This window comes from Nuphar pumila, chromosome 4 (assembly GCF_984573655.1).
Source record: "Nuphar pumila chromosome 4, dmNupPumi1.hap1.1, whole genome shotgun sequence".
NCBI lineage: Eukaryota > Viridiplantae > Streptophyta > Magnoliopsida > Nymphaeales > Nymphaeaceae > Nuphar > Nuphar pumila.
The window spans coordinates 30,387,240-30,531,418 of NC_143252.1; the positions used below are offsets into that span (position 1 = coordinate 30,387,240).

Consider the following 144,179-nt stretch of genomic DNA (forward strand, 5'->3'; position numbering starts at 1 on the left):
TTGGAGAGTATAAGGCTTTTGCCAATCCCTTCTCATACGGCTCTTCTGTAAGGTTGAATGAAACTAACTATGTCAGGTGGTCCAGAACTTTTATGATGTCGGTGTCTGGACATCGTAGAAAACATATTTTGTTGGAAGACAAACCTAATGAAAAGGTGGGAAAATACGTTACTTGGGATGAAGATAATGACATAGTTATGTCATGGATCATGAATAGTGTCGAACCCCATATGGTAGATGGTTTAATTTACTATAATACAGCCAAACAGATGTGGGACAATCTTTGAGATACGTATTCACAAGAGACTAATGTGAGTCGTATCCTGCAAGTCGAACAGGAGATATATAATTTACAGCAGGGAGATCAGACCTTGGCCCAGTACTATGCATCAGTCAAGGCTGCGTTTGAAAGACTCAATGCTCACAGGCCTCTTTGTTGTTCGAAGCAGAAGGATCATCAAGAACAGACTATGGTTGCTCGGTTTCTTATAGGCTTATCTTCAGAATTCTCTGTTACAAAAGTCCAAATGTTGACTGGATCAGATGTACCTACTCTTGCTGATGCATACAATCGCCTGAGTAGACTTGCGATCTCTCTTCCACAATCTCAGCCTGTGACCCAGTCATTTGCTCTAGTTGTCTCCTCTGGTTATTGGCGTAGAAATATTCAGAATATCAGAGGACGAGGTCGTGGACGAGGTATGGGAGGCAGAGGAAAGCTTCAATGTACATTCTGTGGAAAATTTGGACATTTAGAAGATCGTTGCTGGGATAAACATGGTCGGCCAACCTCTTCTTCTTCAAAGTCATATGCTCTTAAAGCAAATGTTACTACTCTCGAGGCAACAAATGTACATGATAATATCTCTGCAAGTGACAGTATCACCCTCAGTCGTGCTGAATATGATGAGCTGATAGCTCTTCGCCCTTTGAGTTCCACCCCTCCTGTAGCTGATGTTGCCTACTCAACAGGAAATCATCTTCATCCAACTGACAGTAAGTGGATTATTGACTCTGGTGCATCCAGACACTTGTGTGGAAATTCGCTTGTTTTTTCAGATCTAAAGGATATTACTGTTCATCGAGGAGTCTCATTAGCTGATGGGAGCTCCTCCCCAGTCGTTGGTCAGGGAAATATTTCTATATCCTCCTCGTTACAGTTGAAAAATGTTCTTCATGCTCCACACTTTCCTCAAAGTTTACTCTATGTTAGTTGCCTTACAAAAGAATAAAACTGTAGAGTAATATTTGATCTGATGGGTTGTCATTTTCAGGATTTGCTGACGGGGAAGAAGATTGGTGGAGGCTATGAAGAAAATGGAGTCTACTACCTACATCATCCAGTGGGTAATGTTCATGCTGCAGTGGAACACTCATCCAGTCCTGTTCAGTGGCATCGTCGTCTTGGTCATCCTTCATTGTCAAAGCCTTATTCTGTCTTTCTTCAAATTTCGTCCACTACATCATTTTAGTGTGAAGCATGTCAGTTGGGCAAGCATCATCGAAGTTCGTTTCCTTCGAGTCAGAGTCAGTCTAGTCATAAAGTTTTTGAACTTCTTCATGCAGATGTATGGGGTCCTAGTAAGATTCCTACTAGGACTCAGTGTCGTTATTATCTTGTTATTGTTGATGATTTCTCTAAGTTGTCATGGGTATTTTTAATAAAAGAACGATCTGAAGTTCCAAGTATTATCAAATCCCTAATTCTTGAAATAAAAACTCAGTTTGAATCTATTGTCAAGATTGTTCGCACTGATAATGCTCTCGAGTTTAAATCAAAAGTTCTGTTACAATTTTACCAAGATCATGGCATCCAACCCCAAACTTCTTGTGCCTATTCATCTCAACAAAATGGGGTGGCTGAGCGAAAACATCGGCACCTGCTTGATGTTGCCTGAACCATTATGATTCAATTCAATGTTCCTGCGTTATACTGGGGTGATGCGATTACCACTGCTTGTTATCTGATCAACCGCATGCCTTCATCTTCTGTGGGTGATCAAATTCCATTACATATCCTGAAACCTAATGCCCCACTCTTCTCTTTCTCACCAAAAATATTTGGATGTGTTTGTTTTGTTCACAAACTTGGCCCTGACCGTGATAAATTATCTGCTAAAGCTACAAAATGCATATTTATAGGTTATCCAAAAAATCAAAAGGGATATCGATGTTATGATCCTATTTCTCGCCGAGAGTATGTCAGTGTGGATGTATCTTTCTTGGAGTCCACTCCATATTTCTCTAGTACCAATTCCCCGCTACAGGTTGATCCAGCTGACTCCTTTTCATTACCTATACCTCCTTTTCCTTTGGAATTTGTGCCCTCATTACCGAACCAAACTTCATCATCTTCACGATTTAATAATCCTCCATTGGTATATGTGCGTAGAGCTCCACCTCCGCCAGTGCCTCCATCCTCTTCTTCTCCTGAGGTAAGTACTACTGACAATCGTGATCTTCATGATGATGATAACAGGCCTATCGCTCTACGCAAAGGGACACGACAATGTACCTTATATCCCATATCTCATTTTGTCTCCGATGTCAGAATTGGAAATCAGATGAAGACTTTTATTTCAGCCTTATCTGCTGAAACAATTCCTCTGAACTATAAACAGGCAGAGCTAGATAACCGTTGGAAGCTGGCTATGCAAGAAGAAATGGATGCTTTAGTGTCTCAGCATACATGGGATCTTGTTGATTCCCTAGTAGATGCTGACATTGTTGGATGCAAATGGGTATATACAATAAAGTACAAATCGGATGGTTCTATTGAAAGGTACAAGGCCAGATTAGTAGCAAAAGGATATACTCAGACATATGGTATTGATTTCTTTGAAACCTTTTCTCCCGTTGCACGGATGGGCACCATCCGTCTTGTTCTCTCAGTAGTTGTTCATCATGGTTGGAGCTTATGTCAATTAGATGTGAAAAATGCATTTCTATATGAGGATCTATCTGAGACAGTCTACATGCAACAACCTCCAGGATTCGAGGTTGAGGGGGAGTGTCAGAGGAAGGTGTGTAGATTGAGAAAGGTGATTTATGGCTTGAAACAAAGTCCGCGTGCATGGTTTCAAAAGCTGTTTGAAGTGATGTCACACTTTGGCTTCAACAGGTCAGCGGCAGATCATACACTATTTATCAAGAAAACTCAGGCATAGTTGTTATGGTATATGTGGATGACATCATTCTTACAGGAGACGATGTGAAAGAGATTGAAGCCACAAAGGCTCATCTTCAAAAACACTTTGTTACAAAAGATCTTGGTTCACTTAGATATTTTCTGGGTATAGAAGTTGCTAGGAGCCGTGAAGGGGTGGTTTTGTCTCAACGGAAGTATGTTCTTGACTTATTAAAGGAAACGAGAATGTTGGGAGCTAAACCAACAAATATTCCCATGGACCATAAAGTTCAGTTGTTTGAAGAAGGGTCAAAACAGGTTGATAGCAAAAGCTATCGCTCCCTAGTAGGGAAGCTATTGTATGTAACTGTGACCAGGCTAGATATTGCTTTAGCAGTAAGCAAAGTTAGTCAGTTTATGGACAAACCAACTGAGGTACACTGGAATGCAGCTATAATGATTCTCATATATTTAAAATCTTCTCCTGGAAAGGGGTTATTGTTCAGGAAAGGTGGAACTCTAGAGATAGTGGCCTATTCTGATGTTGACCATGCAGGATCTGTAGTGGATAGAAAATCTACCACAAGATTCTGTGTGTTTCTGGGAGACAACTTGATTTCTTTAAGAAGTAAGAAACAAAATGTGGTTTCTAGGTCGAGTGCAGAATCAGAATATCGGGCTATGGCCCAAACAGCTGCTGAATTGATGTGGGTTCGTACTGTTCTTCATGATCTTCAGGTGAAGGTTTCCTCCCCTATGACCATGATGTGTGATAACAAGGCTGCCACATATATAGTTAACAATCCTGTCTTTCATGAGAGAACAAAGCATATTGAGGTTGATTGCCACTATGTAAGAGATATGGTTCAAGCTGGTCATATCACTACCAAATATCTAAAGTCGGAAGACCAAGTTGCAGATATGTTTACAAAGCCTCTTGCTAGACCAAATTTCTCAAAATGTTGTGACAAGCTGAGCATGATTGATATCTATGCTCCAGCTTGAGGGGGAGTGTTGAGAGGTTTTTAGTTAAAAGTTTTTCTAAACTAGAGGTTATTTGAATTTTAATGTTAATGAGGGACTTGAGTGTAATTTCTTTCTTTGGACTCTCTCTATTTAATATAGAGATTAGCCCCTAATCTAATAACAAGTTTTCCTTTTCTAAACAGCCATCTCTCTCTCTCTCTCTCTCTCTCTCTCTCTCTCTCTCTCTACCTAGGGTTCAGTGCATCTCATATATTCTTCAACATATGGCATAGTCACCGATATCACCAATATTTTAAAAATATCATGATATTATCGGCGATTTCAAAGTTGCCAATAATATCGGGACTATTGCAATATTTTCAAAATATCTGCAAATAGAAAATATCATGATATTTTTTTAGTTTTTTAAAAAAAATTTAAGTTTTCATTTCCTATTTTTTTGTTTCTTTTATATTTTTAAAACCTTTAAAACATGTTTCTTTATATTTTTTGAAAAAAAATAATACAAAACTTATTATTTTCTTAGGTTTCTTGTTGTTATTTATATTTTTTTCAATTTTTAAACTCCCAAGATTTTTTCGAGATTTATCAACTTTTGAAAATCTCTCCGAGAAATACCATTGCCAAGAAATTACCTTTAACGATACAGGTGTCTATGTTTTGTGGTGGTTCATAAATCATAATCAGTTTGACATATTCGGCCTTATCAGGTCCATTATCGGATTATTGAGCATAATTGGGCCATGGTCATTATCGGGCTTGTTGGAGCGGGTCATAAACACCCTGACAAGAGCCTGACCCGATAAGTGTCGGGCGGGGCCTGACTCTTGGGCCATACAAATCATTCAGGCTTGTCGGGCCTTTACTGGTGGGTTATCGGACATGCTCGGCCCGATGCCCACCTATACATGTGTGCAGATTAAAGGCATCCATATGTGGATTGAAATAAGCATCTCGATCCTGGTTTGAAAGTTTCTTCCTGAAAATTCAAAGCTATGGGTTTTATCGTTCTCCTCTAAACTAGTTTATTTATAAGGGAGAGAATTTTATCATCATGGGTGGTTATAATCAACATGTTCATGATGTGAAAGAACTCTTAAATAAAAGATTCAAGATGAAGGACATTGTTAAGATATTTTCTTAGGGTTGAAGTAGATAGGAGAGATGGAGATATCATATTAACTCAGCACAAATACACATTGATCTCCTTGCCAAGGCAGGAATGAAAGATTGCAGACAAGTGATGACCTCTAGTCTTATAAATCAGAAACTCAACATGAATGATGGAGAACTTTATGAGGACCCTACCAAATATCGAAGTTTGATTGGTATGTTACAATATCTCACCTTTACCCCACCGGACATTGTTTTTGTTGTTAATCAGGTATTGAAATTTATGCATGAGCCAAGAACTATGCACATGAAAGCAGTGAAGAGAATTTTGAGATATTTGAAAGGAACAATAGGGAATGGTTTGTGTTATATAAAGAGGACTAAAGAAGATGTTTTGACCATCATGACTTATTCTGGTGCAGATTGAGCAGGGGACACGGATGAAAGAAGATTGGTATTTGGCTATTGTGACTTTATTGGGAGAAATTTGAATTCATGGAGCAGCAAGAAGCAAAAGGCATTGGGTAGGTCTAGCATTGAGGCTGAGTACAGATTCATGGTTGTTGTGACAGCCAAAATTACATGGATAAGATATCTTATGAATGATCTGGGCAAGGTGTTTCCCCGATTTATTCTCATGAGATGATCAAAGTGCAATAAAGATATCCTTGAACCCAATTTATCACGGGAACACGAAGCATATTGAGATAAATCAGCATTTTATTAAAAGAAAAATTGAATATTAGGAGTTGGAAACCAAGTTTGTTAGAACAGAACATCAGTTGGCTGATCTCTTAACAAAAGGATTGACCAAGCAAAGATTCTGGTTATTGAAGGGCAAGTTGTACATGATAAAGAACCACACACAACTTGAGGGAGGTTATTGGGATGTGACGTGGCTCTGGGTCCGTAAGCTATTCATGTTTGTAATATTGTGTTTTCATTACTTAACCCTATATGTAAAAAATCTCAATGTATATTGTATTATTGTCATGTGAATTTTTCTTTTCTCTATACATAATGAAAAGGAATAGGGCATGATCCCTCATTGGGAATCGTGCAACCATACAGCTCCAATATCTCTATGACGTCTTTCTCTTTGCTGCTGAACATTTCTGGTACATCACTAAATATCACAATGGCATCTGCTAGTTTGACAGTTCATAGACTTTTAAAAGATAAAACAGTGGGATGTATAGTGGCACCCAATTTTGTGTATTTATAGAAATGAGGAAAAGGTGATCTATAGGTCAATTTAGAAACTGTTGCAATCTGAAACTTTAAACTCTTTGAAAGAAAAATCCAGAAAACTAGAGAACACAATTTCAAAACTGTTGTAGGAAAAACTGAAGATAGCAATCCCAGTGTAGCGATTATAGGGATGTTCTTGGTAAGGGGGAGCATTTAAATTGATAGTAAGTTGTCTGCACAAATTTAATATAGTAGACATGAATGAAATTATGCAACATATTAATCCTTTTAACCAACCAGATTTAGATTGGATTAATGGCTGTGGATGCAAGTTATATACCACTATATGCTTCATGGCATTGAAGGTGTATGGCATGCACCCAACTTTCACTAGGAGAGGGAAAAACCTGTAGCAAATTGTAAACTAATGAGTGTTCATATGGCATCACCTACATCTCCTTTCTGTCAATCATATGGACCTAAATATGATATTAGATAGGACCTTAGCCTTGGCTGCAAAAGGAAATGAGTAACAACTTGATGCTCCAGTAGCATGTTCAAATTTGATTGCATTGATCAAACCTGAGATTTGGCTGTTGTAATTTTGTTTCTGTTCAGGTCATTTTCATAAACTACATTTTCCTGACTGGAATCCGTTGTCCATTTGCTAAATTGGTTAATGATAGAATGTCTGTTTTTTTTTTTGTGTGTGTGTGTGAGAGAGAGAGAGAGAATTGCAACCCTAGCACGTCTAAAATCTTCATGAAAATAACAAACACGAATCAGCTCCCATCTTCACTCTATCTTAAACTGTCACCCAAATCCCACCAAACCGACACAATTTTTTTCCATCACACATCATCCTTCCACCCAAATCAAGAGTCCTGAGCTTCTTATGCAGCAAAAACCAATGAATAGAAAAACAAGCTTCCTCTTTACCTGAATAACAGAACCATGATCCTCAACCTCATTTCCTCCTCTTTCCTTCTTCAGTTCTGTAAACCACCATATAATGTACACAACCACCACCAGAATATAGTTACCAGAAGTGCTTAGTCAGCTAGATTGAGAAGAGGAAAATAGCTTCTTTCCAAAATTAGTAGGAAGATATGTTACATAAATGTGGGTGCGAGTGTGGTTGCGGGGTTATATATAGGAGGGAGTAACCAGAGTTACCGGAAGCGCCTAGCTAAAAGGGGAAGCGCGCTTCCCCGAAGCGCGCTTCGGAAGCGCGAAACGTCGCGCTTCCGAAGCGTGGGGGGAAGCGTCCCCTTTTTTGGGAAGCGCGCTTCCCTTTAATGGGGGACGCGTTTCCCTTTAATGGGGGACGCGCTTCCCTTTAATGGGAAGCGCGCTTCCCCACGCTTCCCCAACGCTTCCCCCACGCTTCCCCCTCGCTTCCCCCACGCTTCCCCCTCGCTTCCCCTGTTTTTTCAAATTTTTTGTATTTTTTATTTTTTATTTTTATTTTTTTCGCTTCCCCCTCGCTTCCGAGACGCTTCCTGGGTCGCTTCCGAGACGCTTCCTGGGTCGCTTCCGAGACGCTTCCCGAATCGCTCCTAAGTGGTCCCACGCTTCCCCGCTTCCTAAAATTTTGAAAGTGCCTCGCTTCCCGCTCCCGCTTCCCGTATCGCTTCCCGCTCCCGCTCCCGCTTCCTCAACTGGCAACCATGGGAGTAACATCAAACGAACGCGATCATCGTGCATCCGCCTTAAAGGCTTTTAGCAGCAGTCGTGATCGCCGCTATAGACCCTTTTGGGTGGAAAATTTTTTCCGCCGCTGATCGCTGACATTTTAGCATCCTCTCTCTCTCTCTCTCTCTCTCTCTATATATATATATATATATATATATAGAGAGAGAGAGAGAGAGAGAGAGAGAACTCATTGGCACCCACCACCACTCAGAGAAATAAAGAGATTGAGCAGCCCAGCCCTAGGAAAGAAATGTTGTGACACTCGTTGCCGCTTTATAAATGCATCTCTATCTATTCATTGAATATGAAAGGGATAGGGCGGAGTATAGGATGAAGGAGCATGAGATGTGGTGTGGAGTAGATTCTTCCTTTTCGGGGGGTTAGTGTGGATGGATGTTGTAAGCTTCGCCTTTAGAGGCACTCCCAGTCCAGACTCCAAACACACTGGCACTCGGGTGAAGGGAGCGGAGCAGTAGCAACCATAGGTTTTCTGGGGGCGGTTGCTATCGTGTGTCTCCCATGCTTGCCCCTCCATGGAGCTGCTGGACTGTCTTTCCAATCGAGACATAAGAAGGTGATACCAGGCACCTTCGAGTTAAGTCTCTAAGAGCGAAGCAAACACCAAGGACCTTTTTCACTATTATATCTATCATTTTTGCATTTCTAAAATCTAGCAGCGAGTAGCCTATCCTTGCTCCACTACGAGTGCAGCCTACGTGGAGCGAGCCTCCACTTGTGTACACTTCTTTTGATGTCTCTGCTATGATGCCTACCCATTTTTTCGCTTGGCCTACTGCAGGCAAGCTGGAATTGGTTTCTTCCGAGGTGAAGGGCTTCCTTTTGCTATTGCTTCCTCAAACATGGATTGGAAGATGTATGTTTAACCTGACTTATATACCAGTTAACAAGCTAATACTGACTCTGTTTTAGGGTTCGCGGGACTCCAAAACCTGATGTCACAGGTTCAAATCCTACAGAGTGATTCTACTTTATACGGAATCACATTAACATGAATTTGAATTGCAAACATCAATCAAATTTGACCTCCTGAGGATCAAGAATAGGAGGTCAATGACAAGAAAAAAGAGATGTTATCCCCTCAAAGAGAGACCTATTTTAATACACTCTCTAAGGTGACGTTAGGCTGCCTTCCAATATCATGGAATAGCATAGCCTGGGGGTCACTCAAGTGGGAGAGACGTGTTATGGGTGACTTTGTTGCACGTTTCAGAGAGCACTTGTGTATGTGATGCAAGTGAAAGTATACGAAAAAGTTGTCATAAAGTTTCATTGTTCATTGTAATTTCCAAGTACATTGACCTTTTAAAAGTGTCTGTGTTACATAGGTAGGAAGCAATCAGGAATCTCTGTGTTACATGGGTAGGAAGCAAGCAGACACAGCTCTTGGAGGTAGGGTATTGGCATTCTTGGATACAAAATTGCGATTATTGAAGCAATTGTTGTAAATTTATTTTTTTTATTAAAAGGTACTGCCCATATCTCCAAATGTCTATTTCTTATGCGTTAAGAGACATTGAAGAATGTGTTAATCATTATATGATCTTTCTTGTTATTTTAAATGCCTTGATACACAAAGTAATCTTTTCATAAATGTCATTCATCTCAAATGTGGCACTATTATGTTTCTGAACAATGAATATACACACTTGCATGTGTGTGTGTGTGTTCATGTTCTCATTTAAGTGATCTAGAGATGTCTTATATAGATTGTAAAATATCATCTCGGCTATATACTCCGCTTCTGCTTCCACTAAACCTCTTTTTTTGTTTGCTACTACAATTTCCTGTCACCTCACACCCATTTTGCTTGCCAAATCCCTGCATTGATTCCTTTTCAATTCTCATTTTGCAAATCCTTTTAAAATTTAAATATATTGTGTCCTGCTTTTGATCCCACATTGCCATGATCCTATATACTGGTAGATTTGGAGAGTCATGAAGTGTTTTTAAAAATGATTCTTTGCAAGCTTCTCCTGGAGAGGAGATACTATGTATATCTCTTTTTTGGAATACTCATTTCTCCTAAAAACACCCCCACGTCCACATCTAAATAGATATTCCATTGGGCATCATCCTTGTTTCCTGCCATACAAAGAGCGCCATCATTGGAAGCTTCTGCACTTTCATCACCCCTATCCATGTGCCAAACTCATGTTTCACCTTAACATCAAAATTTCTCATTACACTCCAAAGCTAGACTAAGAGTATAACAAGCTGTCTCAGCAGGACAAAGGAGACCAGTAATAACAACTTAAGACAACAAAACAATCTTCTTTTTTATTCTGAATGAAAAGCAAACTTTCATTCATTCTACCAATTTATACCAATATATTAGAATACAATCCAACTTTGAATTAGATTAAGTTGTTGCCGCTCATTATTCTCTTTCTACTTCGTTATCCATTAATCATCCTTGAGCTCTTTATATAAGAGAGAAATGCAGCTTTAGCAATACACATTTAAACATTTTAGGCTTTACAGTATGATAACCTCAAGGAGACTGAGCCTACCTTATGGTTAGTACCAGAGTAGAATGAAATTCATCAATGTAATAACTGTTTCACACAGCAATTCTCAACACCAATGGCATGAGAATGGGACACCCATAATTCAAGTTGGTGGTCAAGATTGGAAGATACAGAAAATAACCATAACACCAAAACAAAGACACACAACATCAAGTGTCAAACTGAGAACTAACGACCACAAACAGAAAGCTAAGCAGGTTCAGAACCAAATCAAAAGATTGCCAACTAAAGAAGAAGAATCAAACTATCACCAACATCAAAAGATAAAATGAAAAAATAAAAAAAGAATCAACATTAAGAGATCATCAGAAGATCCTGTAAAAAATGCACAATCAACCGTATCCAGCAATTCTCACGATAAATTCAACGCTTCTACATCAAAAATAAAAATAAATAAATTTACCAAGATGGATCCTGCTGAAGCAGACGAACACTGATTTCCCAAAAAAGCCCGTTCATTCTCCAACATCTCACAAAAAGTAATTCCAGCAAGGAAAGGCCCCAACTTCATGTCCTTTCCGAAATTCATAAGGGTATTTTCGTCCATAAATAAGTCGCAGAAACGACAAACTCAACCATTCCATGAGAAGAAAGCGACGTGCGAAAGTTATTTCCGCAATTCTTAAGGGCATTTTCCTCCTGCGAAACTCAGGCACATGGTCCAGAATACCCGAAACCGATCAGTTCACTGATCCCCAAAATCCGGCCATCGGATCTGCCGTCGATCTCCAAAACCCTTAGAAACGGAGGGAGTAGATCCCTCGTCGATAAACCCTAGTTCCGATCGGACGCCTGGAAGATGCAGACGGACGACGAGTGGATCGCGCGGGACAAGCTCTACCACCTCCTCTTCTGCTTCTTCGTCGCCCTCGTCTCGTCGGAGCTCACGCGACGCTGCGGCCACCCGCTCCTGCGAAGGCGGAGCGTTCCGATCGGGTGCCTCGTTTCCACGGCGGCCGGAGCCGCAAAGGAGGCCGGAGACGAGCTGGGGTTCTGGCCCTCCGGCGGTGGCTCCGTCAAGGATGCCGTCGCCGATCTCTCCGGCGTCCTCCTCGCCGCGATCTTCCTCTGGGCCTCGTCTCCTCCTCCGAAGGTTTCGCCCGTCGATTCCGGCCGATTCCGCGGCGACTCCGCCGTTTGAGACTCTCTCTCTCTCTCTCTCTCTCTGGTTTTTTCGGTGCCGGAATTTGTGAAGCCGACCTTTTTTCCGTCGGTTGGCTTTTTACTGAAATGTGCATGAGTTTTTTGGTCAGTGACAATATTGGGTTTTGACTTTTAAGGATGGTTCTCAACGTCTCATCTTGCCTCAGTGTTGCAAATGCATGTGTTGTCCAGAGTGATAAGGTGATAGATGTACAGTGGCGTAGCTGGAAGGAAAACGTTCCCGTCAGTGGAGGTGTGACTAGGGATGTAAACGGGTTGGGTTTAGGCATTATCAAGTTCGATTTAATCGGGTATGGCCTAATCCGGTTCGGATGGAATTAGAAAAAACCAAACCCAGAACCAACTAGTTTAAAACCCGACATTTACACTTAATTGAGTCGGGTTTTAATTGGGTTTTTAAGTTTTCTACCAAACCTGAGAAAACGGGTCTAGTTTGATCGGGTACCTGATCCAAACCTATTTTGTTTAGGTCCCTACGTGTGACACCCTTTTGGCGCGGCTCCACCACTTATCCCTGTTGATAAAGCCACCTTTCTTACTTGGAAAGAAAGCACCCTTATGAATGAATAAAGGGTGCAAACAGGTCAGATATGATTAGTGCTGCAAACAGATCTGATATGGTTGGATATCCGATCCGAGTTTGACATGTTTTCTCGGATATGGATCCTTTAAGTAAAATCTGAATGTGGATTCAGACAATATTTGAATATGTTAAATCGGATTATTTTTGGATTTGGATCAGCATTTTAAGATGGATTTGAAGTTGATCCAAATCAAAATCCAACTCAAATGCATTTTTTATATATAAATTGCTTGTTTCGTTCTTTTTTTTTCAGATCCAGTGTGTATTAGCACATGTATTTCGGATTTGGATTCAATCTATCCTCCTTGCATCCATATTCAGATTAGGATCTACCGCTTTCGTTTCATATTTGGATTCGGATCTGGACCAAATCCAGCCCATTTTCACTCCTAGATATAGTTAGATATCTGATCTAAATCTAACAGGCTATTTTCAGCAATGTTGTTAAAATCTGTTCACTAGGAGGATTGGTTTCTTAAAAAAATGAAAAAAGCGAATAAAATCGAATCTATCTTGAATCGGACCCTTTTTTTACCATCAGATGACACGTGTCATTAAAAAATAAAATGTTAAAACATTTTTTTAACCCTCTAAAAAATATTTATAAAAATAAATTGAATCGACCTTGAATTGCCCCTTTTGAATCATCTTTGGGCCGATTCGATCTCAATCTGCCCGATTTTGACAACATTGATTTCCAGATTTGGATCCTTCAAAGCAGAATCCAAACATTCAAATCGGATCCAGATTTCCTAAATAGTATTATCTTCGAAATTTGGATTGGATTCGGGTCAATATTTTTTGTCTGATCTAATTTAGATTCAGATCCAAATCTGATCCTTTTTTTATAATAATAATATGTAATAGTTTTTTTTTATCACTTTTTATCCGGATTTAGTATTACTACAAATATGTCGAGGCCAGGTTCAACCCTACATCATCAGATCTGATTCAGATCTGAGGTCTAACTCCGATGTACTGATTCTATGTTGGATTTGGATATGAAATGATCTGACCCATATCTGATCCATTGGCACCCCAACTCCAATGTGATGGGCACGATCCAGCTTGGTCCATCTGCTCTTTAGTTTGTCATACGTGGTTGGAGCCTCTTGACTAGGGATGTAAACGGTTCAGATTCGGGTCAGATCTAGGCATTACCAAAACTGACTTAATCAGGTTTGGCCTAATGGGATTCAGATCTGGATGAAAAAAATAGAACTAAACCCGGATCCGACTAGCTTAAAATCCAGTATTTACACTTAATAGAGTCAGGTTTTTAGTCAGATTCGGCTTCGGGTTTAAATGCAAAACTTAATACCAAACCTATAATCAGATCCAGATTGACTACCAAACCCGCTTAATTAACTCGGTTTTGGGTCGGGTGTTGGGTTGCACCCGAACCATTTACATCCCTACTCTTGACCCACATAATATCGAGGCCTGTGGAGCCACATATTTTTCTTCTTGGCTAAGGCTATTTATCCACAAGATCATAGTGATGAAGTGTACCAAAGATTAGCCAAAAAGTTGAGTCACATTCACTTTATTTTCCCTCTTGTCTCAGATAGTCACATGCCACGCACTTTTGGATAGGGTGTAATTGGGCCTGTCTGGGTCGGGTTTTTTGTCAGACCCATTTTCTGAAATGCGTCTAAAAGTTGATCTAGACCCAACTCAATTTTATTTGTGTTCGGATCCAAGTTCGAGTATAGACTCAATTTGTTGACCCGTATGGGTTTATGGGTTCGGGTGTAAATTGGTCAAGATTTAAATAGACCCAATTTTTTAGTTGGGTCTAAAAATTAGCCATACTAGATCCAAATTGTTTCGGGTTGGGGACTGAGTATGTATTGAAACCCATAGGGGCAGTAGGTTCGGGTATAAATTCTGTTGGATATAAATGGGTCACGTTTTAAACAGACCTGTTTTTTATATAGAATTGGATATTAACCTTTAACAGGTTTATACATTAACAAACTCTACTATTGTTTTCTTTTGTCTCCAAAAAAAAAACTCTACCATAAATGATTGTAAGTTGCAACGGTTATAAACTCACTGTCTTAAAGCAAACCAAAATTTGGAGATTACATGGGATTGGACTAGATAGCTAGATGGTTAAGTAGCATTATCATCACCAACAGGTCTTAGGTTCAAATCCCATAGGGTTATCCACCAGTTTGCATATCAAAAAACAAAAAAGATGAAGAGAACATTACTTGAAACAGGTTTGCAACAAACCAAGTTTGGGTTTGGGTCACTTCAGGCGATAGGTTGGTTCAGTTATGGGTTAGAGTTAAACCAAAGTTGGAGATCAGATCATTTAGGAACAAATTTCATGGATCTATTTTGGTTGGACATAAAAGTGGGTTGCGTGCTAACAAATTTGGGTCTATATTTTTCTTACGGAATAATAAAATCTATGAGTCTGTTAAGATGGGACCGGGTTTCATCTAATCGATTCGACATATTGGTTCAGGTTGGGTATACCCGATCCAGTTACACCCCTACCTTTAGATTTCAGCGGTGGGCCACGTAAGCAGGGTGGTCGTGGGGCCCCACCCTGGGTTTTCAATCTTTGTTTTAAATTTGTTGCTATCCTTGTTGTGCTCCACAGGGCGTCTTTTTCACGTCTTAAATAAGTTTATCGGGCTGTCACGTTTACTAGGAAATATATCTTTCAATTAAAAAATACATAAAAAATATTATACATTATTAGCATAGGGTACCTAACAGGTAAGGTAAGTATCTCTTAAAGCAAATTTTTATTTAATATTATAATTTTGTGAGGTTGTTTTCTCAGGCAATTAATTAATTGATCATCCGTGTCACCATGTCATTGACACATGAACCGAGGTGGTATTCCATGCGGTAAAGGGGGGCCTACCAAGCTGAAGGCCCAGGTTCGAATCCCTCTGCCAAATGGGGCTTAAGAAATATCTGGTAGGGGTCTGCCTAACCCTAGTGTCACTGGCTAAATTCTATGGCTCAAATTTTCGTTCTGGAAAGCCAAGGAACGCCTATGCGGCACTAGGCCTCGCAGCCTATATGTATAAGGTTTAAGGTTTCGGAAAATTAATCCAAACAGGCTTAGGTTGCATAAACACCCATAAATTAATGAACAAAAAAGGGCATTTCACTATATAAATGAATTTTCCCCTTTCTTTCCTTGAGGGATGTTTTCAAAGTCCATGTTTAAGCGACTATCAGACATTAAAGTGAAACACCCATAGTTTACAAATGTTTATAACGGGAACTTATAGCAATGAAAATATCATTACTTTTCTTTTGGCATTTTGTGGCAAAATCTCAACAAAATTAAGTAACATTAAAAAAAAGCATAAGAAAAAGAACTAAAACGTTAAATAATTGACAAAAGTTAAAATAACTGATATTTTAATGATGTTATCCTGATATAAATATAACTGTTGAGATAAAATCATGATAACTTTTGTCTAAACAATAACGTCTTGATATCTTGAAAATGTTGCAATACTTTGGCCATCTAAAACAATGACCAAATATCATGATAGTCTCATTTTTTGCTATATTTTCAAAATATTTCCAATGTCAGAATAAGAAAAACCACAGAAACTACGTGCAGACATCTGCACATGCTTATCCATGGGCTTTGGATTCCCACCCAAGGCAGATACGGTATGAATTAGGCCTAAAATTTGGACCAGATTAAGAAGTAGGCACGACCCATAAGCAAATGGACCTGCTACGGTTAGCTCTTGCCCCGCACCCTAAGGGGGTTTGGCATAATCGGATAGGACCTAGGCCGCTAGACAGGTAATTGTAGACACATCATTTTTGATTGAGATATTTTTTCATACAAAAAAATCATATCTTTCATATTACTTGAAAACAAAGTTAACTTCAATCAGATCTTTTGCCTTTAAAATAAATTTTTTAGGTTTTGACCAAAGGGATAATTAAATAGGAGATTTTTTAGCTTTCCAACAAGCCAAAAAATCAAGTCAATCTGATACCTAGATCAAAAGTTATAGACAAATGCTAACCACACGATGATTGTCATCAGCACTTTTATGAATTGTCGTCAGTATCCTTGAATTGTCATTAGTAGTTGCCTCTTTTTTGAAAGTAATGTCAACATCTTCTAATGACATTAATTTCTTTATAAAAATTAATCTTCTGTCTTAAGCAACATACCTTAGAGGAATCTCAACTTTTCGCTCAAAATTTGTTCATTAAGAGTCATCCATCACAATCTAAATTAAGTCTAGAATAACGGATCTTGGATATGCAAAAAATGTATCAGGATCTGCCATAAAAACTATAAATAAAGAGTTACCCTCCTCCCTTTTCAATATTTAGAGTCCAAAACTCTATCTGGACCTCTACTCTTTCAAAATCTCTGCACGACCTAGCTTAACCCACTTAGCCTTGTTAAACTTAAATAACTTAGCCTATGACCCAAATCTCTTATCTCATATTTTTGAAGCTCATGCCTAGTTGAAGTGTTGTTATGTTCTCATAAACAACGTAAAAATAACTACCTAAGCTCGAAAGTGAGATTTTGTTCAATTTATTACTCATTTTATTTATCTAATGTGTTTTCATAAGTGTTGAAAGCCCCAACATTTGTATATTTTTTTTGTTTTCATATTTTTTTGAGTCTTTGTGGTTCTCACCACCAAGCTCACTTTTTCTTATAAGATTCGTGTATGAGATACGAGCACTCGCGAGCTGTCACCCTAAAATGAAGATATGAAGCTCCGGGTTCAATTAATCCTTGCTCAAAGGATGAGAAAAGACATGCAACCTTGAAGAACGAATCCCATAATTTCTTCGGATATGGATTTCAGACCCTTTTATAAATTTTTTCCTCCTAAAAATCCAGCTTTTGTTTTAAAAATTTTGAGAATTCGCATTGGTCGAGGTTCAAATCCCGTGGGCATGATCACTTGCACCAGCCGAAGCTTGACAACTCCATGCCAGAGACAAGGGGTAAGCCCACATAGTTTTATGCTACAAGGATAGCAACCATAAGTACGACAGGCTAAGCCAACACGACTAGGTCTAGGTCTCTAATATTGAGGGTGGCTTCTCTATGTAAATATAAAAAAATGTCTCTTGATACCGCTGAGGGGGGGGGGGGTGTAAGGAGTGGAAGTGATCAACGGCTAAGAGAGCACCAATGCAGTCTTTCATGGGGCCAAGAAAGGTACTCTGATTGAGTAGAGTTAGGTTGCAATTTGTTTCAAATAGAACCTAATCCTTTGTCAATTAACATGATTAGATATGTTGTGTGACCCTGATTTCATAGTTTGCAAACATGAGTAATGAATTATACAAATATTCAACGGTTTAGACTTTGTAATAGAAACAATTCAGACATTAACAATAAAACAGTTGGCAATTGGATAAATTAGAGATGTGAAGGGGGCTTACTGTTTTAAAATTTTTAGCTATTTTCTAATCAAATATTAAAACTTAAAAGAATTGTGTTAAACCATCCAAGACAAATGATTTGTTAGCATGAGCATTGACTCATACAGCTTGGACAACTCTTGTTTGACCAATTTATTGATTCCAAATGATCATTGATCAAGGATCACAAATATTGGTCAGTTATGCCTGTTTTGAGCCTTGGCTTGTTGGGCCTGTGCATATATGCGATCCTTTGATAATGAGTCCAGTTGGATGACTTTTTTTTTTTGAAAGGCAAGCTGGGGTTAGGCGGACTCCTACTAGAACAACAGCCGCCCCATGTGGCAGAGGGATTCGATTCTGGGCCTTTAGCTTGACACAGGACCCCGCTTATCACATGGGATACCACCTCGGTAGATGACTTTGTTGCAGGTTTTTCTTTTCCTCACCACTCCCTGCAAAAAGGCCTCTTTCCTATCAAAATGGTGTCACACCTCTTTACATGCATAAGCACTTCTCCGTTTGAGCATCCCTTTCACAGGAAAGTGACTTCTATTGGGTAGAGGCATTACATGCCCTGGCGTAGGAAGCAGTTTTCGCATGGAGGTGGCAATGTGCTTTTCATATGAAACCATGAATTTTGTATGAAATTGTGAGGTCCACCACAGTAATGTCATGGGGTGTTCACATGAACCTTGTGGGAGAGGAGCAGGGATCATGTGAAATGTAAATGTTCCAAAAAGGCGATATTTCATATGAAAACCTTAGGCCTACCGCAGGAATCACATGGAGCCTTAGTGTCACCTCCATGTAAAATGAGCAGGGATCATGTGCAAATACCAACTGGGGCTCCGCTTATCTAGTAGGAGCAGCTAGTGCACGTCACCTTGTGTTGAGATGTTGCAAGTTCAAATCCCAATGGTATCTTTGTATAACTGGTAGGGGTCTGCCTAACCCCAGCTTGCCTTTCAAAAATAAAAAAGAATCATGTGCAAATGTAATTATGGTTTTCTCATGAGACCGAGTTTCATATGAAAACCATGAGGCCCACAGCAAGAATCTCATATCACCCTTGTAGGAAAGGAGCACAGATCATGCAAAATGTATTTATACTCCGAAAAAGAAAAGAAAAAGGGGATGCCTGCCTAAGTTGCCCAATACTTGTCCAATTCAGATGGTAAGCGGAGGGCGGATCAGGTGCAATCACATTGCATACAAAATGTATGATGCTACACCTTGCGGCTCTCGAATACAGGCTGTCAGCGGTGGAGCCCAATAACAAATAGAGGGTGGCCAGGTACAGTAGTACACATTTTGTGTATAATGTGATAAAACTTGATCCCCGGCCCGAAGTGAGACAAAATGAATGGAGGGGATGGTGATTTCAACAAACTTTAGATGTGGTGAATGCTGGGAATGGTGTCAGCCATGTCCTTAAAAAGGTGTTATTTTTTAACACCCCTTCCCATGTTGCAAAAAGAATAGGATGCAAGGAGCACATGTTAAAAAAAGAAGCCAGGGTAGGGGTCCCCCGACTCTCTCTCTCTCTCTCTCTCTCTCTCTCTCATTTGCAGCCAATGGGCCATCGACACCGGGGTTACTGATGTCGGGGATGAGGCCTCGTTGAGGCAATGCGAGGCCGTCGAGATGAGGCCTCGTTGAGGCAATGCGAGGCCGCCGCCCGCCGGGCGAGGTTCTTCTCTTCTTCTTTCTTTGTTCTTCTCTTCTTCTTTCTTTGAATCAAATTTCTTTTTGAGGGTATTTTTAGGTTTTCATATATGAGGGTTTTCTTAGATTAGAGGTTTTTATTTGATTTTATTGATTAGGGTTCTCTTCTTAATTAAGGTTAATTCCTTCTTATTTATTAGGTTTTTTTTTTTCATTGATTAAGGTTTCTTCTTCTTCATTCTTCCCCGTCAAACAATGGATATTTATTGGACTAGGAACGGAACGAACAGAACCAATGTTGTGTTCTGTTCTATTTGTTTATTTTGCCCAATCCTAAACAAGCCATCAAACAACCTTGTAAGCCCCGTAAAAGTTGACTGATCCAAGACATGTAACATGTTTTATAGGGCCCAGGAGCATGTGTCTTACAAGGAGGTGGGCTGACACATTTTTCTCTGCAATTACATTACACTTGATCCTTGTTAGGAGAAAAAATCCTCTATTTTGTAAAATGAGGCAGCCATGGCCCAAAGAAAAGGATGCAAATGGGTTGGATCTAGGGTGGAAGTTTTACAATTTTTTTAGCTATTTTCAATCCTATTCCGATCCAAATCCTCATGTAATTAACTGTTCTGGATTCCAACCATTTGCATCCCAATCCAAAGAAGCCCATTGCGGCTTATCCTTGGCAAATCAATTTTTTTTTTCGACAGAGAAAGCTGGGATTAGGCAAACCCCTACCAGTTATACAACCATAGCATTTGGAGTTTGAACTTGAAACGTCCCAACACAAGATGATGTGCATTAAGACTTGGGTCCAGACCCAAAGGTTTGATTAAGACTCGGGCCCAACTCGAATTTCAATTAAGACCCATAAATTTTCAATGTAAAAATGATAAAAATATTAATTTACTATGTATGGCCCGGGTCGGGTTCATGTAGTTCTTATTGGGTCCGGATATGGTTTGTTTTATGATGAGTCTGATTAAACCTGGGTCTGAACCCAGTATCATACCTAAAGATTGGGGCCTGAGTGTAGTTTCACCTGGATCTGAACCAAACCTGACCCGTTGGCACCCCTACTTATGGGTGTATTATTCTCTTTAAATTAAATTAATGAAAAGGTACCCAACTTATAGGCTATTTATAAATAACTGCTAAACTTTTCAGCTATTGAACTTAACAGTATGGTTCCAATCTTAAGAGCACACTTTGTCCTCAATGCACACAATTGATAATTATTTTAGTCAAATTAAATGAATAAGCTGTCTGCAGTATCTTTTTTTTCTTTTTCTCTGTTTTCTAACAAAATATCATAAGGTAATGAAAAGTAATTTTACAATTTAGGGGTAGCTAAGTTGGATATTATTTTTCTAAATAGATGGTAAGTTGTGCACTTTTTTGTAATTCATTTTATATTTATTAAGTCATCCATGGTAAATATGGAGCCACTTGGACTCTAAATCTCTAATCTAGTGGATAATTTTGTGGTGACTAGTGGATTATTTTTATCGCCAAGCTGGGGGTAAAGCAGGGCCCGCGGTTTTGAACTTGCGACCTTCCTATACAAGGTGACAGCTCCTTGTTTGGTTCCCAAATAGCCAATTGAATTGTGTGGCAAGTGACGTTCCACGCGTATGCGTCAAGAGGTCAACGAAGACGGTAAAGGGCTGTCCGTATTTAATGAGCTAATCACTCCATCTAGAAAGTTTCAGATAGCCATTTATTTATTATTATTATTATTATTTAACTCATTAAAAAAAAAGCTTACCGCCATTTAATGCCACCTATAAATTTATTTATTTATTTTAAAAGGCAAGCTAAGTTAGGCAGACCCCTACCAGTTATTGTTCAATAGTATTACAAGGTTTGAACCTGCAACGTCCCATCACAAAGAAACAGCACTGACAACTCCTACCAACCAAGCGGAGCCCCCAAATGAGGATTTGGATCCTTACAATATGACCCAAATGAGGATTCAGTTCAGATTCCTTTCGGATTCAAATTGCTTTTTGTGTCGGATTTAATTTGGATCTAAATCAAAGTTTGAAAAAAATGTAAAGAGCTTAGTTTTTATTATTTTTTTCCAGATATAGCATTACCACATATATTTCAGATCCAGATTCAACCCCACCATGGCTGATCTGATTCAGATTCAGGTCTACATTGTATCTCTCAGATTCAAATTTGGATCTGAAAGATCCAGTGGTATCCAATCTGTTTGCAGCCCTAGAATTATATTATTGAAGTAGGAGTTGAATTTAGATCCAGATTTCATACGATACTGTTAGATCCAGAAATAAGCCGAAAACATGTGTTTCACAGTCAAAAAGTACAAACGAATAGAAGTTGATTTGGAGCTCAATCTTAATCCAGCAAAATATGTCACTTTGAACCTGGGTCTGAATCTAAAGAGAGACTGACGTGGATCCATTGTATTTGAACATGGAGCAGAGGGATTGGATCCAATCAGAAAGCGTTCTGGATTTGGCTTAAACTATCAGACCCATTTCTGAGTTGAGCATGTAATGCTCAGGTCTGGATCTAGTCGACTCGATCGGTCACAGAGATCTTGAGTGCAAAAATAACACGGAAAAAACTTCATTAACGGATCCGAATCTTCATTAACGGATCCACTCTGGCTGGCCATCCTTCTTGTTTTGATAAAGGATGTCAGAATCATGGGCCGAACTCAACATCTCGGATTCTGGTTCGGATCAAATAGAGATCCGATCCATGTGACGACGGACCAACGCAAGAGCCCGGTATACTCCGAGTTAGTTCCGGCTCGGATCCGGTTTGTCGACATGGGTGGCGTTATCGTAATAAATTGAACATTAGGGACCGTTTTTGGAGATACCCTTAGCCACCGCCCAGAGGACGCTTCTCGAAGTAGCTGGAGGGAAGGAGCGGGGTAAGGAATCATCGAATCCCTCACGTGCACCGTCCATCTAAGATCGATCGGACAGCTAAGAGGTGAGGATTCGAACATTCTGGAAGGTGGGAAAACACGATATTAGGGTTCGCCTGTCCGCCCTTTCCTCATTGTGTAAACTCCCTTTCGCTCTCTTTTATTTCTGCTACTCTCTAGCGCGTTCTGTCTTCTTTTTTTCCTCTTTCTCCGATCTTCGAGTAGTTTCTTCGACGAGATAATGGCCGCAAAAGGCGAGGGCCCGGCGATCGGCATCGATCTTGGGACGACGTACTCCTGCGTGGGAGTGTGGCAGCACGATCGGGTCGAGATCATCGCCAACGATCAGGGTAACAGGACGACCCCCTCCTACGTCGCCTTCACAGATACCGAGCGGCTCATCGGCGATGCCGCGAAGAACCAGGTCGCGATGAACCCGACGAACACCGTCTTCGGTGAGTCGCTTCCCTCTTTCCTGCTTTCTCGTTTGGATCCTTCGTGTTCTGACGGATCGTAGATTTTTAGGCGTTTTTTACGAGCGTGTTGAGATCCTAGGCGCGTTTTCTGGATAGATTTCTTCATTTTTGTTGCTTTTTTTATGTGATTTGCGTTTTTGTTGCCTTGGTGTTGATTTGGGATTTTACCTATGCTTTTCCGTTATATCTTGCCGCAAAACCAGGTTTTTTGTTAGTTATAAGGGTCTTCTTAAGGCGCTATTGCCTCCTAGATCCGTTCCTTTGTTGTAGTTTTAATTAGATCTTGTATATCTGACCGATCCCTCTCCCTACTTTTCGTTTTTGGTAGTTGACATTTGTAGTTTGCATCTACAAACAGTAGTGGAACGATTTTGCCTTTTCCATGCAAAAACATGACTTGTCTGCGTGTATTTGCCTATTAGCTCTCCTTTCTTTTCGTCGGATATTTTTTTGAGATAGTCCAGTGTAAGTCAAGCAGTGTCTTTTGCGTTTTTTTTTATCAATTCACCCAACCTATATTTTTACTTGGTTTTCCTATTCCGAACTTTCGCAATCGTGAATTTGATTTGTCTCTGATCTATCTCACCTGGTGGTTTTTTCGTTGTCGCCCTTTCGATTTGCTTTTTGCCGTGTTTTTTTCGAGCTTACGTTGTTGGTTTGTATGTTTTCTACTTGACGGAGTTTCGGAAAATTAAACTTCATCGTTTGGCACTAGAAAATTCTAATATTGGTTTTATTTGTTATTGATTTATGAGAGTTTCTGTATTTTGGCTAGTTTAACCGAATTTTAGACTGACGCGTTTCCGGTGTTGTAGATGCCAAGCGTCTGATTGGCAGAAGGTTCAACGATACGTCTGTACAGGGTGACGTCAAGCTGTGGCCCTTCAGGTTGATCCCAGGCCCGGGCGACAAGCCCATGATCGTCGTCCAGTACAAGGGCGAGGATAAACAGTTCTCCGCCGAGGAGATCTCCTCGATGGTTCTCATGAAGATGCGTGAGATCGCCGAGGCCTACCTTGGCTCCACCATCAAGAACGCCGTCGTCACCGTACCCGCCTACTTCAACGACTCCCAGCGCCAGGCCACCAAGGATGCCGGTGTTATCGCTGGCTTGAACGTGATGCGTATCATCAACGAGCCCACCGCCGCTGCTATCGCCTACGGTCTGGACAAGAAGGCCACCAGCGCGGGTGAGAAGAACGTCCTCATCTTCGATCTCGGCGGCGGTACCTTCGATGTCTCTCTTCTCACCATTGAAGAGGGTATCTTCGAGGTCAAGTCCACGGCGGGAGACACCCATCTTGGTGGGGAGGACTTCGACAACCGGATGGTGAACCACTTTGTTCAGGAGTTCAAGAGGAAGAATAAGAAAGATATTACAGGCAACCCCAGGGCTCTCAGGCGACTGAGGACATCTTGCGAGAGGGCTAAGCGTACCCTCTCATCCACCGCCCAAACCACCATCGAGATTGATTCCCTCTACGAAGGAATTGACTTCTACTCCACCATCACCCGTGCTAGATTCGAGGAGCTCAACATGGACCTCTTCAGAAAGTGTATGGAGCCCGTCGAGAAGTGCTTGAGGGATGCCAAGATGGACAAGAGCTCGATCCACGACGTTGTTCTTGTTGGTGGATCGACTAGGATTCCCAAGGTGCAGCAGTTGTTGCAGGACTTATTCAATGGGAAGGAGCTCTGCAAGAGCATCAACCCTGATGAGGCCGTAGCCTACGGTGCTGCCGTTCAGGCCGCCATTTTGAGCGGAGAGGGCAACGAGAAGGTGCAGGACCTGCTTCTTCTCGATGTCACCCCTCTGTCTCTCGGACTCGAGACCGCTGGCGGTGTCATGACCGTCTTGATTCCCAGGAACACCACCATTCCAACCAAGAAGGAGCAGGTGTTCTCTACCTACTCCGACAGCCAGCCCGGTGTGTTGATCCAGGTTTATGAGGGAGAGAGAACGAGGACCCGTGACAACAATCTGCTCGGAAAATTTGAGCTCTCTGGTATCCCTCCTGCCCCTCGTGGTGTTCCTCAGATCAATGTCTGCTTCGACATTGATGCCAATGGCATCTTGAACGTCTCTGCTGAAGACAAGACTACAGGGCAGAAGAACAAGATCACCATCACCAACGATAAGGGACGGTTGAGTAAGGACGAGATCGAGAAGATGGTTCAGGAGGCCGAGAAATACAAGTCTGAGGACGAGGATCACAAGAAGAAGGTCGAGGCAAAGAATTCATTGGAGAACTATGCATACAACATGAGGAACACCATCAAGGACGAGAAGATCAGTGCCAAGCTCGCCCCGGCCGACAAGAAGAAGATCGAGGATGCAATCGAGCAGGCGATCCACTGGCTGGACAGCAACCAGCTCGCTGAGGCGGACGAGTTTGAGGACAAGATGAAGGAGCTTGAGAGCATCTGCAATCCCATCATTGCGAAGATGTACCAGGGCGCTGGGGGGGACATGCCCGGTGGCATGGATGAGGACGGTCCGTCTGTTGGTGCTGGTGCTGGTGCTGGTTCTGGTTCTGGTCCCAAGATTGAGGAGGTTGACTGAACGAGCTCCGTTTTGGAAGAAGTGGGGAAGACTTCAATTGGGTTTTTTGTTCTCCTGGTTTTGTTTAATTGGCCAGGAGGGACTTTTTATTTGGACCGAGACCGTCCTTTTTTTTTCTGTCATGGTTAATTGTTCTTTTGCTTTGTTTACATGGGTATTAGCTTCTACTTATATAGGTTCAATATATGTGGCCGATGGATCTTGTTTTTTGCTTTTTCGTAATACACTCCTGCTTATATAATCTATTGTAAATCAAGTGCCTTTCTCTGTTTTATCTGTTTAATTCCCCAAAGAGAGAGAGAGGTTTATACTCGTACAATTAGTACATCCGAATTCGGGCCCCTGTTAGCGTTTTACACTGGTCACGTTAAGAACAAAAGCCTCAGAAGTTCATATTTTATATATTCCCGAGTGTTGCTTCAATTAAATCAGAAGATAATCTCTGCGTTACTTCTTGGGGTGAAGCAAAAGGTTGGGACCGGCCTGTGTCTGTGTGGCCATGCCCATCTCTCAGTGGCAATGGTTTGGCTCTTTTATTTTTGTCCATCAGAACTTGTCTTCAGGCTACTGAAGTATTGTTGCTGCTTCTATTATTTATGGTCAATGCTGTTATCATCCTCAGTCGTCTCAATGACATTGCCTTGGAACCCCAAAATCCGTGCAGAAAATTATTTTAAGACCGCAGACAGACACTACGATGAACATTACCATAAACAAAAGTCTGAAGATATTCTGAAAGTGTGAAGCAAGATTCGTGTGATAAGTTAAAAAGAAACGTGAAGGAAACCAAAAGGAAGAGACGTAAAGGAAACAAAAAGGATGCAAGAGAAGCGAGTGAAAATCACACTTCCAAATGGGAAGCGAGTTTCCCTCGTGTGCTGCGCTTTCCACTTTAGGAGCGTGCTTCGGGTCCTAAGAACAGGAAATGGTAGAATACTCTTGAAGTTGTAGGCATTTGGCTCCAATCCTCTGTACTTTCACCGCCCAGTACATTAAAAAAGATGGCATACATACAAATCCATTTAAATCAATGAAATTGGTGGGCCCTTTTTTGTTTTGATCAAATTTATTGGTTTTCTTGAATGAAAAAGTTCAGTTATACAAGCTCTGAAAAAGTTAACTATTTTGAACCTGTATGAGTTTACTTTATCCTCTTGAAAATTTTAAATCAGAACTATGTTAGATGAGAAAAATATCAGATACGCTCTAGAGTACTGTACAAGTTTTATTTGATCAACTTGACCCCATAAATGCATCCATTTACTAGAGAATGCACTTTAGAACCGAGGTTTTCATATGAAAACCTGATTTTGTCATTCATGAATTTTTGAGACATTGTCAACTGTTAAATCTTGAAGCCCTTAAAAATCTGCATATGCATATAGGATAATCTAAAACATACTTTTTACTAAACAAACTAATAAAGCATATTCATTGTAACCAACAATAAGGCATATAATAAACCATATCCATTGTAATGATCTTCAATCTATTACTCAACTCAATTTTTTTTTGCACTCACATTTTCACTTAAAAGGATATTAGTAAGCTGAAATACTTTCTTGGCATTGATGTGGTCTGCTCGTCCCAAGGCATTTTCTTGACCCAATAGAAGTACATACTCCATATTCTATCCGACAGTGGCTTATTAAGCAACCGCCCAATGGACTTTTTTTATGGAGAAACATCTTTCCCTTTCAAACGATCAAGGCACTCCACTCGATGACCCCACTCATTACAAACATATGGTGGATCACCTCCAGTGGCATAGCTAGGATTCATGTGTGTTTGTGTGTGTGTGTGGGGGGGGGGCAAACCGGTGTAGCAAAAAAAAAAAATTTGTGTGATAGTCGGGGGTTGGGGGCCCTCGAAAAAACTTTTTTTTTGAGATAAAATAAAAAATGGCTATAATTATTAATAAAAATCTATTTCATATGGACGAATCAAACTATTTGCTGCAGTCAGGGCTGGGCTAGGACTGGGCTGGGCTACAAAAATGGATAAAAATCTATTTCATATGGAATCAGGTCTGGGCTTTAAAAAAAAAAATTAACTGTTTCGGGAGGCAGGACTGGGCTAGTTACGCCTTTGATCACCTCATTTATCTGACAATCACTCGATCGGATATCAACTATTCAATTAACGTCTTCAGCCAATTCATGCAAACTCTACTGAAGCCCTATCTTGATGCTGCCTATTGGGTCCTTCAATACTTCAAATCCTTCCCAAGCAAAGACATTCTTTTGCCTTCTTTTAGCCAACTTTAGCTCACCGTATATTTTGACTCTCATTGGGCAAGTTGTTCCACAATTCGGCGATCAACTATGTGATATCTTACATTTCTTGACAGCAGTTCTCTATCATGAAAGACCAAAAAGCAGCATGTTGTTTCCTGCTATTTGGCTGAAGCTTAATATCACTCTATAGCTATTGTCACTTGTGAACTAATCTGGCTCAAAGTTTTTTTTTTTTATCTTGGCATCACTCATCAACAACTCATGCAGTTATATTGTGACAATTAAGTTGCTCTTCACATTACTGTCAACTCGGTTTTTCACAAGCATACTAAGCACATTGAACTTGATTGTCGTCTTATTTATGAAAAACTTCAAGCTGGTGTCGTTACTAATGCTGATATTCCTTCTCGTTATCAACATGCAGATCTCTTAACTAAGGCATTGGGACATGATCAGTTTCAGTTCTTAACATCCAAGTTTGGCATTACTGATTTCCATGCTCCAACTTGAGAAGTAATAAAACATATTCATTGTAACCAATGATAAGGCATATCATTATAATAAATCATATCCATTGTAACTAACGATAAGGCATATCGATTCCTTTCCGTTGTTTGTAAAAACTATAAATTTCCTCGCGAAAAGTCGATATCATTAACGATTTTTGGCTTTGCCCATCGAGTTTCTCAAACTTTCTCTTTTCTCACAAACCATTTTAGTATCGAAGGGAGCTCAGCTTGTTTGGTAGGAGCTGTTAGTCCACGTCATCATGTGTTGAGACGTATCGAGTTCAAAACCCATTGTGTAACTGGTAGGGTCTGCCTAGCAATAAACGAGTGTACCTTTAGAACTAAGGAAAAAAGTAACAGCTATAAAAAATCAAAATGAGTAATCATAGATATCCCAAGGCACAAGAGTACCAGCAAGAAGCCAGATTAAGGCTGATCAGTGGTAGAGTCATAAGCGATATATTTTGTCTAAACCATACGACGCAGTCTATTATTATACCAGTTAGATGAAAATGAAATATCTCTGTAACAAAGTACTCTATTGATGTCTCATTGAGTAGGAGAATCGTTACTGGGGGCCTAGTTTCATGTTGGATTTGGCAACCAAGGGTATTATTTTATTTATTTTCAGTTTGTCACTTTTGATAAAATTTTCTTTTTTTTTCAGATTTTTTACTTGATCAGTGATTTTGTGGAATTATTCAAATGCTCTTGTTGATGACAATTATTGCTCGAAATTATCATGGCATTTTAAATTTGTGGGTAGAAAATGCAGTCAACCTGTTCACTATGGGTGTGTTTGATGGCTTGTCCAGCAATAGAACAGAACAAACACAGTACATACACACACACACACACACAGGCATACATGTGGGTGCACACACACTTGGCTGGCCGAATTTCTCTACTGATGCATGACCCAGTAGGAACCGATCCAGACGGAAACCTATATGGGCCTGACCCATGGTACTATGGGTTGGGTATGTGTTCAGAATCTGGACCCATTTAAGATTCAGATCTAGTCCGTGTTTAGGTGAACCAGGACCCAAAAAGTTCAATCCTACCCAACCTAGTACGGGCTTAACTAACCAAGAACATGATAAATTATGCTTGTAAACTGAGTTGAACAGGCCGTTATTGAGACCGAGCTATGGATGGCGGTGGACCGGGGCGGGGTGGGGGTCATGGTCTCCACCCCCACCCCAATTCAAAATTCTGCCCTCCATCCCCGCACAGGTTTTGATTTTAACCTCCATCCCCACCTCATGTCTTTCATCCCCGGTCCAAACGGGGTGAGGCAGAGCCCCGTTTTCCCCAAGTCCACCGCTATCCCTAAAAGCATTTTAGTTATTTTACTAAGGGGGATCGAGGATGGGGTGGGGCGGGAGAAAGCGTAAGTCCATTCCTGCCTCCATCCCCGCACAAGTTTTGATTTTAACCTTCATCCCCGTTTCATGTCCTTCATCTTCGGTCCAAATGGAGTGAGGTGGGGGCGGGGGGCTGTCCCCCCCCCCCGCTGCCATCTCTAGACCGAGCCGAGTGGGGGCGGGTATATTTTTAGGTTTGAGTAATTTACAGAAAGGCTGCCCAACTTATCGAGCATTTACAGGAAGCCATCAACATTTTGATTTATTACACTTAGCCACCTGATCTTAGCATTTGTGATTCGAAAACATGATTGGTCCAAAATTCATTAAGTTGACCTTTGTTTAGTCAAACCGAATGGCTAAAATCCCCTCGTTGTTGATTTATTTAACGAAAGAACATGAGTTAAGTTAGTTCATCAGAAAAAAGGCGTTATTTATATTTCAGGCAGGTATTTGAAAAGTATTAAGAAACATCAGACAGCTAAATGTAATAATCAAAATGTTAAACAGATTTCGGTAAATAGCTGATAATTTAGTTGTCCTTTTGTAAATACTTTCATAGGTATTTAAAAACTGATTAAATTTAAGCTAACCTGACATATTGTCAGCCTTTTATACACACACATGAAACCCAAGTAATAAATGAAAATGTCATGGCCACAAATTAATATATCGGCAACTTATCATTTGCCATTAGTATCGATTATATATGGCCTATACATTGGGAATTCATCAGTAATCTAGAACAAATTCACACTCTAAGTAATGCAATAGCTGTAATATTAAATTATTATTGAAAATAAATAAGCATATACCACAAAATCAATGCAATTCATCCTAACACACACTATGTTGCGAATAAAAAAATACAGGCAAAAAAAAAAATGGGTGGGATCCCACGACCACCTTGCCTTGTGTGGCCCACCTATGAAAGCTATGGACACACCCTTGTTCCAGCAGGGTTTGATCCAGTGACTTCATCTCAGCACCCTCACAACCACCATGGTGGTCATGCAAGCTATCCCTGCGGTGGTTAAGAAAATAATGCCATATGTGCATTACCATTTAAACTGTAGGACCCCTGCTTTCGTTGGTTTCCGGACATGGCTAACCAACAAACTTTAACTCAAAGACTAAGGATGGCCAATTTGTTAGGAATCGATCCTGGTATTATATTTTTTCAAAGTAAATATATTGCTGCAAAAGGGCTTGGCATAGTGGGATGGGACCTAGGCTGCTAGGCAGGTGGTCTAGGTTCAAATTTCATTGGCGTCATCTTTGGCGCATCCCTTGCGCAAGTCGTGGCAACTCTATGGGGGCAAGGGGTAAGCCCATGGAGTTTTACGCTGCTAGGACAACGATTGTAAGTACAGCTGGCAAAGTCAGCGGAGCTAGGTCTTTGTTCCTGGGGGTGGTTTCTTTGTGAAAATATATAAAATTAAAGTAAAATATTTTTATAACTCAAGAATTTTGAAGCATTTACGACTGTTGATTTTTGAATTGTCAATAGCCTTCATTCGCATGTCTAAGCAACATACTCACACAATGAGACACGATTTAACGTGGTTCGGTCAGGATTGACTTACGTCCACGAAGACCCTAATCTCTCTTTCTCTTTTAACATATTGGAGAGAAAGGGTCGATCCTTCTTTATAAAGATTTAGTTACAAAGAGGTCTAAGTTGTCTTAGGGCTCTATCCCCAGCTAGTTTCTTATAGTCCTTTAGGTATTGAGATTTACAAGAAAACAAGATTATCTCAATTAGTCTCTCATTAGATTTTTTTAGATGATTCTTGATCCTACTTGATGAATCTTGACCACTCATCTTGAAGGACTTCTTGATCATATGAGAGTCTTCTTGAGTCTTGATAAGTCTTGGACTTTTTCTGGCCACATGCTACCTTGGACTTGGACTCTTCTTGAACATTGATCTTCTTGAAATGTTCTTGATCTTGACCATACAAGATCGTAGACTCTTGATCTTGATTACATGTCTTCACACGCTCCCTCAAGCCAAGCTCCATGAGATTGAGTTTGTTTCTGAAATAAATAAACTTTGAACATGGAAGAAGCTTAGTTAATAGATTTGCTACTTACTCTTGCAACGATATAAACTAAACTTTTATTTCACCATCGGAAACCTTCTCTCGAACAAAAGGATAATCAATTTCAATATATTTTGTTCAAGCATGAAATACTAGATTAACAACCAAGTACACAGCACCAAGATTATCAAACCATAAAATAAGATTATCCACTGATTAAGCCACGCAGATACAACCCTTGTAATAGCTTTGTATTCAACTTCAGTACCGGGTCTGGCTATGGTACACTGTTTTGATGAACTCCATGACACAAGATTAGAACCAATATATGTTAGATATAGAACCAATATATGTTAGATATCCTCTGGTAGACGTATGATCATCTGGGAAACCTGCCCAGTCAACATCATAAAAAGCAAATAATTGAAGCCGGGAGAAGGATTTCTTAATATGTCTAGCATTGATAGTTCCCTTTAAATAATGCAATATCCTTTTAGCATAGGCCCAATGATCCTGGGTTGGCTAATGCATAAATCGACAAGCCTTATTGACAGAATAAGCAATATCAAGTTTGGCAAAAGTAACATATTAATACTCTTGTATTAAATGGTGTCTTCAAGGAGTTGTCTCTCATATTTAGACAAGACCACATTTGGAGCCGCTAAAGTCACCACAGGTTTACAGTATGTTATATAAATCTTCACCAAAAGATCTAAAATATATTTCCTTTAACACAACATAATACTTGATTGTTCTTGAATAACTACTTCAACTTCAACTCCAAGAAAATAATGTAAGGTACCCAGATCTTTAATAAAAAATTTACACCCAAAATCATGAATAATGCTTTTAATGTAGTTAGGTGAACTTTATATAACAATTATATCATCAACATAAATCAAAATAAACATATGCAACCCTTGTTTATGAAGAACAAATAATGAAGGATCAACTTTAGACTAAGAAAAACTCTACTTTTCTAAGTATGAACGTAATCTTTCAAACCATATTCTTGGAGTTTGTTTCAAACCATAAAGAGCTCAATTAAGTTTACATACAAAGTCAGGATGAGTTGTATATTAAACCTTGGAGGCTAACTCATATATACTTTTTGCTTTAAAACATCATAAACAAAAGCATTGTTTATATCAAGTTGGTGGATTGACCATCTTTGACTTGCAGCAATTGAGAGGACAAGTTTGACTAATATAGGCTTGACAACAGGGCTAAAGGTTTCAAAATAATTTATTTCTTCTTACTGATTATAACCCTTGGCAATCAATCGGGTTTTATACCTGGATATAGATCCATCAGAATGTGTTTTGATTTTATTAAATTTGTGGCTTTAATAGGAAGCACAAGAGTCCATGTATGGTTTTGATGAAGGGCCTTAATTTCTTCAGCCATGGCTTGATGCCACTTAGGTTCAATTTGTACATTGCGAAAGGTATATGGCTCTAATTCTTCAAACATAATTTTACTAAGTAAAGCAATAGGATATTTAATTCCAAGAAACAATCCTGGTTTTAGGGGTCCATCTTGGAACCTGGTGACCATATCATGGGTTTAAATTAGGAACTTGCAACTCAGAGAGACCAGCTTAACTATGCAACATCTTTGTGGGACTCGACACATGAGTTGAAGTTATCTCAAGTGAACATATGTCATGAGACGGTTCAGCTAGGTGACACGGCTGGGAGGTTTCAAAACTAGGTGGACACGTGTCATGGGACGGTTCAACTAGCTGACATAGCTGAAAGGTTTCAGAACTAGGTAAGGTCACAGGTACAAGACTTTTCGAGATTTCGGACAACATGACTCTTGACAGAATTGGCTTTTTGGTTTTAGATCCAAACTAAAAGGTTCTTTAATGCCCTTATAGAGAAACTGTTTTTTATCAAATATGACATGCCTGAATATGAAAGTCTTTTCGATTAGAGGATCACAGCATAAGTATCCCTTATAATTAATACAATAGCCTAATAATATGCAAGGTTTGTATTTAGGATCGAGTTTAGATTTTTTATAAAAAACCAAATATGGATAGCATGTGCATCCAAAAACTCTTAAGTGGTTATACCTTGAAACATGATTTAGGAGTTCATATGGAGATTTATGGTCAAGGTTTGGAGTAGGCAAAATGTTAATAAGGTATGTTGCAGTCCTAAAGGCATCTACACAAAATTTATGGCTTATGGCTTAAGAATTCATGAAACAATAAAGTCATGCCAGTTTCTACCACATGACAGTGCTTTCTTTCAACTACATCGTTATGTTCAGGAGTATGAGGATAAGATAACCAACATTTAATGCCACAATCATTGAAAAACTTTGTAAATTTGTCACTAAAAAAATTCTCCACCACAATCATTGTGAAAAATTCTAATTTGTCTACCAATATATTTTTCTATAATATTTTTGAAATATTTGACAAAACATGGATAGTTACCTGAACTTTGTACAAAAAAAAATCACCAAGCAAGCCTTGAAAAAATCATCAACTAGTAACATATAGATTTTGTATCCTTCACGTGAGGATACAGGAGAAGGACCCCAAAGATCAACATGAATCAACTCTAGGGGAGCTTGAGCAGAAAAATTAGTCTTACTAAAAGGCAGTTTATGCGATTTGCTTTTAACACATGATAAGCATAAATCAACTTCATTATTCATTTATAAAATAGAATGATTTTTCTCAAGAGTTTTCAGAACTTTAGAACTAGGATGACCTAAACGATAATGTCAAATATCATCTGAAAAATGAAATTACCAACTTTAGCCTGTGCTGGCCGATTCTGCTTTGTAGTCGGGCATGGATAAAGGGCTCATTTACTCAATTCTTTTAGGAGAATAGCCCTGCTCCATAAATCCTTCACAAAAAATCTATTAGCATCGAATTGAAAAAAATAATTATTGTCTTTTGAAAACTTGCTACTGATAGTATATTCTTTTTAATAGAAGGCACATGCAAAACATCATTCAACTTAAACCTCTTATTTTCAAAACTTAACAAAATATTAACCATAACACTATCAGGTCGAATATTCACTCTTTTTGGTCATCCCTAGATCTTCAGATGTGATGTGATAAGTGGTTCTTGTATCTAGATATCATGCAGAGTTTTGCATGTTGTTTAATGTCATAGTTGCAAATGCTTTTGGAATATCATAACAGGTTCGAGCAGTATGGTTCTTATATCTACAAAACTGACACATGACTTTAGATTCACGGATAAAAGACCTGAATTAACTTTGGGAGTCTCTTGGGCCATTATTTTAAAAAAATTTGAAAGAATGTAATGGAACGTCTAGTCCATTTTCCTCTACCACCATGATTGCCACGACCGACCATGCCCGCTTTGGGAAAAGAAGGCAGTGTCATTGGATTTAGATTGCTAAGAGGGCCCGAAGTTAAGTAACTGAAATCTCTTCTCTTGATTCAACAAGAGATCATAAAAATTAGAAAACCTTGGAAGCCCTTGAACATAGAAAGTAATAATAGAGGCAATGAAACTCTCATATTCTCGATTTAATCTATTTAGGATAAATTGAACCAAATCTATATCAGAAACTGGTTCATCAACAATATACAGTGAGTCTGCTAGAAACTTAAAGTGATTCAAATTTTCAGACATACTTTTTTCATAATTTCTCACATTTTGGAGATCATGTATTAGTTGAAGTTTCTAAGAATGTAAAGCATGAGATTTTTTAGACTAATCCAAGGTTCTCTTGCGGTGGCTTTGATCTAACTTAACACTCTTTTCCATTATATAAACTCAAGATTGAATTTTATCTGTTCTTCGTCAGTGATAAAATGATTGGATGCTAGGCATGAACCATCCAAATACTTTATTAAATCTTAACTAATCATAACCAACTAAATTTGAGAACTCCACAAAAAGTAATCATCTCTATCCAACTTCACAAAAACCAAGGATGAAAATGTATTCCATTGAACTACAAAACTAGTACCCAATAAGGTTGAAGTAGACGCCATTTGAGCAAACGAACCAGGCAATACCACACGGGCCAAATCACACTTTGACAGGTACCTGCTCTGAAACCATGTAAAGATTTGAAACACAGTAAATAAATCAATACACACACAATGAGGCACACCGTTTAACGTGGTTCGGTCAGGATTGACCTACGTCCATGAAGACCCTAATCTTTCTCTCTTAACATGTTGGAGATGAGGGGTCGATCGTTCTTTATATAAATTTAGTTACGAGGACCAAGTTGGCTTAGGACTCTATCCCCTCTTACTCTCTTAGAGTCCTTTAGGTATTGAGATTTATAAGAAAACAAGACTTTTAATTAGTCTCTCATTAGATTTTTCTAGATGATTCTTGATCCTACTTGATGAATCTTGACCACTCATCTTGGAGGACTTCATAATCATGTGAGTCTTCTTGAGTTCTGAATAAATCTTCATGAGTCTTGGACTCTTACTGGTCACACGTCACCTAAGACTTGGACTCTTCTTGAACCTTGATCTTGACCATACAAGATCGTGGACTCTTGATCTTGATTGATTAAGGCAATCCAAATGTTGGTCCTCCCAAAATAGACCGCGTAGATCATATCAAGGTCAAGTTTATTAAAATTAGATATTTACTAAGTCTTGGGTACATCAAACAATTGTAATAAATCTTTTCCCTTTCTTGAAAAGCCAACTCGTCCCTGAATCTCATTTTGGCATATACACACTCCCCAGGTGCGAGGGCCATTAAAATTTACTTTCATGTTGCGTCCCCTTTCATATACTATTCCATTTTTTGAATCAAAACTACATGAATGTTAAGTTGCAAAGCTTTTCTTCCATGAAAAGGGGTGGTCTTTGTTGATTTTGGGGTCCCTTTCTGTAAATAGAGATATAAAATGGTTCAGATTCCGGTTGGATGTGGCCAATACCATATCCAGCTAATCACATGTTGGCCAAACAAGTATGAATTACGATTTGGATTTGGATTTGGATTTGGATAGTAAAAACCTTATACCAAATCCATTTTTTCACATGTAAGTGGATTCCGATATCCTTTAAACCTACATAGCTGTCGATTTCGCAGCAAAAAGTCAAAACCATATCCACATCCGCTAATGATCGGATGGAATTGGATTCGGTCAGATATTGAATAAAAACCGATATGTTGACATCCTTATCTGAAAACAAATGGTTTATCATGCATTTTCTTCTTTTTTTTCGACATAGAAAGCTGGAGACGCCTACCAGTTATACAACCATACCATTTGGGGTTCGGACTTGCAACGTCTCAACACAAGGTTCCTGCCAGCCCCGCTTGGTTTATCATGCATTTTTGCAGAAACCCTGGGACTTTCACTGCACGCGGATGCAGATGCACATGCCCATGTGGCAGGTTACTTGGAGAGGTTGACATTGACTGTTGCGCAATATGATTGTACATTTACTGTGCTGCTGCACCTGATCACCTTTAAATTTTAGGATACAGCTGAGGCCCAAGCAATGATGGAGGGTGATCAGCTGCAGCAGCACACTAAAAGTGTGCAGTTACATTGCACCTGATCCTTCCTCGTATTTTGCATCCTTGAGTTCAGTTCCAACCACTTTCTGCTCCTGGAGGCTTCATTTGCCTTACAAAATCATATGAAAAAAGTTAATTTAAACTGTAAACTATGAACAATGGCATTTCAAAATGTTCACATTGGACTCCCAACTCCATAAATTTCTGAAAATGATATCGTAAATGATAAAGTACACCCCCTCAGTGTGATTTTGTTTGATGATGTCATTTTAGCATGGTAGCCAAGCTTTTATCCTGCAATTCCTTGGGATATCCTTTCATGGCAAATCGTGATTAATCGATCGGGATAAAAATAACAGTCAACCTTGGCATGCAGACTCTTATTCAAACTGGGAAGTTTCACGTGAATACTGATAAAACATCTAAAATTTAAAAATATAGACGAATAATACTTATTTAGTTGTCTTCTTAAAATTGATGCATTAGTAGCTTAATTATATGCACAGAAGAGCTCTATACTAACACACGTGGCTGAGTATGTTAGCTTAAGGCATTCAAACCGAAGAACATCGAGAGTTTCATAGCCGAGAACTGCTCGAGGATAGGCCACACAACAGGGCACTAATCTCCCCCCGGCTCCACCAGTCACCACATAGTGACAAATCTCGCGATATTTATGAAAATCTTGCAAAAATATTGCCAGAAATTACCCAAAAGTTTAAAACGGTAATTTATCATAATATTTTTAATTTCTCACATGTTTTTTGTCAAAAACATAAATATCGCATTTTAAACGCAATATTTATGTTTTTAGAAGCTATTTATTGTGAAAAAATGTGTAGTTTTTTATATTTGAATATTTTTTATTAATATATTTCCTTGTCAATTTTTTTGTATTTTTTATTTATTTTTATTGACAAAGAAATGCAAGATTAAAAAAAATTCAATTTCTCACGAGTTCTTGGCTGCCAATATTTTGCCTTTTTTAACTTTTACACTATGCTCCACCACCTAAAACAAGGTTCGTCCTCTTAAACAAAAAATCTTAATTATACAATAAAAGTCCTACATAATTGCGATACCCATAAATAGATATCAATTAAAAAAGAAATTTTGCTTTATTATTGAAAGTATTGAATTGAGGTTAACTTACACAAAAATGAAAACAGAACATACTTTCATCATTTTGTATATTTATTTTAGTTTTAATGTTTGCATCTATATTAATATTATACTTTTTATTTTTATTTTTGTCATTATACTAAAAAAAATTCTTTTATAATTTGATGGGTGCACTCTCTCTAGGGCTGTCAACAGCTCCAGTTTGTACCGAGTACCTGACCCAACATGAACCTGAGAATTCCCAGGTATGGGCATGGAAAGTGCCGACCCGAATATTATTTGGGTCAGCCCAAACCTGAGCCAAGCAATATGCGGACCAGCTTTGGGTCATGATTTTCCTGGATACCCAACCTGACCCGAGTATTATTTTTTAATAAAAATAAAATTTTAAAATTATACCGGTTCCAGTTTGAGATTCTATTTTTGTGACCCAATAAACCTGAACCTGAACACGGCTATTAGTTATATGGGTGACCCATTAACAGCCCCCATTTAAGCACTCCCTCTCTCATATATATAATGCGTCCACTCTTTCGTTCTCTTTTTTCTCTCCCTCAACCTCCCTAATGCTCCCCTTAACATATACTCGCCCGCTTTTATCACCCATTTGAGCGACTTATAATATTAGTAAAAAAGTAAAGTTTATGTAAACTTACAATATTCTTTATCCATATTGTTAACATCTACACTTTTGTTCCACAGACAATATATATATATATATATATACACACACACGTTCCCCGTTTCACATAAATTTTAGAAAGTCTCGTTTCCCAACACGTTTCTCATTTTTCTTTTCCCTTTCTGGCAACCTTGCTACATACTATGACAACCAGACTGATATTTTATTCCAGGTGTATGAAGGAGAGGACTCGTGAAAACAACTTGCTCTGGAAGTTCCAGGTCTCTGGCATCTCTTCTGCTCCTCACGGTGTTCCTCAGATCAACGGCTGCTTTGACATTGATGCAAATGGTATTCGCATCGTCTCTGCAAACGATAAGTCCACCAGACAGAGGAACAGGATGACCATCAACAATGATGAGGGGCGATTGAGCAAGGAGAAAATTGAGAAGTTGGTCCAAGATGACAAGGAATACAATGTAGAGGAAGAGTACAAGAAGGTGGCAGCAAAGGATGCCCTGGACAACTTTATCTACAACATGAGGAACAGACTGCAGATGATTGAAAATAGATCCAGCAGGCAACCCAGTGGCTAAACAAGAACTAGCTTGCAGAGGTAGACGAGTTTGAGGACCAGATGAAGCTGGAGAGCATTTTTGCAGGTGAGTCGGCTGTCTGTGGGAGTGGTGATTAGCCAATGAAGTAAAAGTCAACTAAGAACTACTCAGGGAACCTCTCTCTCTCTCTCTCTCTCTCTCTCTCTCTCTCTCTCTCTCTGGCAACTGTTTTTTGTTAAACTTGTATTATCATCCAGTCTGGTGACTCGGAATACTTGAAGACCGAAGAAATGGAACATGAAGGTGCTTGGGGAAGTATGTAAAAGAATAGTGTGGCAGAGAAGGGAAATGGAACGTGTGAACCTCAACCATAGAGCACTACAGAAGGGAAGGCATCAACCGTTCCTCAGACAAATCCTTAACAAGAAATAGCAGATTGCGAAGATAACCGATGGAAAAGTGCAGGTGGTTATGATGTTTATTTATTTAGGGGTTTCGGTTTCGGTGATTGTGGAAAATATTAAAGGTTTGTTTTGGTATCTACTGCTCTTGTAAATCAACTATACTTGAAGATCTATGAATGGTGGAGCTGCAAAATTAAAGTGAAGGTGTTTACGAGGCATACATTAACTGGTCTAAACAAAGTGATTTGGAAATATATTAAAGGATGGTATTGGTATCTATAACTTCAGTAAATCAACCATATATAAAGACATTTTATAACAAGACGTTAGTGTGTTTCAATCTTTTTTTATGTGTCCAAATAATTTGACATAGAGCCGTTAAGCAAACTTGATTAAGATCACCTATACAACTGCTTGTCAGATATGTCCCCGTCAATAAATTAAGAAAAATAGGCAGTGGAGGAACTCACTATGATTACATCATCATGTGAACAGGTAGCTTGTAGCTTTGCATAGAAATCCAATGTAGCTTAACCTAGCACTCCGGAATGGCGGGATATTTCAACCAAGACCGCTATAACTGGAGACGGTTTTGATAGCTTCCTCTTCCATCTCAACAAGTGAACGACAAAATGCTTCAACATCATGCGCTTCTTCCTTCAGAGGGAACCTAAATTCCTTCCAATGGTATTGCCCAAAGCCATCCTTAGTGATCAAACTGGGCACCTTGCCAAGCACATCAAATCCACTGTGATCGACAGATAACATGAAGGCATCCTACACAAAATATCACAACCTTAGCCGCAATATAATATTACATTGTGTTTATATAAAAGTGCTTGAACCATGAGCATAATACAAATCTGAAACAAGCATGCTCAGTTTTCTTGTATAATGGATTCCCTTTACGTAGAACTGGTGGTCCTCAAGCACATCATTCTACCGAACTTCCCAATTCTTATCTCTATTCATGTTAGAATGTTAGATTGCAGCAACCACATGTCACAAAATGCAAGTTAACAAACAAAACCCACCAGTCTTGGGAAAGACATCATAAAATTCAGCTGAGGGGTTAGTGTTCAGTTATAAGCTAGTTCTTTCATAAAGACAACAATAAAATGCAATTATCAACTTCTTTACTTTTCTCTCTGTTGCTTAATGTTCCTTTTAGCCTAAGTTTGTGTACACCTTCAAACTTCCCCTCATCATTTATGCTTCCTTCTTTGCATTTGCACCCTTTTTCATCTATCACATTCTCTTGCATGTCTGCTACAAAGTGATAATGCTCAAACTATGTCACATAAGCGCGGGTGAGGATACGGGTGTGACACTTTAAAAAAAACTTGGGTGCGGGGAGAGAGAGAGAGAGAGTAATGGGTAGGTGCAAAATGATACGTGCTAAATGAGTTTTTCAGGGTTTTTGCATTTTATTTTTAAATTCTAACCTTAAAGATGTGATCTATGTACTTGATTTTATAGGGATCAGTTCCGATACATAGGCAGGTTTTTATAAGGTTCAAAAAATCAATAGTCCAAAATCCTTGTAAGTTTTTTAGGTTCCAAATATCATTTTTTTACATCGAAAACACATGATCCAAGTGTGGATTCCTGGTAAATCGACCATGCCCAATACATATATGGGGTCAGAACTGCGGAAAAAACACCAGAAGGGCAGAAAAAACCCATTTAGTATCTATGTCACACGGACTCTTCTAAAAGGGCACCACACCCGCATCGCACCCAAGTGGGTGCGACACTTGGACACAACTTCCTTTGTGTTAGGTGAAGTCAACCACATTGAGGTCCAATTCTATCCAAAAGTAGATTCAGTAACTCTAATCAAGTCCGTTTATATCTATGTCACATGGGGGCGGGTGCGGGGGTACGACACTTTCAAAAACTTTGGGTGCGGAGGTGCGGCAAGGGCAAAAATGTATATATATATATATATATATATATATATATATATATATATATATATATATATATATATATATATATATATATATATAAAGTTTTAACAGTTAACATTGTCATAATATCATTCATCATGCATGAAATATATCAACCTAAATATCAATCAAATAAGTAAAGCAGAAAAGAACTAAATTACATACCAAAGTATATCCTGATAAAGTAATGGATCTTAATAATTTTCTTCTTCATCATCAAATGCATCATTAGAAGGAATACTGGGCTCAGCTAAATCCATATTTGTTATGTTGAAATCATGCTTTCCCTCGAAGTCACACTCTTCTGGGTTTACATCCCAAAATTTGGATGCTCCTTGCCTGCGTTACAAACCCAATTTGAAAATGTTAAATACAATACAAATATATTTAAATGAAAACTAAGAAATAAACAAATAACTAAGAGAGCAAATTAGTACCTGTATTCATCATTGGTTCACGAAAGTAATCGAAAATTTGAATGAACATATATTAAATCCCTTGCACGCTTGCTGGTGAGTTTGTTTCTCTTCATGTTGTGGATTTGAGAATATGTGCTCCAATTTCTTTCACAACAAGATGAACTAGCAGGCTGCGATAGCAATCTTAATGCAAGACGTTGGAGAAGAGGTGTTTCTGATCCAAATGTTGACCACCATGTGATAGGATCTATATTATCTTCTTCTCTCACGAATAATGTTGGTCCATATAATCTCGAAGATGAAAATTTTTCAAACTCTTATGTGACTTGATGGAGAAGATATGCTTCTGAAAAAATCTTGTCATACATATATTTTTATGTCTTGATAGCTTTGGGTCTAAATTTGGAGGGACACATCCAATACCACCAGCCCGCCACTTATTTGCACAATATTTTAGATTAAGAGAATATGACATGCAATGCAAAGGAGTGTTGCTCTTATCCCATCTTCTGACTAAAATAGAATGAATATGATTAAAAAATTCAGAATTATCCAATGCAGGATTTTTTTCTTCATGATTGAAAACTATAGCTTATATTTTTTCAATCATATTATCCCACATTTCATAAACTCTATGAAGCATGGGCTCATCCTTATCAACTTCTCTTAACATTTCCCAAATAGGTTGCGTAAATTGAAGGAACTATACCACTCTGTCCAAAAACTCATCATCAAGAATGAATCTTTTAATTTCTTGAGCCTTGATATCATCATCAGCACGATAGAATGTCCAATTTTCATCAGTCACCATGTTAATCAAAGCATTTTTCACTCTTTTAATCATCTTCACCATCACAATGATGGACGCAAAACGTGTTTCAGCGACTTTCAACAATTTCAAGTCAGAATGCCTATTAAATGTAACATTAGCACGATGGTGGTTAACGACAAAATTCCTAATGCTTTTTGCATTTCTTTCTAAATCTTCAATCCATGAACATAAAGCATATGCTTATGAATTTTCTTCTTCTTTGGGGTTGCAGATGCTCTTTAGGGCCAGATTTAAGTTGTGTGCTACACAGGAAGTCCAAAAAATATGAGGGTACTCACTCTCCAAACTCAACGCTGCACTTTTACAAACTGGAGCATTGTCTGTAATGATTTGTATCACTTTCTGATCACCCACTTCTTTTATGATTTCTATAAACAATCCTTTCAAATACTCTACATTTTTATATTCCCTAGATGCATCAACTACTTTCAAGAATATTGGGTCATGAAGCGAACAAGCAATGAAATTGGTCAGTGGATGCCTTTGAATATCTGTCCATCCATCAGACACAATAGAAACTCCATTTTGCTCCCATGAATATTTTTTAATCTCCAACAACCTCTCCACATTTACCCTCTCTTCTGCAAGAAGTGTGGTTCGTATTTTTTTTAACTTGGAGACACATAACCACTCAAATTATAATTTGCCAAGGATGCTACTAAATCCTTCCAATAAGGATTTTTAGCCGCATTAAATGGGAGTGAACTATAATAAAAATATCTCCCAACTTTTCTATCCAATTCTTCTCTTTCATATGTATTGAATGTTGCTTGTATCGTTCTTCTACCTCACATTGACTTTTTTTTTCAGCATCTTCTTGGTGGATTGCAAATGACACACTAACTGCACAAGAATCGGCCATTGCCTTTCTCTTCTCATATTCTTCTTGTATTTTCTTGTATTGTCTTCGCATTGCCCCATCAACTTCTCATATTCTTCTTGTCCTGGTATCTTCAACAAATGAGCATTCACTCTTGTGTAAGACCCAACAAAATCTCTTTCGCAGAGCTTGCATCGAAATCCCTTGTTTTCACCACCTCCTTCTCCAGTTGTTGCAACTATATCTACATGTACCCATAGTGGCCCCACATCATCAATCTCACTACAACTATCAGCAGAACTCACATGTTGGGACGAGGATGACGCAAGTCCTTTCCCTTTATCCATCATTTTTATCCTGAAAACACAAAAAAAATACATTCAAAATTTTAAATCAATTATACAGACATTATATATATATATAAGGAGCAAGGAAAAGGGATCTACCCCTCCCCTGCCAAAAACAGGGAGGGATTCAGCCCCTCCCCTGAAATAAGAGGGAGCGAGGATAGGAGCTCGACCCCTCCCTAGGCAAAAACAGAGGGAGCGGGGGTGGGGGCGGGGGGGGGGGGGGAATCAGCCCCTCCCATGCTGACCCAATAAAAGAGCGAGAGGGGGGGCTCGGCCCCTCCCCTGCCGAAAACAGAGGGAGCAGAGGGGGGCTCAGCCCCTACCCAGCCAACCCAACAAGAGAGCGAGAGGGGGGGCTCAGCCCCTCCCCTGAAATCAAAGGGAGCAGGGTGGGGGCCTCAGCCCCTCCCCTGCCGAAAACAGAGGGAGCAGGGGGGCTCAACCCCTCCCCTGCCGACCCAACAAGAGAGTGAGAGGGGGGAGGGGCTCGACCCCTCCCTTGCCGACCCAACAAGAGAGCGAGAGGGGGGGCTCGGCCCCCCTCCCCTGTCGACCCAACAAGAGAGCGAGAAGGGAAAGGGGGGGGGCGCGGCTCGACCCCTTCCCTGCCGACCCAACAAGAGAGCGAGAAGGGGGGCGCGACCCCTCCCCTGCCGACCCAACAAGAGAGCAAGAGGGCGCAGGGGGGCTCGGCCCCTCCCCTACCGACATAAGAAGAGAGCGAGAGGGAGCCAGAGGGTACGTACCTGCGACGAGGGACAGAAGGAGCCTAGGAGGTGGCTCGGGGCGTCGGGAGGAGAGCGCTCGAGCTGAGCTGCACGGGAGAGGAGAGATTAGGGAAAAAAAAATTGCCCTAATCTTCATTTTCATCGGGTTTTTATTTTAATGTCAGAAACATGGACGAAAATGACTCTGGGTGTGTTGACCGCACCCAGGGTCGTGTTGACCGCACCTGGTGCCGCACGCGCACCCACGTCGCGTCGACGCGGGTGCGGCACCTACTTTGCCGAGTCCCTGTGACTTAGGTTTATATATATAAATATATATATATATATATATATATATATATATATATATATACACACACACACACAAATACACGTAGTGTTAGCTTAAAACTGTTAAAAATTATATAATATCCTCCCTGTACCCCCACACCCAAGTTTTCTTAAAGTGACACATTGTTGCATCCGCACCCGCACCCATGTGACAGTTTAGCATGTATCAATTTTGCACCTACCCATCTCTCTCTCTCTCTCTCTCTCTCTCTCTCTCTCTATATATATATATATATATATATATATATATATATATATATATATATATATTAACAGTTTCAAGTTAACACTAATGAAATAAAAATAACTATCATATTATCAATTCATCATACATAATTTCATGTAATAAATCAAATTAACAATCTACCATTCATCATGCATAAATTCACATTTTCGTCCTTAAAACCAAAAAAAATAAAAATCATAAAAAAAAATTGGCCGACTTAGAACCCAACCCAAGGTTGGGTTTGGCCCTTACACCAATGAGGGGAGGAAGAGAAAGGAAGAAAAAAGAGAAGAGGTGGCGGTGGAGGGAGGAGAAGGAAGAAGAAGAGAGGAGCAAAAAGGAAGAAGAAGAAAGAGAGGCGGAGGAACAAAGAGAGAGAGAGACTTTACCGTTGTCGTCGCTGCCACCATCAGAAGAGGAGTCAGGGAGGTCAAGGAGGAGTCGTGTCCTAACCACCACCACCACAACCCCCCCCCCCCCACTAAATTTTTTTCAATGGACCAAAATAAACTTGGTAAAAGTTGATCGGGTCCATTTTGAACACATATAACCATGGGTGCGTTAGAACATCAGTTTTCACCAGATCTGATCTGCAAAAGAAGGAAAAGTGAGAAGAAAAAAATAGGAGAAAGAGGAGACGCTGAGTCGATTTTGCTGCACACAGGCTCACAATTTTTCATTACATTATTGTGGTCTGGTTTAATGTATTTAAGCATTAGGTATTAGGTTACAACTTATGGACATGATTGTCCTATAACAAGTTACAATATTACATCCGTGCCCCCAATAAACACGTCAATGTGCAATCCCAGTTTGGGTCTGGGTCAGACCCAAACTGGGTCCAGCACTACACGGCACTTAATACCCTCCCTCAAGTTGTGCATGATCTTGAACCATGGACAACTCGTTTTCCAGGAACCAAAATTTGTTTTTTGTCAAACCCTTTGTAAATAAATTCGCGACCTGGTCTTTTGTAGGAATGAAATGAGGCTCAATCTCTTTGTCTTCAACCTTCTGTCGAATATGAAATGTTGATCTATCACAATGTGTTTTATCTTACTGTGAAAAATAGGATTAAAGGATATATTAATGGCACTTTGATTGTCACACAATAAAATAGACTTGGAGATATGTTCCTCCAATTCATTCAACAAATGTCTTGTCTAAGTAGCTCCAACAGTTGCAGCAGCCATCGATCGATATTCAGCCTCAATACTTGATCTAGCTACTGCTTTTTGTTTTCCACTGCTCCAGGATACTAGGTTTTCCCAAGAAAGATGCAATATCTGAAAATCGACCTCCTTTCATCAGGATCTTCTGCCCAGTCCGCATCACTGTAGATCATGACATCATGCATGCTTCCTCTTTTCCAACTTTTCTGATACACCAACCCATCTCCAATGGTACCTTTTAAGTATCTCAACACTCTCTTGACTGCATCCATATGCCTTGTTCGTGGCTCATGCATAAACTACGACACTTGGTTGACAGAATAAACAATGTCAGGGCGAGTAAAGGTAAGATATTGAAGCATGCCAAATACACTGTGATATCTTGTAGGATCTGTGAACTGAGCTTTTGATGTAAGACACTCGAAGTAGACAAAGGCTTGCAATCTTGCATACCAAATTTCTTCAATAAATCTAATGTGTATTTATGTTGTGTCAAGGTCAGGTAACTATCCTTCTTGTCTACCTCGACCCCAAGGAAATAACGCAAATCTCCCAAATCTTTCATCTTAAACCTTTGACTTAATAGTCCTTTTATTTCTTCAATGTGATTCATTGAATTCCCTGTAACTATAATATCATCAATGTATATCAACAACAAGGTGGTTATGCCTTTATCCTTGAAGATAAATAAGGAGTGGTCTAAGAGAGATCTAGAGAACCAATGCCTCTGTATTTCTAAGAAGAAACTCTCAAACCACGAGCATGAGGCCTGCTTCAAACCATATATGGCTCTTTTTAGTCTGCATACATATGTGCTTGGGTCTCCCTCAGCATATCCTGGAGGTTGTTCCATGTAAACTTCTTCCTTCAAGTCTCCATGAACAAATGCATTTTTGACATCTAACTGACTCAATGTCCATCCATGTTTGACGACTAAAGACAATATAATTCTTATTGTCCTCATTTTAACCACAGGACTGAAAGTCTCATCATAATCCTGACCATATTCCTGTGTAAATCCTTTTGCAACAAGTCTTGCTTTGTATCGTTCTATAGTGCCATCGGGTTTGTATTTGATTTTATAAACCCACTTGGAATCAACAACATTTTTGTTAGGAGGTCTAACAACAATTTCCCATGTCTGACATTCATGAAGTGCTTCCACTTCTTCATTCATGGCCTCAATCCATTTGTTTGATTTCACAGCATGATGAAAAACCAGATTGAGGTAAGCATGCTTGACCTGAGTCAATATTATTTTGGTCAGCCGAGTTTGTTTCTTGAGTACACTGAGGTGAGCAATCACCATAAGCATCTGCAAATAATTATGCATTCATCCACGGATGATAAACTTCTTCTCTGGGAATCCTTCGACGGGTATTCAATGATACATCTCCAAGATTACTCTCGTCAAACACAACATTCCTGGAAATCTAAACACGCTTAGTCATGGGGTCATAACACCGATAACCTTTATAATCATCAGCATATCCTACAAATCTACACTTGAAAGCCTTTGGTTGGAATTTGTTCCTGAGAGAATCATCAATATGAACATAACAAATGCATCCAAACACACGCAGAGCATTATAATCGGGTTGAATGCCGAAAAGAGAACAGAATGGTGAACTATTTTGCAAAACTGCCATAGGCAGACGATTTATAATATAGACAGCTGAATGGAATGCTTTTGTCCACAGACTAATGGAAAGATTACTGTTGTGCATCATGCTCATGGCCGTTTCAACAATATGTCTATCTTTCTCTCAGCGACCCCATTTTGTTGTGGCGTATGTGGACAAGACACTCTACGCTTTATTCCATTACTTTGGAGAAAATCAGTAAAATCCTTCGATGTATACTCATCACCTCCATCACAATGAAAATGCAGAATATTGGTAGAGAAATGGTTTCGAACAAAGGCATGAAAGTTGCAAAATATGGGAAAAGTTTCAGACTTATGCTTCATAAAGAATATCCAAGTATAACGAGAGTAGTTGTCAATAAAGATGAGATAATATCTGCTGCCAGAAGAAGAGCATACGGGCGCAGGACCCCAGACACCTGAATAAATAATTTCAAAGGATCTTGAAGCTCTTTTATTTATAGAATCAAAAGGAAGTACATGATTCTTACGCATCTGACAACTGGGATACTTTTTATTACTGTTCTCAAGAGCTAAGCTTGATTTAGGAAATAATTTGCTTGATACAATTTTCTCAAGAAAAGAATAACTGCAATGACCAAGACAATCATGCCAAAGACTTGGCTTATTACATTTGGAAAGACTAAAAAGAGACTCGGGACCTGACGTAGATAACTCAGACTGAAAAGACATAGACTTCAATAAGGGCTTCAAGACGGGACTGGTACGCGCAAATGGATCTTCCTTGAAGATGTACATATTTCCTTTTCGCTCCCCTTCAATGAATGTCTCCCTCGTTTGAAGATCCTTGACATATATAGAAGAGGGAGTGAATTCAACATAAGATGGTGTATCATCAACAAGTTTAGACACAGAGATGATGTTCTTTTTTATGTTAGGAGCATGAACAACATTTGACAAATTGAGAGACGATTTTGACAGAGGAATGATTGCATTACCAATGTGAGAAATGTGATGGTGAGATCCATCTCCAATAACAATACTATTTTTACCAAAGTAAGGAACCGAGTTCGAGAGCTTACCAACATCGCCTCTAACATGGGTCGCTGCTCCTGAATCAACATACCATGATCCTTGATCATTCTGTTTCAAGTGTAACCCAGATAGTGCTGCCAGCAAAAGTTGTTTCACCTCCCCATCAGACTTGGTAACATTATCTTCCTTCTTGCTCTTAGTGTTTTGCAATTTGCCTTCATTTTGAGGATTAAACCAGCAATTTGCCTTAATATGTCCCTTTTTATTGCACAAGTAACATGTCGGGACAACTCTTTGAGTTTGGCTCTTCGCATTAGAGTTGAACGACATATTGGGTATGGGAAGCAAACCTGGACCTGCAAATCTACCACGACCTCTTCCTCCTCTGAAGCCATTTCCTCCACGACCACGACCAAAGGAGAACCCAATGGCTAAGACATCTTGGGAGTCAGATTGAGCACCAGAATCTTCAGCGATGCCTTTCAATGACATTTCGTATTGTAGAAGTTTTGCTCAGAGATCTTCAAATATAGGAAGCGCGGGCAAGCACAACAATGATGTCACCAATACATGATAATCTGAGCCTAAACCATTCAATGTCTGTTGCACTTTATCCTTGTCCGGCACTTCACATCCAATAATGGCTAGTTGATCTGTAATAGTTTTCATCTTATTCAAGTAATCCATGATAGATAGACCACGTTTCTTAAGAAGCTGGAATTCACGCTTGAGAAATAAAACTCTTGCTTCAGATATCTGAGAGTATGTTTGTGTCAACCTGTTCCACAATTCCATCGTTGTGCAATCGTCGGGGATAGCAACTAGTACTTGTTAAAATATAGTATGTGTATGGATCTGGATCCAGATCCATCCGCACGTTAAATGAAACACATGCACAATACTGTTTCATTAATGGCATTCTTGTAATACTTCTGTAACAAAAGACTCATTGTATATCTGCTCCTTTTTATAAAGCTTAGGGCTTGGAGGTCGAGCTATTGTGCGCCGCCCCAGCCATTGTGCATCTCCCTCTCTCTCTCTCTTCTTGTTTCCTGTGAAGCTGAACCACACACATACGAAATCTCATATGGTATCAGAGATATGGTTGCAGAATCCTATCAAAGGCGTGTTCAGCGAGATCTGAAGAAACGGGTTTTGATTCATCTTTCCCCTCTTTTATTCTCCTCTCCTCTCCTTCTCTGCAACTCGTTCTTTTATCATCTTCGTCTTGGTCCCAAAACTAAATAGGTTTGTAAACTTCTGCTACTCATTTTTTTTCTTGATTCTCATTCATCATTTGTCTATCTTCTTCATCATTAAAAATGCTTCATCATTAACGTTTGTCTCTCTTTCCTCGACATCAACGACTGCAGCCATCATTTCTAAGTGTTCTCTTCTGTGATTGCAGTCTGTTTGATTCATCTTTGATTGTAATCTCTTTGATTCCAGCAGTTTTTCCTTTCCTTTATTGTTGTTTTAGTGTTCTCTGTGCAATGCCTATAGGCAGATTATAACAGCTTACAATCTTGATTCTGAATCTGCAAAAAAAACAAAAAAAAGGAATTTCCTTTCAAGATATTGGTAGCACAGATACATGCATTGTTGAAGTTTTACTGATTGATTAAGTGATCTCAAATCTGTTTGTTTCTTTTCATTCGTCTTGCTTGCTTATTCATTGTCCTCTGCAAATTTCTTGAGTCAGCTCGTTATAGAAAAACTTACTCATTCTAATTTTTTGTCCTGAAAGGGACAAATCCTTCCTTTTATATGGAGTCAGGATCTCGATGAACATCTGGATGGTTTAGTTCCTATACTACCACGGCTTATTTTGCAGGAAACCAAGGATGAGAAGGGTGACAATTATCATTTCTATTAAGAATCCAGAGTATACAGCTTGGAGGAAGCGGGATCAGTCTTTGGTTGCTTATATTACGTCAACACTCTCTCAAGAAGTGTTAGTTACTCTTTCAGATGATTTTACTGCGGCGGATCTGTGGAGCAAGTTGTCTCAGACATACTCTCAGATATCAGAAACCCGAGTTATGTACTTAAAAAATGAATTTCAAAGTTTGAAGAAAGACTCCATGACAGTCATGGAATACATAGGCCGCTTGAAGAGTATTACTGACCAATTGGCGGTTATTAGAAGTGCTATTGCAGATAAAGATAAAGTTCAACAACTTCTCAATGGATTGGGCCCTGATTTTGAAATGTTTACCACAGCTTTATAATGCCTTCCTCACTTGCCCACCTTTGACGACCTTCAAGCGAAACTTTTCCAGCATGAGATGATTATGAAACAAAGGGCAGAAGGAAATGAATCATCTCGTTCTCATTCAGTTTTGGCCATGGACACTTCTGTAGGTTTTGGACGAGGGAATGGAGGGCATCAAGAAGGCAGAGACCGCAGACGTTTTGGGCAGAGAGGACGTGGTATCTTGCCTACACCTAATATTTCAGGGGTTTTTAATACAAGAAATCAGAGGAGAGTGCCCACTTGTTTCTTATGTAACAAAAGAGGACATGTGAAAGTTGATTGTTGGTTTAATCCACAGAATAGAGGAAAAGTAAACAAAATTGAAAATAAATCAGCTACTACTGTGGACACAAAAGCGTCATCTATAGATGTGCAACAACTTTTGTTATCAGCATTGTCACAGATGACGATCAAGCAAAATGAACAAGGCGAGTGGTATGTTGATTCCGGTGCTGCCACACATGTTACGGGTAATGCGGGTAAGTTATCTCACTTATTGCCTTATTTTGAAAAAGGTAGTATAGTTATGGGAGATGGAACTTATCACTCCATTAGTCATACTGGCAGTGCACATATCCCTATGTCAAAGTCCTCACTTCACTTGTCCAATGTCCTTGCTCCTAATATTAAAAAGAACATTGTTTTGTAGCTAAACTTGTTGACGATATGAATTCTTCCGTCGAATTTACTCAATCTTCTGTTTATGTTAAGGATCTACGAACGAAAAAGACGTTCGCTAAGGGAGAGCGACAAGGAAACATGTACGTCTTTAAGGAGATTCCTTCAGTGTCTTCGCCTTCAGTCCCAGTCCTCCAGTTGAAGTCGTCCAAGCATTCTTCAGTGTCTTCGCCTTCAGAGTCTTTGTTTTTCCCTTCATTGGAAGTTTTTAATTCATCTCATTGTAATAAGCCAGATATTTGGCATAGTCGTTGGGACATTGTAGTCGGGGTTGCGTTGAAAATCTTGTATCTGATGGTCTTCTTCCAGAGTCTAGTTTATGTTCATTTTTTGATAATAATAATAATAATAAATGTTCTTCATGCGAACTCTGCAAAAGTCATGTTCTTCTGTTTCATATTATTAATAAAAGGGCTTCAAAACCATTTGAAATTATTTATTCTGATGTTTGGGGACCCGCACCTATTCCTTCTCTTTCTGGCAGTTGTTACTATGTTATCTTTATTGATTCTTATTCCTGTTATACTTGGATATATTTCTTGAAACATAAGCATGAAGTTTTCCAAATATTTTGAGAATTTCATTCGATGGTCAAAACAAAGTTTTGTTGTGATATTGTGCATTTACAATGTGATGGTGGAGGAGAGTATTCATCGAACGAGTTTATTGCCTTTCTTCGGGATAAAGGAATAAGTCGACAGGTTTCTTGCCCTCACACCCCTCAACAAAATGGGGTTGCGAAGAGGAAACACAGGCATATTGTCGAGAGTGCGATGAGCATATTACATGATAGCAATGTGCCCGTTAGTCTCTAGACAGAAGTTTTTCACACATCTGTTCATGTGCCTTCCTATGGCACTTCTGGACAGAAAATCTCCCTATTATATTTTATTTGGGCAACATCCCTCTTATGATGAGCTGTGTGTTTTTGGTTGTGTATGTAATGTACATATTGATTCATCTCTGCGAAATAAGTTTCAGGACAAGGTCGTCAAGTGCAGATTTGTTGGGTATGCGGATGAATACAAAGGCTATCGATACTATGACCCTACTACAAAACGTATTAGGACCTCCAGAAATGTTGTTTTTGATGAACGAAATTTTCAGGTCAATAACTCTGAAGAGTTGCCATCTCGAGAAGTAGAGGTATATGATCCATGGATGAGCGCAGATCTTTTTGCTAATACAGGAGAAACATGTCAGGCAAATTATCCTTCCTTCGATTTGAGTAGGGAGATGAATGACTCACATATGCATGTTGAATTATCTCCAGTTGAGTCACCCCCAATAGAATGCTTCTCTGGACAAATATACACTAGACGGGACAAAAATACAAAGCCAAGGAATGTGGAAAGCATCGCCAATGATCTAGCTCAAAAGCCGTCACGCATTAGGCATTCTATTCAACGATGGGTGAGTTATGAGACCTTTTCCATTGATTTCCAATTGTTTATGTCTCAGCTCACAAAACAGGATGAACCCACTTGTTTTAATCAAGCTCTTCAATCCCGTCATTGGACTGAAGCTATGAATGAAGAAATGGAAGCACTTCATGAATGCCAGACTTGGGAAATAGTACATCGGCCAGAAGGAAAGAATGTAGTTGACTCAAAATGGGTTTATAAAACAAAGTATAAGCCCGAAGGAAGTATTGACAGATATAAGGCGCGACTTGTTGCTCGAGGATTCACACAACAATATGGTGAAGACTACGATGAAACATTTAGTCTGGTAGTTAAAATGGGTACAATTTGTGTCATTATATCCCTAGCAGTCGATCGAGGATGGAGCCTTAGCCAGATGAATGTCAAAAATGCATTCTTGCATGGAACTTTAAAGGAAGAAGCAGTGTTGTGAAAAGCGTTGAGGCGTAGCGAGGCGCTCCACCAAAATCTGAGGCGAGGTGTAAGCCTCGAGGCGCAAAGCGTAAGCCTCAAAAATTTTTTTTATTAAAACTTAAAAAAGACTATAAAAATTATCTAAAATTATAAATAAATAAGAAATGCTTTATTGATGAAGCAACAACCAACAAAAAATAAAAAATCTCAAATAAATACGGAAAAAATATGAACTGCAACATAGAATATCAGTAAGCATCCTTGTGGACAAAAAACAAACGAATTATTGTTTTCTAAAAAGAATCAAAACTGCTCTGGAACTTAACACATAGATCACTTTCTGTCAATGTGCTTAATACAGAAATTCAAAACTGTCATTAGGCTTAATACATCTATATCCTGTTATGGAACTTAACATAAATAAATTTCTGTCAATATCCTTAATACAAAAATTCATCAAAACCAAAAACATGCAAAGTAGGGATTTCTACGTAATTATTCTTTTTATCAAACACACGTATCAGATTATTAAGTCTATAAAAAAAATTTTAATGCTGGAAAGGCATATCAGATAGACTTGCAGATTATCATCAGAAGCAAAACAGGCAGATGTAGGGATTTCAACTTATTATATATTTTTTTCCTCAATGTCAAATCCGCATATCAAAAATTTTCCCTAGGCTGGTAATGCATATCAGGTGTATTTGCAGATTTTCATTAACAACAAAAACACGTAGATACCGCAATTTCAACATATTATATCTTTTTCACAGTCAAACACGCGTATCAAAATTTTCCCCAATGCTGGAAACGCATATCAGGTGTATTTGCAGATTTTCATTAAAAACAAAAACACGTAGATACCACGATTTCAACATATTATATCTTTTTCACTATCAAACACGCGTATCAAAATTTTCCCCAATGCTGGAAATGCATATCAGGTGTATTTGCAGATTTCCAGCAAAAGCAAAAACACGCAGCTGCAGTGATCGTATCCATTAACATACAAAAAAATTAACCATCTAATGAAACATAAAACACATACATTTTTTAATGTAACACCAGGTTTCTGTACATAAAAGAAAACGCAGGACCCCTACCAAAAACACGACAGAATGTATTTGGCACAAAATCATCTGGACAAAAATAAATAAAATCACGCCTCATAGCAAAGTGCGCAGGTTTCTAATCTTTTGTTTTTCTTTTATTTTCAGATGCATATTGAGAATGCCGAGCACATTCACAGGTGTATTGAAAACGCAGAACACCTTTGGATGTGTATTGAAAACGCAAAACATACTCGGAAGCATCTTGAAAACGCAGAACACATTAACTGAAAACAAAAAGAATAAATTAGAATAGTTGAATGCATTTCTATGCATGAACTACGGCAAAAAGAGAGACAAAATCTGTGCATTTGTGCACTTTTTTGTATCACGCGAGAGACGAGAGAAGAGATAAGAAGAAGAGGAGGAGAACGAGAGAGCAAAAAAAATCCATACCTGTTTCGGGGCTCCACCATGCGAGAGAGAATGTTGTGAGCCTGTGAGAGCCGTGAGGGAGAGAAGGCGGTTGTGAGGGAGAGAAGGCGGTTGTGAGAGAGAAAAATCAAAACACATAAAAGGAGTAGGTAGGGCTTTGTTTAAGCCTTATTTTTTTGGTCGAATGAGAGTTTTGACCCTCATTTGACCAAATAAATCGAGGCGGCTACGCCTCAGTCCGAGGCGCGCCTCGCCTCAAGGAATGCGCCTCAAGGCCTATGAGGCGCACGCCTCAAGGGTATTGTGTTTCAAGCCTGCGCCTCAAGGCACAAAGGCCCTCGCCTTGAGGTGAGGCGCGCTTTTTGCGCCTTGAGGCGCGTTTTTAACACTGGGAAGAAGTGTATATGGAGCAACCGCCTGGTTATGCCGAGAAGGATCCTACTGCCTGGGTGTGCAAACCAAAGAAATCTCTGTATGGGTTGAAACAGGTGTCTCGTTCTTGGTTTGAAAGTTTCGCTATGCAAATTCAAAGTTATGGTTTTAGAAAATGCTCTCTGAATCACTCGCCCTTTATTTACCAAAAGGCAGACATTGTTATACTTCTTATATATGTTGATGACATTGTGATCACTGGGAGTTCAGATAATCATGTGCAAGACGTGAAGCAGTTTTTAATAAAAACTTTCAAGATGAAAGATTTAGGGGAGTTGAGGTACTTTCTTGGTGTGGAAGTTGACAGACAACAAGACACATTGACACTCATGCAACAAAAATACACTCCTGACCTTCTGGAAAGAGCCGAGATGACGAATTGCAAACCAGTCAGCACTCCTAGTGTATTACATCAAAGGCTGAGCTCTAAAGATGGCCATCTTTGTGTCAACCCTAAAACGTATAGAAGCCTCGTGGGGATGTTACAGTACTTGACCTTTATCGGACCTGATATAGTTTATGTTGTCAATCAGGTATCCCATTTTATGCATGCTCCAACAGAGGGTCATATGGAAGCTGTGAAGCGCATTCTACATTATTTAAAAGGAACTATAGGAGACGGACTTGTTTATCGCAAGAACGATAATCTGCATAGATGACATGAACTCATCACTTATACAGACGCAGATTGGGCAGGGGATCCAGATGAGAGACGATCTGTCTCTGGATATTGTGTGTATATTGGACACAATTTAGTGTCCTGGAGCAGCAGAAAACAAAAGGCAGTGGCACGATCGAGTACAGAGGCTGAATACAGGTCGATGGCTACAGGCACGGCAGAAGCTACATGGATTAGACACTTATTGAGTGATCTTGGGGAGACAATTATTCGATCTTTTCTTCTATGTGACAATCAAAGTGCAATAAACATTGCATGTAATCCTATCCAGCATAGCAGAACGAAGCACATTGAGATTGATCAACATTTTATACGGCAGAAAATCGAAATCAAGGAGATAGAACTACGTCATGTTCGAACAGAAGATCAAGTGGCAGACTTGTTTACCAAGGACCTCAATTTTGGCTATTGAAGAGCAAATTATACATGCTCCAAAATCACGTACAACTTGAGGGAGGGTATTAAAATATAGTATGCGTATGGATCTGGATCCAGATCCGCACGCACGTTAAATGAAACACATGCACAATATTGTTTCATTAATGGCTATTGTGAGCCGCCCTAGCCATTGTGCATCTCCCTCTCTCTCTCCTTGTTTCGTGTGAAGCTGAACCACACACATACAAAATCTCATAGTACTTCCTAAGACAAGGTAGATGTGATGTAGGCAATTAATGCATGATCTTTTCTCATCCAAGAGACATAATCTGTGTTGCGAACAAGGTGAGTAGATGCAGCCTCATGAGCGTTTGTTTCTTCCTTTGCAATGAACTATGGTGGGACTCGAATTGATCCATCCAGATGACCAAAGAGATCTTGGCACTTGATAAAAGGAACTATTTGTCTCTTCCAAGTCAGGAAATTGGAATTATTTAATTTTTCAGAAAAAGTTGGCTAAGGAAGTTTGATGACAAACCGAGCTGGGTTGAAGAAGAATCCATGGTTATGAGATACGAGAATATAAAATGGAAAACACTCTAAGAAAGAAGCAATCAAATGACTACTTAAAACTCAAGCTAGTGTGACTGTTTAAAATCAGTCCAGAAGGGAACTGGCTATAACAGAATTTGGATCTGCCGTTTTTTTTTTTGCTACAGATATCAGATCACGAGAGTATTCAAATTATCAATTCAATATTTATGAATCAAGCCAAAGCATAAATAATCAACGTTGTGAATATTCAAGTTATCGGATCACGTGAACAAGTATCAGATCACGTTGATTAATCAAGTTTTTAGATTAATCAACGATGAGTATTCAGATAAAGGAATGAGAAAACAGATTCAAGAGAAAGAAAAGAAAAGAAAGCATGAGTTTTTGCTTGAAATATAGCATCGATTCAAGAGATGTTAATTAATCATGTTTTCATATTAATCAACGATCAATTTTCAGATGAAAGAATGAGAAAACAGATTTTAGAGAAATAAGAAAGAAGAAATCGTGTTTTCGGATGAAGGAAGAAAGAGGAAATCACGAGTTTCAAGAAAGGGTTTCAGATGAAAACACGAAAGTGCTTTCAGGAAAAAAAATCTGGATGAGAAGAAGAGATCGTACCTTTGAGAGAAAATACGATAACACAGATTGTGGAATAGGGAAAGTTTCCTGACCGAAATCAGATATTCTCTATGGTCATACCTTTTGGAATCAATACCGAGCCCTAGGTCCAACTGTGCTCTGATACCATGTTAGAACATCAGTTTTCACCAGATCTGATCTGCAAAAGAAGGAAAAGTGAGAAGAAAAAGATAGAAGAAAGAGGAGACGCTGAGTCGATTTTGCTGCACACAGGCTCACGATTTTTCATTACATTATTGTGGCCTGGTTTAATGTATTTAAGCATTAGGTATTAGGTTACAACTTATGAACATGATTGTCCTATAACAAGTTACAATATTATATATGTGCCCCAGTAAACACGTCAATGCGCAATCCCAGTTTGGGTCTGTGTCAGACCCAAACTGGGTCCAGCACTACACGACACTTAATAGGGTGCGGGTTGACCGCACCGGGTGCCACACCCGCATCGCGTTGCGTCAACACAGATGTGGCGGGCTCTTTGGCGAGTCCTTGTAACATAGTGCTCAAAGCTTGATTCTTTAAGGCTTCTTTACTTTTTGATATTTATCAAGGAAATCCCAGATCAGGTAGTGAGGCGCTGGAGAGAGATTGACGCTCTACCATGTGCCCACCATCCAGTGGTGACAAAACCCCTCAGCTGCTCCCTTGCCCACCAGAAAGCTTGCTGCTCCGGCCTTCAGGCAAGGGATTCACACCCCAAGTATTGAACTCATGACACTTGAGTGCCTTAAGCCGACCCACCTGGCCTAGCCAGGTGCGAAGAGCCCTTGGGGGCTAATCCTCAAGGCATTTAGCCATTCCTCTAATCAACTGACTGTACGAGGTTATGATTTGTCTTATAAGCCTAAATGTAGATAGATTCGCATTCAACTACAAAGATCTCCATTCCACTCTTCCACAAGCATAAGTTCAAGCATACAAGAGTATATCTTAATATCAAGATCGTCTTATCAATCTTCCAATCTCCTGACTGGAAACTACCATGAATGTTGCTCTGTTCAGCAAATTGACAAGTTGTGAATAAGGATATCACAAAATGTCAGCACATTTACAAAACATGGAAATCTCCTAGAAAAAGCATGTGCATCTAGGAACTTAGAAAATGTGATAGTATCAAATAAAAACAGAAGGGAAAGCCCAGAAAAGCAACAGAGACATGAGACATCTAAAAACAACTCAAAAAGTTGTCAAATAAAAACAGAAGGGAAAGCCCTGCCTGTGGGTAGACTCAAAAGAAATGCAGTGTTTAACGCATTTCTACAACATGCCCACAAGGTATTCTCAGTAAATGGAGGTTGTGGATGTAGACATTTCATTACACACTTCAAGCCAAATGCCCTACGCAATTAAGACTAAATCCAGGTAGGACTCAAGGTGCTTAACCAATTGGTTTGCCATTTCCATATGCAAATGTACACGTACATGAAACATATGAGTCATACTTAATTGGTTCCAGCATCACAGAGTCTATACAGAATCTAGACTGTAGGGTTGGCTGTGGACCTAGACCTGGACCTGCTTTGTCACAAACAGATACAGTTGTGGTTCAATCATGATTAGACCTGCACTTGTCCCGTTGTCATCCCTAACTAGATGCAACTGGCGTTTGAGTTTCTTTTTTAGGGCACACAGGACAAAAGCATATTCATTATGTGCAGTGATAGAACTTTGAACATAATGTTCTGCTTGCTATTAACTGCACCTATTTTACCAACTCAAGTATAATGTCAATCTTTCCATTACCAAAAGAACAGCTATATTTGAGATCATCTGGATCACAGGAAGCAACCAAACAATCCCTGGAGAGTGGAGATTCCTGATAACGGATTGATGGGTTCAAAACTATTGAAGAATGTCTGTGCAAGCATCAATTTGGAAACATGTAACTCTAAAGATAAGAATATGGAAGCCAATCATCCTGATCAAAATGGAGAGCTCAACCATAAGAATTTTTCTTTCGGTAGATGTACATTATATTAATACTACCACTTATGATGCTCAAGCTTGATCCTGAGGTGAGAGAATGAAGATCAGGGTTAAGAATTGGGACTCGAAAAGTTTATGATAATGAAGGGAACATGAAAAAACTTTTACTTTCAGTTGAGAGTTGACTAATGAAAGTTCAACATCTGAAAGTTAGTCCCATAAAATAGGACTGAAACAATTGATGAATTATGAAACAAAACGAAACTTGATTTTAATTGTAATAGAATGACAAATCTAACTAATAAAAAAAATTGTATCATTGCATGAAACCTGTCAAGTGAAACATCGTAACCAGTTCAAAAGAACAACTTTGGAGATTGACTTCTGGGTCCTGTATGTGTTAACCAGTCACAAAATTATAATCCAAGTTAAGCAGTTCAAATAGAAACTCCATTCTATGCATGTTAATTCTTGAATAAAAGTTCTACAAGAAAAGTTTATATTAAATCATCTGTATATATACAAATTTGAGAAGCTACTGTTGCAATCCTTTTCCATGTTTCCTTTTGATTTATTTGCCAAAAGTAAAAAGAGGCAGTGTTTCCAGTTCCTACTCCATGATTTTCCCAATCATCCCAACCCATATAAAAGAAAAATGCTCCTCTTTTACCTTATGAATTAAAACAATTGCTTATGCCTGAAGCAAAATCCTATCTGTAAGACTGGATGAACAAACAATTGGTGTTCATCGACAAATGAATAAGGTTATGAAATTCAAAACTTATCCCAACTTGCAACATAACCTATGGGGTTTCCCATAGTTGAATAGCATTTGTTCAGATCTTGACTCCATCTTCACTCAAATGATCACTAGCTGCTGCACATATTTTGCTAAATACATCAATATCTACTTGTTTTTCAAATGCAGCTACCAGAAATACGTCAGACCATTAAGACGACAATAATGGCTTACCCGAGCAACTGTGTTGAAGTAGACAAAGCAGAAAAGAATCAATGCACGTCTTCTTGCCTGACTTTGATTAATTCCATCAATGAGTGTTTCTGAGAAAGGTGCTACAGGTGAGACAAAGATAATAAACACCTGAGTATGGATAAAGTGAACTACTCTTCTAGGAAAATTGACAGCAATAATAACTAAAGCATTTGAGAGAGTTCCTAGATATGCATTATGAGAGATCTGACATTCATATACCAATATTACAGTAGTCACATGAACATGTATGGATTGACAAGTATTTGTGCATGTCCAAAATTATAATTGAGTTTATAACAAATAAATGCATTTGCAAGGTATGTTTAAAGCTTCATAGCTGTGAACAAAATAATAATGAAATGCGCATAGAATTGTCTCAAAAAAAAATGTGCATAGAATGATGGATTTCTTACATAATGGATCAGCTTTAGAAGATCCAACATCATTCAGATCTACTTCATGTATGCCTCCATGGTTATCAATAAAAGTACAAGACCTGTAGGCAAAGCATATAAGTAAATCACTTGTAGAGGGTAACTCTAGTAAAAATCTGCAACTTGTATGTCTTTCCTATTAAAGCTGCATTCACCAGCAGAAATATACAAAGATAAATTGTCCAAATTTCAATATCCTAGCTACACTAGTAAAACCTTCTCGTTAGTGAGATCAAGATGTTTCAAAATTAGAGATTCGCATGAATCTTCAAATACAAGTAATTACTAAGTAACAGCCTCAAACTTTAAATTGTTAAACTTTGTCATAAAATACATGCATCGAATCTTGTATTTAAAAAAATGAAAAAGAGGAAATTCACAAATATTACTTTGTAATGCCTGATTGGTCACCCAAGTGATGCAAAGAGTTGTGGCAAATTATGGCTTCTGTGGAAGATCCATGAATGCAAAATTGAAGAGTTGGAAGACTCCATACCTTAAATTGAACCTGTAGACCATGTAATTATCACTTCCATCTAAAATATCTTGAAGATTACTACTTCTTGTTTTACAATTGATGCTGGAACTCAAAATGCCAGAAACTGCATAGCTGGACTGGTTAATCACTTTCTTCTCCAAATGAATGGATTCCCTAAGACTCTCCCTGGCAAGCTGAACCTGTAAAGATAATTAAAAATCACAAAAATCTGAACCGAGCAAGATAACAAGGACTTGCAAACGAAAATCAAGCCCTAATAACTTAGAAAGGGCAACAATGAAATTAGAAAAAAACTAAAAAAAAGGGCTTGTGTATTTTGCAATATGATGCAATTATATGATTATATAGGTAGAAGATATTATGGCCTATAGACTGAAGAATAATTATAAGACATTTAAAAGGAAATAACTTATGTTATAATAATATGAGACAATATACTTATTACAACAAGCATGAACCCCTCCATCATTGACCGCACCTTGGCAGACCTTTGGTTGACACCTTAGGGAACGATTTTGAGGTTTAAGAGCACAAAAATAGATGATTTAGGGTGAAAACGAGTAGGACTAGGCTCAACAACACATATAGGACTCAAAAAAAGGGTTAATGGAGAAAATGAAGAAATTTCTTAACATCAAAAGAAATTAGCTTACCCTCAGTTTTTGTGCTTTAAACCCTTCTTCAATTGCAATCTTGTACAAATCAAAACCCTAGGGCTCAGTTATGAGGGTTAGAGACAAAAAAAAAGGTTGTCTAGGATGGAAATGGGTAGATTTAGGGTAAACTACACCTCTAAGGTTTGAATTTAGCAAAAGCCCCAATTTTTGGGGTTGATTTGATCTAAAAAATCAATAGTTAGCTAGAAAACATGGTTTGGTGAAGGAAAACGGTAAAAAGTAGGGTGAAAATGACCCTTGAGGCCTTAGAAATAGCCCCAATAAGTGGCTGGTTGCCACTTTACCAGTGTCGGAAAAGTAAAAAGAAAATTACAGGTGACTCGTACAATACGGGGTGTATCGTACAATACAACCATATATCATATAATACGGTCTAATACAGTTTACCAATACATAGAGTGTTATCGTGTTGATTCTTGTATCGATACTATGAGACAACATATTGTATTGTACGCAATGTTGTGAAAAGCGGTGAGGCGTAGCGAGACGCTCCACCAAAAATTGAGGCGAGGTGTAAAGTGTAAGCCTCAATTTTTTTTAAACCTAAAAAACTATAAAAAAATATCTAAAAATACAAACAAATAAATAAAATGCTTTATGGATGAAGCAACAAGAAATAAGAAATAGAAAATCTAAAATAAATACTAAAAAATATGAGATTAACATGTAAAAGTAACTGAGAAACTGATAGTAAAGCATAAGCCTCAACATTTTTTTTTGAAAACCTAAAAAAATTATAAAAAATATCTAAAAATACAAATAAATAAAAAAATGTGTTATTGATGAAGCAACAAGCAATAAGAAATAGAAAATCTAAAATAAATACTAAAAAACATGAGATTAACATGTAAAAGTAACTGAGAAACTTATCGTAAAGCGTAAGCCTCAATTTTTTTTGAAAACTAAAAAACTATAAAAAATATCTAAAAATATAAATAAATAAAAAAATGCTTTATTGATGAAGCAACAAGCAATAAGAAATAGAAAATCTAAAATAAAATACTAAAAAATCTAAAATAAATACTAAAAAATATGAGAGATTAACATGAAACTGATTATATAACTTAGAAAAAAAAGTAAGGATTAAACTATAAAAAATATCTAAAAGTACAAATAAAAAAATGCTTTATTGATGAAGCAACAAGCAATAAGAAATGGAAAATATAAAATAAATACTAAAAAAAAAAAATTGATAAAGCACACCTTAGGGCGGCGCCTTGAGGTGCAGAGGGCCTTGCCTCAAGGCAAGGCACGCTTTTAACAACACTGATTGTTTGATACGATACTGATAACAATGATTTTAAAAAAAAAATGTCCTTATTATTGACGTGTCATTTCACATTGCAAGAGAATTGGTCTCTAAAGTCGGCAATAGTGACTAGCATTCAAGGTATATTAGTAGCACTTGATATTCAGCACATTATCCTGTTAGCACCTGTTGTACATTATCCTTTCCGAATACAGGTTCCCCAATAAGAGACAACCAGCTATTCTCTTAAGATTCTAGAAATACATCATTATTGACATTTCTACCCTCTCAGTATACTGAAATTCTGCCTTAAAAAGTGCAATAAGTTTCAACAGTTTGAGCCAAAACTCTCAAACAATTAAATCATCTTTTGTATCAACCAATAAATCTTGTGATAAGGTAGACAATATGTATGCCAATAGCACCTTATCTTCTTAATATGGAACATGAGAAACATGATCATGAACTATGGTGTCGAAAGGGGTGTTTGGTTGGTCCACTCCTTGATTCTACCCTCTAATGTTTTGTGGTGGAATAGGGCTACCACCATCCAATGCCCATTAGGCTATGTCACATGGATGCGGGTACAGGACACGATGCTGATATGCTTGGTACGATATGGCAATTTTCAAAATTTAGGATTCAAGGACACGGTGGTACATATATTATATATTTATATAATTATATTTAATATATACATCTATATTATACATTAAATTTTTAAAGCTATATTTATAGGCATATTTTGAATGTGTCCGACAATACATTGGACACAGTGTCAGGCATGTCGGACACCATATCGAACATGTTGACCTTGTCCTATGTGAATCGTAATGTGTCAAGTGTCCAAATTCAGGGTGTCGTATCAACAGGAGATTCACTCCCTAAGTGGCATGTCTCTGTGACATAGCCATTAGGTTTAAGACTTCTATGAATGAAATAACTGACACTTAGGAGTGTCAACAGGTCGGGTATGACCCGGTCCCAATGCATACTGGATCTGGTAGGGTTAGAGTGGTAACAATGGGGTCCAATTAACTATCCAGGTCATTCCCATGATGTGCATACAGACCCGGTATGGTTTATGAAATTTCATACCAAACCCAGGTCCCACACGAGTTCCGATTAAGATCCACAATTTTTCAATGTAAAGAACATAAAAAAAAGTTATTTTACTGGGTATGGGATGGGTCTGGCTTGTGTAATCCTTATTGGAACCAGGTATGGTTTTTCCTATTAAATATCATGTTGGACCTAGATCCAGATGACTAGCACCTCCTAGTCGGATTCAGGTTCGACCCACCCAATTCTGGTGGAGGTCTGATGACGGAAACCCCTAATATGAGATGATTAGGTGGGTTAAATTTTCAAAAACTAACTGAAAATGAACTGATCTGCGAAGGCTAGGATGAAAAGTTCACTATAACTATTGGGCTCAAATCAGAAAAAACAAATTGACTAGAAATTTATGTGCATTCTAATACAATCAAATGTTTGTATTTGTTCTGCTGGGCACCCTAACAAAATCAAGTTCAGAGTTGTTCCAAACTAGCTCAATCGTGACCTCGATCTTTCAGCATAAATGCAACATGATCAAGTGTTCAAATTTCATTCTAAACAGGTTCAACTAGAAACCTTCGCGCACTCTATTGTACCCACAAAGAAAGGAATGAAAAGGAAATAAGAAACCAGGTCAAAAATAGGTTTAACAAGTGACTTTTCTGCACTTCGGTAGACCAAAACCAACCTGTTCAAAAGGCACTACTATCCAAAGAATTAGAGAATCCGATAAAGGTCAGCCTTAGATTGCTGACATCAATACTGTGAATTGATGATATCAGCAACTCCAACACAAAATTACCAAACAGTGAGTGGGGGTGCAATTTCAAAGACAATACAAGTAGGAAACAGAGTCAGCAACTCTGCTGGCTTGTAGGATGTTGACATCATCACTGGCAGTGATGATGTTAGCATCAAAGAAAGCCTGCAGATCTGATATCCAAAACTTACGATACTGGATTTCCACAGACAGATAAGCAAAGAACAGTGAAGAAAAATATAAGTGTGCGCATTGGGTAAATTCAATAAAAGGAAAAAGCTAGATGAGATACTTGAACAAGAGACGAAAAAAACATGTTCAAAGATGAGATAACAACAAATCAAAGAATAGAAGGAATAGGAGTATGAGAAAAACCAGTTTAGAAAATGGGAAAACAGCAAATAAAAGGATAGAAAAGGCTAAACTACAAGATAGATTCAAAATGGGCAGAAAATATCAATGAAGAAGACACTCGCCCAGATCTGAGGATCTGATGCCATCTAAAGGACAAGTGGAGGTACGTAGAATGAGAAAAAGCTGTGCACACTCACAACATGATGGGGCATCATCTATTCATGTGTGTCTATAATTAGGGTATTAGTATTTGATTATAAAAATGCCACTACTCATTATTATGCACTTACAACTTGATACAAATGCATGTAAAATCACAATGAAGCCCTTAATAAGTAGATTTTAACTTGAATGACAAAAAATGACCCCAGGGCATCTTCTAACCAGAATGATAGATACACTTTCAATGGAACTACCCTTTGGACAACACTTCCTATCAGGGGCCCCTATAACCAACAAATGTTCATACTGGCATTTGCTTTCCTTGGGAACCATCTTGTCCTCTGAAAATGATAAGCACAACCAAGTTTTGCAATAAAATGCACAAATAGAATACAGGCTACAGGGAAGAGTCCATAGATTGTGTACACGTACAATGTTCAAGGATCTAGGACTAGGAACAATTTCATTCACATCCCCAAGAGCAAGTCAATAGAAGACTATTGTTTAGAAAATAATGGTCATAGATTTCATAGTTGTCGACTTTCTCTGATGTTACCATCTTCTATTATTTTGTTGGAGGTATCTCTACATCTTATTCTCTAATGTACATCACAAAAATATCGTGCAGTGCTAAGGTTTTAGTTTTTTTCTCATTCCCTCATGCTACATATATTGCACTGTATGTGAGAGCAAACAGATAAGGATATAGCCCTACTCGCAAATGTTTCTTTAATATCACAATTGTACAGAAATATAGGCTGTTTAACATCACAAATGTTCATCTGTCACAATATATGTCACATGGGTGCGGGTACGGGTGCGGAGCAATTTCAAAAATTTTGGACACGGGGACACGGCTATATATATATATATATATATATATATATATATATATATATATATATATATATATATATATATATATATATATATATATATATATATATATATATATATATATATATATATATATATATATATAATAAGGTTGTAACTTTTAAATAAAAAATAAAAAGTAATTTTATTGAAGTAACAACACAAACTTACCAAAATAAATGGACAAAAATAGACTCGGTCAAAGTTGACCGAGTCCAAAATGTGGACAGACTCGGCCCCAGTGCGTTGATCAAGTCCGACACTTAGTTGACCGTGTCCACCCCGTGTCCGAAGCCGCACCCGTGTTGGGTACGAGCGACGCAGGTGCATCGACCTTTTAGCCGAGTCCGTGTGACTTAGGTCACAATCTTATAGCAATTACATGGTGGCATTGCAGAATCAAGATTGGAGACATACCTTCTCATCTTTAATTGGTAGGATCTCACCAGTCAGAGCCACACGAGCAGGTAACTGCACCATATCAGTTAATATTAGCCAGCAAAGCTTAAGGAAAACAGTCGACATAAAATCTGACCACACCAGATTTGGACAGGCCAACACAGTTGACAAAATTAGTGCAAGTTAATGTCACATGGATTTGGAGCTGTAAAGATCAATCTTGTAAAATGTGTATCTAACTCGTGTTCTAAATGTTTCAAAAATAATACTGTGTTCTAATGGATCCTAAAAAAAAGTAAATTTATACTTATATAATAAAAAAATAAAAAAACATTTAACAATTTTATAGTGCAAGAAATGATACTACTAACTACAAAATAAAGCACAAAATATACAAGAAACAATAATAAAAAAATAAAATATCAAAACCCAAGAACAAAGATAATAAATTATTAATGACACTTATTATCCAAGTGTCGCTGCAACAGGTGAGTCGTGATTTGCTGGCTGGTTAGAGGGAAATGTCTAGAAACTCCCTGGTTTTTAGGTCCCCCAATTGTTCCTCATTATCATCCTCTCATGGAATGTAAGAGGGCTTAGCCGACCTTGGGCCAGCCGAGATATTAGAGACATGTTGATGAAGAAGATTGACATTGCCTTCTTAGTTGAGTACAAGATTTCTTATGCGGCTGCCAACCGTTATTTACCTGAATTCAAGCACTACAAATTTTGGGGTAATTTTCAGTTATTTGTATGTGGTGTCACAATGCAATTGATGTAGAAGTGGTGGGGATGTCTAGTCAATTCATGATGATTGCTATGAAATCTGTGTATGGGACTATTATAATCACCGGTATTTATGGGGCAAATTATTATGTGGATAGTAGGGATCTCTGGAGGGACTTAGTGGGTCACAAACCTAATTTTCCTTGGCTGCTGTTAGGAGATTGGAATGCAAACAGAGATCAATCAAAGAGGTGTGGGGGTCAGGTTGTGCTTGCTGTCTTCAATGAGTTTAATGAGATGATTCATCAATGTGGCCTCTTGGAGATCCCTACTCCTCGTGTCAAATTCACATGACATGACTGTCAGAAAGGGTTGAGACCAGTGTTATCAAAAACGCGCCTTGAGGCATGGCCCTTTGTGCCTCAAGGTGCAAAAAAAAAAATTTTACAGCAAGATTTCTGAGACATAATCAACAAGATTTTTGTAGGTTAATCTCATATTTTTCAGTTATTGCAGTTATGTAATCAGTTTCTTAGTATATTATTATATTTTAACTTTTCTTGGTTAATCTCGTATATTTTTCAGTTATTTCAGTTTTGTAATTAGTTTCTTAATATATTTTAACTTTTGTTGGTTAATCTCATATTTTCCAGTTATGTAATCAGTTTTTTAGTTACTTTTATATGTTAATCTCATGTTTTTTAACTTTTGTTGGTTAATCTCATATATTTTCCAGTTATGTAATCGGTTTCTTAGTATATTTTATCTTTTGTTGGTTAATCTCATATATTTTCCAGTTATTTAATCATTTTTTTAGTTACTTTTATATGTTAATCTCATATTTTTTAGAATAATCTTATATATTTTAACTTTTGTAGGTTAATCTCATATATTTTCCAGTTATTTCAGTTATGTAATCAGTTTCTTAGTATATTTTAACTTTTTTTGGTTAATCTCATATATTTTCCAGTTATGTAATCATTTTTTTAGTTACTTTTATATGTTAATCTCATATTTTTTAGAATAATCTCATATTTTTTAGAATAATCTCATATTTTTTAACTTTTGTTGGTTAATCTCATATATTCTCCAGTTATGTAATCGGTTTCTTAGTATATTTTATCTTTTGTTGGTTAATCTCATATATTTTCCAGTTATGTAGTCATTTTTTTAGTTACTTTTATATGTTAATCTCATATTTTTTAGAATAATCTTTATATATTTTAACTTTTTTAGGTTAATCTCATATATTTTCCAGTTATTTCAGTTATGTAATCAGTTTCTTAGTATATTTTAACTTTTTTTGGTTAATCTCATATATTTTTCAGTTATGTAATCAGTTTTTAGTCACTTTTATATGTCAATCTCATATTTTTTAGTACTTATTTGAGATTTTCTATTTCTTATTGGTTGTTATTTCATCAATAAAGCATTTCTTTATTTATTTATATTTTTTATAGTTTTTTTAAAGTTTTCAAAAAAAATTTGAGGCTTACACTTTACACCTCGCTACGCCTCAACGCTTTTCACAACACTGGTTGAGACATATTGCGGGTAAGTTAGATAGAACCCTGGTGAATGAGCTTTGGGTTTGTACTTTCTCAGATTCTGGATGGAATCGATCATGAAATCATGCTTGAATCACGTTGGTCTGCTATTTCACTCTGAGTGCATTCCGAATAAGCTTAAACGACCATTCTGATTTTTTAAGATGTGGACTTTTAAGGAGGAATGCAATACTATTGTTGAAGCTTGTTGGCAGAAGAGGGTGGTGGGTGTTCTTGTGTTTAAGGTGGTGTCTAAATTGAAGGAGATTAAATACCACCTAAAATATTGGAATCACCACGTTTTAGGAGATATCCATGTGCAAATCAGCCAGTGTAATGAGCATTTAGAGCAGATTCAACGCCAAAAGGATAGTGGGAATATGAGGCTCCTTGATGAGGAGCTTCGCATTAAGGAGAGTCTTCATGAGCTAAGCACGCGTGAGGAAGCTTTTGGCATAAAAAATCTCGGATCCGGTGGTTGGGGAGGGAGACAACACTAGTTTGTTCATGCAAAGTTTAAGCAAAACCTTTGTTTGAACGGCATTTGGGTCCTTCAAAGGCAGAATGGTGAGCTTTGCTATGGGCAAGAGGAGATAATGGTGGAAGCTACTTAGTTATATAGTAATCTTTTTACTAAAGAACCTTGCAATGAAGATTGTTTGGGAGGCAGGTGTGTCCTACAGGTGTCGGCAGGAGAGAATCTTAAGGACATAGGAGACTCAGTAGACAACTTTTTTCACATTCTGGAAGAGTTTGAAAGAGTCTCAGGACTTAAAGTAAAGAGGAGTTTTTTCATTCCTTTTGGAGTCTAATCCTCTCATCTGACACAGGTTCAGAGCAGGATTACTAGAAGCGCCATAGAGCATGGGGAAGCACAAAACATGACGCTTACAAAACGTGCTGGGAAGCACAAAAAGATTTGAAAAGTGTGCTACCCAATTTAGGGGAAGCCTGCTTCTCCTTCATTTTTCATTTTTCATTTTTCTTGTATTTTCATTTTTATTTTTCTCTTTTTTCTGTTCTCCCTCGCTTCCTAGGTCGCTTCCAGTTTGCTTCTTAGGCTGCTTCTGAGAAGATTTCTGGTTCGCTTCTAAGTCGTCCCGCGCTTTCCGCTTCCTAAAATTTTGGAAGTGTCTCGCTTCCCGCTCCCGCGACTGGCAACTCTGTTCCAAAGACACTGTCAATGGCAGCAAGGAAGACTTTCGTTCTATTTAGGTCTCAGTTTTTCATGGGAGTCTGAAGGCCAGCCATTGTCAAAGCTTATTAACAAAGTTCGAGAAGAAACTTGATTCCTAGAGTGGGACTATACTATTTCTGGTTGGACGGGTGGTTCTTATCAATTATATGTTAGCATCCTTTCCAATGTATTGGATGATGTGCTACAGCCTTCCTAAGGTTATAGTGAATAAGATGGAACATATGATGCAGCAGTTTTTATGGTGTGGTTCTGCTAATCAGGGGAAGACACATCTCGTAAACTGGGATACTACGTGTAAGCCTCAAAAGTAGGGAGGCCTAGGGATCAGATGGATGGAGGATGTTAACCTTGCTCTTTTATTGAAAGATGCTAGGGATGGCAGTGGATGGGGTGGGGGCGAGGAACAAGGTCTCCATCCCTGCCTCGTCTCAAAATAGTGACATACATCCTCGGTCCATCACCGTGATAGGGGGGACTTTGGACCTCCATCCCCGCCCCACCTCAAATTTATCGTCCATGTCCCAATTCCCACCCCTGTCCCCGTCCTTGTTCACATTCCCACATCTCACCAAATTTACCATCCATGTCTCGTACCACTATGTTCATTAGGAGAAGAAGGCGAGAGGGTCGAGTGGTCACGTGGAGCGACACGAGCAGCCTTGAGATGAGGCTAAAAGGGTCAATCGCGGCAACCGGAAGGAGAACTGAAGAAATCAAAAGATATGTAGTCAAAAGCCCTGACTAGTCCGCCTAGTCGGTCTACACGTAAGTAAAATGCCTAACCTTTGAAATTCCTAGGTGGGTACCTTAAAATGTGTCAATTTTGTCAACTAGGTATTAGAGTGTGAGGTTTGAGGTGGTCGAATCTAGATCTTGATCTAGATCCATATCACTCATGTCATTGTTCACAACATTGTTGTCCATGTCATTGTTCATGTCTCCTAGTTCCCTATTGTATTTAATTATATATTGTGTTCCTAAAATACCCTTTATTAGTTTTCTTGTATGTTGTATTAATAAGGGTGTTTTAGTAAAGATGTATTTTAGTGTAAAGTGAATATAAAGTCCCAATGAGGCATGATTTTCTCATTTTAGGAATCATGAGAGTTCAGCCCAAACCTTTCTCTTGTCTTCTTTCTCTCTACAGGAACCTCAAAAAACCTAAATCTAACATGGTATCATAGTCATGATCCGAAGTGGGGCTAGAAAATCTTGGTAACCTTAAAGATTCGATCTTTCTTTCTTCACATAACATTTGAGTCTTTTATTATTTTCTCGCTTTCTTTCTTTTTCTCTCAAATCTATGTCTCTTCTCTTGGTTCTTGATTCTTATATCACATTTGCATATTTCTTGATTTCCTAATCTCTCTTTATCTTCGTTTTCTCGTTATTTTTTCCGCTTCAAATAAGATTTGTGTATTTCTTGACTCTTTTTTTCCTCCCTAAGATCTTGGATTTGAAATCTCTTTTATAAATTTTGGCTCGTTTGTGATTTGGATGGCATCTTTCTGGCCAAACCAGATTTATTAGATCTAAAAAATAGATTGACGTCACCTAAGGCCAGCAATTTCTGTTTTGTGTCATTCAACAAAAAAAAGGATTCTAAGTTGACCTTGATGCATGATTTCATTAAGATATTTTATTTGCAGCGACATATCTGATTTACTGTTCACGTTCCTTTATGCAAAAAAAGAGGACATGATTGTTATTGCTGCCAATTATTGTCGCTAATTTTCTGCATCTTGGTTATTGATTATCTCATTTTCTTCTTTAATTATTTATTGTTCTGTTTTGTTCCTTTTGCATTGATTCTATATTCACCTGTCATGGATTCAAGTTCCTCTTTAAGATCCATCTCTGGCCAATTAATTTCTGAATAACTATAACTACCTTACCTGGAAAATCAGATTATTCCTTTTATTAGGAGTCAGGATCTCGCTGGTCACCTCGATAAATCAATTGTTGCTCCATTTAAATTATTAAAAGAAGAAGGATCAAACTTTAGTGGCCTACATCACTTTAACCTTATCTCAGGAGGTATTGGTGGGAATTCCAGATGATTACACTGCGATGACGTTATGGAATACATTACAACAGACCTACTCAAAGATTTTAGAGGCCAAGATCATTTGTTTGGAAAACAGAATTTCACATGTTAAGGAGGCATCAATGTCTATTATGCTAAGTCACACGGACTTGGCTAGGGAGGCGTCGCACCCGAGTTGACACGCCCCGACACGGGTGCGGACACGGACTCGATCAACGAATCGAGGCCGAGTTTGTCCTCGTTTTGGACTCAGTCAATGTTGACCGAGTCCAAACATGTCCATTTTTAGGGAAAAAAACAAAAAAATGATACTTTTATATATTTTTAAATATATATATATAGCATGAGTGTCAAACATAAGCCCCAGAAAAAAAAATCTGGGGGGCACTGCCCCCCGCCAGGGGCGGCCCCCCTGGACTCCCATCCGCTGACCGCGCAGTGGGACCCCCGCCGAGGGGAGCCCCCGAACCCCCCTTTCTGCAAGGGCAAAAGTATAATTTGCAAAGTTTGTAAAAACACTCATGCTGGTGCCAAACTTTAGAGGACAATATCCACATATATGCACACACTGGATATGTTGTTATTATTATTATTATTATTATATATATATACATATATATATATATATATATGTGTCCCTGTGTCCAAAATTTTTGAAATTCCACCGCACCCATGTGACATAGCTATTATGGAATATTTCAACAAGATCAAGTCCATTACAGATTGTAAGAAGAGAAAGCTCACGAACGAAACTTTAAAAAGAAGCTTACGAATGATCTTTCACAATGAATACGATGGTTCATACAACACACTCACAATAACCGAAAAACTCAAAAGAGTGCACACACGAAAGAGAGAAAATATATCTCATTAAAGTGGGATAAAGCCCACACAAGAAGTATGTTTACAAAGGAGAAATAGTCTCATATTTATATAGAGAAGAAATAGAGCTAGGAGGGAGTCATTGGGCTCCCAACAACTCTAATTAGAGTTGTTGGGAGCCCAACGGCTCTAAAGGTACATGCTACTTTTTGACTTGGTCAAAAAGTGACATGTCTAAGAGTGTCCTATTTACAAAACTAAATCCTAATTCTAACTAGTTCCTAACTAAACTGAAAGTTAACTAAACAAAAAGTAAATTACATATGAAGATTACATTTTTAACACTCTCCCTCAAACTTACGGTTGGATAACCGAAAGTTTGTCCAAGAGAAAGTGAAATCGAGGAGTCGCGAGAGGCTTGGTAAAGAAATCTGCCAGTTGATATTCTGAGGAAACATATGGTAGATCAATGGTGCTATGTAGGAACTGTAATGAAAAGAGGCGGAAGCACCAATAGGGCAAAAAGTCACTCTTTAAGAGTGACTACTAAAGCCAAGAACACAAACACCAAATGTGCACACACAAAACCCTCAAATATAGAAAATGACTTAAAGTCATAAGTTGGATTTATTGAAGAAAGGAAGAGAAGGGTGTAAAAACCCATGCATACAAGAGGAGAATACCTCCTCTATTTATAGAGGAGGGAGGCTCTAAAAAGAAACCACAAGGGGGCTCCCTTGTAGTCGTTGGGAGCCCCAACGGTCAGAAATCTGACCGTTGGAGCCCCAACGACTACAAGTGTGGGGCCCCTTGTGGTCATTACAAAAGGGAAAAAAAATAAAAGAAAAAAAAGGTAAAAGAAAAAAGGAAAAAAATAAAAAAGAAAAAATAGAAAAGTACATTGGTGGTTTTACAATAATACCCCTATCGGGTATTTCACTAAAGAAATAGTATATATATATATATGTATATATATATACTTATATCTATATATACGGATGTATATATATATAAGTATATGTATATATATACATATTTTAACACGCCCCCTCAAACTTTACGGGGAGAAGACCGAAAGTTTGCTAAGGAGGAACATAAATCGTGGAGTTGGAAGCACCTTAGTGAAGAAGTCAGCCAGTTGATACTCTGAAGTGACATATGGCAATGTGATGGTCCCTTTTGAGATATTCATCTCGAACATAATGGCAATCCAGTTCGATATGCTTGGTCCGCTCATGAAAGGTGTGATTGCTGGCAATGTATATCGCACTCTTGTTATCACAACAGAGCTTGGTGGGAGTGGAAATGGGAACGCCCATGTCACCAAGAAGACTTCTGACCCATACAATTTCCATAGTTGTCATCGTCATAGCCCGATATTCAGCTTCAGTAGATGATAAGGAGACCTTCTACTGCTTCTTGCATCTCCACGAGATGAGTGATTCACCTAAAAAAATACAAAGACCCGTAATTGAGATTTGATCATTGGGATTTCCTCCCCAGTCAGCATCAGTAAAAGCAGTCAATTCAAGAGATGAGGAAGAGGATAAGAAGAGTCCCTTGGAGATGGTATTTTTGATATATCGCATAATTCTCATTACGGCCGCCATATGAACCGTGGTAGGTGCGTGCTAAAACTGGCTTGCTGCATGAACCGCATGAGCTATGTCAGGACGAGTGATGGATAGATAGGTGAGGGATCCAATTAATTGACGGTAGGGAGTTGGATCTTCAAGAAGAACACCATCTTCAAGTCTTAGTTTCGCATTGATAACTTCGAGAGTCTCAACTTTCTTTTCATCAGATATTCCTGATTTGGTACAAATTTCTGCAGCTAACTTCATCTGAGATAAGATGTATCCTCGCGCGGAATAAGCCACTTCAATTCCTAAAAAATATCTCAAATAACCAATGTCAGACATATCAAAAGTATCTTTTAGCATAGACTTAACATCATTTACTCCCTTTTTGTCATTCCCAGTGATGATCATATCATCAACATACAGCATAAGCATAATCATGGAGTCACCTGTCCTTTTAACAAAAAGAGCAGTGTCAGTATAGCAAGAAGAAAAACCTAAATTGATTAATACATTACTAAACCTGTCATACCAAGCTTTAGGAGCTTGCTTAAGTCCATATAAAGCCTTTTTTAATTTTAAAACTTTTCCATTTAAATTCATACCTGGAGGTGGTTCCATATAAACTTCTTCATTTAAATTACCATTCAAGAAGGCATTTTTACATCAAGTTGAAAGATTGACCATTTTTTAACAGAAGCTATAGCAATAAGGGCTCGAACACTAGTCATTCGAGCAACTGGGGCAAAAGTTTCATCATAGTCTACCCCATACTCTTGGGCATATCCTTTGGCTACTAACTTAGCCTTATATCTTTCTAATGAACCATCACTCTTAGTTTTTACTTTAAACACCCATCTACATCCAATGGGTTTCTTGCCATTGGGAGGATCAATGATTTCCCAAGTTTGCGCCTTTTTAAGGGCATTAAGTTCAAGCTCCATAGCTTCATTCCAATGAGCATATTGTTTAGCATCATTGTAATGAGATGGTTCATGAAAGGAGTGAAGAGCAAGTAGACATGCTCGATAATTAGGAGAAAAAGAGTCATAAGAAACAAATCTATTTGGTATCTTGGGAATGCGATTTGATCTTCTTTGAGAGGTTTCTTCTATCGACTCACTTTGAGAAAATCTTTCAAGGGCACAAGGAGGATTTCTTTCATTCCTTCTAGAGTAGACTTGTATTTGTCTTGAAGCATTTTCTTCTAAGTTTTGATCATTATTTGGATGTTCAACAAGATCTTCATTAAGAGGTTCACTAGGATCAACATGATCATCTATGATGTTTTTTGAAATAACAAGTCAAATAAAAAAGAATAGTCAATATTTTCATTTGGTTGATGCGAAAAACCATTTTCTTCTTCGAGAAATGTGACATCTTTTGATATATAAAGTTTATTCTTAAGTATGTCAAAGTATCGATATCCTTTTTGTTTTTCGCCATATCCCAAGAAAATACATTCAATAGCCCTAGGAGAAAGTTTATCATTTTTGCGAGTTAAAACAAAGCATTTACATCCAAATGCTTTTGTAGAGTTTTTCAAATGGAGAAAGATTTTTCAAAGAGGATGAAGGGATTCATCCCAAAGAGGGGTTAGAGAGCTAAAATAATCCCGGACACTCATATCCATTTGTTTGGTGGAACGAATTTTTTCTTGATAAAAGAATTGTCGAGCAAGATCCTTTTGGGTATACATACCCTTAAGGAAAAATCAAGCCTCATTGGCTCTTCTAAACTTGGCAATATTGGCACAATTTTTAAGATCTACATTGTTCATAAACCATGCCAAAATTTTGGCATGGTTACTTTCCCAATCCTCGATTTTGGATTGATGTTCATTAATGGCTTTGATGCGCTCATCGCCATCTAAAGCCTTTTCAACTTCATTTTCAATTTTGGTAAGAACAAGAAAGGGTTCGGGAGTAGTCCCCATAACAAAACCCCAAAGTTTCTTACCTCTTAGATGATTTTTCATAGCGGAGGCCCACATGAGATAGTTGGACCCATTTAGCTTGAAAGAGAGCTCCACTTTAAAGTCACGTTCCATCGGCACCAAATACTCTTCCTTTCTTCAAAAACTTTAAGAGGCACGCTTTCCAAGATGACAAAGGAAAAGCCCAATCACCAACCGAGCTCTGATACCATGTAATGAAAAGAGGCGGAAGCACCAATAGGGCAAAAAGTCACTCTTTAAGAGTGACTACTAGAGCCAAGAACACAAACACCAAATGTGCACACACAAAACTCTCAAATATAGAAAATGACTTAAAGTCATAAGTTGGATTTATTGAAGAAAGGAAGAGAAGGGTGTAAAACCCATGCATACAAGAGGAGAATACCTCCTCTATTTATAGAGGAGGGAGGCTCTAAAAAGGAACCACGAGGGGGCTCCCTTGTAGTCGTTGGGAGCCCCAACGGTCAGAAATCTGACCGTTGGAGCCCCAACGACTACAAGTGTGGCGCCCCTTGTGGTCATTACAAAAGGGAAAAAAATAAAAGAAAAAAAAGGTAAAAGAAAAAAGGAAAAAAAAAATAGAAAAGTACATTGGTGGTTTTACAATAATACCCCTATCGGGTATTTCACTAAAGAAGAAATAGTATATATACATATATGTATATATATATATACTTATATATATACGGATGTATATATATATAAGTATATGTATATATATACATATTTTAATAGGAACTCCTCTCGTACGTAGTGACAATCCATTTCGATATGCTTGGTGCGTTCATGGAATGTTCGGTTGCTGGCAATATAAATAGAACTTTTGTTGTCGCATCATAGTCTTAATGCTGATGTACTTTTAACCCCCATGTCATGAAGCAAACGTCTTAGCCAGACTACTTTCATAGTGGTTGTAGCCATCGCCCTGTATTCGGCTTCAGTTGATGAGAGAGACTTTTTGTTACTTCTTGCACCTCCATGAAATTAATGATTCACCTAAAAACACATAGAAAGAGTAGGTGAGTGTCGATCAATGGAATCACCTCCCAAATCTGCATCGGTATAAGCAGTTAAATCAAAGGAAGAAGGAGACAAAAAAAGTTCTCAAAAAATTGAGGTTTTCATATATCGAATAATGCGCAAAACAGCTCTCATGTGCACAATAGTGAGAGCATGCTAAAATTGACTCGTTGTATGAACGACATGTGCAATGTCAGGTCTGGTAATAGAGAGATAAGACAGTGCTCCAACAAGTTGTCTATAAAGAGTTGGATTTTCAAGTAATTCTCCATCATCAATCTTCATTTTGATGTTGACAACTTCAGAAGTGTCAACCTGCTTTTCATCCGTGATACCAAACATGTTAACAATATCCAATGCAAATTTAGACCGAGTTAGCAAATAGCCTCTGGAAGAATAAGCAACTTCTATACCAAGAAAGAATTTTAAGAAACCCAAATCACTCATTTTGAAATGTATTTTGAGAAATTTTTTAATGTTATCAACTCCATGTTTGTCACTTTCAGTGATGATCATGTCGTCTACGTAGAGAAGAAGAATGATGATACTTGCATTAGAATTCTTAACAAATAATGTTGTGTCAGTAAGACAAAATTGAAAGCCAAAATCAATTATAACTTAACTGAATTTATCATACCAAACCGTGAGGGCTTGCTTAAGTCCATATAAAGCTTTGTTTAATCGAAGAGCCTTTCCTTTGGGAACATTAATACCAAGTGGTGGTTCCATATATACTTCTTCAACTAGGTTTTCATTAAGGAATGCATTTTTAACATTCATTTGGTATATATGTCATTTCTTTGAAGATGCTAGAGCTATCAAGATCCTAACTGTGTTCATTCTAGCAACTGAAGCAAATGTTTCTTCATAGTCTATTCCGTATTCATGGAAATATCCTTTGACAACTAAACGAGCCTTAAACCTTTCAAGAGTTCCATCACTCTTAGTTTTCACTTTGTACACCCAGCTACATCCGATAGGCTTTTTCCTGATGGAAGATCTTGGATAGTCCAAGTATTTGCTTTTTCTAAGGCTCTGAACTCTACTGACATTGCTTTGACCCATTCAGATTGTTCTTTTGTTGTATCATAGTTAGAGGGTTCTACATAGGAGTGTATCAAAGCAATATAGACTTGATACTTTGGTGAAAAAGACTCGTATGACATAAATTTTTCGGGAACTTTAGAGACTCTCGATGACTTCCTAGTGGATACTTGTTCTTGTTCTTTAGTGTATTTTTCGAAAGCAGAAGGTTTCTCTAAATTACCTCGCCTAGAGTACTGAATGCAATCAGAAGGGTCACTAAAAGCTTCTGAATTTGTTATATCAAGTTGTTCTTCTGGACTCTTTGCTACATCATCTTCAACAATTTTTGGAACTAGATCCAATAGAAAAGAATATTCATCTATTTCCTTAGAATTCACATTTTCAAAAAAACTTTCATTTTCCAAGAAGGATACATTCCTTGAAACATACAATTTTCTTGTTTTGAGATCAAAGCATCTATAGCCTTTTTGATAACTTGCATATCCTAAAAAAGCACATGAAATAGTGCACTGAGAGATTTTATCATTTTTGTTTGAAAAGACAGCATTTGCACCCAAAAACCCTTAACCTGGAGTAATATGGGATTTGTTTAAAAAGTTTTTCAACAGGAGATATATGGTTTAAAGAAGATGATGGCATCATGTTGATAAGATAAACTACAGTTAACGTGGCTTCACCCAAAAAAACTTTGATACTTGATGTGTAATAAGTAAGGTTTTTGTTGTTTCTATGATGTGCCTATGCTTTCTTTCTGCTAAGCCTTTTGTTGAGGGGTATAAGGACATGGTTTTTTATGTATAATGCCATGCAAGTTTAAGTAATCCTTAAATTCTTTAGACAAAAATTCTCCCCCTGAATCAATAGGAAAAATTGCAATATCCTCTTTGAATTGATTTTTAACTAACCGATGAAATATTTGAAAGTGTGAAAAGACTTCAAGTTTGTGTTTAAGAAAATAAATCCAAGTGTGTCTTGTGAAATCATCTACAAAAATTACCTAATAAATAAAGTCACCTTCTGAGCTAATAGGTGTGGGGCCCCATACATATGAATATGAATGTATTAACTCTAGTGGTCGAGAAGAGACAAAGGTTCTTGTTTGAAACGGTAGTCTTTTCATTTTTCCCAGAATACATTTTTCACATTTAAAATTATCAAAATTACAAAAAAAATCATCTTTGGAAATAACTGGAGCTTGAAAATACTATGATGTCCAAGTCTCTTGTGCCATAAGTCTAAGTCAACCTTTTGAACATTACAACACAATGTATTTTTAGGTATGTCCAAAAAATTCATGCAGTACAAGCCTCCTTCTCTATGGCCTTCCCCAATCAGCTTCCCTGACTGGTGATCCTGCAGTCGACATTCACGAGAGGAGAAGGACACATTACATCCATGGTCAGTTAATTGTGATTGTGGAATGTAAAACCTTTTTGAGTTTTCAAAATTTTCTACTCCTTTTATTTCAAGAGATGTTACATCAACAGTAAACACGTTTGACCCATTTGAGTTATGACATTTAGATAAGACATTAATATTTGGAGTCATATGAAACGAAGCACCTGAGTCAAGAAGCCAAAGAGATTTACCTGGATCTGAGTTGCTAATAGAAGAGACTGTGGGCGGCTCCAATAGAGGAAGACGCCCCCTTGAGCAATGGTTGAAGTGCCTCGACTAGTTGTGCTAGAAACATGCTTCCAATGGAAGATTCATTGGATTCTTGCGGAGGTCCGACAGAGGCAACCTTCTTTTCATATGGTTTCTTCAGCTTCAGACAGTAAGTTTTTACATGTCCTGGCTCACGACAGTAGTAACAAATTGCTTTTCTTTTCTCAAAATCATTTATGTCATTTGTTCTTCCATAATTCGGAGGTTTGTAAGTACGAACATGATTCCCTGGTCTAGATACGACTAGAACCGAGTCATCGTCATTTTTGGCAATTCTACTTTTGAGCCGATTTTCCTCCATGCTTAATTCTTTTATAGTGTCTTCAATTGAAGGAACCTTTCCTCGATGAAGAAGAATGAACTTGGTAGCTTCAAAATCTGATCTTAATCCATTGACAAATTGAAAAAAGTGTTTCGCATTCATTTGATTTTGACGGAGTTCGATGTCTTGTGGGCAATGCCACTTTGGTTCAAGAAGAGCCAACTCTTTCCATAATTCAGACAAGCTATTATAGTATTCTCTAATGCTTTTGTCCCCTTGAACCATATTCCGAACTTGATGTTGGAGATTGCACACATGTGCAATATCTTGAAGAGAATACATTCTCTTAAGATAGTCCCAAGCGTTATTTGCATGTTCAAACTTTGCAAGACTTGAACATTTTTTTATATTCACGCTACTTATGAGCCAAGACATAATCTTGGTGTGTTTCATTCTCCACTCTTTCCACTTTTTCTCATAAGTGGTAATGGCTTTAGTTTTTTCTACCTCCGTAAGAGGTATTTTTTTCTCACCTTCGATCTTTGTGAAGATTAGTTTACGTTCCAAGTCGGTTTCATCCACTAGTCCACACAACCCCTTTCCCCATATAAGGTGCTTCATGATTGAAGCCCATGTGACGTAGTTTGAATCATTAAGTTTGATGGGTTTAATGGTGACATTATCATTGTCATCCATTTTACAAGGCTTAATGGGGAGAAAAGAAAAAAAAAAGAAAAGAACAATAAGAGTAGAGGGAAAAAAGGATATATTCTACCACAAATGATAGATACGAGCATACCTTTATACTCAGTGAGTTGAAATGTCAGTTGGAAGAACTGATGGAACAAGGGTTCATTCGTCCGAGTGTATCACCATGGGGAGCCTTGGTACTATTTGTAAAGAAGAAGGATGGATCTCTTCGGTTATGCATCGATTATCAGATGTTTAACCAGACAACTATAAAAAATAAGCATTCGTTGCCTTGGATTGAGAATTTATTCGATCAACTCAGAACTGCCAGAGTATTCTCCAAGATCGACCTCAGGTCTGGGTATCATCAACTCAGAGTTAAAGAAGAGGATATACCTAAGACCGCCTTCCGAACGAGATATGGCCATTATGAGTTCGTGGTAATGCCCTTCGGACTCACTAATGCGCCTGTTGCCTTCATGGATCTGATGAATCGAATATTCAGATCATATTTGGATAGCTTTGTCATCGTATTCATTGATGACATTCTCGTATATTCAGAGAATGAGGAATAACACAGTGAACACTTGAGAATCGTCTTGAAAACCCTTCAGGATAACCAACTTTATGCCAAGTTTTCAAAATGTGAATTGTGGCTAGACAAGTGATGTTACTCGGCCACGTAATATCAAAAGATGGGATTGAAGTAGATCCTGCAAAGGTGGAAGCTGTGATGGACTGGAAGCCGCCAGAAAATATCACTGAGGTCCGTAGCTTTCTTGGACTTGCCGGATACTACCAGAAGTTCATACAAGACTTCTCCCGAATCGTCGTACCCATGACAAAATTATTAAAAAAGGGAGTGAAGTTCGAATGGAACGACCAGTGTAAGGAGTGCTTCGATATTCTCAAACAGAAGCTTACAACTGCTCTTGTCCTTACCTTACCTTCTGGTTGAGGAGGCTTCGTGGCTTATAGCGATGCCTCAAAAACGGTCATACTGTTCATGTTATCAATATGCTGTCAATGAAAGTAATTCAAGATAAATCACCTTATTATGAGTTATTTGGAAAAAAATTGATTACGGATTTTTAAAGGCTTATGGATGTGTTATTTTGTGCATATTGATGCATCTTTGAGGAATAAATTTGATAGGAAGGCATACTGTTTGTAAATTCATTGGTTATGCTAATGATTATAAAGGTTATTGATGTTATGACATTGAGAACAGGTGTATTTGAATATCAAGGAATATGGTTTTTGATGAAAGGAAATTTGATCACATAGACAACACACATGGAGAAGTACGGGCAGCTGAGTTTTATCAGCCTTAGTTGAGTGAAAATTTATGTCCAGCAGAAAATATTGAATCAGCTCAAGAATGGAAAAATGAAAATGCATGTGAAGATGAAACCTATGAGCAGCGGCAACATGATGGTCCAAATGATTGGCAGCACACTGCACCGAATATAAATTTGACGTCTCATAATGGTACGTTTAAGGGTAAGGTATACAGCCGCAAAAATAGGGATGAATAAAACATGAATTCATTACAGGGAAGTGTAGAAAATCAGATTGATCAAGTGCAGCAAAATGTGGCCAGCACCTATGTTGATCACATGCCTCCGGGTATAAGGAGATCTGGACGTATCAGACATCCAGTGGAAAGATGGGTAAGCTATAAAAATTTCAGCATAGATCATCAAATATTTTTAACTGTTGTCTCAAAACGAAGATCCCAAAACATATCATCATGCATCAAAATCAAATAGATGGATTGAGGCTACGAATGAGGAGATGAAGGCACTATATGAGTGTTAAACATGGAAAATTGTTCTAAGACCTCTTAACAAAAATGTTGTGAGATCAAAGTGGGTGTATAAGATTAAATATAAACCAGATGGAAGCATAAAGATATAAGGCTCTGTTAGTGGCAAAGGAATTCACACAAGAACATGGGTTGGACTATGATGAGAATTTTAGCCCTGTGGTAAAAGTGAGAATAATAATTGTCATTTTGTCCCTTGCAATTGATTATGGTTAGATGTTAAGTCGATTGGATGTCAAGAATGTGTTTTTACATGAAGACTTGAAGGAGGAAGTTTACATGGAACAACCTCAAAGGATATAGTAAAAAAGATCTCAGTTGATACGTGTGTAAACTGAACAGGGCCATATATGGACTCAAACAAGCATCCAAGCATCAAGGCAGACTCGGAGATGGTCTTTGTTACAAGAAAAGAGATTAAATTAAGAGGGCGATGACAATAATGGCTTTCTCCGATGCGAATTGAGTAGGTGATCTGGATGAACGAAAGTCAATTTCAAGATATAGCATTTTTTTTAACAAATCTTGTTTCATGGAGCAATAAGAAACAGAAGGCGGTTTCTCGTTCTAGCACAGAAGCTAAGTATGGGGCTATGGTTGCGGCATCTTTAGAAGTGACATGGATTAGATATTTATTAAGTGAATTGGATCCGAAAATGTCATGATCAGTGCTATTATGTGATAACCAAAGTACAATTAAAATTTCACTCAATCCAATTCAACATGGAAGAACAAAGCACATTGAGATAGATCAACACTTCATCCGAAACAAGATAGAGAATGGTGAGATTGAAGCTAGAACAGAAAAACAAGTGGTTGATTTGTTCACAAAGGGACTATGCAAGCATCATTTTTGGTTTCTAAAAAGCAAGTTGTCTGTGATTTTAACCAGAGTTACCAGAAGCTTATTAGATAGGTGGAAAACTCACTTCTCAAAAACTTTGGAAGTGCGATACTCTTGCTTCTGAAACTTGAGGAGAAACTCGATTCCCCCACCCTTCTCATATACTTTCCACACACTTCATCTATTCTTCTTATATGTTATCTTACTCAATTTTTCTTGTTTTTTGTGTTCTCTCACTCTTCTTACTCACTTCCATGTGCTTTCTCTAAATTGGTAGTCATCATTTTTAGATTTTGTTAATTTGATTCTTACACTAAAAAACATGAAATTTAATATTTGTCACTTTTATTTTAGTTTTTATTTGTGTTTCATTTTGATTCTCATTCAATTCTTATATTTCTTTTTTTGTATTTCTCACTTCCCACTTCCTATACATTTTAAAATGCATCGCTTCCCGCTTCCACTTCCCATATTGTTTCTCGCTTCCGCTTCTTAATCTGGCAACCTTGATTTTAACCATGTACAACTTGAGGGTGGTTGTTGGAACGTGATATATGGTTTGGATCCACATTAGGATTCATTGTGAAATAAGTTACTTTCTAAAACACATTTTATGTGTATTTTATTCTACCTGCCTATTTTACCCCTTATTTTTTATTTGTTGTATATTATAATCTAGGGCTAATATTGTACTTCTGTTGTAACAGTTATAGAAAGATATCAATATAATGAGGAAACCTCCCATGTCTAGAGTATTGATGTTTTTCTGGGGTATTCATAGCAACCTCCTCTACATTTCTTCTTCCTTACGGCTTTGATGGACGACCCTTGACTTTCAGTTGGTAGACAGCCAATTTCCTAATGGATGCTAAGGCAATAAGAGCCCTTACACTAGTCATATGTGCTAATAAGTGCAAATATTTCTTCATCTTCATTACCATACTCTTTAGAGTAACCGTGAGCTACTAATCTAGCCTTATATCTTTCTAAAAATCAATCTCCTTGAGTCTTAATCTTAAAGACCCACCGACATCTTATAGTCTTCTTTCTTATAGGTAGTGATTGCATCGCCCAAGTGTTGGCTTTTTCCAAGACTCTTAATTATATGTATATGGCATCTACCCATTCGAGAAGGTCTTTGGCTTCATTGTAGGAAGATGGTTCATGGAAGGAACGGATGGACATAAAACAAGATATATATTTAGGTGCAAAGGACTCATAGGATACTAATCTATTGAGAGGCCTAGAAACACAAACGGACTTCCTAACGCTTGGTTCTTCGAGAGTTTGGTTTTGAGTAAATCTAACGAGTGAACATGGAGGATTTTCAACCGTTCTTCGATAATAATGTTGCATATCATGAGTTGACACATCAACATTTAAAGAATTATTAGAGTTCATCATGCATAATCTTATTAACATGCTCAATCGCTAAGTCACAATCATCATTAGATTTATCATTCTTTGGTAATAAATCAAATAAGGAATTCTTTATGTCATCCTTAGGCTTATCCATACAAAAACCATTTCCATTTTCAAGAGAAGTCACATTCCTTGGAACACAATTTGTCAAATCAGGAACGGTTTGGCAATAAATCAAATAAGAAAGAATACTCGATGTCACCCTTATTAGGTTATATCCTTTTTTATTTTGTGCATAACCAAGAAATACACATTTTATGGCCTTAGGAGAAAGCTTGTCTTTTTCTTCAAAAAGAACAAAGCATTTACATCCAAAAATTCATAGTCTACTCAAATCAGGAGTGGTTTGGTAGAGTTTTTCAATTAGAGAAATGTTTTATAAAGAAGATATGAAAAAGGTGCAAAAGGATCCGACCCGATCCATGTAATCCATGTAAAGATTGTGTTCAGTATACGTTAGGACCCCAGCCATGTAAGACCCGAGCCATGTAACTTTTCCTTGGGACCGGGTCTGGATACACCAGACCCGGATCCATACTTCCGTAGTGTAAAATTATAAATGCATTGTTTTAGGTCACGATTTCTAATTAGAAATCATGACAGTCGCAGTCACCTCTTTGGGCTCTCTCTCTCTCTCTCTCTCTCTCTCTCTCTCTCTCCTCTTTCTTAATACAGGTACAGGTGAAAATCTAGCATGGTATCAGAGCATAGATCCACCTAAAGGCTGAAAAAGATTCCAGCAGAGGCGACGATCAGAAATTTGAGGTTTTTCGTTCCTCTCTTTCTTCCCTTCCGTTCTTCTTCATCTCTTTTCTTCTTTATCCATCCTCTTTTGTCTATTTTTTCTGAAATCCCCTGCGTACTCACACCTCCCGTGGGTCTACTTTTGTGAATCTGTGATTCACGTGAAACCTATTCACGTGAACCCAGATCGTGCATAAAAAAAAGGGGGGGTTACAGGATTTCACGTGAACCTATTCACGAGGGTTTACTTTTATTAATTGTTTGATCTTTTGCCCTACCTTTTCCAAGTCTATCTCTGCATATTCGAATACTACAGTGTTTCCCATGATTTCTTGTTGCCTTGCTGTGCAATTTATCCTTTGATTATTCATTTCTACACTTGTCAAAAAAAAGGGAGGTATATTTAACGTGTGAAGGTGTTTTTCACACGTTAGATATCAGTTTTTTTTTTATTGCAGAGAAAAAGCTTCAGTTCCTGTATTCTCTTATTCTTTCTGACAGCCTGCGACCCTCTATTCCTCAAAAAAAAAAAAAAGAGGAAGAGGGTTGAACATTTCGTGGATACTCCGGTTGATTCTCATTCTCAATGGATTCTTATCACTCTCAATCAAATCTTTTTTCAAGTTTTCTCAACCAGCTTGTTTCTGAAAAGTTGAATACCTCAAATTTTTTGATTTGGAAGAGACAAATTATTCATTTTATAAGGAGTCAAGGTCTCTTAGGTCACCTAGATGGAACCACTCCAGTTCCACCGGAATTTGTCCCGAGAGAAGAAAAAGATGATCAAGGGGCGAGTTCAATCGTGTATGTCAAAAATGTTGAATTTCTCAATTGGGAAAGGAAAGATCAATCAGTTGTTGAATACATCACATCTGTCTCAAGAGATCTTTGTTGCCATTCCTGACAATTGTACAGCTCTACAACTCTGGGAACGGCTGGTTCAAACGTATTCGCAGGTTTCTCAAGCAAGGGTGGTTTTTCTAAAAAGGGAATTTCAGTTGCTAAGAAAAGATTTCATGACCATCATGGAATATTTGAACAAGATAAAGATCATCACAGATCAGCTTGCAGTTATAGAGTGTGTCGTTAGTGACAATGACATGGTGCAACAAACTCTGAGTGGATTGGGATCTGACTACAATATGATAGTCACTTCACTATTGTGCCTTCCTGTTCTTCCTACCTTTGATGAGTTACGAGCCAAATTGATCCAGTATGAAATGACTCTGAAGGGATTCTCTGAAGAAACTCATAATCATCCAAATACTCAAGAAGTTTTGGCCACAGGAGTGACTTATGGTAGAAGACGGGGACGAGGAGGATAAGGACGAAGTGGACACGGAGGGCGTGGTCTGCTTCCCACTCCAAACATGTTAGCTCATGCGCAGGGACCAAGATTCATCCCTACTTGCTTCCTTTGTAACAAAAAGGGCATATCAAGGCGAATTGTTGACATAATCCAGAGAACAAAGGAAAGGGTCCCCAGACAGAAACCAAAAGAAAGTTCACAAATACTAGAGACAATGGAGAGATTAAAGATTTGTTGATATCTGTCTTGTCAAAGTTGAAATTGAAGCAGAATGATGAAGGCACTTGGTTTGTCGACTCAGGGGCAGCGACTCATGTGACAGGCGATGCAGGTAAAATTCCTAACCCTATTCCTTATTTTGGAAAAAGTAAGATTGTCACTGGCGATGGATCCCACCATCCTGTTTCTCATGTTGGAAAAACTGTCATTCCCATGTCACATTCCACTCTTACTCTTTATGACGTTCTTCATGCTCCTGACATTAAGAAAAATATTGTCTCTATCTCCAAACTTATTGATGATAATAATGCTTCAGTTGAATTCACTCCCTTCTCTGTGCAGGTCAAGGACCTACGCACGAGGGAAGCATTCGCTGAAGGAAAGAGACGAGGCAATATGTATGTCTTTGAAGAAGCTCCATGTCATGTTGCCTGCCCTGCACACCTGAATTCGAAGCCTTCATTAGAGTCGTGTTCATCATCTTCTGCCAGTGTTTTTAGCATCTCTGAATGTAATAAGTCATTTTTATGGCATAGTCGGTTAGGACATTGTGGGAGTCATTTTATTGAGAAACGTGTCTCTAATAATCTCATTCCAAAAGAAAGTCTCAATGGGGATGAGAGCAGTCATAAGTGTTCCAGTTGTCTTTTATGCAAGAGTCATGTATTGCCTTTCCATTCCATTAATAAGAGAGCTTCAAAACCTTTTGAGATTATTTGTTCTGATGTATGGGGGCCCGACCCAATTGTCTCTGGATCTAGAAGCAGATACTATCTAATCTTTGTTGATAGTTATTCTCGATACACTTGGATATATTTCATAAAAAATAAGTCAAAAGTCTTCTCTTTGTTTCAAAATTTTCTTTTCTTGGTCAAAAATCAATTTTCTGAGTCCATTCAATTTTTCCAATGTGATGGAGGTGGGGAATTCTCATCCCGTGATTTTATTTCTTTTCTTCGAAATAACGAAATAGGAAGAAGGGTGTCATGTCCTCACACTCCTCAACAAAATGGGATTGTTGAACGAAAACATAGACATAACATTGAAAGTGCCATGAGTATGCTTCATGACAGTAGTTTTCCCATCAACCTATGGACAGAAGCTTTTCATTCTGTCGTGCATGTGATAAATAGACTGTCCATGGTTGTTCTGGAAAATAAGTCTCCTTATCACTGTCTTTTTGGAGCTCATCCTAGTTATCATGATCTGCGTGTTTTTTGATGTGTTTGCTATGTGCATATTGATCAATTCCTGAGAAACAAGTTTCAGAACAAGGCCCAGAAGTGTAGGTTTATGGGATATACAGATGACTACAAAGGATATAGGTGTCATGATCCCACCAACAAACGTATCAGAATCTCAAAAAATGTTGTCTTTGATGAACAAAATTTTGATGACGGAGTTGATGCAACGAATATGCCAACTGAAGTTTACTATCCTTGGTTGAGTTCAGAACTTTTTGCTGGCTCCAATGAAGCACGTTCTTCAGATTGCGTGCAGCAAGAAGAAGAGATGTTTGAGAACACTGGGACGTCGTGACCACAGAATGCAGAGGAAGTACCGGGCAGATACAAAGGCATTGTCTATTCTAGACAGAGACCGACAGCATCAAGCCATTCAGATCATGTCTCAGTCGGCAATCCGACTCCTTCCCATACTCTTGAGGTCAGAAAATCAAACAGCATACGACATCCCATTGACAGGTGGGTTAGCTATAACAACTTCTCCTTGGATCATCAACTCTTTTTAATTGCCCTCAATAAGGAATATGAGCTCATTATGTACTACCAGGCAGCCACTTCTACCAAGTGGGTAGAAGCCATGAATGATGAAATGCAAGCCTTGCATGAATGTGGAACCTAGAAAGTTGTTCCCAGACCACCTGACAAAAATGTTGTCGGATGTAAATGGGTCTACAAAATAAAGTACAAGCCAGATGGAACCATTAAACGATATAAGGCAAGGCTTATGGCAAAAGGATTCACTCAAGAAGCAGAGCAAGACTATGATGAGACTTTTAGTCTGGTTGTAAGAATGGGAACAATTCGAATTATTATTTCTCTGGTTGTTGAACATAGATGGAAGTTGAGTCAGCTTGATGTGAAAAATGCATTCCTGCATGGAGATTTGAAGGAGGAAGTATACATGGAGCAACCCCCTGGATATCAAGAACAAAATTGTAAAACCCATGTGTGCAGGTTAAAAAGAGTCATCTATGGTCTGAAGCAAGCATCTCGCTCTTGGTTTGATAGCTTCTCGCTAGAGATTCAGAAACATGGATTTTCACGTTCAGTGTTGAACCACTCATCATTTATTTTTAGAAGTCAGACTGTAATCACTCTATTATTAATTTATGTCGATGATATTATCATCACAGGAAACTCTGCAGCCCACATCCAAGAAGTAAAAGACTTACTAGGTCAGAGGTTCAAAATGAAAGATCTTGGAATTCTACGTTATTTTCTTGGTGTAGAAGTTGATAATCAGGCTCATGGCTTGACACTCACTCAGCACAAGTACACCGTAGACGTTCTCAGCAAGGCAGGCATGAAAGACTGCAAACCTCTAGGAACTCCGAGTGTGCTTCATCAAAAACTTAGCGCTGATGATGGAGATCTGTGTGATGACCCCACCAGGTATCGAAACATAATAGGAATGTTACAGTACCTCACATTCACTAGACCTGATATTGTTTATTCAGTCAATCAAGTGTCTCAATTCATGCATGCGCCACGTACTGGACATATGGAAGCGGTTAAGAGGATCCTTAGATATCTGAAAGGGACTATTGGGGATGGATTGATATATTCACCACAGTCATATGGCAAAGATGAGCACGAACTCACTGTATATTGTGATGCAGACTGGGCAGGAGATCCTGACGAACGAAGATCTACATCAGGATATTGTGTCTTCATTGGGAGAAATTTAGTCTCTTAGAGCAGTAGAAAACAAAAGGTTGTCGCTAGATCAAGAACTGAGGCTGAGTATAGATCCATGGTTGTTGCTACTGCCGAAGCCACATGAATCAGGCATCTACTAACTGAAGTAGGAGAAAAGATCTTCCACACTACCTTACTATGTGACAACCAAAGTGCTATCAACATGTCATTTAATCCAGTACATCACAGTCGTGCTAAGCACATTGAGATCGACCAACATTTTGTGAGACAGAAGGTTGAAGAAAAAGAGATTAAGCCTGAATTCGTCAGTACTGAAAAACAAGTTGCAGACATATTTACCAAAGGGTTAACAAAGGATCGTTTTTGGATGCTTAAAGGCAAGTTGTTCATGGTCCAAAACCATGTTCAACTTGAGGGGGGGTGAAAAAGGTGCAAAAGGATCCGACCCGATCCATGTAATCCATGTAAAGATTGTGTTCAGTATACGTTAGGACCCCAGCCATGTAAGACCCGAGCCATGTAACTTTTCCTTGGGATCGGGTCTGGATACACCAGACCCGGATCCATACTTCTGTAGTGTAAAATTATAAATGCATTGTTTTAGGTCACGATTTCTAATTAGAAATCGTGACAACCGCAGTCACCTCTCTCTCTCTCTCTCTCTCTCTCTCTCTCTCTCTCTCTCTCTCTACAGGTACAGGTGAAAATCTAACAAAAGGCATTCTATTTATAAGATATATTGTGGTAAGTGCACCTTCGGCCCAAAAATTCTTTGGAACACCTTTGGAAATAAGTAAAGTTCTTGTGGTTTCAATGATATGATGATGTTTTCTTTCAGACAAACCATTTTTTGTGGAGTTTTTGGACAAAATCTTTGATGAATAATTTCATTTTCTTTCAAATAATTTTTGAAATCATTAGACAAATACTGTTCTCTTGAATCCAATAAAAAAAACAATAATATTGGTTTCAAATTGAGGAGTCCTAGCCTCGAAGTTTTACACTACACGACGATCGTTGGTACGGTAGCTTCAGCCAACATGACCAGGTCTTTGTGTCGAAAGCGGTTTATTCGGTTATATATCCAAAACATTTGATTTTTCAAAAGCTTATGAAATTCTTTAAAACATGAGAACACTTGAAATATAAGCATACAAAAGTAAATCCAAGTATATAGAGTATAATCACCAAAAAACACGACATAATAAGCAAACCTCATTTCGATATTATGGGAGTCAATCCCCCATACATCCAAATGCACAAGTTCAAAAGGTTTTTGACAGACAAAGGTTCGAGAACCAAAAGGAATGGATTTCATTTTCCCAAGAATACAATCATTACACACAAAAAAATTCAATACAAGAATCCTTTAAAACAGAAAAGAGAGACAATTTAGATACATTCAATTGTTAAAATACATTATACATATATATGTAACTGATATACGTATATTATATAAATATATATATATATCAAGGGTATTTTGATCTTTGTATATATACAATCCAATAGGGGTTGTATTCTTCTCTTTATTTATTTTTTTAGTCTTTTTGTTTTTTATTAAAACTTTACTTGACTAATGGGGAAGCAGTCCAACCTCCCAACGGTCATATTTCTAACCGTTGGACTGCCTCCCTTTTTCAGCCCTCTTTGTTGTGTGTGTTTCTCTATAAATAGCGCCCATTGTAAAGAGTTCATTCATGCTTTATAGCATGAGTTGTGAATATAAAAAAGCTCTTATTTCTATATTGTGTTCTTGTGAGATTGTATTTGGTCCATTAGAGGTCATATTGTGATTGTGCACTTGTGTAGCCCTTTGTCGGCATTGTGATTGTGCACTTCTTGTTTTATTACATCAAATAACCCAATCTTTTATGATATAAATCAATATTTTTTTTGTTTGCTAAATTACAAAAAGATTCTTTGGAAATTTGGAGATAGTCTATGTATCTCCCCTTCTATGACCTTCACTAATCATCTTCCCTAATTGGCGATCAAATGGCAAGTTTAGATTAAGTTTGGGAACAACTCTAACTTTTGAAACTTGAAATTCTTTTGAAATATTTTAAGTCTCAATGCTTTTAATTACTAAAGTGGTACCATCCACGGTTGAAACACAAGAGTTATAAGGAGAGATAGTGCATTCGAATAAAATAGACTCTAAAGGTGTTTTATAAAAGGAAGCACCATAATCAAGTATCCAAGAGCACATATCAGGAGAAGATGTGGACATTGCAGCTCCAAAAGTAGGTGTAGAAGATGACTTAAAGAATTGTTGAAGAGATTTCATAAGTTGGTTGATGAACATATCATTAAGATCTCCTTTTTTGTTTGTCTCATCTTCCTTGGACGAATCTTCAACAGTGGCCATCTTTTTCTTGAGTTTAGGAGATTCTGGTTTAATATGCCTCGATTCATTACAAAAATGACACTTAATTCTTCTTCCTCCATTGTTGTTTCTTCCAAAGTGAGGAATCTTCTAATATTGTTGTCGGGCTTTGATACGACAAGAACTTCATCTCCCCCTTTGGATATACAAACCCGAGTTTTCGCTTGGTAGCAATGGTCCTATATAATATTGAGGACCTAACTTGTTCAAATTCAGGTCTTTGCCCGAAGAAAAAGGTGAAAATGTGTTCTTTCTCCAATTGCTTTTGCCTCATTTCAATGGTTGAACCATACCACTTAGGTTTAAGTAGCACAAACTCATCCCATAAAGGGGAAAGAGTTTCATAGTAATCTCCCACACTCGTCTCCTTGTCTCGTAATCTGAATCTTATTTGGAGCAAGTACTGTCGTACTAAGTCTCTTTGCACAAACATACCTTTAAGAAAAACCCAAGCATCGCACGCCTTTTTAAATTTGTCAATATTTACAACAATCTTAAGTTTCATGCTATTTAGGAACCAAGACAGAATTTGGGCATTTTCAACTTCCCAATCCTCCATCTTGACATGATATTCTTTAAGGGTCATCTCTCGTTCATTCAAATGCTTTAATCTGATCGCCATCTTTCTTTGTGAATATGAGATGTGGCTCACAAGTAGTGTCACTCACATAACCCCAAACCTTCTTTCCTTTGAGATGATTCTCTACGGCAGTAGCCCACATAAGATAGTTCAAATTGTTGAGCTTGAATGAGATCACCATCACGGGTTCCTTCTTGGCCGTCTTTGGTGGAGAAAGCTTTAACCAATACTTGAAGAAGTCTTCTTCCTTCTCTTATCGCAACCACGAGCCTTGAACAAGTACAATAGGATCACAAGAGCCTATGGCTCTAATATCATGTAATGAAATCACAACCAAAAATACACTCACAATGTACTTAAGATATAGAAAACAAGTAAAAAAGTAAAAGTAATTGATAATAATATGATGTTATCATGATATTATAGTGATAATATCATGATACATATGTAATGAAATGGTGGACTTTCACAAAAGCACGAGAGATCTTCAAAAGAGTGTCTATTGGAGACACTTCAAGCATAACCCATAAAAGGGTAAAAATGGAAAAACACACTAAAATAAATAAATCTTTATTTATTCACAAGAAATGCTTAAGAAGCATTGATGCAATGTGGAGGAGGAACACCCCTATTTATACAAGTGGGAGAGAGATAAAGGAGAGCTATATCATAGTCAAGTCCTAGTTGGGACTTGACTAGAATACAATGTCTAGTTCAAATTGAACTAGACAATAAATAAAAATAAAAAGAAAGGAAAAAAGAAATAATATATATATAATAATATATTATATTGTTATTATATATATTATATATGTTACATTTTACATTTTAACAATATATATATATATATATATATCTGACATTTTCAAAATATCATGATATTTTGCCTTTAATATCATTTTATGAATTTATAGTGATATCATGACTATATTTTCAAAATATCACCTATATCTATGACTGACATATATATATATATATATATATATATATATATATATATGCTTGTTTACATAATTGTTTTGTTCCTACTTCACTGTTATGCAATTGTACAAATTTTGTGATATGTTATATTGAGTAACACACTTCATTCAAAGTCACAATCATTAATTTTCTACTTTTCTTAATGTTTTGTTCTTTTGCTCCCCACTAGGCTGAATAGTCCCAACTAGGACCCAACTAGTCCCTTTATGGCTCTACCACCTAGGTGCCAAGTAGTGCTTTTGACAGCATAGATTAGGATCTGGCAGTACACCTAATTAAAGAGTGTTTTGCGTGTCGAGTGTAAAGAGGCAGATTTTATTCCTAGGGAAGTTAGTTCCTTGGGTGTATCAAGGTGTTGACCAGCAGCTGAAGGTAAAAAGTGACTTAATGAGGGTGCTATGGGTGGCCCTAAAATGTATGTGGGAATGATGGAAAAGGAGGAAAATTATGCAAAATATTAAGTGAATGCTTTTAGTGGATTGAGGTCATGCGGCTTGACTGTAAGGCAGTGTACAAATTACTCAAGGACATTGCAAGAAGATTAAAAAGGAACTGCTATAAACATAATACAACAAAAGGCTATTCTATGACATTACCTTTCCCATAGATCTGAGTAGGCTCAAGAGTGGCCCTGGAATCATACTAGCAACAGCAAGAGACCCACGTTCATCCACAATGGTGTTCTACAAGCAAAAATCTCAAAGCATCATTTGTGAAGTTGATGAACACAATACCACAATAATTGCAATATGTGATAGAGTGTATCTAAGAGAGATTTATAAATTCATTCACAATTCCCGCCATTAATTTCCTCAAGCTACTAACAAACAATGGTGATGGAGGCATGTGATAGGCTGAATTTGTAGAGAAATTATTCATATTAGAGATTAGCTTAGGCTCAAGTTTGCTCATGTAGATATTTTATGCTTTGAATTATAGACTCACAAATTCAAGAAAATATGATAGCAGCAGGTCCTAAACAGCACTGAGACTAGATAAAGATAATAGCAGGCCACAGAAATCATATGACAAGTACTTCTATTTCATTTTTTAGAAGTCCCACGACAAGTGCAAGTTTCCAGTATAAAACGGCAGCCTTCAAAGTCTTTCTAGTGCCCTTCCACTCTCCCAGTTACAGTAATTCCAGAAGAGCATTTTAATAATAAAACAGCAAGATAAACAGAAGATTGCGAAGAACCTTACCACATTGTGTAAGTCTCCCTCTGGTATCCAAATGTATGGCCTCCCTCTTCTAAATAGGTATTTAACCCTTGAGCTATGAAGATTCTCTTTGCTACCATAAAGCAAAGCAAGCAAATATTCCATTAATTCATAATCTAGGATTGTAAAATTGTGAATCAAAATACAAGAGGAGATGATACATTGATAACTGACAAAGAGAAAAAATTTGTGTGCGTGTGTAATCCATGCTCAGCTTTTTCGACTAGATGCACATAACCCAAGCTGGCACACATGTTTTTAGGTTAATTTCTTATTCACTAGTTACTTCAAATCAGCTATACAAAAGAACAATGAAAGGCATCAAGGATGATTTGCTGCATAAAAATTATAACAAATTTTCAGAAAAATATATCTTAATGCAACATTTTGCAAGTCACAACAATATTAGAAGAGGTCACAAGTGTACTGGTTTATGAGAAATAGTTCTTATGACATAATTAAAGGATAAAACAACCCTCCGTGTGGGCGTCTAAACCAGTTAATGATTGCTGAAGAGGAAGGACAGAGTTTATTTACCAGCTAGTAAAAGCTGTCTGTGTTCCTAAAGTAAGATTACACCAAAAGGTCAGACATATTATTTATGTAACTAATAGTCTAATACATTAATGTATGCAGTTGCACATGATATGGCACATGAACAGCTAAGAACAAAGGACTGAGACCAACAAGGTCAAAATCAGTAGAACAAATATGCATCATGAGTGCAAGTTTAGTGACTAAAGATGTGTGGGATGGTATGGTCAAAATATACAACCTTGTAACACAATATATGTCCACGTGGAATTATATACTTGTACATAGGGGTGGCAAAATCTGACACGACCCGCCAACCCGCTTCTTAGCCAGGTTCGGGTTTGGCTTAAATGGGTTTGTGTCGTAAACGGGTCGACCCGCCTAACCCGTTTATTAAACGGGTCAGGTTCGTGTAAGGGGTATGCCAACCCGACTGACCCGTTTAATAAACGGGTTAGGCGGGCGGGTCAACCCGTTTACACGAATCCGTCAACCCACAACCCGTTTATATATATATATATATATATATATATATATATATATATATATATATATATATATAAAAGTTTATAACCCTAATACTCTGATAGGGATATGATCAGAATTTTTGAAAAAGATGAGGGGGCACTATCATATTTTCACATGTAAAAGGCTAAAAGCATACAAAAGGAGCACGCTTTTCTGAAAAAAAAAATCAGAAGCTTCTCAATGAATCTTCTTTTGTGCTTTTTTTTCAGTCGGTGAGAAACCGCCGATCGGTGTCAGTTCATTCATCAAAAAAGGAAAGTCGACGATGGTGTCCTGTTACCGAATGGGGTGTCAGAGCTGCTAGAGGTCGTCAGAGCGACTTCACTCATTGTTGCAGTGGTGGAAGATCGAAAGAAGAAAAGGACCTCAGATCTTCGGGCGATGAGGGTTTTTAAGCAACTAGCCCATGCGGCTTGCCGATTGGGTCGCCGGAAATGCAGAAATAATGGCGACGGAAAAAATACAGGTAATCCCCCCCCCCATTTTTTTGTTTTGTTATTTTCAGAGTTGCTGAATGCCGACAATCTTTCGCAAATAAATTCCCAGAAGGGAGGTGGTCGGTTATAGGCCACCCCCTAAGAAAAATTTCTTTGTTAATCCGAGAAAGAAAAAAACTTTTTTTCTGTTTTTTTTTTTTGCCTTCTGTTTTTCTTTTTGTTGCCTTATGGTGTCTGACGCACGCCCCCATTCGGGGTCCGTGTTCTTCTTCTTCTGCCTCTTCCTTTTTTTTTCTTATTTCTTTTTAAGAACAGGGGTCGCCTGGTTTTAGTGACCCACTGTATTTTTTATTATTATTTTTTTTAATATTTATTGAGGTCGCCTGATGCCGACAACCTTCTTTTAAAAGAAACAGATGAGAGAGAGGACGTCAGTTATTGGTGACTCAACCCACAACCCGTTTAATAAATGGGTCAACCCGCAACCTGCAACCCGTGTAATCGGGTCGTGTTGACCCAACCCATTTATTAAACGGGTTAACTGTGTTGGGTCGGGTTACTCGTTTAATAAATGGGTCGTGTTCGTGTTTGCCACATCCAACCCGTTTAATAAACGGGTCGTGTTCGTGTTGAGGTATGTTGACCCACCGACCCAACCCGATTGTCACCCCTACTTGTACACTAGCACACACATCCACAGTTACAATCGCATGGAAGGGTGTTGCTTCCATTTGTTGGCCAAATTATCTGAAGGAATATGTTCAAAAGAAATGGAAAAGAAAAAACCTCCTCTGTTCTCATCTTTGACACTAAAGTAGTTGAAAACTTCACATTAGTTTACTCTGGTTAATGACACTCAAATTATAGTGTCATATTTTTTTGGACTAGGGCCAATGGTACTAATATGCTTCTTAAGAATGGAATATACATGAAAAAGAGAGCGGCCAATCTTTATATATTTGAAACATTTTTCTTAAGGTAACCCAATAATTTCAGTTAATACGTCAAGTTTGACTTACCTAAATATTCTGGAAAGGCTAGTACCCTCTTTGATAATAGAGGAGTTGGTTTAACTAGTAATAAGTAATAACTAATAAAAGAAGCACCTCTGGAGACGAGTTAATTTAAGTACTGGTGCCTTGACCACTCAAACAGGCTGATCAGGTGTAACAAAGCCAATGGTGAAAAAAATTGATATCACTTTTCTTAAAGTAAAAATTTATCAAGGAATTTATTACAGAAACAAATCAAAGAGAAGTAATCAATGTGGTTATGACTTATGAGGTATACCATCCAAAATAAAAGACAAGATTAAATATAACTTATTCAAACAACATATGAAGAAGATCTAAGGCACACACCTTCCTTTTGCATCTGCTTTAACTGTGTTAAGAATACCTTGATAATTAGCAGACAAAATATTCTGCAAGCTAGAAAGATTAACATAGTTACCCACAAAAACATAATCACCAGACAGCTTATAAGGTAATCTAGTAATCCATGCAGTAGTATGGGCACATAAAACCTTCCCAAACCCAGCATGCCTTTCAAAAAATAAAAACCCTCCCAAATGAAATATGCCACTTAAAAATCAGATATACATCTCAGAGGAAATAGGCATGACGTTATTAAAGATATAACTGCTTTAAACTCCAATTTGACAAAGGAAATCTTAGAAGGGTTATTTATTTCTCTATTGAAACACTTGAAGAAAAAAATCATGATCAACAAAATCAACTCGGTATGATGGACACCCCCAAGCACACCAGGCAATCACAAGCAACCAACAAAACCCCTATCTGCTATTGAAGCATATATAAAATATGAAAACTTAACCCGTTTCTATTTGTGCCGATTGACTTGGTGGAAAATGTTTTCTTAAAATTAGATAGTTCATAATAACAAGAAACATCCTTTCTCCCAAGAGGATTATGCTCTTGACCTCTTCAATATGCTTACTGTGTTTCACAATTAACTCAAAAAAGCATTAAAGGGATGATATGTACCCTCCAGCATCTGATCATTCTATCATAGTTTTATGAGTAATGCTAGTGTGCTTCGAAATCACAGTTGTAGGTTGTAGGTTGCATCTTCTCAATCAGACATTATAGATGTACTCAACATAGTTTATTTGATAGGAATCATGTTTTGGATCATATTTTTTGGACATAAAAATAAGATTTTTTAAGTCATGAAATTTTGGTACATTGTAAGCCATTGATTTTTTAATATATTAAAAAACCTACATGTATGCCATAATCACATGATCCAAAACTTGTTTTCCACTAAATAATTAATGTAGAACATATCTATAGGGTCTGATCAACAGAAAAACTCAATTTTTTTGAAAAATTCAAGCTTAGGAGCTCCGGGAGCACCCTATCATTACTTTTATATATATATATATATATATATATATATATATATATATATATATATATATATATATATATATATATATATATAGCGGCTGTTGACCATATAGATGTGTTTGGCATGGTTTGTTTACCAAGATCGGGCCTTGGATCATGATTTTTCAAAGCACAATTTTTTTATTTGCAAAACTTTGGTACATTGTAGGTGGTCGATTTTTGAATCCCTTAGATGGTTTTAAAACTCGCTGAGTCAACTCGTTGACTCGGCTCGGCTCGGCTCGGCCCTCCAACGAGTCAACCCGGCAAGGCAAACTCGGCTTGCCAAGACTCGGGCTTGACTCGGCTTGACTCGGGCGAGTTCTGGGATGTTTGAAATTTGATTTTTTTTTTAGTTGAAACAAACATGGGATGAAGTACGGTTGTTACAGACAGAATATATGTTCTGTCTGTTATGTTCTAAGGGTCTGTCCAATCTTGGACAAGCAATCAGACAGACCCTTAAGGTCTCTTGTGAGTGTGTCCTTAGTGGTCCTTGTGTTGGCTGATTTGGTGGACTGATGTGCTCATTGGATTTGTGGTATGTGTGCTCTTGGATCTTCCCTGTGTGTGTGTGTTAACTTCGTAACAGGTACTAGGTATCACTATCATAGCATAATCAACTATAATATTCATCATGTATTATCAGAAGCATAAAATATAGGAACTAAGTATATGTTGGAAACTGGTAATTGGCCTTGTGGTAGCCAGTAGCTAGAAGTCACTCAAGAGAGGATTCATAATGTTTCCATAAATTTCTACCAATAAGACAAATGTCAACAAAGCTTCACATAAGTTCTTGATTGCTTGACAATGCACAGAGCCATCAAAATACAAAAATCTCGCTAATTCATAAGAAACAACATTAGGAGTTAGTGTTCATAGGGAAAAGAGTTTTAGCTCTATTTGGGAGTGAACAACCAAGATTTTATATGCTGCATCTCTTTCGAGAATTTTTGTCATGCCACTTAATTTCATATTTTTCAACTTACACCATAGTTATTCTTCAACTTACTCCATAGTCCTTTGTCTAAAAAAGAAATCCGAAGGCTATTTAGCAAGCTATCCTAGAGTTTTTTGCTACAGCATTAGTTGCTTTTAATGACCTTTGTTCATTTGTCAAGGATGTACATTTATATATGGTCACATGGACAACATAAAGGACACATGGCATGCCATTGTTGTTCAATTTTTCATTAAGAATACAGTATAAGGGGGCATGACACAAGGGTAACTGGTAAGTTGGGAATATTCATGTGAGATAGTCTAGCAGAGATCAGCCAATGCATTTTTCAATGCTACTGCTCTCTATGAATGGTTTAACTAGAAAATGACAAACCCAGGAAGTAATACAAGCAAAAACCAAGCTAATTTAGTTGATGCCTATTGTTATCAGTTCAAAAGCAACCTAAGAAAGAGTCACATCTCTCTCCCAGTTTCAGTGATTACATGCCTTAACACAACCCAAGGATCTCTTGTTTACTGAAAAAACATGGTTTGAGACAAATTATAAATTGTTTTTCTTTTAAAATCAAAAGTTAACAAAACCCAGTCCGAGTCACCGAGTTGACCCGCCGAGTCACGAGTCAATAAAGAACGAGTCGAGTCCTGAGTCACAGGTTTTAAAACCTTGCTTAGAAAACCTACTTACATGTCACAATAACATGATTCAAAATCCATTTCTTATTGAACAAACATTGTATTGTAGATCACATCCATAAGGTCCGGTCTACAAAAAAAAATAAAAATACGTAAAGAAGGTGATTTTTACTCAATAATTTGGTACCTACTACCTTCATTAGTACCAAATATTTTACCTATACACACCCGCGCACGAACACACACACACAACCCTCTTGTGTAAGGAACCCCTAGTGCAAAATCGTATTTTTTTTTTTTGCACACCTGACCCTCCATATGTGATCCACATGTTTGCTTCAGCAGAAACTGGCCCTTGAATCATGTATTTCTGACGTGTATATCAGATTTTGCTGGGGTTGACAAATAAGTGGTCTACAATTACTGAATTTTCTACTCTAAAAAATCTTATTTTTATGTCGAAAAAAGTGACCCAAGGATCAATTCCTACCAGTTTCACCATGCTGAACATATCCACTCAGAAAAGAACATAAAACAATAAAATAAAGTAGGAGTATATAATTATATCCATACTAGTGTGTACATATTGCAGCATTAAAGAAGCAACTAGTACCAGCACCAGAATCAATATAGGTAAACTGGCATTGCAAAGTGCCTATATATATATATATATATATATATATATATGAACCGAGCATTCAAATCAGCTGCTCTGCAAAGGAGGGACAATAGCCATAGCTAAAATACATTATGTGGGTCAACAATCTACTAAAATGTCTGGCTGATATATAGGAGCAGAGGCCTATATACAAGCAGGCTGAACGGATAATCATCTGTTCAACCCCAGCTAAAAAGGCCGTACTGCCTTGCTCGAGATGAGCTAGTGAAGCTTTGCTCTCTTGGGTTGTGTACCTGTATCAGTTATAGTTCTTTAGGTGCCTGTGCCGGGTGCTTCTTGGTTCTTCCATAGATACAAATATTATTTTCTACATAATATATATTATATAGTTCCATACATATCATATAATGTTGTAATAAGTGTGATGCGCGTGTGAATATGTCAGCCCCAGGAGCTTGAGGCTGCTCTCTCTCTCTCTCTCTCTCTCTCTCTCTCTCTCTCTCTCTCTCTCTCTCTCTCTCTCTCTCTCTCTCTCTCTCTCTCTCTCTCTCTCTCTCTCTCTCTCTCTCTCTCTCTCTCTCTCTCCTATATATATATATACACACACACACACACGAGAGAGAGAGAGAGAGATTGGTTCCTCCAAACACGAGGGTGTGGACAGCCTCAAATTTTCAATTTTTCGATACTTTTTTGGAATCTGACATTGCAGATATGATCTACATGTTTTGCTTAGTAGAGATTAGCTTTTGAATCATCCAATTATGGCATTTGAGTAGGTTTTTATAAGGATTTAAAAAATAAATGGCTCAAAATTTTTATAAATTTTAAAGCTCATAAAATCACATTTTTTCATCAAAAAGCATGAACCAACAATCAACTCCTAGCAAATGTTTCATGCTGAACGCATCAGATTGGTGCAATCACTGGGAAGCAGGATGTTAGGATATCGCAGCGAGGGCCAATATTTAGGTCACTCCATTTCCGCCAAGGCGGTAAAAAATTGGAGGCACATATTCCGAATTTTTGCAGCGAAATGTCCACCATCGTCTCAGAATTGCATATCAGATACAAAGTACTATGACAGACCAGTAATTCCGCCGAATTATAATGCAAGCGCGTCTGACGTCCCATCCTAGGAAGGCCTAAATAAATAAAAGAGGAATCACGCACGCTCAGAGACGCAAACCATGATCAACTACGGAATGGCGGGAAGCAAAGTTCGACTAGGGCAAAACAAACAGAAACTTCACACAAACGGTAAGCAGATGAAGGGATCCATACCTTGCATTTCTCCGCAATCGTTAGGGCGCCCTTGGCGTTCTTCATCATGCGAAACCCTAAAATTCGGAATGAGAGCGTGGGAGATCAACGCGGGAATGAGAAACCCTAGTCCCTTTTTGAACGAGCAGTGCCAGAAAAAGGAGAAAGGGGGAGTACAAGAGGGTCCGGATTTTGGTGGATCTGGTCTATCGATCCGTACCCGGATGTAACCCATGAGATCCACATGGAATGATGGAAGCAAGAACTGGATTGTGAGCGTGCTGGGTCCGGGCTTTCTTTCGACTGGCTTGTCCCATTCGCATTTTATGTATGGGATCCGCATTTGGTTAACGGAGTCTGCCCATAATTGGATCCGATCCATCTTTCTGTGGGAGCAATTAAAAAAAAAGGAAAATTCATGAATGGTAAGGGAGTGTAACCGATCGAGTTGGGTTCGGATCAGGTCTTGTCAGATTTGTTTATAAATCGGGTCTACAATTTCCACCCGGCCTGAGCCAATTTGGTTTGTATCCCTGAGTATGAGTATGGCTAAAAATGGTAAAACCTACATGGGTTAACAGGTTCCGGTACAGTGGGTGAGGTCCAAAGGATTCGGGTCCTAAACAGCCCCGTTCTTTAATAGTATCTAAAAGTTAGACTTAAACCCAACCCAGTTTGATTTGAGTTCTGGTCCGGGTCTGAGTATGTCTTAAAACTATTGACACGCCTATGTATTAATGGGCAGTTCTCAATGGGTTGGGTCTTAATTTGATTCATGTTCCGGTTGAGTCTAGTTATTACTAAGATTATTTATAACGATAAGGTTTCGATATCTCTGGGCACCGGTTTCAGCTTCCAATATTCTCCCCTACTATCTTGCCTATATCTACCAGATTTGTATCTTGTGGGCTATCTTATCGTGCCTTTTCTGTTGCCATGATTTGTGGATCTGACTCTATTTGTAATCAATCCTTATGATAATGAAAGTTGCGTTGGCCCATGTTCAGTCGATGTAGGTCTCTATGACCAAACCACGTTACACATTGTGTCATTGATTCCTTCCCTCCTCATCCCTTCTTCTTCTTCCATGGAATGTATTTGATAATGTATCTTAACATGGTATCAAAGCTAGGGTCTCGACATTTTTTTCAGTTAGCCATGTCTAACAACCGTCGAAATACCGAACATGCTACATCAAATGTCAGTCAGGAGCAGATCAATACCTCTCTTAAAATCACTATTGTTCAGCTAAACGGTTACAACTACGCAGCATGGGCGAAATCTGAACATGTTACGGGAAAGAAACCCAAGCCTGCAGAAACTGGTTTTAGTTTCAAGGAATGGGAGTCGAGCGACCATATGGTCATGGCTTGGCTTTTTAAATTCCATGGAACCATGTATTTCAGAGGGATTCCTGTTCCTTGATTCGGCCAAAGCAATTTGGGATGCTGCTAAAGATTTATACGGCCAGCAGTATAATTTGGCAAAGTGCTATTAGTTAGCTCAAGATATCCACAACTTGAAGATACACCCTTTAATGAATACTTAGGGCGTTTGAGAGGTATATGGGATGAGTTTGATTCTTACATACCGCCTATTGCTGACGTTGCTTCCTTCAAAAAATGGAGAGATCAAGAAAAGCTTTTTCAAATGCTCGTCGGATTAGGTTCGGTGTATAAATAATTTAGAAGTAAATTTTTGATGTCCTCAAAATTGCCGTCCCTGCCAACTAAAGGTTATGAATGAAAAAAACAAAGATATTGATAAAAGCAAAGCGACACTTGTGGCTAAGCAAGACGACAAGCAATCAAGAAACTCTCAAGATGCAGAATTGCAAAAATCCAAAGACGAAATTATTCTGCACCTTTTGCAAGAGAGAACCATTCTAGGGAACGATGTTGGAAGCTCAACAAGCGATCGAATATGTTTAAAGACAAACAACAGGCTCATATTGCTCAATCTGAATCAAATGATAAAATATTGACTCTTGAAAAACTCACGCAGATTCTTTAAGGATTCGCAAAAAATAATATGGCTGCCTTTGCATCCAAAGAATCAGGTATATCTAATGGATATTGCTCATGTTTTTTTACTCATCTTTCTAGCAGTTACGCATGGATTGTTGATTCTGGTGCTTTTGAACATATGATCGGGCAGGTTTCTTATTTAGATAACATCATATCTAACACTAATTCTAAACTCATCTCTGCTGCTAATGGTTGTCTTATGAATGTTGAAGGTATAGGAGAAATTAATCTTTTTGATAAAAAAGATAATGCTCTCTACCTACCAACATTAACATATAATCTTCTTTCTATCAACAAGATTACTAGATCTTTGAATTGTTAGGTTCTTTGAGGGATCTACAATATTTTTTTGGAGAAGGATTTGGATCTTCCATGGGGAAGATCTCGGGTCCTCAACTCTGCTAAAGTGAAATTCCAGATTTTCACAGGGTTTAAAACCCGATTTGAGATTCCATTTATTAGAGAGGGTTCTGAAACTCAAATCGATCCGAAATTTTGACAAGATATCACAAACAAAATAATATAGTTATCATAATTTTTTCAGGATTTGTGAATGGAAAATCATACATGAAATAATGATAGGTCTGAGCATCTAGAATCCAACTTGTAAAATAAAGGTGATACTTTAATAAGACTAACTTAAATGAATGAACTAAATATAAGATGGTGTTATAAATCCAAGTATGATGCTTGAGAAAAGGAAATCTACATGAAAACTATAACAAAATTAAGAAGAAATCAAAAGGCATGATCTGTACTTGTTCTTTGGGTCTCAAAAAACAGGAGATTCGATCAAATCGGTGGATGAATCCTATAGTCCATATAGCCTCAATGAACAAGATGCATGTTTTATCATATTTCCTTGATTTAAAACCACAAAAATGATGTTCATGCAATTGTAGGTCCAACTCTTGAGTTGATTCTATAACAACCCTATGAAAACGAAGCCTAAAACCCCTAGTCAATGAATGACAAGAATGAATATCATAAGGGTTTTAACAAGAATTGGCAAAAATCATGAAGAAAGAGGGTAATAGTTCACCTTGTGGGTCTTGCTGCAACAAATGGAGAAGATGGCACCGACTAGGGTCTTGAAAGTTGGAGGATGGAAGTGCTGATGCCGATGGTGGTGGTTGAGACTTGATATTGTTGGGCGTCACCAATGATAGGGTGGTTGTGGTGGATTCGATTGGAAGAAGTAGCATTAATGGATGGAAGTATTTGACCTTGTCGCTGTTGATGAAGGCTAGGCAATGGTTGCCTGTTGGGTATGAAGGAGATGGTGGTTGGAACCACGGTTGGTGCTGAACCGGCTAGTGCAAAGAGGTTGGATGCACCTCCAGTTGCAATGGCTGGAATGGTTAGCCAAAGAGGAGGATGAAACTATGGTGAGGGGCTACATGAGCGAGAGGGGAGAGAGAAGTGTGTGTTGCTTGAGAGAGGGGATTGCTAGGGTTGGTTGGGCTGAGAGGAGGAGAGTCCACCGTATGGGTCTTCCTTAGGAGAATAGAAAGAAGATGCGTAATGTAAGGTGGGTTGGACCAAAGAGGGAAAGGAAGAAATTGAGGGAAAAGAAGAAGGAAAGAAAGGGAAAAGAAGAAAGGAAAGAGGAAAGAAAAGGGAAAAGGAAAGAAAGAATGAAGAGAGGGAAGAAGGAAGAGGAGAAGAAAAGAGGAAAGAGGGGTGTTGGTCGACCAAGGGGGGGAGAGAAAGGAGGAAGAAGAAGGATGAAAGAGAAAAAAGAAAGAAAGAAAGAAAAGAAAGAAGAAAGTAAAGAAAAAGAGGAGGGAAAAAGGAGGAAGGAAAGAAAAAAAATAGAAAAGAAAAGGAAAGTGGGGGAGAGGAGGTCGACCCCTGTTGTGGGTCCCACATTTCTTTAAAAAAAATTGAAAAAAAAAGTAATAATAAAGAATAAAATAAAAAGAGAGTAAAAGAAATATTTTTTTTTTCTTTTTCAATGAAAGAGAATAGAATTCACAATAGAGCCACCTTGGGGTGAGCCAAGAGTGATTTTGAAATTCATTTTGAAGATCAGAAGGGTAGAATGGTCTCTTAGAAAATTTTCGGACGAAAGACGAAATGAGCTATTTTTGTCGGTTTTTAAAATGGACTTAGAATTTGAACTTTCATACCCCGTTGAGGAGCAGATCTAGTTTAAAATTTGAAAAACCAAGTTTGAAAAGAATCCATATTGTTTTCTCGAGAAAATATTTCCAAATTTAGAATCCTGGGGGTAAAAATATCAATTTTGAAAACACAGGGTTCGAAGTTGAACTTTGAAAACTCTAAAACTCAAATCTGGATTGAAATTTTCAAAATTGGAGTTTTGGATCTCGAAAATGAAATAAAATGTGATGAAATGTTATGAAATGATGAAAAATGATGAGAAATGTTGAGAAATGGTATGAAATGCCATGCAAATTGCTAACCCTGAATGAAGGAATTTGGATATTGGACCCCGATTGATACTTATACCAGTTCAAAAAGTGTTAATTTTGATAAAAATGGGCAAAATGGTTCAAGAAATGTTTTTTGTCTCTGCTGGGTCAGAGTGACACTGAAAATTGAGGTTTGAGCTGGTTTGAACTGAAATGAACAAGAATGAGCTGGGTTCTAAGGTTTCAGAACTCAAAGGTACTGACGAGACATTGACTCAACTGAACTCCCAAACCGACTTGTCAAGAAAAGGTGTCATTTTTAGAGAAATGGTGAGAAGTGGTCACTGGAGTGAAGTGAATTAGGAACACGAGCTGGGTTTGAGCTGGAACAAAGGTGAGTAATACTGAGATAAACTAAAACCGGAGCTCAAACACTAGCTCAACTGATTGAATTTAGCTCAATTTCAACTAAAAGAGCTAAAATGAGATAAAATGGGTTCCTAGACACTTGGAAGTGGTTTTGAACTGAAACTGGAGCACTTGAACTTCTGGTGAGCTCAAGCTAGACTCAAGAAAATAGGATTGACTAGAAATGACTGACTCAAAGACAATTGGCTTGGATTTGAGTAAGAAATGAGCTCATTTATAAAGAAATGATCCTATTTTGGCAGGAATGGTTAGAAATGAAACTGGCCTACTCACTTTGAGCTCAGGTAAGCTAGAAATGACTGACATTCTAACTGTTCTGAGCTGGAGAATGAACTTGGTTGACTCTAACTGACATGGGTCTAGGGTGACGTAGGGGTAAAATGATTATTTTTCTAATGAAAAAGGGGTAAAATGGTGATTTTTTAAGACAGACTCGAGGTTGGACTCCTGTACTGACCTATCAGAGATAGAATCTACACGAGGGAGGTGTATGAGAATGGATGAGAAAAATTTGAGGTGTTTACAGATACCCCTCTTTGGTACTAAGTTAGTTTTGAGCCGAGCTTAATGGCAAAGAAAAACCCACCAAATTTGGGCTATAAAAATGCCCCAGTTAGAAGGATTTGACTAGATATGAAGATTAGCCCTGATGAGAATGGTAGATATGAAATGGAGAATGGAGAAGAAATATTTACTTCAAAGAAGTGAAGCTAAGGTTTTGCTCTTAACTTGGATGGGACGGAAAATACCTCATGTAGGAACGAGACTCAGACTTTGACCCTTAACCTGATCGGGAGATGAAATTCCTCATCAGAATGAGGCGCAGGTTTAACTCTTAACCTGATCGAGAAACGAAAATGACAGAGTCTTTGACTGAAGAATCCATGATAGGACCTTCGGACTTCCGCATAATAAATCTGATAGGGGTATTGCAAAAGGATGAAAATGGGGATCCCTAAAGCTTGAAAAGGGGTTTGATTTTGAACATCTCATTGCTGAGATTAAATAACTTTTGAAATTGATGACCTTTTGCGAGAAAATGATTGATGGCTTAACCTCGAGCCGAAATTGGACTGTCTATGGTGGGACAGTGGGGACAAAGGAAAGTGTGTGAATCTAAGAGCCCAAGCACTCAGATTATACCAAAGAAGGGAAGGAATCTTGAAAACTCCCGTTATCAAGTCCTAATAAGGGATAACAAATGATGTCAGGATATATCAAAAATAAACTTCAAGCTCTCACTTCACGTCAGGATAACTAGAAAATATTGTCAAAATGTTGAAATTTGTTGTTGATTCAAAGTAATTGAAAATGATGCACATTGGTGCGAAAATATTTTATCTTTTCTACCTGAAGTATTACCTCCAACTGGGCTTAACTCTGTAGAATCAAGATTCGAATTCCAATTGCTTGCAATTGACTTTTTTTTAAGGAAGCTATCAATTTTCTTGATATGAATAGAAAAGAAAGTATTCTTGATATTGTGAAAGCAATTAGTGAAAAGATATTGATAAAAGAATTTCATAAAATTTAAAGAGGATTATTGGCAGATTTGGCAGTTTGATATCCTGGGATTCTTTTCTCATGATGATCTTTTTGCACTCTTTTTGAGACAGAATTGGAGCTCTTTTGGTTTTGGGGAAGGTTATTACATCATCCTTTACTTTGAAGATGTCCTGACTTTTCTTTCTTTTTAGAAAGATACGTCACAAACTCCTTCAACTTGGAGATGTTCTGATCCTTCTTTATTTCAGAAATTATACTGGCGGTATTGTCTCTTTGGTTGAAAATCTCTTGATGATAGCAGAAATCAAATATCTTTTAGGGTTTGTTGAGAGGTTCATTGCATCCGGCTTCAACTTGGAGGTGATCCGAACTTTCCCTGGAAAGATCCATCACAAACTCCTTCATCTTGAAGATGATCTAAATCTTCTTTGGTCCCGGGGGTCTAGCTCATCCATCAGCCTTCAACTTGACGATGATTGAAATATCTCTTTTGCAGATATTTGATTGCAGCTTAAATTATTGAGAAGATATGAGAATTGAGTAGATTTTTCTTTATCACCCAGGATATTTTGACTGCATTGTCTTTACAAGAATGGTCTTTAAAATGTGTCATAGCTTTGATCAATATCAATCACTCATGGCTTTGCAACAACATTGTATTTTCTTTGCTGGCCATATCGAGGATTTATTCTTCATTCTTTTGGTTGGCCCATAAAAAGATTTTGAATTTTGAATCTTTTTTGGCAAAAGCTTTGTCCTTTTGGAAGTAATACTGAAGGTAATTTTGAGGTAATTCTTTATGCAATAAAGATTTTGAAATCAACAAATATTTAATGACAAGTTGGCAAAATGTTCTTGAAATCTTAATGAAAGCAAGCATTGGAGTCTGACTTAACGTATCCATGACAAAAATTTCCTCTCATTTCCCCAAAGGAGAAGATTCAGAAATGGGAAATAGAAAATACTTCTCTCTTCCCTAAAGATGAGGTGTTTGCAAAACGAACTTTCGAAGAGAAATTAAGCTTTCATCAAAGCTTCCTAACATTACGATTCTCTTATGAAAAGGGGCCGGTAATAGTGAAGTTGGTGAATTGGTCATGAAAGAGCGAGTCCATCATACTCTCTCTGAAAAGAGGGTCATTCATGATGAGATGGCCTAGTATGAAAATTGGGGGGCCCACAAGGAAAGCGAGCCTCCGTCGAAGCTCTTCCTGAAATAAGGGTTCTTTGTGTAAAATTGGAAATTGTTTTGCAAACGGTTCACAAAGACACAAGCCCCTTCAAACTCTCCCTCAAAAGAGGTTTATTGAACAAATGATAGCATGTGAAAAGAATGAGCTCCCTCGAAGTCTCCTTGTAAAAATGGTCTCTCGCAAGAGAAAATGATTGAAATTGGAATTGGGTGACCAAAAGGTTGAAATTTGGAAATTGGAAATTGGATGACCCGAGGGTCGAAATTGATATAGAGTTCGAATTTTGGTGAAAGGTCAACACAAAGACTACACCTAAGAGATCAACTAATGCGACCAATGGGCAAGACCCTAACATGAATGTTATATTTTGAAAGAGTACCAATACGAGCACCGGGTTTCAAAAATGTATCAATATAAGCATCAGATTTTGAAAAATATACCAGTTTGAGCACTGGATTTTTAAAAATATACCAGTTCGAGCATTTGATTTTGAAAATATACCAGTTCGAGTACTGGATTTTGAAAATATACCAGTTCGAGCACTGGGCTTTTGAAAATATTCCAGTATGAGCACTGGATTTTTTTAGAAATGTACCAGTACGAGTACTGGGTTTTGAGAATGAACCTTGTTTTTCAATTGAGATTTGAAATTTTAGAAAGAGACCGACGCTCCAAAGATATTTGGAAATTATAACAGGAACGATCTGTCAGGGTTTCAAGATTATCCTTTATCTTGAATGGGTAATGAATTAACGTAGATTGATGCAAATTGATGCAGATCAATGCAAATGAATGTAAATGAATATGAACGAGTGCAAATAAATGCAAAATGGATACACATGTGTGCAAAATGAGAGATTTGTCTACATTGCCCACATACAAGATATTTGTAGATAAAAACAAGATTTCAAAAATGTCCCAGTGTAACTGAGAAAGGAGAATTCAATCATTATTGAAGGAAATTTAAGGAATTACAAAGAATATGACAGATGATTTAAATATAGATTTTTTTCAAATGTTGAGCATTGATGAGATCTGATAATTCTACACCATCGGCATCGATGTGCCGATATGAATTGTGAGGCAATGCCTCCTTAATAACGTAGGATCCTTCCCAATTCGATGACCATTTGCCCCCTGGGCGGTGCTTGAGATAAGTTGTTGATCTGAGCACTAGATCGTTGACTCAAAATTTCCTTTCAATGACGGACTTTGCATATTGTCTGGCTATCCTTTGACGATATGATTGAGCATGTTCCGCTGCTTTGAGCCTTCTTTCATCGAGTAAATCAAGTTGTACCAGTCGCTGCTACTGCTGTTGATACTGATCAAGCGGTAACTCCAGAAGTGATGCGAACTTCAGGGCGGGTTTCTGAATATGCAGGGGCAATACTACTTTTGTTCCATAAACCAATTCTAACGGAGTAGCATTAGATGAAGTACAAATAGTGGTTCTGTATACCCACAATGCATCATGGATATTTTCATGCCAATCACGACCTATTTCCAAAGTTTGCTCCAAGATCCGAATCAGAATTTTATTGGTGGTCTTTGCCTGACTATTCCCTTGAGGATAATAGAGAGCGGAGAAATGATGATGGTTTTTGAACTTTTAGCAAAATGTCCTCATTCTCTCATTCTTGAGATGACTACCATTGCCCGACACAATGTCGTGCAGTATGCCGAAACGACAAAGGATATTATTGTGGATAAATGAGACCACATGTCGACCTTCTACTGTGCGTAGAGTGACAACTTCTACCCATTTAGTGAAATATTCTATTGTGGCAAGAAAATACTTGTGGCTATTTGAAACAGAGGGAGTGATGAAGCCTACGACATCGAAGGCCCATATAGAAAATGGTCATGGAGAGACGGTGGACTGGAAATATGTTGTTGGCGCATGAATGGAAGGTGCATGCATCTGCATTAAACACACTTCTTCATAAAACAATAACAATCTTACTGCATAGTCTTCCAATAATATCATGTCCGGATGATTTGCTTGATAAGAGTTTGGTAGCCAACATGACCACCGCAAATGCCTTTGTGGGCCTCTCGCACAACTTTTTTGACTTCTTCTTCATCTAAGCATCTGAAATATTCAAAACTGAATCTATGACGATAGAGGACATTAGCAAGGATAAAATATCGGGTAGACATACGTTGAATTGCTCTCTGCTCTTTCTTTGAGAGTTCTGGAGGAAATTCACCACTTTCAATGAAATTATTAATGTTATGATACTAGAGCTTCTTCTTTTACTCAGCCTCGTTTATCTGCTTTGTTGGGGCGAAGGCGGGTTGATCAAGTCTGCCAATTTTAAAAGAGCGACAGGATTCTTCACTCTTGAAAGACATAATGGAGCCCAAATTGGCTAAACTGTCAGCTACTTGATTGAAGTCTCTCTTGATATAGAAAAGTTGAAATTCTTTAAAATTACTGGCAAGAGCTGAGACAATCTTTTGATAGGAAAGTAATTTTTGGTCCTTCACTTGCCATTCGGTCAGGACTTGATTGACGACGAGCAAAGAGTCGCCATAGGCATGCACTCTCCTGACAATTTAGCCTTGTAGAAATTTTAGACCTTGTATCAAGGCTTCATACTCGACCATATTGTGAGTGCACTGAAAATCCAGTTTGAGAGAAAAGAAGATCATCTCCTTCTCAGGCGTAATCAGTAAGATCCCGATTCCTATTCCCACCATATTCTTGAAACCATCGAAGAATAAATTCCAAACTGAAGATTGTTGAATATTGCATATCCGCTCATTGGGAAAATCATCCTCGGCTTTAACGTCATCTGCCAAAGGAAAGTCTGTTAATTGATCTGCAATTACTTGGCCTTTGATAGATTGCTGAGAGACATACTCTAAATCATACTGCATCAATAAGACTTGCCATTTGGCAATCCGTCCGCTGAGAAATGGTTGCTCTAAAATATACTTGAGAGGATTGAGCTTGAATAGAATATTGACTTCAGATGCCAACAAATAAAGTCTCAACTTCTAATACATCCAAACCAAAGCTAGACACATCTTCTCTATCTGAGTGTATTTCTTTTCATAATCAATGAAAGTCTTGCTCACATAGTAAATAACATGCTCTATCAGGCTGCCTTTCTTATATTACGCCAAGAATCCACCGCAAGCAACACAGTTAACTGAGATATATAGCAAAAAGGGTTTCCTCAATTCTGGCAGCTTTAATACAGAAGGATTGAGAAGATACTTTTTAATGCGTTCGAACGACTGCTAACACTCTGGTCCCCATTTGAACTTTATTCCTTTTTTGAGCAGATGATTGAAAGGCTCGTATCTCATGGCTAAATTGGATATGAATCGTCGAATTGATTGCATGCGCTCCTAAAGGCTACGCAATTCTTTGAGATTTGTTGGGGGTGACATGTCAATGATGACCTTTGCCTTAGCGGGATCCACTTCTATCCCATTTTTGCTGACCAAAAATCATAACAACTTGTCGGATTCAACTCAAAAAATACATTTTTGAGGGTTGAGTCTTAGCTTGTAAAGAATAAGCCGCTTGAAGACTTGATCGAGCGCTTCGATGTGATCTTCTTCTCTGGATTTCACCAGAATATTATCAATACATGCATCCATGATTTTGTGTATTTAATCATGGAAAATGACGACCATCGCACGGTGATAAGTTGCTACAACATTTTTAAGCTCAAATGACATGACTGTATAGCAGAAAGTACCCCAAAGGAGTAGTGAAAGATGTCTTGGACTGGTCACGAGCGGCCAACTTGTTTTAATTATATTCAGAATATCTATATATAAAAAACAACATGGTGTGCCCCGTTGTGCTATCGATCAAAAGATCAATATTGGGAAGTGAATAATCATCCTTAGGAGTCGCTTTGTTGAGATCTCTAAAGTCGATGCAAATTTGAACTTTGCCATTCTTCTTGGGAACAATGACAATATTCGCTAACCAATCTGGATAGTCAATAATTTGAATGAACCCTGCTTTGAGTAGGTCTTCTAGACCTTCCTTAACTTGTTGCTCCACTCGCGGATCCATTTCCCTCAACTTCTGCTTGACTGGTTTGACATCTGGTTTCAGAATAAGGCGTTGCTTGACTAATTTGGTATCCAGACCCGGCATATCCTCATAAATCCATAAAAACACTTCTTCATGCTGCTTGAGAAAATCGTTGAGCCTTTTTTCTTCTTTCGGGTTCAAACTACTGCCGATCTTGAGAATTTTGAGATCATTTTCTGATCCGATATTGATATCCTCAGTCGGATCTTGAACTAAGGATGATGACTCATCTTGTTTCTGAATTGATGCAAACTCGGGCAATTCTTGAAGAGTTGAATTGAATTCTATGAGCTCTTCTGACTGCTTTGTAGTCTCACTGTATTCTGCTCTTGCGTTGACCTGATGAATTAGTGTCAGCTTCAAAAAGGCATTTGGATTAAGAACAAGCTTCTTAATGGATTAGAAAGACATTCTGAAAATTAGAGAATAAATTGTATTCAGGGAAATCACCCATCATAAAACAAATTGCTTTTGCTAAAATAATTGAAAAAATAAGAAAGTAAAATGATGACAAATTTGCGAAGATTTGATAAGAAGACACATGGCATTCAGATAGATGAAGAAAACTTGCAATTTTATTAAAAAACTGAATTGATTAAATGACAATGATTGAAATGAAACGGGATATCATCCCGGTGCGAAAACAAAAGAATAGAAATAAAAAGACAGCAGATGCTCTCAATGTGCTCCTTTAATGAAGACAGTGCTCTTCTGAGATCTTTTGCCATTGAAACCCAATCCTGACCTGTGAGGATGATGCTCAGAGGTTACTGCCTCAAGTCGACCATCTTCATTCTTGCCCAAGCCTCTAAAGGGCCGATAATCATGTTTCAGTAATAGATCAAATCTCTTTTTGGCCTTCATGAACTGCGGGAATAGAGGATGATCTTTGAAAGTGGTGTAATTCAGTCGACATCTAATCTTGAAGAACTGTGGTCCCTGCCACTGGACCCTGACCACAGTATGCTTTGGTGATTTTGTCATCTGCAATATTTCTAGACTTGCTTCAAGGCTGACTTCATCAATTTCCCTAATGCTAGGGATTTTTGTAGTAAAGAAGGGTTTGAGGATCATGAGTTGCGCAAGTCTTTCTTTAGGATCTTCTCCCAGAATTGTGGTGATCATTCCACCCTTAGACCATTTGATGCACTAATGCAGAGTGGATGGCACTGCATTCACGTTATAGATCCATGTGCGGCCTAGCAACATATTGTATGAAGGTGGCACATTGACCATGTGAAAAAAACTGAATAATTGATAAAGATCTCCAGAAAGATCTTTCCTTTTGTGATCTGCCCATAATTATCGAACCCGTAGATGGTAATCGGGTCTGGGATGTGCTCTTCTTCCTTGATGCCCAAACTTTAGCTGTTATTTCAGGGCATATATTGAGGTTACTACCTCCATCAACTAACACATGGGGGACAATCATTTCCCTGGTTCGGATGATAATATACAGAGCATTGTTGTGAAAAGCGCGAGACTTCAGAAGATCCTCATCTGAAAAGGTGATTGGAGCATTAGTCATAGCCTGGTTGACGATCTGGGTCATATCTTCAGGAGTGGTACTCAACTTTACTTTAATCTTCCGCAACAAGTCGTCCAATACCTGCTGATGCTTGGCGAAAGCCTATGCTAGATCCAGAATCGAGATATTGGATATGGTAGTTATTGGTTTTGGTGTAGATGTCTCACCTTCTTCCGAAACAGACTTGATGAAGCATTTTGAAAATCTTGGAATTCCTCTGACAACTTTAGGGGATGCCTTAGCAGGTTTGGCAGACACCTTCATCTTACTGAAGGTTGAGATGAGGTCCATCTTCTGAGTTTTAAACTGAGCCTGCTGTAGTACGAGGACCTAATTTTGAACTTGGATGTCATTATTGGAACATGGCTTGATGTGATCATGCGACTGAAATGATTGTTTAGAGATAACTGCCACGGTATGATGAGGAAATGGTTGTTTCAGAATTTTCATATTTCCATCTTCAGCACCCTCTATTAGAAGATTTTTGTCAATAAAGTCCTGAACAATGTTCTTGAGAACAAAGCAGTTCTCAGTGTTGTGCCCCACCGTTCTGTGGAATTTGCAAAATTGATCTTTGAATTTCCCCATGGGCACAGGGGGATCGGCCAATCTAGGCAATTTGACCATCTCTTTGGTCAACATATACTCGAGCACAGTCTCGAGTGATTGGTCCAGCAGAGTAAATTTTCTGTCATAACTCCACCCTTCATGTTTTACTTTTTCTCAGGATTTCGGTCCCTGCTCTAACTGTAGTGACTTGTTGTATTGGGGAATCGACTTGCCTTTCTGATCATTCTTGTGGGGATTTGAACCCTCTGCACCATAATAGAAGTCTTTGTTCTGCCCCTTGCGATGATTCCAACTATTGTTTATGACAAAGTAGGTGAAATGAGTTTTCTTCTTCTACTCATTTTGACTGCTATTCTTAGTAAAAGCGAAGCCTTCATAGACTCCGTTCTTCATGCTCAATTCGAGCCATTTGACTCACTATGTTAACTCGATGAAAGTTCTCGAGGGTGCAATAGAAATAAGGCCACTCAGGGGCTGTGAAAAATTGCTCAGGATGAATGTCAAAGTGTGTCCCTCTGATATGGGATCTCTCATCTAATTGTAGGCTAACCTCCAGTGGTGAATGAAATCTCTAGCCTTCTCATTTTCTTTCTGCTTAAGGCTGCAGAGATGACTGAGAGTCGAAAGTGCCTCAGCATTAAACATAAATAGCTCGATGAATAGATTCACCACTTTATCAAACTCCTTCAGCTCGATGGGATTAACATGCTTCGAGTACCACTTAGATGTTGTTTCCAACAAACTGCGAGGAAAACAAAGGAAAAGAGCTCGGTTGTCTCGCTTGAATTTGGCACATTCAGCAAAAAACATGGCGAGATGCACCTTTGGATCACCAGAACTATCGAATTTAATGAACTTCCTAAGGAGATTGTCAAGACTGTCATCCCCATCCAGACAATCGTAGAAGTCTTTGCTTGTGAAGACTTTCTTGCCCTTGTCGCGGGCCTGCAGATCTTTAACCATCTTAACCACATCCTTGAGTTGTGGTTGATCATAATCATGCACAAATTGTTCCTTAAATTTATGGGCGACCCCTGCCCCTAAGTTGAATTGCGGACTATCTGCTGAATTTCATATCCTCCATTAGTAAGATCCACGAACTCTGCTTCATCAGACATATCCTTATGTTGGATACACTTCTTGGATATCCTTACTTGTTTCTTGATTGTGCGCCCCTTAGCCTTTTTTTTGGTTTCCTCTGAACTGGCCCCTATTTGCTCACTCATCATTTTCTTCATCATTCTTTTGAATAGGGCATACATCTGAGGATCAATGTCGTCCTCGTCTTGCTGACCTTGACTCCTAACTGATCGGGGGTTGTCCATCTCTTCTTCTGAAGCGGTTGAGTACACTATGCCCTCGACTGGTGCAATTTTCTTTCCTGACCTCATCTGAACCATTAAGTATCACAAATGCTCTCTACAGGGCAAAACTGAGGGTTAGGTCCTGAGAATGGTTTTGAATAGAAAGAAAATATTTGCTGAAAATTTGGTAGATAATTGGAAAAGATATCTCATTACTAGGGTTTGAGTCATCGCTGGAGTTGCGACAATTGCGCTGCTATTCTTTGCAAAAAGAATGAACAACTGAAAATATGCCTTGTTACCTAGGCGAGGTCGTCAAACCATGATAGAATGAAAAATAAAAGAAATTTTATTGAAGAAAACATGATTTAATAATAAACTTGACAAAGAGAAGGGGGACAAACAATTTTCCACCACTTTTGATAATCATTAGATACCCGAGGAACTAAAAAAAGAGTTAGAGTAACAAAGGAATCCCAGCCATATCTGACAGAATGGTATGCTCCAGACCACTATGTTGATGCGAGATCAAACTATAGCATGATTCCTGATAGCATCTGAGCTTCCACGCGCTTTTGTCTCTGAGAAAACTACCTGACACATCGCTCCAGATGATAATAGGTGCAAAAAAATGGGCCAAGTAGCTTGAACCGCTTGCCATATGCACAAGTGTATCTGAGAGATGATTCCTGATGATCAAAATAGTCTCACACAACTTCTTCTTTTTGGATGTTGTCGATCAAGAATATGTATCGTGCAACTAGAAAAAGCTTTTCGTCATTGTATCTGATTGAGTTAGCTCTGGTTGGCACATGTCGAAGGAACCAGAACTGTAAGGCATAAGTGCACCATTCGACTAGAATGGATTCTCTGAGTGTGAAACAAGTCAACCCTCAGTACAAGAAAGCAAGCGCGGCCATGGCTATCGAGAGACGGCTAGTCTGTCGACTTTCCCACCTTCGCAGGAGCTGAACTATTCTGATATCCACGTAATTCTGTTCATATGGGAAGAAAGCGAGTCCCACAGTGCATTGGGTTTTTTTTATTCCTTTTGATGTATGATAATACATTATGTGATCACATTTGTGTTTATGTTTTTTATTCTCTAAGGTTTTGTGTTATTGCTGATTTTGCATAAAAAATCTCTCATATAGGTTAGAGAGAATAGCAAAATAACAATATTAAAGGACCAATAAAATAGGTGAGAGACCAACCTATTCATAAAGGTAATTTTCTACATGCCTAAGCATTGAAGGTGAATTGTAGTGTAGTATATGAGAATGTGACATTTCATAAAGAAGTGTTCATATCCATGACTCATATGATTCATCCTTGTGATAAAGGGTGGCATGTGAACCCACATGAAGAATTAAATCGAGATAACGGTATACACCTCGATTTAGTATACTTTTGGTGTCAATGGGTCAAGTGGAAGAATGTTGGACCACAAATGTTGGCGAATCCTGTGAAACAAAACGCAGGAAGCGTACCTGAATTCGCCATGGATCGCAACTGCGTGTAGGGAATTCGACGTTCTCCTCAGTCGGTCGACGCCCACAATGAGCCCAGGCCTTAGGTCGATGGTGAGCAGGACCCTTCCACGATATCAGAATGTTGAATTGTTTTTGGTAGGATAGTTGCTACTAATAACTCATCATCTTTGTAGCCTCCTAACCCCTTTATATAATGGGAGAATAAGGTAGTTACGTGAATGTGGTCTCTTCATATTCACGTAACTCCCACCCACTAACCCCATCATTTGGCCACTAATGTGACCCACTAATGGCTGTCAAATCGGGTCACACTGCGGGTTGGACCCTTAACCCATAATGTCCAACACTTGATACCAAGGAGCCAAGGGTCCATAAGATTCAAATATGGGCACAGGTTAGGCCATTGCTTAGAACAATTGAACACATGATGAGCGCTCATGTAAGGAAAAAAAATCTTGAGAAAAAGTGAGTCAGATCTAGGCAGCAACAATAATCTTTCAACCATTGAAGAGAGAAGGCCGGGAAAGCAGGGGGGGTCAACTAGAGTACATACCGGGGCTTCTGAAGCGGATTCAGAGAAAGAATTTTATGACATAGAGATCTGATCCGAATCAAGATGCATTTCTAAATGATAATACAAACCCTGACTCAACCAAAAGTTCGATCGGTGATAGAGTTGTTCCAGAAACTTTTTGGTCCTTAGACAGAAGAGTTAGAGTGCCTTGCCCATGGAGGGGTTCCAATGGCTTTAAGGGGAGAGGTATGATTACATTAGTTTAGCTGTTTCTCTTCTATGCTGCAAATGTCCATATGCATCCCTGTTATTACCCATATGCATTCCTTATTAAAGAGGCCACTCCAAAATAGGAGGCCTTAGGCTGTGACCTCAAATCTCAAAGAGGCCAGCCACTAGTAAGGAAATGTCGAGTTTCCTTGGTGGATAAGAAAAATAAAAGAAAAAAAAAATCATAAAGAAAAGGCACAAAAAGTTTGTGTTTTGACATATCACTTAATCTGATCTGGTTTGAGAGAGGTAACTTATGTTTAGAGGGGAAGAACATAGAACCAACACCGCATTTGATAGCACGTGCAATGCTCGGCAGAGATAAAATTCCTGTTTTCATGTGGTCTACGTGGGAGCTATCAAACGTGAGAGAAAAACTCTCCTCATTTTGTGTTTATGGAAAGTTTTCTCAATGGCCTACGACGTGTGATATTTTCTCGAGTCATAAAATCTTATTTTTTCATTAAAAAAAATGATTCAAAAGTTGGTTCTAATTATTTGGAACATGCTGAACAGAATTATGAGGTCTTATTAGATATAAAGGTGACGTCATGGCCACATTACCAAATGCCAAACGTTTTCCCTATAATAAGTCTAGACAAATTGGGTCCACTCGTCCTTTTGTCATCGGCATCTTCATACCCTTCCTTGGGATTTCATTGATGCAAGCTGTTTTGATCAAATAGGACTCCACCAATGTGATCTACATCGTTTATTCATTTAGTGAAGATCGACAGACAATTCAAAAATCAATGGTTGACAAAACATAAAATTTTGTGCTTTAAAAAATCATATTTTTTGTTAAAAAATATGATCCAAGAGTCAATTCTTACTGAATCTATATATACCGTCAGATTTGATTAAAACAACTTGTTTCGTCAGATTTAAGAGGAGTATCATGAAGATGGGGGATGACATAGGGGATGAGTGAAACCGACCCTTATTCAGCCCCACGCCCACGTCCGGGAACTAATAGTTGATCTAGGCCCCCCCACGGGTGCAAGGCTAGAGGACGTCCTTTCCAAGACTTTCTCATCCCTCACCTAGCTAACTTGGTTGGGAGTTTGACAAAGTTCTTACCAAATTATAAATTCCCATTCCAGCTACCCTTTCCCAAACAGACAAAGAAGCCCAACTCCACCAGATTCTAGTAGATTTTAGGCCATTTTCAAACTTAATTCTAATTTATTTGTAGGCCATTTAACAGTAATACAGAGAATCCATCCTACATCCAATTCTAACTGTCCAACCAATGATTAGGATTAGTCCACATTTTCACCTGGACATGCACTCATCCTGACCATCAACATTCATCAGTTGGATGGCCAGGACCAACAGCAGATCCATCATCCACTCGCAAACCTAAGGAAGATGCCATGCTAATAAGCAAAGAAAACTACAATTAAGAGTGACATAAAAAAAAAATTGTTCCCGATATAAATCTCTGTCTGTCCAATTAAACCAAAACCAGGAGGAGACCAAAACCCATTTGAGCCTTTACAAATCTTCAGAAAGTAGCTCGTTTTGTTGACCTCCTCAACCTTAGGATCAGCAACACACACTTGTTGCATCTAGGAGATGATGGGTTTGCATATTGTCTCCAGCTCCTTCATCTTGTCCCTGAACTCGTCGGCCTCGGCGACCTTGTTGCTTTCCAGCCACAGGAACGCCTGCTCGATCGCGTCCTCGATCTTCTCCTCCTCCATGAAGGTGAGCTTGTAGCGGATCTTCACATCTTTGATGGTGTTTCTCATGTCGTAGGCGTAGTCCTCCAGTGTGTTCCTCGCCTCGGCATTCTGCCTGTGCTTCTTGTCCTCAAACATGCACTTCTCGGCGTCCTGCACCATCTTCTCGATCTCCTCTTTGCTCAATCTTCCCTTGTTGTTGGTGATGGTGATCTTGTTTTTCAGCCCCGTGGTCGTTTCCTCAGCAGAGACGACGGTTAACATACCATTGGCATCGATGTCGAAGCAGACGTTCATCTTGATGACACCACGAGGGGCAGGAGGGATGCCGAAGAGCATGAATTCTTCGAGAAGGTTGTTGTCGCAGCTCCTTGCTCTCTCTCCTTCATACACCTTGAACGGCACATCGACCTGGTTGTCAATGCTGGTACTGAACGTGTGCTCCCTCTTGGTTGGGATGGTGGTGTTCCTCGGGACCACGACCGTCACGAGCCCATCGATGGTCTCGATACCAAGGGACAGAGGGGTGACATCGAGAAGAATCAGGTTCTTCACCTCCTCAGTGCCCTCACCGCTCAAGATGGCCGCTTGCAACGCAGCACCATAGGCAACCGCTTCGTCGGGGTTTACGTTTTTGCAGAGTTCCTTGCCGTTGAAGTAGTCCTGTAGCAACCGCTGCACCTTGGGGATCCTAGTCGACCCACCAACAAGAACGATGTCATCGATTGAACTCTTGTCCATCTTTGCATCACTGAAGCACTTCTTGATGGGCTCCACGCACTTCTTGAAGAGGTCGATGTTGAGCTCCTCAAACCTAGCGCGAGTGATGGTCGAGTGCAAGTCGATTACCTCGTAGAGGCAATCGATCTCGATGGTGGTCTCGACGGTCGATGAGAGGACACGCTTGGCTCTCTCGCAGGCCGTCCTCAGACGCCTGAGGGCCATGGGGTTGCTGCTAATGTCCTTTTTATGCTTCTTCTTGAACTCCCGAACAAAATGGTTTACCATCCTATTGTCAAAGTCCTCACCGCCTGTTAGAGAAAAGGAAAATATACTAGTAAAAGAAAAAGAAACACACTCAGTTTTTTTTCTGTGTCATTCACAATCTTTTTGGATGCTATCACCTTTTATTTAGACGAAAAAAACATTCACGAAAAAAAACAACCCACGTTCCCATGCAAGGGAGTGGTGCCCAAAACTAACTCCTACAATTTCTGTAACTTACTAACAGAACCAACGTTCCCATGCACAACACGTGGAACAACCTAAAACTACTGCAAGGATTTTGCACTACACGTGCAACTAGGAAAAACAAACTCAAATGAAAGCAAACTGATTCCTACTTTATTGCGCACGAGCTTAACCAACAATCACCCCCTAAGCTCGTGCGTTTGCTTGATCTCAACCATACCGATCCTATCTCGAAGCTCCAGAAACTTGGCACGACCAAGCGCCTTGGTCAGGATATCCGCTAGCTGTTTTTCCGTCGCCACGAACTCCACTTCTACCTTGCCATCCTCAATACATTCACGGATAAAATGATACCTCGTCTCGATATGCTTGCTCCTATCATGAAACACCGAGTTCTTGCACAAAGCAATCGCGGACTTGTTGTCAATTTTAAGCGTGAATGCCTCGGGCTCCTTGCCGACCAAATTGCCGAGTAAACGAGACAACCACACCCCCTGACATGCCGCTGATGTAGCTGCAATATACTCTGCCTCACAAGAAGAAAGAGCTACCACTCTCTGTTTCTGGCTTTGCCAAGTGACAGGAGCACTACCATAGAAGAACAACACCCCCGTAGTGCTTTTCCGGTCTCCCAAATCTCCAGCCATATCACTGTCACTAAACCCGGTTAAAACAACTCAGCTTTCTTCCTTCTTTCTCCCATAAAAACATCCAAGAAAACACGTCCCCGCGATGTAACGGAGAATTCATTTCACCGCAACAAAATGTTCCTCGTGAGGTTCCTGCATGAATCAGCTCACATAGCCCACAGAAAAAGCCAAGTCAGGGCGAGTGTGAGTTAAGTACCGAAGGCACCCAACTATACTCCGGTACTTGGTGGCATCTACGAGTGGCGTAGCACTGGTCTTGGACAACTTGAGACGATTCTCCATGGGTACATGACATGGATTGCACCCTGCCATACCACTTTTTTCTAGTAATTTTTTCGCATAAGCAGATTGCCTTAAACCAATGCCGTCCGCACCTTGAACTACCTCAATGCCGAGGTAATAAGATAGAAGTCCCAGATCACTCATGCAAAACAAACTCTTCATCTCAAGCTTGAACTTTTCAATCCCATCCTTGTCCTCTCCCATGATAATGAGATCGTCGACATAGACTCCCACCAACAACATTCTTTCGCCGGACCCACGCGAATATAAGCCATATTCCACTGTACTCCTTCCGAAACCCAGGGACACCAAACTCGCATCCAATTTGGTGTTCCATGCTCTTGGAGCCTGCCGCAACCCATACAACGCCTTCTGTAACCGAAGTACCTTGTGTTCCTGTCCAGCGATAATGAACCCGGGAGGTTGCGCCACACAGACTTCTTCGTTTAGTTTGCCATTGAGGAAGGCGGACTTCACGTCCATGTGATGCAAAACTCACCCCTCATGTGCTGCAATCGCAACCAAGAGCCGTACAGACTCAAGATGGGCCACGGGCGCAAAAACCTCTTCAAAATCAATGCCTTGTTTTTGAACATATCCTTTTGCAACCAACCGTGCCTTGTGCTTGACAATCGTACCTTGCTCATCTCGCTTCACCTTGAAAACCCACTTGAGACCAATTGGGCGATGTCCCTCCGGTGGATCCACCATCTCCCATGTATTGTTCTTGATGATGGAGTCTATCTCCTCCAACATCGCCTTGCGCCACCACTCTTCTTGCTCTGCTTCCGCGAAACTTGATGGTTCTTCTGCCGAAGTGAGAAGTAGCTCCTCGAGATCCTTCGGTTCCATTGGCGCTGTTGAATTATAGATATCACTAAGCTTTCGATATCTCTGTGGTTGAGCCGGATCAATGGCGGCATCGAGTTGAGAACATGGAGATTCATGTGACACCGGAGCACTCCCCAAGCCCTGCTCAACCGAACTCGGAACCAGTGGACTTTGAACTGGACTCACGGCTTTAGTCAGACCAAGCTCGGGTGAACTTGGAGACGACAATTGCTGCTGCTGTGCCGGACTGTTCGCAACTGTTCCCGGTCCAAGCTCTGCAGCCTCTACCTCGCCTCCGATACTCCACATGGCTCCATTTCCTTTTTCTTCGTGGAACTCAACTGACTCCCACAAACTTGTGCCATCATCCCACTGCCATTTCACGTTCTCTTCAAACAACACATCACGGCTAACAATTATTCTACCTCGACGAGGATCGAGCAAGCGATGTGCTTTGCATCCATCCTCAACACCGAGATAAACCAACTGTTGACTCCGATCGTCGAGCTTTTTCAAATGTGAAGCCGCCACCTTCGCATGTGCCAAACAGCCGAACACTCGCAAGTGTCCCAAGTGAGGCTTCTTCCCCGAGAGCTTGCCTCTGGTATCTTGCCCTTGCCGGGGCTCTCGGTACCCATCTTCTTCTGGCGCGCCTCCCACTCCGCCTGAGTGTAGAGGAGTTGCCCATCTCCGGTCGCGCCCGTCGTGGGGCGACGCGTTCGCTCCTCGAACGCCTTGAGTCGGCCCACTGCCTCCTCAAATACAAGGGTGGAAAGGTCGTAGAATTGTTCGATGCCGGCGATGACGGTAATGAAACGCTCAGGAACTGTATCGAAGAGCTTCTTCACAAGTGCGGCATCATCCAGAGAACCGCCCAGGCTACTAAATTTCATCGTCATAGCTGACAGTTTTTCGGCGTACTGATCCACAGACTCGTCCTCTTTTATGCGCATACCGTCGAATTCACTCTTCAACGTCTGTAATCGCGCATCTCTAACGCGATCGGCGCCGACGAACCTCGTCTTTAGGCAGTCCCAAATCTCTTTTGCCGTGGCCTTATTTGCCACCTGCAAGAGGAGATCTTCCGGCAAGCACTGGATAAGGTGCAACTTCGCCTTCTTGTCTTTCTTGATATCAACGGTCGCCCCGGCCGCCGGCTCGATCGCCTCCCAGACCTCCTGGTCCTCCATCATTGCCTTAACCCGGATCTTCCAGCAGGTGTAATTCGTCAAGGTGAGCTGCGGGTACACATACCGAAGTATATCCCGCTCGCTGCTGCCGCTACGAGAACCTTCTCCTCCAATGACTATGGACATTGGGTTGAATCGGGGAAACTTGGGCATACAATAACCGCTATGATACCACAAATGTTAGAGAAAAGGAAAATATACTGGTAAAAGAAAAAGAAACACACTCAGTTTTTTTTTCTGTCACTCACAATCTTTTTGGATGCTATCACCTTTTATTTAGACGAAAAAAACATTCACGAAAAAAAACAACCCACGTTCCCATGCAAGGGAGTGGTGCCCAAAACTAACTCCTACAATTTCTGTAACTTACTAACAGAACCAACGTTCCCATGCACAACACGTGGAACAACCTAAACAAACTCCTCCTAAAACTACTGCAAGGATTTTGCACTACACGTGCAACTAGGAAAAACAAACTCAAATGAAAGCAAACTGATTCCTACTTTATTGCGCACGAGCTTAACCAACAAAAGGTGGGTGTCTCCTGCCGTGGCCTTGACCTCGAAGGTGCCCTTTTCGATGGTGAGCAGGGAGATGTCGAGGGTGCCACCACCAAGATCGCAGACGAGCACGTTCTTTCCCTCGCTCCCAGTTCTCTTGTCAAAACCATGTGCGATGGCAGCGGCCGTTGGCTCATTGGTGACACGCATGACGTTCAAGCTGGCAATGACACCGGCATTCTTCGTGGCTCGGCGCTGAGAGTCATTGAAGTAGGCGGGGACGGTGACGACGGCATTCTTTATGGTGCAGCCGAGATAGGCCTCGGCGATCTCTTGCATCTTCATAAGAACCATCGAAGAGATCTCCTCAGTGGCGAACTGTTTCTCCTCACCCTTATACCAGACGACGATCATGGGCCGGTCGCCTGGGCTGGAGATCACCTTGAAAGGCCAGTGCCTGATGTCGCTCTGCACATTGGCATCAGTGAACCGCCTGCCGATCAGACGCTTAGCGTCTGCAACATGGTAAACAAGTGAGGTTCCAACTTGAGAAAATGAATGAGAAAAAAGATGAACTGCCTGACTGATTGGGATTTTGTCACGCATGCAGAATTTTAAATTTTCTGAATTCGGCCTAATATGCAAAGTTTGTCGTGGCCTTCAAAAGGAAACCGATCGACAAACTCGAAAAGCGCACGAAACGGTAAGGCTCGTTTTTGCAAGAAATTAGAAGCAGAATCTTCTTGCTACTGGTGGTTTCATACTGCAAAAATCAAGAGACTATAGAAAGAACAGTCACGAGACTGACCGAAGACGGTGTTGGTCGGGTTTTCGACTACCTGGTTCTTCGCTGCATCACCAATGAGACGTTCCTTATCTATGAAGGCGACGTAGGAGGGAGTCGTCCTGTTGCCCTGATCGTTGGTGATGATCACTACCTGGTTGTGCTCCCACACCCCCACACAAGAGTACGTTGTCCCAAGATCGATGCCAATCGCCGGACCCTCGCATTTTCTGGCCATTTCTCGTTATAGAGAACTATACCACCAAAGGAGTTGCAGAAGCGGAAGAATAACAGAGATAGCAAAGATGGGTGATTGTCGTGAGGCTAGTGATCTTCTGGAACCATATTTTCCCAGAAGGTACTTAAAGTTTCTTTGTTGAGAGAGCACCAATGTACTTAAAGTTAAAAAGGTGTGGCCCGTGGCTGTATGAGCGTGGTTATCGAGCCAACGTATTTAGTAAAGTACTCGTCCCCCCACAAAACACACGTAAAATGCAAAACATACGCGACGAGAGGGTGGTGTATGTTCGCCCCCGATGATTCACTGAATGAGCACCACGTATACAAGCACATGGGGCTCGTATTCCCGTGTATGTTGACATAACTTTGCATCGGACTCTGGTGTTGTTGCAAAGACTTAAGTACCCTTTCTTGCTATTCTTCTCATAAAGTGGTGGTTTGAGAAAATGACAAAAATGCCCTTCATTCAAAAAAGAAAAAACAAACAGTTCAAAAAAAGGACAAACATGTCCTCCATCCAGAAAGTCGAGGATGATGTTGACTCTTCAAAGTCTTCTTCTTTTTTCTCCGTTCAAAAAAAGGACAAACATGTCTTCCATCCAGAAAGTCGAGGATGATGTTGACTCTTCAAAGTTTTCTTCTTCTTTCTCCGTAAAACACTGTAAAACCCTCTCTCTCTAGAGAAGAAATCAAGGGAGGCAAAGAGTTCTCCATAGAAAATGCCATGAACATCAACCCTCTCACTCTCTCTCCCTTCTCTCTCTACTTCTGTGCACATCCAACAGACGATCCTACATTGCTCCATCGTCATCTTCTTTTTTTTCCTTCTCCGTAAAACACTGTAAAACCCTCTCTGTCTAGAGAAGAAATCAAGGGAGGTAAAGAGTTCCCCCTGTAGAAGACCATGAACATCAACCCTCTCACTCTCTCTCCCTTCTCTCTCTACTTCTGTGCCTGATTTAGAGTTTTTGCCCTTACAGAAGGGGGGTCCGGGGGCTCCCTCCGGCGTGGATCCCGCTGCGCGGTCAGCGGACGGGGGTCCAGGGGGGCCGCCCTTGGCGGGGTGCTCGGGGGGCAGCGCCCTCCGGACCAAATTTTTTTGGGGCCTTCCAACAACGATTTGTAGTATTATCGGGCTTTTCTACAGCAATTTGTAGCATTTTCGGGTCTCCAACGAAACGCCATAGTGATTTGCGGAAGACACTACAAATCGCTATAACGATTTGCGAAAGACACTACAAATCGCAAATCGCTATAGCGATTTGTAGTGTCTTCCGTAAATCGCTATAGCGATTTGAAATGTCTTCAGCAAATCGCTATAGCGATTTGTAGTGTCTTCCGCAAATTGCTATATCGATTTGTAGATTCTTCCGCAAATCGATATAGCGATTTGTAGTGTCTTCCGCAAATCACTATAGCAATTTGTAGTGTTATTCAGTAAGCAAATCACTGTAAATCGCTACTCGAATTAGGATAAACTTGTCAGGGCCATATCTCCCTAACCGGAGATCATATTCCAAATCCGTAAAAAGTGGTATCTTTGTTATTGAGTCTAGTTTATTTCTGTAAATTTTCAGCGATTTCTATTGTCATTTTATTCCTCATTTTAACTAAAAACCAGACCCCTATTATTTTGTGTTATTTGAGTTGCACAACACCATTCTCGCTTGACATCCACATCTTGATTTTGACGTGCTCCTTGTTGGATTTTCCATTGATTTCTTTCAATCAGGCTCCACAACAGTCAATGTGCAGGTCAGCCGGTGCTTGATGGAGCAATGTAAGATCTTTTGTTGGATGTGCATAGAAGCAGAAAGAGAAGGGAGAGAGAGAGAGAGAGTGGGAGGGTTGATGTTCATGACCTCCTCCAGAGGAGATTTCTTTCTTAGATAATCCTGCAGTGCAGAGTCTGGGTCTTAAATAATCATCTTCGGGGCACAAAAATATGTCTTTCTCACCATGATACCCTGTGCATTTTTTGACCACGACACCCGGGACCTGTGCCGGGGGGAGCCCCCGGACCCCCCTCCTGTAAGGGCAAAAATTCTAAATCAGGCTACACAACGAATCAAGTTGAACAATGCTACCCACGTTGGGAGGAGCCCCCAAACCCTCCTTCTATAAGGGCAAAAACTCTAAATCAAGCTCCACAATGAATCAAGTTGAACGATGCTATCCACGCTGGGAGGAGTCCCCAAACCCTCCTCCTATAAGGGCAAAAACTCTAAATCAGACTCCACAACTCATCAAGTTGAATGATGCTACCCACGCTGGGAGGAGCCCTCAGACCCCCCTTTCTGTAAGGGTAAAAACACTAAATCAGACTCCACAACTCTTCAAGTTGAATGATGCTACCCATGTTGGGAGGAGCCCCCAGACCCCTCTCCTGTAAGGGCAAAAACTCTGAATGAGGCTCCACAATGAATCAAGTTGAATGATGCTACCTATGCTGGGAGGAGCCCCCAAACCCTCCTCCTATAAGGGTAAAAACTCTGAATCAGGATCTACAACTCATTTAGTTGAATGATACTACCCACGCTGAGAGGAGCCCCCAAACCCTCCTCCTGTAAGGGTAAAAACTCTGAATCAGGCTCCACAACAGTCAATGTGCAGGTCAGCCGGTGCTTGATGGAGCAATGTAAGATCTTTTGTTGGATGTGCATAGAAGCAGAAAGAGAATGGAGAGAGAGAGAGTGAGAGGGTTGATGTTCATGGCCTCCTTCAGGGGAGATTTCTTTCTCAGATAATCCTGCAGTGTAGAGACTGGGTCTTAAATAATCATCTTTGGGGCACTTAAGTCTTTACAACCACTCCTTTTCAAGATTCGTCATTTTTTTTGGCACCAATGGAGGAGAGGGTACTTAAGTCTTTGCAATCGCATCAAACTCCAATGCTAATTAATGCTGACAAACATGGGGATACGAGACACACATGCTTACATACGTGGTGCTCTTTGGGACCCCCGAACATGAGATGTAGCTAACTGCCCTGTTCGGGGGGGGGGGAGGGGGACATATAACCTGCTTTGATACACGATTAGCCATTTATGTGTTTTGTGTTTCCCGAGGACTTTACTAAGTACGCTTCTTCGATCACTGGATCAGCTCGGCTGTGGGTTCCTATTAGGCACCTCGAGCTCCATCCCATGCATGCACTCACATTCCCCATATATGCATGCCATAATGTATTTGTGATTTTTGTCTCTTGTGTGCTTACACTTTTTCCTTCCCCGTACGCAGTCCGCTACACCCAAATCCGGAGTGCAGAGAAAACAAAGAGTAAACAAGAAGAAAAATAGGAACGAAACATTTTCTGCAGAAAAACAAAGAAACCGAGTACATGTAAGCCTGTCCTGCAGGAAAACTAAGTTGGAAGTAAGAGACTATCTAGATGTGAGATGGATCTATGGATTCATGAAAAGATTAACTACTAAAAATAAAAAAGCCAAACAATGAAGTGGATCAACGAATTTTGTTAGCTAAAAAGCAAATCCATTTAGAGAAAGCATAATTTCTTTAGGAGTTTTTTTTAGCTAAAAAACTAAAAAGCAAACCCATGTAAAGCTATTTCGCAATTACACGAGTACCACCAACACCACACATAGGTTTGACTCGCAAGTTCTAAAATTTACTGAAAAAAGACATGCAAACATGGTGATGTAGCAACAACAAAAGTTTTGATAACAAAATAATATAGAATTGACATAGGAATCGATCCACGATCCGAGATCTAAATGGATCTTCAGTGTAAAAGCTAAACTAAGCAAATGAGTCCGGACATGACTCAAACAATCGATAATTCGAAGCCCGAGCACTATGTTTCGATAGAGGTGGACAACACGAGAAAGTTGTGAGATACATACAACTTTTCAACGGATAAATAAACACTGGATTTGGATCTATGTAGACAAAATTATGACAGATTCAACGAGGTGAATGGACAGGACACCTAGCACCGGCAGGTGACCAGTCTGATTGTTTCGAGGGGATTTATGATCCCTTTGACGATCGAATTCGGGAAAACTCAGAACTAAAAAATTTTGCAATTTTTTTTAACTTTCCAATGAACCAAAGTTTGTAAATTTTGGAGTAATATTTTATGACTTATGCTTAAATCAAGTTGCAGTATTTTCTGTTTTAGATTAACCGAGGTGCAAAACAGATTTTCTAGCATACAAAAAAAAATAACTTTTTGATACTTCAGACGATCAAATCAACGATAACTTAAAACATGAATATTCTCAAGCAGACAACTATATTTTCATATTAGGTTTCAATTAGTAAAATTAAGAATGAATGACAAAGATACACAACAAATATGACAGGCTTTCAAGCAAATAACAAACAAACCAGTTCAAAAATAGCTATCAGCAAGCAGAGATTGTCGACTATCTTAGGCTATTAATGGATTCAACTAAAAAAAATTCATAAGCATGAAAGATGCAACTTAGGATGTTATCTTTTCAACAAGATATGAATTGTAATTTTCATGCAATAATAAAAAAGATATGCTGAAAATACGGAATAGTAGCAGAGTTATGTTGCACAGGACAACACTCAGATCTTGTCTATATGTTAAAAACTTTCAAAGAATTTTCACGGCCAAATGAAAATGATTAAGGACAAACAAAAAGCAAAAAACTTGACTGTTAAAATATTAGCTTTCCAACAAGCCAAGGATCACTCGATTTAAACACGTATCCAAGAAGACATGGTCAAAACACTAGGACTGTGTTAGACAAACCCCAGTGCAGAAACAAGTTTCTTTTACAAAAACGAGATTCAGTCAAAATCCAATCATGCATCAACAAAGTGAGTTTCTTGAACAACCAGATTTACATAAACAAGATCATTAACACTTTAAAGTTGTTCTCACAATCTTGAACAAGAGTCTAACAATCAACGAGAGCAAATTCGCAAAGAATACAAGGCAAAAAAACAAGCTCATAAGTTGTTATCTTGTTGTAGCTAGCAAGATTGAAGGAGAACACTTCCATGAATACAAAACAACCCTAACACTATCACCCACGTCTATCACCTCACCAAAATGTTTCAATCATTTTTTTTCTCAATAAAGAAAGCCTCCTTCTAGATGCACCCCCCTCCTTGGGCTCTTAAACTCCAAGAATGGAGTGTCATTATGAAGGGAAGGGCCTTACCAATGCAGCCACCTAAACTTAGCTTCTCTATTGCTGAGTTTGAGAAAGCATTTACCATGTCTTCAACTGGTAATTTGACTTTCAAAGTCATATTAGAATTTTCAAATGAAGACTGAACTTGACTACGCAGGGGTGGTGCTAACTAGGGTCAAACATGGGTTTGGATCTTGAGCAAGATTCAAATATGCTGTGAACGGGACCCTCACACGATAATACATTAAAATAAAATGTAAATAAAAATAAAAATTACCCTTAATCCTCGTACACCCTCTAGTACCACAAAAAGATCTTACATGGCACTAGTACTATCTAGATCCGTAGAATTCAACACCTAAAAAAAATAAAAATAAAATATCTAATATGATTCCTTACTTTGACAAAATAGAATCGACATTACAAAATGCAATTTCTGAGAAGGTAAAAGCAAAATCTCAGAAATTGGAATATAACAATCAAATGGATTTTGCTCGAAGATCCAATTGGACTCGGATAGTCCTGCATGACATTGGATCTCCGAGGTTATTGCATCTCGGATCAGATATGGTGAGTTGGGTTGGGTTTGTATCCAACTCATCTTCTCTAAATTGAAGATCTGGATGCTCTGCACCACATGGATTTCTTACTCAAAAAAGAAATATCTTTTGATATTTTAATATTTTAAAATGCATTAATTATATTAAAATACAATTAAAAATAACAAAAAATGCTTAAAATATTGAAATAATATTCACATGTCAATCTTTTTTTTCTACAGAAAAAGCTGGGGTTAGCGGACCCCTACCAGTTATACAACCATACCATTTGGGGTTGGAACTTGCAACGTCCCAACACAAGGTGACGTGCACTAATTGCTCCTACAAGACAAGTGGAGCCCCTTATTATTAATATTCACGTGTCAATCTTTATATCAAGAGTTCGGTCATGTAACTTAAGACACAAACAAAATGGTGCCATTGTCTCTATGGCATAGGTTCAAGGGTATAATGTTGCTTTTACTCTCCCAACACACTGTATCCATAATGCCAGCTAGGCAGCTGCACCAACTGATGACCCTCCTCCAAATTGTCGTATGTTGGACATGAAACTTTCACATTGGAGATCCTTTTTTAAAATGAAACAAATAGCCATCATCTCCACATAACCAAGATAAGTAGAAGAAACACTGATCATAAGCAAGGATAGGCAAAATTAACTAATGAAAAAAAAGGAAAACCACAATTAACCATGATAGATAGAGACTGAAATCCTGATATACATTGCCCTTGGGCGAATTAAACCAAAAATAGGAGAGAAAAAACTCAATCACCCCAACATCGCTCGTTAGTCGACCTACTTAAACTTGGAATCGGTTATAAATTCTGGTTCATGCTACTTCTTACATGTATCTAATAGGAAATGTTTTTAACCCTTAAGGGTCACCTAGGAATTCTTCGAGGAATGCACTGGTTACCTATGTGACATTCAACATTCTAATAATAAAAATTGTGTCGTTGAACCTCTTCAGGACCTACGCTCATCGTGAAAGACTATGATGGTACTGCCTCTAATAATATACATTATCTTATGGACAAAAGAGTTCATGCGATCTTTCGGTCACTCGAAGGTTAGGAGGCCAAGTCATCCCTAAGACCTATGGTTTGACCCCGCTACTGCAGCAGTAGGATACATCCGAAATGACCTGACAGGGTGTCTCAACAAGATCTATCACCTTGTTATGGACATGGTCACTCAGGATTTTGGGCACACAAAAATATTTAGCATAATAAACACCCAAATGACTTCGTTTAATGCCGAAGTTAAGTTATACTGCATACCAGGAGGTGAACTCATAATTATTGAAACAATGCATTAGTTATAGGTACACTAACGAATGGATGAATATACATTAGTGCTACTCATGTATTACCTTATATAAGGTACTGATCTCGATATATTGTTGGACTGATTGGGCGGATGACTCAAATTGTATTTGTATAGCTAAGCTAGGCTCGAGAAGCTCTAACTTCAGTCCATGAGATATCTATACGCTAAGTTATGAAGACTTGAACTTCAATGTTTTTAATTGCAATCCTGAAGTGACTTTTTTAATATATTATATTTGTTAGAATTGAATTGCTTTTCTACCTGACCAGGATTGGTTCTGGCCTTGTTTTATGGGGTATACAAGTATTGAACATGAGTTGTGATATGCTGAACAAGACATCGAGATCTAAAGATCCAAGGTTTTTCCCTGACTACGTAGGATATTTTGTTTGCAAACTCGATAGATGTAGTACTATTTTGCTAAGCAGTACTATTTGTATTAATTAAATAAGTCATTTTGGTTTGCTTAAATGAAATATTATGGTGGACAATGAGTGATTGACCGCATACTTGTGACTAGACCATCATCTTCTAAAACTAACGACTAACTATCGTTTATTTTTGCTACAAAAGTATTTTTTTAAATTATGCTATAAAAAAGTTTCATTAAATTTGGACAAATTGTTGTTTTGGAAATTCGAGGCGTTACAAGTATGGCTAAGCTAGGGCTCGTTCTCTAAGGCCAATGCCCAAACAAAGTTTTTTCAGATGACCAGACTGTAGGAGTGAACCCCTATTTATAGAATTTTGAACGAGATAGAGACGAGATAGAGACTACGAGATTTTTCAAGTAATGGATCTGAGTCTCTCCCAAATGGGATAAGATTAGTCCAGAAGAGTAATTCCTTTTTGAAAAACATGCAGGATGGGAGAAGGTTATGTTAGGAACAGATAGAAGCCAACTCGTTCAGGTCGTGGGACGACTGAAGCATTTCACCATCTCAAGGTTAGACAGTCAAACATATGGTCATCTCAAAGCGGGATGACTGAACAGGTGGCCGTTCCAAAGTGGGATGATTGAACGTGGCCGTTCCAAAGCAAGAGGTCGGACAAGGGACCATCCCAAAGTGAGACGGTCAATCAAGAAGTCATCCCAAATAAGGATGGTCAAACACAGTGTCGTTCCCAACATGGGACGATCGGACGAAGAGCGATCCCTGAGGAGGAAGGATCGGAAGAAGGGTCATCCCAAAGAGGAATGGTCGTTGATGAAATGTCGTCCCATGGTAAGCTTTTATCTTCCAAAAGCTTGATCTTGGAACACATAAATCCATTTTCTTAGAGGAGGTTAGCAATTCGACATCTTAGAAAATTTGGGTGTATATATATGGGAAGTGTTGCAATGCACAATTGTGCATTTTAAAATAATGCACAAATAGTTTTTTGGATTAAAGTGACTTTTGTATTTTTTTATTGGACCTTTTTGTCATTTTCTTAAAATCACATTGTTTTATGTTAATACCGAATGACCGATCTACCCAAAACCCCCACATACTCTTCCCTCGTCCGCTGTCTTTTCTGCTACCTGCGGGAAATCCAATCTGTGGTGATCACCTATTGACATTCAGCATCTCTCTCTCTATCTCTCTCAAAACAGCTAACTCTGTTTGGTTATATTGATGGCTCTTAAGCTTTTTTTGGTTATCATGCATTTCTTGGGTGTTGTGTATTGGGTGCGGGTATACAGCTCATGGGTTCTGATCAATAGAACAACTCACGGGCTGGCCTAAACTCGACGATGTCTCGAGGCACGTTGAGTTCAAAGTACCTGAGGCAAGGAGCATCGTGAAAGGCTTAGCTGCTGATTTTGCTGAAGAGATCAAAATTGAAGAGGTTGGTGGATGAGATTTTTGGTGATTTTCTTGTGCATAGCAGAAAAGGTGTGAAACGGGTAGAAGATGGAAGGAGATAAGTCTGGCATCGGGTGCAATATGATTGGGCACTTGATCACCCTCCATCAGGTCTTTTGCCCCTCACATGACGGAACATGTACCCAGGATGAAGGGTGATAAGGTGCTTAATGCACAAACGTTTGTTGAATCATATTGCACCTGATATTTTCAAGAAGGAAATTTAAGAAAAGGTACATTGTTTTTATTGAGTGGTTGGTGGGCCATTGGGAGCATTAGAGAATGACAAAAAAAAAAAACTAATGCGAAAATTACAAAACACCTACTTAGAGGGGTATATTTGGTCTCAAGATCACTTGTGCATTATTTCAAAATTGCACGAATGGTTGTGCATTGTAACACTTATCTCTCTCTCTCTCTCTCTCTCTATATATATATATATATATATATATATATAGAGAGAGAGAGAGAGAGAGAGAGAATATGAGAACTTGAAATATGAGAAATAGGATTTTCAAGCATTTTCAACTTTTTTCGAAAATCCAACCATGTAGATGTGTTTGGCATGGTGAATTTGCTAGGAATCAGCTGTTCGATCATGTATTTTTGATAAAAAATATGATTTTTGGGTGCTTGAATATTTATGTAGATGATGAGTCATTGATTTTAAAGCCATAAAAAAATCTCGTTTATGCATCATAATTAGATGATTCAAGAGCTAATCATTATAAAACCAAGAATGTAGATCACATCTATAGGGTTAGATTCAAGAGAAAAAAACAAAAAATTCATGAAAATCATGGTTCACATAGTAGTTCTCTCTCTCTCTCTCTCTCACACACACACACATATATATATATATATATACTCACTAGAATTTGAGAACTGAAACATGAAAACTAGAATATGAGAGCTAGAAATATGGGCATTTCCACCAGTTTTTTTTTGTAAATCCAATCACAATGATGTGTTTGACACAGTGAATTTGGTGGGAACCAACCATTGGATCGCGTATTTTTTATAAGAAATGTGATTTTGAATGCTTGAATATTTATGAAGATTATGAGTCATTGATTTTAAAGAGTTAAAAAATCTCATTTATGCATGAAAATCGGATGATTCAAGGGCGAGTTCTTATAAAACAAAACAAAACAAAAAGATTCATGAAAATCATGATTTATACATTAGTTTTCATATTTTCAGTTCTCATGTTCCGATGACTATATATAAATATATGTCACTAGAACACGAGAACTGAAATATGAAAACTAGAAATATGGGCATTTTCAGCAATTTTTTTGCAAATCCAACTATGTGGATGTGCTTGGCATGGTGAATTTGCTAGAAATCAATCATTTGATCATGTATTTTCGATTAAGAAAATGTAATTTTTTTAATGTTTGAATATTTATGAAGATTATGAGTCACTGATTCACATAGTAGTTCTCATATTCTGATGATATATACTCACTAGAATATGAGAACTTAAACATGAAAACTAGAATTTGAGAGCTAGAAATTTGGGCATTTCCAACACTTCTTTTTTGTAAATCCAACCACATTGATGTGGCATGGTGAATTTGTTAGGAACCAACCATTGGATCATGTATTTTTGATGAGAAATGTGATTTTGAATGCTTGAATATTTATGAAGATTATGAGTCATTGATTTTAAACCTTTAAAAAATCTCATTTATGCATGAAAATCAGATGATTCAAGTGCGAGTTCTTATAAAACCAAGGATGTAGATCACATCCGTATGGTTAGATTCAAGAAAACAAAACAAAAAATTCATGAAAATCGTGATTTACACATTAGTTTTCATATTTCTAGTTCTCATATTCCAGTGACTCTCTCTCTCTCTCTCTAACATGAGAACCGAAATATGAAAACTAGAAATCTGGGCATTTTCAGCATTTTTTTTGCAAATCCAACTATGTGGATGTGCTTGGCATAGTAAATTTGCTAGCATTCAGCCATCTGATAGTGTATTTTTGATGAAAAAAAATATGATTTTTGAATGCTTGAATATTTATGAAGATTTTGAGCCATTGATTTTAAAGCCTTAAAAAAATCTAGTTTATGCAACAAAATCAAACTATTCAAGAGCGGGCTCTTTTACAACCAAGCATGCAAATCACATTTGAACGGTTAGATTCAAGAGAAAAGAACAAAAAAATTCATGAAAGTGGCGGTTCACACATTAGTTCTCATATTTCCAGTTCTCATATTACAAGGTAAAAATGAATGAATCCAGACCTTGAAAAAACATCTCATAAATTACTCCAATGTGTTTCAAAAAGGCCATAATAAGTTTCCTGCTCATCGCGCCAAAGGGGTTATTGTAGTCGGAGTGGGTCTCGGTTGTCATCCGGGCAGTCGGGGTTAGATTCCTTTGGGCGCTACCCTTTGTGTAAGCCAACAGAGAGGGTTGTGTATGTTCGCCCCCGATGATTCACTGAATCCCACGTCCGTGTTCGGGGGATCGAATGAGCGCCACGTATTCATGCACATGGGGCTCGTATTCCCGTGTATGTTGACATAACTTTGCATCGGACTCTGGTGCTGTTGCAAAGACTTAATCACCCTTACTTGATTTTCTTGCCCTGAAATGACGGTTCGAGGAAATGACAAAAATATCCTCCATTCAAAAGTTGTGAAACGACGGGTGGGGAAAAGGACAAAAAAGTCCTCCTTCCAGAAAGTTTGATGTTAACCATTTAAAGTGGAGACGTTCGCCTGCGCCATCTGCTGTAACAGTGCTCCCATTATCAACGTTCCAGTGTTACAAAACATTCCAGTGTCTTCTCTTCATTACTGCTGTCGTTAGGCATCATGTAAGAAAGCAATGATTCACAAACATTCCAACCAGTGCCATCAAGGCACAGTGAGTAGCTTTTAATCTCATCATGCTATCGATGAAGAAGGCATGTCGTCTTGTGTGCCGTTAAGGCATTATTTGGTTATTGCAGGTAGATCTTGTTATTACGAAGGTTTGTGTGCCATTAAGGCATTGTTTGGTTATTGCAGGTAGATCTTGTTATTACGAAGGTTGGAAACTTATCGATATTTGTAAGACGCTGAGACCTGTTGACAAGAACGCTTGTTTGCAGATGCTAGGAAGGGCCTCTACCCCATCAGGTATCCTACAGTCACTCATCATATGCATTGTCTTCGCAATCGTTGTATTAGTAACAGACTCTCATTTTTGTGAGATACATTTTTGTTAGTTAATATCGATTTGTTTGCTATTATGTTCAAGTTCTTCCTTATCGGTTTGTAATTTATTGTGCGATATATTTATCGACCTTTTAGATAGTATTTTTTGTATCGTCGAGTTATAAGTTATAAAAACTGAACTGCCGTATCGATTTTCAATATCTGACAAATCGCTATACATATCATTTTGTAAGATATTATATGTTTTGTAATATGTATTTGTAAGATATTTGTACACAGACTTTGAAAATGTTTGGGTGCAGAAACACATCTTGACACGCATGGCGGGGCGATTTTCGCATGCATATCGTTGCTCTCTCAGCGACTTCTATTGAACTCGCTTTAGAGCCTCGTGGATATTATGAGAGCGTTATCGTCAACACACATGTACGACATGTTTATTTTATTGGCATGGTAAGCGACACGTCGATGCTCAGCACAAGCAAACATCAAACCGCACTTGCTTTGATACTTCCATTCATTAAATCGTTGCTTTGACTTGCGTAACCCTAGTGGTATCCGTTCTTATATGCATCTTGATTAAATCGTAGTAAACCTATGCCGCTTGCTAACAGAAATTGATATATTGCTTACAAAATATTCCACTGTCTTCTTTTATTTGTCGTTGTTGTTAGGCATTAAGGAAGAAAGCAATGATGCACAAACATTCCAACCAGTTCCATCAAGGCGGCGTGAGTAGCTTCCCAGCATCATACTATCGATGAAGAAGGCATGTCGTCTTGTGTGTCATTAAGGCTTTGTTTGGTTATTGCAGGTAGATCTTGTTCTTACGAAGGTTGGAAACTTATCGATATTTGTAAGACGCTGGGACCTGTTGACAGGAATGCTTGTTTGCAGATGCTAGGAAGGCCCTCTACCCCATCAGGTATCCTACATTCACTCATCATATGCATTGTATCTCAAACCGCTGTATTAGTAACAGACTCTCGTTTTTGTGAGATAATATCAACTTGTTTGCCATGTTACTGCAAACACAAATTGATACATTGCTTAAAACATTATTGAGCTTATCATCAGGTTGTAATAAAGACGATGTAGCTCAATCAATAGAAAGATCTGGAGAATTGAATATCTATACTTATGACCCAACTGAAGAATTGAACATCTGCACTAACGATGCACATGAAAAGAAGGGTGCAGGCATTAGACCCACTATTGACTTGAATGTTCCAGTGGAAGAAATGCAATTCAATGATGAGGTAGACTACCATGACAACGCACATAATAAAAGTGTATGCACCGGGAATGTACACGGAAGTACACCTGACTTCAATGTTCCAGGAGAAGAAATGCAATTCAATAATGATCCTGATTTTGATGTCAGTACACTTAATAAAACCGTAAGAACTGGGAATGTACATGGAATTGCACTTGACTATGTTCCTGTAGAAGGAATGCATTTTAATAACGAAGAAGATGCATATAAATTTTACAATGATTATGCCTTAAAAGTTGGCTTCAGTGTGAGAAGGTTTTCTTGGTCAAAAAATGCACAGGGTGTCTTGGTTAGAAAGACATATGTCTGTTCCAAGCAAGGTTGGAAGAAATCAATGGGAAATCCAACTAGGAGCACGCCAGAATCAAGATGTGGATGTCAGGCGAGATTGGTTTTGAGAAGACATCCGAATGGGAAATTTGTCGTGCATACTTTAATCAGTGATCATAATCATGATTTATCTGCATCATTTATGACTCCTATGCTAAGGTCACATCGTAAAGTAACTGTAGCTCATGCTGCAATGGCTGAAATAGCCGATAGCGTCGGCATTGCACCAAGGAAGACATACAATTTGTTTACCCGCATAGATGGTGGTCGCGAAAATGTGTCATTCACACCTTTGGATCTTAGAAACCACTTGAGCAGGAAGAGGACAGATAACATGAAGAACGGAGAAATATGTCGTTTGGTTCGTTACTTACAGAATAAATCAAGCAATGAACATGGTTTCTTTAGTGCAATGCAAGTGGACGCAGATGGATATGCCGTGAATATGTTTTGGTCAGATTCAAGGTCTAGATTAGATTATGAATGCTTCAATGATGTGCTTGTGTTTGATACTACAGTAAAGATTAACACTGAACAGTGGCCATTTGCGCAGTTTGTGGGAGTGAACCATCACGCACAGAGTTGTATATTAGGCGGTGCTTTTGTGTATGACCAGACCAAGGAAACCTTTAAGTGGTTGTTCAGAGTATTTACACAGGCAATGAACGTGAAGCATCCTGAAACTGTACTCACAGATGGTGATCACGCAATTGCGGCTGCAGTGCTTCATGTGTGGCCAGATGCACATCATCGCCTGTGTTTGTGGCATATCTTTCAAAATGCAGCAAAGAACATAGGACACATATTTAATCAGAATACAGGGTTTGACAAACATTTTACAAGGTGTGTACTTCATAGCGTAGACGAGTTCACCTTTAAGTCAGATTGGGACAAAATGATTAAGACATACGACCTTGCTGACTGTCTGTGGTTACAAAATTTATATACAGAAAAAGAGAAGTGGGCATTGGCATATGGAAGACAATACTTTTGTGCAGGTATGATAAGCACACAAAGAGCCGAATCTATGCATTCCACGCTGAAGAAAACCCTGTATTCATGTTTAACAATGTTTCGTTTCATGGAACAATATGAATTATTTGTAGACGGTCTAAGACAGAATGAGCTTGAACAAGACGTGAAATGCTTCAATACACGACCTCTAACTTTTGGCATGAAAATATTGATGCGACTTGCAGCTCTGTATACACTAACTGTATTTGAATGGATCAAGAAAGAGGTGTTGCATGTCATGAATTGCAGAATAGAAGAACTGGTGCAAACCGAGAATATGCACAAATACCATATTTTCTGTCAGGGCGAAAAGCATCAGGAAAGGCAAGAAGCGCATGTCACGTACAATGTCGACAACGGAAGGGTAGAATGTTCGTGCAAAATGTATGAATTCAAAGGTATCCTATGCTGTCATGCATTAAAGACACTCAATCAAGAGAAGATACAAGAAATACCTGAGTGTTACGTAATGCGAAGATGGACGAGACACGCGAAGATTGAAATGCTCGTTATGGACAATGCGAGTAAATCTGGTGTTGACGAGAAGTGCCACATAGCCTCCTGTTACCAACAACTGTGTAGGTCATTCATGCATGTTGCTGATTTGGCATCGAGAAGCGAAGCAGGCTATGCATGTGCGAGAAAAGCTGTAACGGAGTTACTTGAAAACATGGAGTTAATTCACATTGAGTCTTTTGCAGCGAATGAATACCAGCCGAAGATAATGGGATCGAACAACGTAGGTCAAAATCATGTCTCGCTTGACACTCCCGAGAAGTTGCGCCGAAGCGTAAACATTATCTTCAACAAGTCAGTAGTGAACGTTGTTGATTATGATGAACATATTCATGAAGCAAAGGGTATAAAAAGAAAACCTGCCTCT

The 144,179-nt window shown here is 38.7% G+C and overlaps 5 protein-coding genes across 5 annotated transcripts; 3 read left to right on the forward strand and 2 right to left on the reverse strand.

The window, feature by feature from the left end:
* The first annotated feature begins 11,338 nt into the window (after positions 1-11,338).
* On the forward strand, positions 11,339-11,870 carry LOC149839803 (uncharacterized). Its single transcript, XM_090004240.1, has one exon. The coding sequence runs from the start codon at positions 11,462-11,464 to the stop codon at positions 11,801-11,803; it is 342 nt and encodes a 113-aa protein (XP_089860366.1). The 5' UTR covers positions 11,339-11,461; the 3' UTR covers positions 11,804-11,870.
* A 10,645-nt stretch (positions 11,871-22,515) lies between these two features.
* On the forward strand, positions 22,516-25,676 carry LOC149839804 (heat shock cognate 70 kDa protein-like). The gene is made up of 2 exons (XM_090002830.1): positions 22,516-22,840; positions 23,677-25,676. The coding sequence occupies exons 1-2, from the start codon at positions 22,627-22,629 to the stop codon at positions 25,422-25,424; spliced, it is 1,962 nt and encodes a 653-aa protein (XP_089858956.1). The 5' UTR covers positions 22,516-22,626; the 3' UTR covers positions 25,425-25,676.
* A 13,392-nt stretch (positions 25,677-39,068) lies between these two features.
* Positions 39,069-39,428, forward strand: LOC149839805 (heat shock 70 kDa protein-like). The gene has a single exon (XM_090004930.1). It carries the CDS (start codon positions 39,069-39,071, stop codon positions 39,426-39,428), a length of 360 nt encoding a protein of 119 aa, XP_089861056.1.
* A 672-nt stretch (positions 39,429-40,100) lies between these two features.
* LOC149839806 (uncharacterized) lies at positions 40,101-104,114 on the reverse strand. Its single transcript, XM_090002831.1, has 9 exons — positions 104,015-104,114; positions 99,463-99,524; positions 96,585-96,675; positions 95,978-96,064; positions 67,617-67,670; positions 62,060-62,241; positions 61,543-61,625; positions 61,109-61,209; positions 40,101-40,570 (listed from the first exon to the last, which is right to left on the reverse strand). Exons 1-9 carry the CDS (start codon positions 104,060-104,062, stop codon positions 40,355-40,357), a joined length of 924 nt encoding a protein of 307 aa, XP_089858957.1. The 5' UTR covers positions 104,063-104,114; the 3' UTR covers positions 40,101-40,354.
* An 18,728-nt stretch (positions 104,115-122,842) lies between these two features.
* On the reverse strand, positions 122,843-128,622 carry LOC149839807 (heat shock cognate 70 kDa protein-like). The gene is made up of 3 exons (XM_090004241.1): positions 128,409-128,622; positions 127,629-128,115; positions 122,843-124,010 (listed from the first exon to the last, which is right to left on the reverse strand). The coding sequence occupies exons 1-3, from the start codon at positions 128,620-128,622 to the stop codon at positions 122,843-122,845; spliced, it is 1,869 nt and encodes a 622-aa protein (XP_089860367.1).
* Positions 128,623-144,179: the final 15,557 nt, after the last annotated feature.

Excerpts from the sequence above, each read along its gene's own strand:
- LOC149839803 (XM_090004240.1), top strand. The coding sequence starts at position 11,462 with ATGCAGACGGACGACGAGTGGATCGCGCGGGACAAGCTCTACCACCTC.
- LOC149839804 (XM_090002830.1), top strand. The coding sequence starts at position 22,627 with ATGGCCGCAAAAGGCGAGGGCCCGGCGATCGGCATCGATCTTGGGACG. Across the intron at positions 22,841-23,676 it reads CCCGACGAACACCGTCTTCG|ATGCCAAGCGTCTGATTGGC; the intron begins GTGAGTCGCTTC and ends CCGGTGTTGTAG.
- LOC149839805 (XM_090004930.1), top strand. The coding sequence starts at position 39,069 with ATGAAGGAGAGGACTCGTGAAAACAACTTGCTCTGGAAGTTCCAGGTC.
- LOC149839806 (XM_090002831.1), bottom strand. The coding sequence starts at position 104,062 with ATGATGAAGAACGCCAAGGGCGCCCTAACGATTGCGGAGAAATGCAAG. Across the intron at positions 96,676-99,462 it reads AAAGCAGATGCAAAAGGAAG|CAAAGAGAATCTTCATAGCT; the intron begins GTGTGTGCCTTA and ends GCTTTATGGTAG. Across the intron at positions 40,571-61,108 it reads ACTTCAACACAGTTGCTCGG|GATGCCTTCATGTTATCTGT; the intron begins GTAAGCCATTAT and ends TATTTTGTGTAG.
- LOC149839807 (XM_090004241.1), bottom strand. The coding sequence starts at position 128,622 with ATGGCCAGAAAATGCGAGGGTCCGGCGATTGGCATCGATCTTGGGACA. Across the intron at positions 128,116-128,408 it reads CCCGACCAACACCGTCTTCG|ACGCTAAGCGTCTGATCGGC; the intron begins GTCAGTCTCGTG and ends ACCATGTTGCAG. Across the intron at positions 124,011-127,628 it reads GCAGGAGACACCCACCTTTT|TATATTTTCCTTTTCTCTAA; the intron begins GTTGGTTAAGCT and ends TTCTTTTACTAG.